Source organism: Brassica rapa, chromosome A09 (genome assembly GCF_000309985.2).
Source record: "Brassica rapa cultivar Chiifu-401-42 chromosome A09, CAAS_Brap_v3.01, whole genome shotgun sequence".
In the NCBI taxonomy this organism is placed as follows: Eukaryota; Viridiplantae; Streptophyta; class Magnoliopsida; order Brassicales; family Brassicaceae; genus Brassica; species Brassica rapa.
Window position 1 is genome coordinate 18,501,302 of NC_024803.2, and position 110,072 is coordinate 18,611,373.

General features: G+C 35.2%; 10 protein-coding genes and 2 long non-coding RNA genes across 14 annotated transcripts; 4 read left to right on the forward strand and 8 right to left on the reverse strand.

Moving 5' to 3' along the window:
• Nucleotides 1–2,737: 2,737 nt before the first annotated feature.
• On the reverse strand, nt 2,738–10,094 carry LOC103833874 (AT-rich interactive domain-containing protein 2). 3 transcript variants are annotated; one of them, XM_009109923.2, is made up of 3 exons: nt 4,885–10,094; nt 3,866–4,749; nt 2,738–3,780 (listed from the first exon to the last, which is right to left on the reverse strand). In XM_009109923.2, the coding sequence occupies exons 2-3, from the start codon at nt 4,679–4,681 to the stop codon at nt 2,905–2,907; spliced, it is 1,692 nt and encodes a 563-aa protein (XP_009108171.1). In that variant the 5' UTR covers nt 4,682–4,749; nt 4,885–10,094; the 3' UTR covers nt 2,738–2,904. The 3 variants fall into 3 exon arrangements, with proteins under 3 accessions (XP_009108171.1, XP_018508921.1, XP_018508922.1); XM_018653405.2 differs by having other exon boundaries at nt 2,738–3,789; XM_018653406.2 differs by having other exon boundaries at nt 2,738–3,789; nt 3,866–4,789.
• Nucleotides 10,095–10,345: 251 nt separating this feature from the next.
• On the reverse strand, nt 10,346–15,303 carry LOC103833875 (beta-adaptin-like protein B). Its single transcript, XM_009109925.3, has 15 exons — nt 15,124–15,303; nt 14,446–14,643; nt 14,258–14,371; nt 13,878–14,128; nt 13,524–13,659; nt 13,225–13,404; nt 13,015–13,107; nt 12,722–12,933; nt 12,575–12,638; nt 12,306–12,485; nt 12,116–12,208; nt 11,575–11,972; nt 11,290–11,479; nt 10,996–11,199; nt 10,346–10,890 (listed from the first exon to the last, which is right to left on the reverse strand). The coding sequence occupies exons 1-15, from the start codon at nt 15,208–15,210 to the stop codon at nt 10,591–10,593; spliced, it is 2,700 nt and encodes an 899-aa protein (XP_009108173.1). The 5' UTR covers nt 15,211–15,303; the 3' UTR covers nt 10,346–10,590.
• Nucleotides 15,304–32,056: 16,753 nt separating this feature from the next.
• On the reverse strand, nt 32,057–32,802 carry LOC103833876 (E3 ubiquitin-protein ligase RHA1B). The gene has a single exon (XM_009109926.3). The coding sequence runs from the start codon at nt 32,680–32,682 to the stop codon at nt 32,188–32,190; it is 495 nt and encodes a 164-aa protein (XP_009108174.1). The 5' UTR covers nt 32,683–32,802; the 3' UTR covers nt 32,057–32,187.
• Nucleotides 32,803–34,359: 1,557 nt separating this feature from the next.
• On the forward strand, nt 34,360–36,303 carry LOC117127727 (replication protein A 70 kDa DNA-binding subunit B-like). Its single transcript, XM_033278373.1, has 9 exons — nt 34,360–34,518; nt 34,611–34,878; nt 34,962–35,058; nt 35,140–35,264; nt 35,339–35,423; nt 35,552–35,687; nt 35,782–35,960; nt 36,048–36,159; nt 36,256–36,303. The coding sequence occupies exons 1-9, from the start codon at nt 34,360–34,362 to the stop codon at nt 36,301–36,303; spliced, it is 1,209 nt and encodes a 402-aa protein (XP_033134264.1).
• An 8,482-nt stretch (nt 36,304–44,785) lies between these two features.
• Nucleotides 44,786–48,714, forward strand: LOC117127933. The gene is made up of 2 exons (XR_004450923.1): nt 44,786–46,658; nt 47,604–48,714. It is a non-coding gene; the product is annotated as an uncharacterized LOC117127933 (long non-coding RNA).
• Nucleotides 48,487–55,976, reverse strand: LOC103833880. The gene is made up of 3 exons (XM_009109929.3): nt 50,736–55,976; nt 48,934–49,476; nt 48,487–48,834 (listed from the first exon to the last, which is right to left on the reverse strand). The coding sequence occupies exons 1-3, from the start codon at nt 51,582–51,584 to the stop codon at nt 48,730–48,732; spliced, it is 1,497 nt and encodes a 498-aa protein (XP_009108177.1). The 5' UTR covers nt 51,585–55,976; the 3' UTR covers nt 48,487–48,729.
• A 4,919-nt stretch (nt 55,977–60,895) lies between these two features.
• Nucleotides 60,896–64,822, reverse strand: LOC103833881 (mitogen-activated protein kinase 5). The gene is made up of 6 exons (XM_009109931.3): nt 64,149–64,822; nt 63,735–63,864; nt 63,524–63,661; nt 63,116–63,448; nt 62,857–63,040; nt 60,896–62,777 (listed from the first exon to the last, which is right to left on the reverse strand). Exons 1-6 carry the CDS (start codon nt 64,310–64,312, stop codon nt 62,605–62,607), a joined length of 1,122 nt encoding a protein of 373 aa, XP_009108179.1. The 5' UTR covers nt 64,313–64,822; the 3' UTR covers nt 60,896–62,604.
• Nucleotides 64,823–69,840: 5,018 nt separating this feature from the next.
• Nucleotides 69,841–72,112, forward strand: LOC103833882. Its single transcript, XM_009109932.3, has one exon. It carries the CDS (start codon nt 70,653–70,655, stop codon nt 71,865–71,867), a length of 1,215 nt encoding a protein of 404 aa, XP_009108180.1. The 5' UTR covers nt 69,841–70,652; the 3' UTR covers nt 71,868–72,112.
• Nucleotides 72,113–73,166: 1,054 nt separating this feature from the next.
• On the reverse strand, nt 73,167–74,864 carry LOC103833883 (peroxidase 39). Its single transcript, XM_009109933.3, has 4 exons — nt 74,598–74,864; nt 74,178–74,372; nt 73,917–74,079; nt 73,167–73,773 (listed from the first exon to the last, which is right to left on the reverse strand). Exons 1-4 carry the CDS (start codon nt 74,805–74,807, stop codon nt 73,361–73,363), a joined length of 981 nt encoding a protein of 326 aa, XP_009108181.1. The 5' UTR covers nt 74,808–74,864; the 3' UTR covers nt 73,167–73,360.
• Nucleotides 74,865–75,627: 763 nt separating this feature from the next.
• On the forward strand, nt 75,628–80,444 carry LOC117127931. The gene is made up of 2 exons (XR_004450921.1): nt 75,628–77,621; nt 77,661–80,444. It is a non-coding gene; the product is annotated as an uncharacterized LOC117127931 (long non-coding RNA).
• Nucleotides 80,202–82,284, reverse strand: LOC103833884 (1-aminocyclopropane-1-carboxylate synthase 6). Its single transcript, XM_009109934.3, has 4 exons — nt 81,960–82,284; nt 81,732–81,863; nt 81,476–81,636; nt 80,202–81,390 (listed from the first exon to the last, which is right to left on the reverse strand). The coding sequence occupies exons 1-4, from the start codon at nt 82,134–82,136 to the stop codon at nt 80,394–80,396; spliced, it is 1,467 nt and encodes a 488-aa protein (XP_009108182.1). The 5' UTR covers nt 82,137–82,284; the 3' UTR covers nt 80,202–80,393.
• Nucleotides 82,285–90,578: 8,294 nt separating this feature from the next.
• Nucleotides 90,579–96,046, reverse strand: LOC103833885. The gene is made up of 9 exons (XM_009109935.3): nt 95,678–96,046; nt 93,087–95,591; nt 92,897–93,000; nt 92,737–92,806; nt 91,833–92,639; nt 91,555–91,757; nt 91,348–91,471; nt 91,063–91,269; nt 90,579–90,965 (listed from the first exon to the last, which is right to left on the reverse strand). Exons 1-9 carry the CDS (start codon nt 95,831–95,833, stop codon nt 90,822–90,824), a joined length of 4,320 nt encoding a protein of 1,439 aa, XP_009108183.1. The 5' UTR covers nt 95,834–96,046; the 3' UTR covers nt 90,579–90,821.
• Between the last annotated feature and the right edge of the window lie 14,026 nt (nt 96,047–110,072).

Below are 110,072 nucleotides of genomic sequence, written 5' to 3' on the forward strand. Positions count from 1 at the left end.
AAAATGTTTGTCTATAATTAGTATATCTTATGATCATTTTTTTTTCAAAAAGTAGACTTTGAACGAACAAAACAGATGACAAAAAAAATAGAATGGACAAAGCAAAAAAAGAAAAAGACAAGTCCAAAACAGATTTTGTGGAAGCCCTCTTGGTCCAGTGATTTGATCAAGGGTTCATTAATGCTTCTATACCAAGAATTTTCGGTTTCAATTCTCGGAAAAAGCAAATTATGCAGAATATTAGAGAGAATGTTACTAGAAATCTTCAGCATGGTACAAGTAGTACCGTCAAAAATATATCTTACAGGGCAGCTCAGGATGATGCAGTTAGACGTGAATCCTCATAAGACAGGTAGAATTGTTGGCCTTAATATCGTCTATGTAATGTTTCTCCTAGTTTGTAATAGGCCTGGGACTTTTATCCGAGATCCGGATTCGATCCGAGATTCGATCTGGATCCGATCCGAAAATCCGGATATCCGGAGGGGCCGAATCCGAATCTGGATAGTAAAATGTTAGATCCGAGATTCGATCTGGATCTGATCCGAAAATCCGAAAATCCGGATATCCGGAGGGGCCAAATCCGAATCCGGATAGTAAAATGTTGGATCCGTCAAAGCCGGATCCGGATCTGGATATCTTAATTTTTAATCTGGATATCCGGATCCGTAAGTTTTATTAATAACTATTTCAAAAATAGTAATATCTATATATAAAAATTAATTTTATTTAATATATTTTCATTTTTATAATAGTATATATAAATTTTATGTAAATTTTATAATATTATACGTAGAAATATTAAAAACATTATATATATTTTTATTTTAAATGATTTTTAATATTTTATATATATATTAATATTATTTTTTATTTATTTAAGGATCCAAATCCGGATATCCGCCGGATATTACAATTTTTAGAAAGATATTCGACACCCGAATACCCGAGAACCCCTGATCCGTAATTTCCCTGATCCGAATAAGATTAGTAAAATTACGGATCCGCCGGATAAGAATCCGGATCCGGATACCTTAAAATTGCTCGGATACCCAATCTGTCTTAGGCCTAGTTTGTAATAGCAAAATTACCAGTGTTAAAAAAAACTAGTTTATTTAAAGAGGATAGGAATAATGGAGAACTATATTAAAAACTCATTTCATTTATTATGTTATATCGTTTAATATTTTTTACTTACACTATTAAAATTTGTTTTGTTTATAATTAATACAACATATATATATATATATAAATGTATATATAAAATAACATTTATAATAAAATAAATTTTAAATTCTTAAACGACCAATGGAGTAATATTTTGGAATATGAGTGAAATTGTATGTGACTCTTTGGAAATATGAAAAATGAATTTATAAAAGCTAAAATAAATATCCAGGAAGAAAAACTCTTAGAAAAACTTAAAAATCGATTCAGAGAGGAAAACTTTTGCGTTTGCTCAGCTGCTGCTCCGGCGGTCGGTGCTTCTCACCGTCGCCGGGAGCGGTCCCGTATTCTCATAGGCTTTAAATCTAAGGTTTTAATTTCGGAAAAGGTCATCCTTTTTGTTAGTGGTTTCAGATCTGGGCTTAAGAGGGAATCGATGGTCTAGTTTCGGTTCTGGTGTGCTTTGGCTCGGTGGGAGATTGGCTAGGTGGTGGGCTCGTCGGCTTCTGTGCGGTAGTGGTGAGATGTTCAAACCGGTTCCAGAGCCATTGAAGGTTAGCGGTCAAGCTCGAGCCTGTCTTTCCCGTCTGTGACCACTCCGAGGATGATCTGTAGCTTGTGTTTCTTGAGTCTCTGTCCGTTGGAAGAGTTTTTGTAGAGAAGACAATTGTGGTGGTAGATGGAGATTAATCGATTTGATTTTCTGTGCTCCCTTTTGTGTCTTATGCTAGTCTGGGTCTCTTTGTTGAGGAGTGTCTCCAGATCTCTGCTTAGTTCATGTGAGGTTTTGGTTTGGAGAGTTGGGTTCAGAGACGAGTCTGGCGCCATATGTCAGGTCGAGGACCTGTTGACGGTGCGGCATAGCTGCTGGAGCATTGTAGGTGCTTTCGCTGACGTCGTTTATGGGCTTTCTTCAATTCTAGCTCCTTTATTGCTCACTGTGGCTTCAGAGGTTTCAATTCTCGGTTGGGTCGTTATTTCGATTGGGTGTATGCGTGGCATGTTCAAATGCTTCTATTCCGAGTTTGGATTCTCTCCTCCATTGTTGAATTCTCAGATTGTGCTTTCAAGGTTATGGCTTTTTCTACGTGGTTCTGGCTTTGTTTGGAGATGTTTGTGGCTATGGCTTTTTTCTTCAACGGTGAAGCGTCCCGAGGTCCCTTGTGATGCCTTCGACTTCTCCTCGGTGAAAAGGTTTGGTTTGAGGCGTATTTCCTCGCTCTGCTGTGAATTCTAGCGGATGGACCTTTTCTGTCTCTCGGGTTGGTTGTCTTGCAGTCCTTGTGTTGTTGGTTTGTCCTGATTGGAGGCCTGTCCTCGTTTCGTTTGGCTGTCCCCTTGAAGCCTCCGGTAGTCTAAGGTCCTTGGTTTGTTTCATCTTCTTCTTTGTCTTAGAATATTCAGTTTCTCAGGTTATCAAGTTTAGTATTTCAATGGTTTTTTAGTAGCCCGGGTGTGGGTTTTAGCTGCCTGTTCTTTGGGTTCTTGTCTCTGGGGATGTTTCGTTTCCGCCAGCTTATGTATGGAACTGTCGTTTTTCAGTTATGAATGAATTTCAATTTGGGAAAAAAAAAAAAAAACTTAAAAATCGATTTTGTTCCAAAAGTTAAACCATTTGCCGGTCTTTGGCTTTAAAAGGCACAAAAACACTACAAACTCCTATACTCATATCACGGAGTTAACATTAGACAAAACACAAAACCTTTTTACTTATGTTCCAAATCATCTTCCGCTTCTTCAGTCAAGGTCATTACACTGTCTGTTCTGAGAACATATCATAATATCTGAACCAATCAACGTAACAGCATAACGACCAAAACTGTTACCCACGCAACCAAAAGTCCCTTCATCATCACTGTCTACATTTCTCGGAGTCACACGGTTCTGATACCTTCTACGGTTAATCAAGAAGACGTTGAAGTAGTAACTCACAAGCTGCTCTCTCTTCTTCCCCCTGAAACACTTTGCAGCGTTCTCCCAAAAGCTCTGAGAATCCGAAACCATCAGTTTCTTGAACATCTTCTCTTCTCTCTCTGTCCACCTTAAAGACACTTCTTCCCCCATCTGATTGAACCTCCAATGGAAAAAGACATCGCCGAGATCACGTTTGAGCTCCATTCTCTTCTCTGCAATGTGGAATCTAGTGCATTCGACAGAACCAGAGGTGCGGATTTCACAGCTGCAGCAATCTGGCCTTCCTTTTCCAAGGCCACGATCCACAACTTCTCTGTTCTCCAATGGCCATATGCGTGTTCCTAACCACTTAGTATCACTATCTAGACCAGATCCTCCTGTCCATTCATCGACTCTGGCTTGGTAATGACGTCCTACAGCCACATACCTTCTCGGGATCTCTGGTTTGTTTCTCTCTTTGACTGCATTTGAGAATACTTGCAACTCCGTTGCTCCAGATGTTCCTGCAACAAGATCTGTTGTGGCTTCACAAACAGAGATAACTTCTCTGCAATGGCTAGATCCTGACTTAGTTAGAGATACTGGACTTTCACTGCACTGTGGTTTGGATAAATTTGGACGCCTTATGCTGTATCTTAACCTCCCTGTCGACCTACTACGGTCGTCTTCGTACATAGAAGGATGCATAGTTTGGTTACCCTGCAAGCGCTTACCATGACATGAGAGTTAAGCTATCTCCCAGAAAGAAGAAGAAAGCATACATAGAATGAGTAAAAGACAGTACCAGAAATGAAGAGTTTTGAACAAGTAAAGCATTCTTTGCTCTAGTCACTTGGATCCAACACGCGCTTCCAGTGTAGTCCTTCCACTTTGAGCAGTGTGGTATGACTCCAATGGAAGGATCATGAGGGCATAAGGCAACCAAAGTAAGCCACTTTAACATACCCTGTAAAGTTTCTTGCTTTACCAAACCTTCTTCCTCAGAATCATCACTAAGAACAGCACAGGACGTTCCTACTTCTTCATCATCATCATCCTCACACTCTCTAAATCTCTTCCTAGGGCTATGGAACTCAGAACCGGACTCTTCAACATGCCTACACCCAAAAGACATAGCTCTATTACGTTTTGGACACTTTCCATTCTCCAACAAACCCTTGAACCCATCTCCTAGCTCATGCAACAAACCCCCATAACACCCTTTCTTCTTACTATCCCCATCATCCCAGTTCACAATCCTCGACTTCTCCACCGCCCATTTCTCCATCCGGTCCAAGTACTTGGAGTAAACCAGCCTCAAAGATGGAGAGACTGAACAGTCCAACCCTAACCTCCCAGCCACTGAGTCCCACAACCCTTTCCTAGACACTGAATCAAACCCTCCTCCCTCCCTCACCAACACAAACAGCTTAAACAAATCAACCGTTTTGCCTTCACCGGTAACTGCAGGGAGAGGCCTGTTATTACCCTCTTCCTCAAGGAAGATCAACAAAGCTTGATCAAACAATCTCTTTAACCTCTCCTCACATTCATCAGATACCTCAACCTCAACATCAATGTATGAACATGAAGTACTATTGAAACTTGACCATCCTGCCATTAAACCCTTAACGTCAAGTTCACAGCTTGCATCCTCTAATCAAGAAAGCTTTCTCCTTTTCAATTAACCTCAACAAATAAACACAATAGATCTATTAATTGAGCATTTCTGCAGATGGGTCAAAGAACAAAAAAAAATCAGATTTTTCTTGCGTTTCTGATTGTCCCAGTTGTTTCTCTATTGGATTTAGATTTAGTCTTTACCTGGGGATTCGACCTGCAGAAGTCTAGATGGAATGTTGTTTCTAAGTAATCCTGCTTATGGGTTTAACTCCACCATTGCTGTTATAGAAGTGACAAAAGACAAAAGGTGCAAACTTTGAGATCAATGTAGAAGACATGCAAGCTCTTAAACAAGAACCTAGGGTTGGGCACTAGGGTTTTCGGTTCGGTTCCGGATAAAAACCGATTGATTCCGGTTTTATTGGATAAATATATTTTTTATATCCATACCAAAAGTTAGTTCGGTTCAATTTAGGTCGGTTCCTGTCGATTTTGGATCAGTTCAATTTTGTAATTTCAAAACCGTTTAATATCTGGTAGTTAATTCGATTTCAGTTTCCACCTTGCTTTAGATTGGTTCAATCGAGTAACCCAGAGGTTTTAGGTGTCGAGTAAAACTTTATACATAAAACCAATCCAAATCGGTCTATACGGATTGATTTCGGTTTGGGTAATTGGTTTACAAGAATCCTTTGTTTGTTTTTAATTTTACATTATAACAAATTTGGATTTAAAATTAAAATTGGTTTATAGGATTACAAGAGTATGTATATATGTATCTAGGGTTCTCAAAGGTAATCAAGTAATTCAGAAATTGGACAAGATTTTATGCTATGCTGGTCAAAATTATATAATTTTATGTATTTCTTTAGTTACATCATTTTTGTATAATTTTCCCTGGTTTTAAATGAAATTTTCAAAAAGTGTGATTAATGTTATAGTAAAAACTATAACTATTAAAACTTTTAAATAAAAAATAATTATAAAATTATATTCATTTGGTAATAGAAAAGCCAAAAATAGATAAATATATAAGAGTTTTAACTAAAATACACATAAAAGATTTAAAGTGAGAAAGATTGGTTGTGAGCGTAGTAGTCGTCAAAAAATAATCTTTAGAAAATGCTCATATAAACTTCTATATTGAAATTTATTCGAAAGTTTTAGTTAGTTCTAGACATTTTACCTAGATCAAAAAACTCGAACTGAAAAAAAAAACATAAATCATAATTAACCAAATTTTTTAATGTGGATAGAATAATCATTTTACTGCATTCGATAACATATATGAAGAAATGTAATTAAAAGTTTAAGGTTCACTCTCTCATTATCCTCTCGCCCAAGCTTTTTCAACCTTTAGCTTCAGGTTATGAAACCTCCTTCCACCGGCGCTACCGCTCCATTGGCGCCACAGCCGGTCCAGTTCGGTTATAATTCTCATGATTTTGTAGATCATGTGTCTAGCTCACGCGAATCTGGTTTCAACGGTAGGTGCGGTTCGATAAGCTCACTTCTCATCTGGATCTTTGCCGTGGTCGTGGGTAATGTGGTTGAGTTATGTCGGTGAATTGCATAGGTCACTACTGGTTCCAAGTTTTTGGTCCTTTCTTGATTGGGCCGGGTTGAAGAAGCGGAAGGCTTGGGTATCGTAGTAGTCTTTGCAGTGGTTTAAGGCCTTACACAGTCTCGAGCTTCTCTTGTTTGCAGTCTTTCTTTCGGATTTTAGTTTTTAGTATCTTTAGATCTTGGACTAGGGTAGCTGGTGGTTTGAATATGTGATAAATTTGGTATTGATTGGGTGACTGGTATTGGTTCATGCCTTTGATCTGGTTCGCGGTGAAGATTATAGCCGAATCGATATGTTCTTAAGTGTTTGTCTAAATCTGTCCAGTTAGTTGCCAACTGAGGTTCCATAACTCTTACAAGTTCAACTCCATACTCCCTCTCAATAAATATGGAATACAACCGAGATTATGTCAAATTGGTTCTTTGAATTTTTTGATAGGAAGTTTCTTCAAATCCACAAATAAACTTCATTGAATTGTTTTTGTTCACCGTCTGGAGATCGGTATTCTCTTTTCCAATAGTCGTTATCATCAGAACATCTCTTTCAATTCTTTCAACAAGACAATCGGCTTAAGCAAAGCCGTGCTTGCCTGATAGTGAAAAAGGCATTTGCCTTAAGACCCACCCCCAAGTAATGTCAAAATTTAGGGTCCCCTAATTTCTAAAAAAAGTTTTAGTGTATATTTAAACAACAGTTTAGTATGGATTTCTACATATTTGAAAAATAGTTTTTGTTTAATAATTTTTTTTCTTATTAGTTTATTTAAAATTCTTATGACTTAATTGCTCTTGAAAGTCACCAGTACTATATGTACAAAAATAAGCGATATATATAATAGATATTATATAGATAAATTTTTGTGTGGTTCTTTCTTTGACATTTATAAATTTATCTATTATTATATTTATATATGTTGTATCGTAAGTTTAATATATTATGTAAGAAACTTATATGTTACCTAAATTTTTAGCAATTTAATGAATTAATATTTTCCACTTTAATTTACAATTATTCATATAATATAATATTTTGTTTAAAATTTGGTTAAAACAAATAATATATATGTAATATTTTTTTAACATTTTAAAATTTTTAGTTATTTTTTTTATCCAAAGTTTACTGCAAGTGAGTGAAAAAGAAATTACTTGTAATATTTAAATTTTAATTAAAAAGTTATAGTTTTACATATTCGCCTTAGGCCCCGATGAAGCTTCGCAGCGGTGATGGGCTTAAGTTTTAGTATTTAATTCTTTATATCTCAATAGTTTATTTTCATCGCTTACCATCATCTAACTCCAAAACAAATGTATTTTTTGCCGGCTTGTGTAAAATCGAAATTATGTTCTGATTCTGACACGAAAAAGTCGATCGATATATCAAAAACCAAATGCCATTATACATATTCACATAGCTTTCATTTCCTAGGAAAAATACATTAATGGTATGTGTATTCTTGTCAGAAAATATGTTCCACTCCCAAGGTACTCTCCATTCTCGATTCTCAAACCCTATTTTTATAGAACTACTTTTAAATCGAATCACATTCACTAACTGAAAATTCCATTCCAATCTTCAAAGCTCAACAACAGTCTTCACATCCCGCAATCAATCACTTGTTACCATCTCTTCATTCACTATATTAACTACATAAGAACCAATGTTTTAAACCCAGACTGAGCCAGCGGTTGGACCAGATTAAACCGTAGACCGGAAACATCAGAGTCAGATAGATAAAAAAGAGTTCAATTATAATTTACTATCAAAAATAATTTTTATTATTTGTTTTGAGGAATACTCAAAGATAGCACTAGAACGTTTTTTATCACAAAATAATATATAAGAGTCAAATTTATCAAAATAGTTTTTATTAAAAAGGAAAATGACAATTATTCCTTTATTTAACAGATATATAAAACATTATTTAAATATATTTTTCAAACATAAGAAACTTTTATTTTTGAAAAAAAAATCTGAAATGTTTTTTTTTAGAAACCGATTTTTCTTTAAAAAAAGTTTAGGAAGACCTTCTGAATATGTATCTTATCTTCCCGAATTTGAGTTTATGAAAACCTTCCTAAATATGTATGATATACATGTACTCCTGAATTTGAGTTTAGGAAACTCTTCCTTAATAAGTATAATATTTTCTTAAAATTTAGGAACACATTAATAAATATGTATAATATCTTCATAAAATTTAGGAAAGTTTTCATATATGTGAAATAAAAAATAAATTTTTAATGGGTATTTAGAAAAACCTTCATGAATATATATTTATGAATATATTAATGAAATTGAGTTGTCGTATATTTAATAAGATATTCTTAAATATGTGTAGCATATTCCTAGTGTTTTCGAAATACCTTCATAAATTTGATATATATATTTTATAAAGACATTATAAATATTTTTAAAACATCTTCATAATTTTCGAGACATGCTATATATTGAATAATAATTTCCAAAATATGCATATAGATCAAAATTGAGGAAGATGACGTACATATTTAGGAACAACTTTCTAAATATACATACAAGTTACATTCAAGAAGAATATTTACACTATTATGAAAGCATTATTGGATTCAGGAAAATTTTTAACAAATACAAAAATATATCACTCACGTTCAGGAAGGTGTTCCAAAACTTTTATAAGAAAAAAACGATTTTAAAAAATTGAAAAAATAAAAAAAAAAACTATTTCCAATTTTATTGTTTTTGAATTTTAAAATATTTATTTATTTTATATATTGAAGAAATAATCATTTAAATTTATAAATGTGGATAAAATTATCATATAACTATTTAATAACATATTTTTGTTACTCTGACATTTTGATGCTATTTTGGGAACAATAACAAAAAACGAGGCTATTTTGAAAGATTTTCCTTTTTTATCTTTTAAATTATTATAAATATTACAAAACAAAATTTTATATTTTTATGTTTAATTTATTTTTGAATTTTCATAATTTTCTATGATAACCATTTAAAGTCAAAAGACTAATTTTGTATTTAAAGTCAAATCTTGATTTTATAGTTAATTTTAATTTGTACATAACTTTTATTTTATGATTATTTGTCTTGAAATTTTTATTAATTAATTTTATTTTTGTTTGTAAAATTTACCCAGAAAAAATTGAACTTAATGAAATACAATTTTATTTTATTATTTTATAATTGAATTTTATTGAATTTGGTTGTATCTGATTGAATTCATCGAACCATAGTGACGTATGACCAGTGTTTTCATACCCTTTTCAGATCTTGAATCGGAAAATCCAATGACTGATAAATAATCTGCTTTGAGTTTTAAAAAGTATTTGTTATTCAAAAATCCGATAAAACCATTAAAAACCCTTAAACCTGGTAACTTGGCTACCGGTTAAACCACCGACCAAACCAATGAATGATTTTTATTCGCTTTTCTTATTTGTTTAATTTACCTTATTAAAATCCATTTTTTTTATTTTAAATAAATAGTTAGGTTTTTACATTTTAGTTTTCTCGTATTGTCTACTTTTGATGGTGCATATACTTTGTATCTCTTTCAATTTCTTTGAATTTTCTGATTTTATCGTGTATAGTATCAATTCAACTATTTAAAAAAAAATTGATGAAGAATTTACTATGCCACCTAAGAAAATAAAGTGAGCTATGATAGAAAGAAGTCAAGAACCAATATTAGTAGATGTGGTTTGATATTAGTTTATTTTTGTTATTGACAATCTATTCCAGTTTTGATGTTTTACAAACATACTAGTTTAAATTAAGTTTAAATATTTTGAATGAGAAATAAAAAATTAAAATAGAGAAAACAAAATTTAAAACTTTTCTATATTTTCAGAAAAATGTTAAATTTCTTTTATTTATTTTTTTGCAATAGATAGCATTAATGTATTAACTTGAAGTTCATCTTCGGTCGACTCAATAATTCAATTGGTCGACTCAATAATCCGATGACCCAAAAAAATTTCTAGTTCAGTGTTTGGATCAGGATTAAAAACATTGCCTATGACCCAAACCTTTCTTTCTTATTCAGTTACCAGTCCAGTTTTTAAAAATTGATAATAACACATTTCAGTACACTAATGCTTCGTAAAACATTTTCATGGACCTTCCTAAGAAGATAAAAGCTCTTCCGGGAAAATAAAAGCATGTTCAAATACAATAATTAGAAGCAAAGAGTAAGCAAGACAAAGATACCAAAGTGTACAAGAGGGGAAGTGACACAACAGAGGTCTTACTTATTACATACACCCATCGAGTAAAGAAAAAGAGGAAACAAAGACTGTGAAGATGTTCGGCTCTTTAAAACCTTGCGACAACAATGTCCATCATCAAGCCTTAAAGAGAAGCTCGACGGCTTCGAAGAAGATGGGCGCAATCTCAGGAGTGGGAGTTTTCAATGCACATTTGAGACCTGGTTGTCCCACCACTGCAGTGAGTTCGATCAACAAAGGTACATCTACCGGAACCTTTGCTGATAAATAGATCACGTCTTGGTTCCCGTTCTTGCGCTTTGCTATGAAGAACATGTTGTATGCTGTCAGCAAATCAATAGTTGATTCGACGCTCGTGATGGTGATCCCGGGGAATTCTCTCTGGACTTCATTTGAGTCTGGTAACGACCTCCATGTCTGAAAAACACAAACCAAGATGTTCATTCATTGATACAAGAGGTGAAACCCACAAAACTGGTTTATAAGTATATCTATGGTAGATTTGGTACAATGTAATGTTACCTCGAGGAAGGTTCCACGTTCCATTCTACCGTCTTCACTGAAAAGAGCATGAAGTATAATCTTATCGTTGAAGTACCAAACAGGCTGCTGATTGTTTTTGACAGCTACTTGTAAGAGCGAGCTCGGAGGTCCAGTAGACAAATTCTGCAATAAGACCATAGGTAGCAGTGTCCTGGCAGATGTTCCTGGTTGCAAAGGCGCAATCTGAAAACAGTACAGTCACGGGAGGTTGGTTTCAAATTTTCAGACCTTAAAGTTTCAGACATATGAGAACATTCAGATATAGTTTTTTACCTGAAGAGGTCCAGCAGCAGCAAGACCGAATGTGTTCTTGTTGAATTGAATCATGAAACCATCAAGTACCGCCTGCGTGTTATTCTCGAAGAGCATACTGTAGAAAACCTGTCCATCTCTTCGGGCTAATTGAGCACTTATCTGCAGACCTTGACCGGTTGAAGCCGGCACGACAACTGGCAATGGAGGACTGCGAACAAGTTCATAAGATTTGATGAGCTAACTTAAGACGACAGGAGTAGACCAATGGGCTTAACTAAATTTAATTTCAAGTCATAAACTCACCCAGACGGAGTCGTGGGTTCATCAACCGGGACAATTGCGGCATTATCCAAACCCATCAAGTCACCAAGCAGATCGGGTACAGGAGCTGGGGCCGCCGGTGCAGGGGCTGTTTGTCTTCCTGCAGGGTGTGCGACATTACCCATGGTAACTGGGGGGGAAGCTGCACTATCAGCCGGATTACCAGATGAGTATCCTGCTTCGCTTCCTTCAGCAAAGTCCTCGTCCTCTGTTTTCTGAACTGTCGTTTTCAAGCGGGTCACAAATGCCTCTGGCGGTTTGTGGTACACAGAGGACAAGGTGGAAATGTTTGTAAGCAGCTCGTCAAGAAGTGATGGCTCGAGCTGGTTTGAGTCGTCAGTAATCACGGGCTTTTCAGCCAAGACAACGTCCTTGGCCGCCTAATGGAAGAGAAATGATGGTTTCAGCAAAAAAAAAAATCAGGATAACAGAAAGAGAGCTGAAATCTTATTAACGATTGTGTATATATTCGTTCTGAGTAGCTGAGTATTAGAAAGCTATAAGATATCAATGTACCACACACCTCAGGATCAGTAGATAGAAGACGCCAGTATATGTATGCACGATCTCTGAGATCAGGATTATCCGTCTCCACAGTAGCGTTGTTCAAGACAACCTGAAAACAAATATGATGGTAATATTTGTCTCTGCCGTCGCATAACACGCACATGGACCGATCGTTATAACAGTAGCGAGCATGAGCAAGGGAGAACCTGAATCATTTGTTGAGGTCCTTCAGTTGGTTTCTTCAAGAATAGCTTAACAGTGGCAGTTAGAAGCTGCAGCTGAACCTGTGCTGGTTCCTCAGGAAAACTCTCAAGGAAACTTTCAAGTAGCTCATCCGCATTGTCAATTCTTTCAGCATATTCACCAATGATCCATATCATAGATGCCTTACATGATACAAACAGATGCACGAGTAAAAGTTTAGCTAAAGTGAAGAAGTGAAACTTCAATTTTACAAAACAAGATAGTTCATTACCTTAGCTTCTGGTTCATCCAAAGTGTCTAAACTCTCACAGAGTGTGGCAATTATGGACTCATACCTGTATGTTATTTTGAATATCATAAAATTAAAATATAATTTTCAACATGCCATTACGTCAGTGACTGAGAAATGTCAACTTACGTGTTTGGATATCTTCTGAAGATATCTTTAATGACAATAATGGCCTCCTGAACAACATAATTTACTTTGATCTTGATCAATTCAAGCAAAACACTGATGCAACGTTCGGCTGCTCTCTCTAGTTTGATAGCACATCGGCCTATCGCACGAACAGCCCTTCTAACAAAATCAACATCTACTTCCGTTGCATACTCTTTAAATTCCAGAAGAACCTACAGTAGCATTTTCCAAAAATTATAAAGATATGTACCAACAATAATCGGGATATACTACAGATGGTTTAGTGAGGATACCTGGTCTATGTTTCTGTCAGACGCAAGTTTTATCATAATCTCCAACTTCTCCATCTTAACATAAATTGGGTCGTTATACTTGCAGAAGAAAACCTAATAGAATAAAATATGCATATCATTTGCAACATAATTAAGAACTATTACGAAGCTATAGGGAACAGGTCAGTTGCTTATTTTGAATGAGGATCTATGGGGCACAGGTCAAGCTACCTTAATTTCATGGGCAAGGATAGTGGGTCGTTTCTGAACAATAAGATTAATGTTACGAAGTGCAACATATTGTATCTCAGGTTCGGCAGAAAGCAATGTAACAAGGGGTGGAGCCATCTTCTTGCAAAGATTTCGAATCACGTCTGTACTAGTAATGAGTTCCATCTGTTGAAGGATCATCTGCAGAGGTAATTGCCAAAAGTGCAAATGCATTATATAATATGCAAATGGGAGTAGTAGTGTTGTAGAAGCAAATTTAGCTAGCAACAGAGGATAACATTACTATGAAAGTCACCCACCTTAACAGCTGAAAGCACAACAGCGCAGTTTGCATGTTGCAACCTTGGCGTGACTCTCTCAACAATATTTTCAGCTTCACGGGGATCAGCTGCTTTATACCTCGATAGAGCATCTAATATAAATACTTGACCCCACCTGTAAAGATCTTCATAATCAGTACTAAAACTAAAGCTAGCAAAAGCTTAAAGAAACAAAGGACATAGCAATTTCATAACTCATCGACATTCGACAAACCACATATAATTAGGACAATACTCTGTATATTCTTAAAAGCGTACAATGAATGACCAATATATTCAATATCAAACAAAATGCAATGAAGCTACAGAAATGGAGATAAGGAGAAGACATACTCGGTGCATTCATTAAGAGCGGTAAGGAGCTTTGTAAGGGTGGTACTATTGATCTCAAATATGGCGCTAGTACTATTCTCTTGAATCTCAGCAAGGGCTGCTACAGCATTGGCAACAACCATCGGATTATTATCTGATATCAGATCCTTCAAAGCGTCAAGGAAACCCCTATCCTCAACCAATTCAGCATTTATGTCATAAAGCTTAGCAACGCAAATAGCAGCTGTCTTCCGGACATATGGATCATCATCCTAAAGAAAAGATTATGCAAACGATAGTAAGAAAATACTAGTCCAAATGGAACAGATTCTTCAAGACAGTAGGATATGTTTGCTATCAAGTTCCAATGAAGATTGAAGAGCTAGCATTTCAATCCCAACCTTTAGGCACTTTTGAAGAGGATCACATAGATACTCCGTGATTTTGTCCACACGAATGCAGCCCATTGTCCGCACAGCAAGAGCGCGGATCAGCGGATTTGGATCCTGTGAGTCCTGCAGATTACAAACCAACAATTTTGTAAAGATCAATTCAGTTCAAAACGATAGGTCAGAATCTTGAGTGTTACCTTGACAAAGGTATTAACCGCAAGAATAGCAAGATCTGGCTGGCTTTTCGCGTAATTGATGAGATAGAGGTAAACAAGCTTCTTCAGCTCCAGATTTTCCGTTTGCATGCAATTGACTACATCAGTGAAAAGTGATGAAACATCCTTTCCAACGGTCATTGCCGCAATAACCTTTTTAACTGCATCTTTTCTCTTATCCTACGTAACATAAAGTTTACGAGAAAAAAAGGGTAAAACAAAACTGAAGCCAAGAAATAAAAGAGCATCCTTCCTTTCTTACATCTTATCGAACAGCGACTCTGATATAGAAATTCTACATAAAATCCAAGAATGCGACAACTGAAAACTAACTGAACAAAACAGAACAGTTCTCACCAAGCACAATCGCAAACAGATTAAACAGTTGTTGATCCACAAACCTAAGCTCTGTTAAAGTTACTACGAGATTGGACACATACCTAAAACTTCTCAATCTAATTCTTGATATATATCCCTAATCAATTTCATAACATATAACCATAACGTACGGAGACTCCCGATACGGTTCAAATCCAGACAACACAGATCTAACGAAATTATGTAATAACGGCGGATCAAAGATCAATAGATTGTACATGTAATAATGGCAGATCACAGATCCCAGAAATAGAGACAAAGAGTGAGATCAGATGAAAGAACCTTATACTGCGAATTAAGCTCCTCCTTGAGCTCAGGGATTTCTCCCTTCTTCGTCGTCGAGAAGTATTTCGAATCGTGACCGCTCATCGCTCTGAGATTTTGTTAGAGAGAGAGAGAGGGAGATAATGAATGATGACTGGGGAAATGGTGGAAACGGAAGACTCCGGTGTGGCTGGCTGCTTTACTCCGCTAACGGGCCCATTGATTAATGGGCTCTCTTATAGTTTCAGCTCATTTTAAATTCTAATCCTTTATATACTAAATCACAAGTCATATAACCAATAATATCATGCCACATCAGTTTAAAACAAAATTAGAGAAAACTAAAAATAAACTACAAAAGCAAAATCTTTAACACACTACGTGTCAGTTTAAATATTTACTTGAAAAAATCTAAAATATTTTCTTAGTCCATCTCGCCACTCACCATGATCACCACTAACCACCAATATCCAAAAGAAAAAAAAACTACCACAATTTTAGCATTTGTATATCTGTGGCAGATACAATACGACTGTATTACTAAGAAAACACATTTTCTCTCCAATAACACACACTTTTTCTGTTCAAACCAGAAGAAAGTTTCAGAGTTGAACTCAAATGCGTTTTCCATACCATTATGAATTTTTGGCACAAGCGATCAAATTAATTCCAGGTATATTTTGTATCTATAAAACAAGTAGATATCAATCTGTGGAAAATCAAGTTTTTCTGTTCTTTTTAATTAAAAAATTACATATCGACTGTAGTTTGATTTAAGCATGCACATTGGCTACAACTCACGAGTGTGTATATGTAATTCCAGATTTACTAATAATTTACAATGCATGAGTTAGTTTCTGTATATTTGATCATAATTTTTGTGAGCATTAATTCTCTAACTGTTGTAAGAGAACAATAACAAAAGTTACACAAATCTTGCAACCAAGTAAAATAATTTTCTAAAAAAGTTTTGAGAAAAAAAAGATTATAATCACTTTTTTGGTAAAATATTAAATAATTATAATCACTTTTGTCGGTTCAGAATTTGTTTTTATCATTATTCGAATAGATCTCAGGTATATATATTTGTTGTCGACAAGTATTGCAATCATCACTGAATATTTACCATAAATCCGTTTATAAGTTTGGCTACATACAAAACATACTGTTTAACGTAATAAATTCGATCATTTTCTTCTCCCGTACGCAGTACGGGGTAGAATACTAGTGTACACTAAACCTCTCTATCTATATATATATATATATATATATATATCTTATATATTAAAGCGAAAGTCTCATGGCCAATCAAATTTTGACACATAAATTATTACAAAATTATATTTAAAATAATAAACCAAAGATAAAATCAAATAAAGCAAAATATAAAACACGTTATTAAGGCTTAACAGAATTACATGTCAGTTTACATTATTACAATATAAGTAATTACTAATACTCCAACAGTTCTTTCCCACACCTCCACTCCACGATCGCCAATTACCACTTACCAGCAATCTCTTGGAAAACTACCTTTATTCCACCGTTTATATGTGTGAGGTGTTACTCTATGTTCGTGTAATAATTTATGTCCAACACAGAAAAAGAAAATTTCTCTCCTACTCAAATCAACAAATATTCCAACACAGGCATGCAAGTTTTTCTATTTGAGGTAAATTGGCATTTAAAGGAAAAGCCTAAATTACAAACAAAATGAAGGAACATTCTCTGCAACAAACATAATACAAGAGGAGAATCGTGCATAATCTGAAACCAGTGGTATCGTTATTTGTTCTTTGATTCTCTCTTTCTCGTGTTACTTTTTTAAAATCCTCTGTTTTGTTTTGTAGCCGTCATATACTTGAAGAAATCTCACTCCAAAGCTAACAAATAATGATGTGATGCAGTTTTCAAAATTTGTGTAAAGACAACCAAAAAGCCTAACATTCTACAGGAGAAAACGAGTGTGTCAACAACTTCAATGAAGCAAAATGGGTATTTACAAATCTGTTTGTCTATAAAAGAGCATATTCATCTAAAAACGTAAGTCTGTCATTTAAAAATTATTGTACATATGTGTTTTTTTTCTAATTTCCAGTCGATCAAATCTAAAGACATTTTTATCCTTAAAAGATATTCAATTAAAAAATACAAAAAATTATGACATATAAAGTATACGTAACTATAATTTATGTGTTCTTAGATATATTAACTTATTTTATGAAAACTGCTTATATACATGCATCTGCTCTTTTCGAAGAAAATCATAATAATTGTTTTAACGTTTTTAACTGTTTTGTTTTAATGGAGTCACTTCTAATTTTGATGTGATGTAATTTAGCTACAGAAAATGTGACTAAACAATTTCTATCTTGATAAAAGCAAAAATATAAAGAATACTGTAAATTTTTAAGAAAATGACAATTTAGATGCAAGCAAATGCCGATCCGTGTGTGGCACGGGATGATACACTAGTATAATAATAAAACAGAGTTTTCTCTCATCTTAGCCCTCCACGTCGCTTTTTAGGGGTGTACATTTGTTGACACGTGTTAAAAGTGCATTAGGGTTTTCTCTATCTTCTTGCGGCTCATTGTCGACGAAGATAACACAGAGAAGCTTGAATCGACGTCCCGATATACATAACGTCTCCATCATCCATAACTCTGTTCGTAACTCAACCTCCCCCTTTTAATCCACTCCTTCCACTAGAAGCAATCAATATATCTCTTTGTATCCCACCGTAACCGGCTTCAGCTTCATCGATGAGAATGTAAGCAAATCGTCTCCTTCTAAACCCTCTTAACAGTTTCATTTTGTCCAAATCTCTAATATTTTATCTTGATCACTCAATCAGTCTACGGTGGTGCACGGATCTGTTTCTGCCCTTCGCCAACTTAGGTTTAGAAAATGTATGACCAAAAGCTCTGTCTACACACTAAGCGGATTGGATGTAATGCGTAGCAGCCCCAAATTCCGGTTATCTGAGGCGCCCGTTTCCATTCGTTTCAATGATGGCACTGCTTTTGATAAGCTAACAACGACTGTTAGGACGATACCGACGGAGAACTTCGGTTTCCGACCGTATGACCAAATACTCCCTGGTATAATTATTTTTAATTTAAGTATGGTAGTTAGTTTCTCATGTCATTCTTTCACGTGATCTCAATCGATAATATGTTAGACGTAATGGGAGAGCTTTGTGCAATTAGGAGCACAGTAACTGACCATTTCCCTGGGGCTCAGCGCGTAATGCTTACCTTGCATCTGGAAAGGTATTGTCCACCCTCTGAATTCCATTTGTTATACTTTAAAACTAATATGTAACACCGTTTGACTTTCTAACATCGATTATGTGAAGGGATACAACTGTATGTGTTAGTATGTTTAACTCCTTGGCTCTTGCATTCCATAGCAAGCTCGATGGCTACAGGAGAGAGCCAAGGATTGTTATTGTCACCGGCGTCAATCCTAAGATGGTTTCGGGTAAAAGATATTGTGTGCGATCATGTAGCTGATAAGTTAATTTGTTTGGTTCATGTTAACTTATATACATTCCAATGTGTTTTGGCAGGGAAGTTATATTTAAATGGCACATCTGCTAAACATATTTACTTTGACTCTGAGACTGTTGTAGGAAAAGATGCCTTTGACAGGCAAGCCTCTTTACTCTAAATAGATAATGCTACTTTGAATATTTTAGATATTGTGTCGTTATCAGCCTTTACATGTTATTATCCTCGCAGATTGCAAGGTGGTGGGACAGACCAGTCAGCGTCTTCATCAAAGGTGGTTCACGCACAGTAGATTGAACCCATGACCATATCTGAACTTAACCAATTTTTATCACAGCTGATCCTCAGGTTAGTTTTTGACATTTTCATAATTTTAACCCCTTCCTAGACTGCACTTCAGATTTGTGTGTTTTTCTTAACTTGACAGATCACTGAGTTTCTCTGTACGGCAAAGGTGATTGAGATTCAGCTAGGTGAGGGTTGGTGTTATATTAGCTGCTTGAATTGCTCCAAGAAACTCATCCGGGAGGACACTTCATTCACATACGTCTCATGCAATGAAACCAATGCTGTGGCTGAACTCAGGTAAGTTATTTTCTCTTTGTGCTTCTAGGTGGTGGAAAAAAAACAAATATTCATTCCAATACGACATGTACCGTGTGATACTCTCCGTGTCAGATTGTAGTTTAAGAACTCACAAACACAAGTATTGCCTCACGAACACAAGTGTTATCTCTCAATAAGAACTCTTCTTATTGACTCACAATGCTTAAGAAAACTCTCTCAAAAACTTAAGCTCTCAACTCTCACAAGTTATGCTACATATCAGCATCTCCTTATATATCTCTTTAATTATCTTAACCTCATTAGGATTTACTCAACTTAATATTTCCTAATCTCTTATAGATAAACATAACATAACTTGTAACTCAAGTAAACTTCAAGCTTATCCTTCATTCTCCCCTTTAAGCTTGAAGTCCTTCAATGCTACTTCTTTCATGCCAATGAGCTCTCTCATTTCCTTGAACTTTATTCTTCCTAGAGCCTTCGTTAAGATGTCTGCCTTTTGCTCTTCACCGGGAACATGTTCAACTTCTACTTGCCCATTCTCTACACACTCTCTTATGAAGTGATATCTCTTGTGGATGTGTTTACTCCTGCCATGAAACACTGGGTTCTTCGTTAGAGCTATGGCCGATTGATTGTCAAGTCGGATGGTGACTCTTACGCTTGGTGCTCCGGTGACTTCGCTTAGTAAATCTTGCAGCCATATTGCTTGTCTTGCAGCCTCAGTCCCAGCCATGAATTCTGCTTCACATGAAGACAAAGCCACAGTCTCTTGCTTTTGTGAACACCAACTGATAGGATTTTCACCTAAGTAAAATATGTGACCCGTAGTACTTCTTCCATCATCTGGATCAACATTGTGGCTACTATCACTATAGCCTATAAGCTTTGGTATCTTTACAGTCGATCTCTCAAACACTAAACCAAATGTGACGCTGCCTCTCAAGTATCTTAAGCACGCCTTTAATGCAACACCGTGAGATTCTCTAGGACTATGCATATAGCGGCTTAGGACTCCAACGCAATACGACAGGTCAGGTCTTGTATGTAACAGATACCTTAAGCACCCGATGTTCTTCCTAAACATGGTGGCATCAACTTCTTTTTCATCTTCCGCCTTTGACATCTTCAGGCCGAGCTCCATCGGTGTATGAATAAGGTTACACTTCATCAAACATGCTTCCTCCAATATCTTTGTCGCATACCGGCTTTGATTTAGTGTGATCCTTTCTCTGTTCTGACATACTTCTATCCCAAGGTAGTAGGAGAGTTTTCCAAGATCGCTCATATCAAACTTGTTTGCCATACCAACCTTGAACTCGTTGATAAGCTTATCACATGTGCCACTCACAAATAAGTCGTCCACATACACGGCTACTATAAGAAGGTTTCCGTCCACCATCTTTCTATAGACTGAAGGTTCCTTAGAGCACTTCTGAAATTTTAGTTCCATAAGAATCTGATTGAGCTTTGTGTTCCATGCCCTTGGCGCTTGTCTCAACCCATATAATGCCTTATGAAGTTTGTAAACCTTACTTTCTTGACCTTTTGATTCGAAACCCTCAGGCTGCGATACATACACGGTTTTTTTCAGCTCTCCATGTAAGAACGCAGTTTTTACATCCAAGTGGTGTATCTCCCATCCGTTGGTTGCAGCAAGGCTTATTAATAGCCTTATAGTTTCAATTCGAGCTACTGGCGCGAAAACTTCCTCAAAGTCGATCCCGTATTGTTGCACATAACTTTTAGCAACAAGCCTAGCCTTGTATTTGTTGATAGTGCCATCTGCGTTTCTTTTGATCTTGAAGATCCACTTCAGTCCTATTGGTGTCGCTCCTGGAGGAAGATCCACCAACACCCATGTGTTGTTCTTCTCAATGGATTGTATCTCTTCCTTGCAGGCTCTTATCCATTCTTTTACTTCTCGCGCTTCTCCATAGTTTCTTGGCTCATTGTTAAGCATTAGTAGTAGTTCTTCTCCTAGTTCTTCAGCCAAAAGCACATAATCCTCTAAGTATTTAGGCTTTGTAGTTTGTCTCTCTGATCTTTGCAGGTTATGAATTTGAGACTCTGTTTCTTCTTCTTCTTCTTCGTTTTCAACTTGTTCTTCTGTGATATCTTCATGACTAGTCTCTGTTTCATCATCATTCTTGACCGCGGCCTCATGTGTCTCATTCTCAATGATGCCGTGATTTCCAAACTTTCCAAGTTGGACAACAAAGTTTCCAATATCAAGTGCCGTCGTTCCTTCTTTTTCCCAGTCCCATCCTTTTGTTTCATCGAAGACTACATCTCGACTTACATTGATCTTCCGATTTAGAGGATCATAAAGGCGGTATGCCTTTGATCCAGGCTCGGTTCCCAAGTGGATAAGCATGCGTGACCTATCATCAAGTTTCCTTAGGTGTGTTCCTACAATCTTCGCGTATGCAACACAACCAAACACTCGTATATGGCTGATGTTTGGTCTTTTGTTTCGAAACATCTCGTATGGGGTCTTCTCCTTTAGTGATCTCGTAGCTACTCTGTTAAGAATATACGTGACATGTCGTATAGCTTCTCCCCACATGTAGTTTGGAAGTTTCATGTGTTTGAGAATGCTTCGCGCCATCTCCATCATTGTTCTGTTTCGTCGCTCCACGACACCATTCTGCTGAGGTGAGTATGGTGAAGTGAGATGTCTCTTTATAGCCGCCTTCTCACAGTACTCATTAAACTCATGAGACACAAACTCGCCTCCTCTGTCTGTTCTGAATGTTTGTATCTTTTCTCCCGTTTCTATTTCGATTAAATCCCTCAGCTTTGTAAATTTGGAGAAGGCTTCACTCTTTTCCTTTAGCAAGATCGTCCACATGTACCTCGTATAGTCATCAATCACAGCAAAGATGTACTTGTTCCCGCTCGAAGTACTTGGTGTTATGGGTCCACAGAGGTCTCCATGAATCAGTTCCAATGCTTTGTCTGCTCGATATGATGTTGCTTTTGGAAAAGCTTGTCTAGCTTGCTTCCCAAGTAAGCATGATCCGCATATTTCCTTCTCAATAGCGATGTTTTCAAGACCCACTACTACTTCTTTCTGTACCATTGACTTCAGTGACTCATAGTTTATATGCCCTAAGCGTGCATGCCATCTGCTTGATGCCTTCTCTGCGGTTAGGTATAAACATGGACTGTTTTAATCCCCATATGAACCTTGTATAGCCTGTTTCTTGATCTCTTAGCCGTCACTAGAAGCTTTCCTTGTTGATCATGCATTGTTAGTTGTTCTCCTCTCAACCGTATGTCACAGCCTGCTTCTGTAGCTTGGCCTAATCTTATGATATTAGATTTCAAATCAGGGATAAAATAGACATCAGTCATCTTTCTTGAGTTTACCTTCATATCAGTAAAGGCTATTGTGCCCTTTCCTTTGATATCAATTCTCGAGTCATCTCCAAAGCGCACCTTACCGGTGATTGTGCTGTCAAGTTTCGAGACGTATCTTCGATCTCCCGTCATATGATTGCTGGCACCGTTGTCAAGATACCAAACTTCTCCATTGTTGCCGGTTTCGTATTTCTCAGGCAACACATTCTTCTCGTTTAAGAATACAACTTCATGCATTAGGAGTTCATCAGCTTCTTGTGTCTCTGATTTGTCGTTCTCTTGAGCTTCTTGAAACTTAAGATGTAGTTCTGGACATTGGGCTACAAAGTGCCCTACCTTGTCACACCTGAAACAAGTAATACGGGATGCATCTCTTCTCGCATTCCATCGTCCACGACCTCTTCCCAGAGAGTAATAACGTCCTCCCCGTCATCTACCTCTATACGTTTCAGTTTGGTAATCGCGATTTGCTTGCTCTGATCGGTTTGTTTGATCATACTGAGAACGGTTTTGTTGATTTGCTTGTCCATCTGCGTACAATAGCTTGCTTTTATCTTCTTCAACCTCCTCGTCTTCAGCTATCCGCTCTTCATAAGCTTTTAATCGACCCATGATATCTTCAAAGCTTGTTGTATTGAGGCAAGTACTTGCTCGAGAGATGCAACAATATGTATGTATTTCTTTCGAGGAAGACTGCATAAAAACTTCTTAACAATCTTTGTTTCTTCAATGGTTACTCCTAGGGCAGCGGATTTTGATGTTAATTCAGCTAGCTTTCCACCAAACTCATCGATGGTCTCGGTTTCTTTCATTCGCAGACGGTCAAATTCGGTCATGAGTGTCTGAAGTCTAGCTTCCCTTACTTGTTCTGCTCCCACATGCTGTGTTTTAATCGCCTCCCACACTTGTTTGGCTCCATTAAGTTCTCCTACCTGAAGAATTAGACTCTCAGGTATAGACTGGAATAATAATGCCAATGCCATATCATTCTTCTCAGCTGTTGAAGTCTCAGTTTCGATTGCTTCCCAAACTTTATGCACTTTCAAGGCAATCTTCATTCTCATAGCCCACACAGTGTAATTGGTTGTAGTAAGCATAGGACATTGAATTGAAGAAAGACCTATGCCTTCTTTCTTTCCGGTTACTGGAACAATATCACTCATGATATTTGTCGAATAGCTCTGATACCACTGTAGTTTAAGAACTCACAAACACAAGTATTGCCTCACGAACACAAGTGTTATCTCTCAATAAGAACTCTTCTTATTAACTCACAATGCTTAAGAAAACTCTCTCAAAAACTTAAGCTCAACTCTCACAAGTTATGCTACATATCAGCATCTCCTTATATATCTCTTTAATTATCCTAACCTCATTAGGATTTACTCAACTTAATATTTCCTAATCTCTTATAGATAAACATAACATAACTTGTAACTCAAGTAAACTTCAAGCTTATCCTTCACAGATGACACTGGCACAACGGCTTTCCTTGGCTTTGATACAGAGATGGCTAAACTGACTCATGTTCTTGCTTCTCAAGCTGCACAGATCGTGGTATGCCCTCTAATCAACCTAAGTATTGAGCGTGTCATGTAACTGGGGATAATTAACTTAGATGTAATTTTTTTTCCGCCAAATTGCAGAGGATAGGTGCTAATGCTCAGGTTGACATGGAGCTCTCTCGCTCACTCGCTGATCTCGTGGGACTTCAATTTTATTCCAAACCACCAAACCTTTACGATTTCTTGCATTTTTCCTGCACGTGAGCTTGCCCAAATTCCAACTTTTGCTGTGAGTGTCCTTGACTTCTCCTCATTTGGAATCGCTGGTTTTATAAACCCTTAACTTCTGTTTTTCTGCGTCTTTTAGTTTCGGTTATGTCGCTTTTTTTTCTTTGATTAAAAAAACTATGGGTCATGGTTGTTGTTATTTCTATTTTTTCTGCGTCTTTCTGCGTGTTTCAGTTTTGGTTACGTCGTTTTTCTTCTTTTTTTTTTAATTTAAAAAAAAATTATGTCGTGGTTGATGTAACTTCTTTTATCAATGCCAATCTTTTCACAATAACACCACAACATGTGTTCTGTTTAAATATTAAATTATGTTACGTTTCAACAAGCCAACGCTTGCAAGGCTTATAAAACATAGTATGTGTAATGTGTTTTAAAATTCAGCAAAATTTAGACTAAGTTTGATATTAGAGGCATATATATTAACCAATTTATCACATTTATTATGTACAATACGTTGTGTTTCAAAAAAAAAAAATATTAATGTACAATACGTTAGATTGCATGGTCACAATAAATCTATTTAAAAAGTGACGTTCACAATCAATCTATTTTAAAAGTGACTTCAAATTGGGTGTTAAATTTTTCTCTCTTCCCTCCTAGATCAGAGGAAAAAAAATTGTTAAAGTGATGGTAACATCCAAGTTAACCCGAAGATGATTACATGTAATAACTTTGACCAGCGACTTTCCACTGCATCTTATAAGACCTAATAACATTTACTTTAGGTCAAGAACATTTGATAATATGTGAGATTTCACATACTTATTATTTAGTTTCTCTCCTGCTACTAGCTTATTATCAACCAACACGAGTCTGATTAATATAAATATTTACATCATGCTAAAATAAATCAAGGGTACGTATCTTTGTGGTTTACTGCTGCTCTGAGAGAGGGAAAAAAATTGCTTGACACACTTGACTCGGAACACACACTATCTACATCCGTCGTTGCTGGAAACATATTAAAAAAAAACACTCAGTGATTACAGTGTTCCTCTGGAGGACGACTACTTAATCAACAAGGCCAGACTACACTAAACTACAGACACTACTAACTACTACAAACAAGAACCCAACAATTTGAACTCTTTATCAAATAAAACTCGCGCCGGAATACCCCTAGTAAATTAATAATGTTGGGATTACACTAAAACTATAATTTTTTATTAGTTTATAGATGTATTAATTTATCGATATATTAATTGAACCAAAAACTCGATCTGATAATATAAAATTATATTATTTTATAGAGATTTTTAGTGTATATTAATTTATAGAGGGAGGAAAAGTGTATGCGGTATCACAAAGGTCCGCTTTGTTTATTCATTTCTCTTTTCACCTCACAAAATTCAAAGAGACATAGAGTCACATAGGTGATTAGTCACCGTTCTTCATCGACAAAACCAACAAAGCTTACACAATGGTGATTCGAGATGCAACGGTGTTTATGTTCTTCACTTCTTTGGCGATTGGTTCTTTGGCCTTTTTCTTTGTTCATCTTCTTCGCCGGCCTTTTACTATTGGATGAGTGTGCATGTACAGAAGACCAAGTCTTGTCATTGTTATGGTCGTCCATATGTTGCATTGAATTACGAGATGGCAAACATGTGTATTGAACCTTCGTCCTGCAGACCATCCTGATAAGACCCATGCACTAAGCAGGTCAGGATTGGTTGTGCTTTTTAGGGACTGCATCCTGCACGGATCAGACTCACAGGAGCCCAAATGAAATGTAAACCGCAGATAGGCGAGATGAGATTAGCACAGTATTTTGGGTTTCATGTATTATCCAAACTGGAATGGATATTCGGAAAAAAAACCTATAAATCTAAAAAAACACCAAAAATAATCATTACAAATCTAAATTAGAACATAAATGCAATAAGTATTCGACCTAAATAAATATCTCAATTTCATATTATTTTGATATCATATTTAAAAATACAAGAACTCGTTGTGTTATTAACCAAATATCTATATTATTAAAAGAAAAGTACAAAATAGAAATATCACCTTTGTTTTATCACTTATTTAAAGTGAAAACATATATTCAAACAGTTATGGGTCAAGCTCTAGGAATAAACACTAAGAACGTGAGATTATTTTTTAACAAATTTTTAAATAGAAATTATAATTCTTAATATTTTTATATATTTGTGAGTTTATAAAAAAACAATTTTAAGGGGTGCTAAAATTTTGGAATTGGAAAAAGTTATGCACCACCCTATACTATTATAATTAGGATAATTAAAATTTATATCATAGTATTTTATTTATCACAATACATTTAAAATTATAAATATATACTATACCATTTAATACAAACAAAAATTAAGAAAATAAATAAATATATGCGCGGTTACGCGGATCAACATCTAGTAAATATTGTAGCCAAACATATTAAGCCCGAATGTAACCTTAGAAGTTAAAATCGAAAACCCAAGAAAAGTCAATCTAGATTCAAACATGTATCTCAAGATCTATGTTAAAATAACTGTGATCTATTTTTATATATTAAAAAGGTTTTAAATATAAAATGCATTTGATTTTAACTTTTTAGAAGTGGTTCCACATGTGATTAGAGAAATACAATCTGACCTTTCTCTTTTGTAGATTAACTACTTAACTGAATATTACCATGTAGAAAACCTAATCAACCGGCAGTAGATTAGCAAGAAAGGCTAGACTAGGCAACGAGCATCAAATTGTATCTTGGACTATTATACACAATATTTGAATATATAAGATAAGTTGGTGACAGGAAAAAATATATATATATGGAGCGAGAGAGTCGCATATACCAACCTTCACCTAAACTTTTCTAAGTCATTGGTACTCATCAGTCACTGGTCAACTGAGATAAATTCCAAGGTGTCCAGTTCACAGCTGGACTTTTCAATTGTGGCGTGAGTAACGCAAATGAATGTAGACAATATATTCGAATTATTCAGTCTACTTTATATTTGGCTGATTGTCTCTATATTGTATACAAAAGATGGATCAAAATTATTATTACTATTTGACCGAGATTATCCGACGAATAAAAAGTTGGCAGCATTAGGATTTTTTTTCTCTTTGTGGAACTATGAAACCAATTGTGGTAAGGATTCTTTTTTTTTTTGGCAAAATGGTAAAGATTATTTATGTTCAGAGCATGGCCAAAATAATCGGATTAAAATTTTTTACCTCAAAATGATCTAAATTTAAAGATACCGACCTCATTGGGTGAAAGATGTCAATCCAAATCTTACATCGGACATTTAGTCAAATAATATCTTACTAGATTAATATCTACGCCTTGCGGATGATAAATTTATATGAAAATTATTTAAGAAATATCGTATGAAAAAATTTATATTCTTTATCAAATTAAAACTTTTGGCCCTTAAACAACTTTTAAAAAACTTTTTTTGTTTTTTCTCTTTTGACAACAAAATATTCACAGTCTCATATCGACTCTGTGAACCAAATCGGCAACTCCGCATCCATGTGAACGACGAAAGACGACTGTCTTCTAGCACTGCGTGCTAAACTATCCGTCCTTTGATTCTCCGTACGAGGTACATGAACAATATTTGAGTTGTGGAAACTCCTTCGTAGAAGTTTGATATCTTCTAGATAACTTCCAAATGCTGGCCATTCTTCTGGTTCCGAAACCATCTTCACCAACTGAGAACAATCCGTTGCAAATGTAATCTGAAACTGTCTTAAATTCCTCATACACTCCAATACCCAAATTAAAGCTTCCATTTCCGAATGGAGAGGTGAAAGACATGCCCTTACATTATGTGCTCCTAATAAACCATCGAATCCCGGTAAGGTGCTATACCATCCTTGTCCCGAGTATAATTCCTTATCTTTCCAAGAACTATCTATAAAGCACCAACGTCCTGGAGTTTGTATCGTGGATCTAACCTGGACATGTTGGTCCCTCTTCTGACTATTGAGAACCTATGCCTCGGCCCATAGTGCTGATTCCAATTCTGCCAATTTAAGTGTTTCGGTTGGATCAATATCCAGATTACTAAAGACTTTATTATTCCGAGCTTTTCAGATATACCATATTATCCATGCAAATTGGTGATCATCCATCTTAGGATTGACTCTCCAAAAAACTTTTTTTGTTAATTACATAATTTGTTTACTGATGGGCTGATCCCATTTTTAAAAATATTTTAGGTCAAAAAATCACTTATCGCATAAGAACCTAACGTTTAGGCCGAAGAATTTCAGGCCAACTATTTGGTTAGAATGAAACTATGTCAGCTCGGTTTTATATCATGATTTAGCAATTTAAAAGTTAATTATGGTTATGAAAAGTTTATGTTTACGTGTCAATCTTATCTATCTTCAATATTTTTCTCATTTTTGTGTCGTCTTTTTATTTTCATTTCGTTATTTTGTTTTGGCCTCAGATTTAGAAAATATTTAAGATTTAAAATTATTAAAGAGATACATACTTGGATTAAGATATGTGCTTTGTGCAACATAAATATTTTATATTCATTACTTATTTATGTTTTTCTCCATATTATGAAATAATAAATAATAATTATATATTAAATAACTAAGAAATCAGTTACTATTATGTAATAAATTAGCGTGCGTATATAAATTAAACGACCACTCTTGTTTATTCTCAATCATTTTAGAGTAAATAAATAAAAACAATATAATCTTATCTATCGTATATGATATATAATAATAAGAAAATTATCTCTGATTAGTATGGAATTTTTTATGAAAGAACTCAAAAGTAAATTCATGCGGACTTGTCTTTGAGGCACAAAATAGACACTATCGAATTATAGTCGGAGAATAAAAAGTTGGACATGAGCTCGAGAAAAACCAAACAATGGGATCTAGAGTAAATATTAAAACTGGTTGTAAACTGCTATATCAAAATAAAACTTCTATATCAATTTTGATCTTACCAAAATTCACTTGTCGTATACTGTTTTTTTTTTCAAGCGTAGCTTTTTGGTTAATTCATATTTAGATCCGGCTCTAAAAATTCATGAACATAAAAAAAAAGTTATGAACTGTTAGTAACGTCAAGAAACTGTACCGAAACCGTATTAATTTTGTGTAAAATAAATTATGTACGGTTTACCAATATGAGCTCAATAAAGTTTCTTTTTACCTCTATATATATATATATAATCTGATTTGGTCTATGTAAAAAACACCTCTGTTTCTTCATTATAAAAAATTCTTTATTGTACTTCTTTTATACAAGTATCCACTTTTCTGAAGGAAAAAGTTTTTTTTTTTCTTTACTTTTATTTTATATAATAAATTATAAGTATTATCATCACATAAACATATTATTAGTGTGTCTTAAATTTATATATAGCAAAATGCGCATAGAGGGTCCAAACCATCGATATATTAAGGGAAAATCAGCCAATTCATACGTTAACATGGATTAACGGTCCTGATCAGTACATAAACATGTCACATGTGCGAAAACATAAATCAACTAGTATAGAATTTAATTTTTCATACATGAACTTACAAAATTGGGTTTTATCATACATTGACCTGATTTCTGTTATTCAAACGTTACGGAATAAGAGTTTTGTTAACCGGTAACATGAAATTGGCCAATTCCTATATTAACAGGGGTCAATGTTCTCGATCAATAAAATAACACTTTACATATGCGAAAACATACATCAACTAATACAAAATTTAAATTCAATACATGAACTTTAAAAATATGGTTTTAACATACATTGACATAATTTCCACTAGTCAAACCTTACCGAAGATAAATTGTCTGTCACGTGTTGATTAAGTGAGATTTTTATTGTATGATGTGGTAATTAAACCGTATTATGTAGTAATTGACTAAGAAAAAAATCATTTAGGCCAAACGATTTCGTTCTCGTGTAAATCATTAGTTAGATTATCTTTAACTTTTTGTTTTTTCGTCTTTTTCAGCAAAAAACCTAACACAGAGAAAAAAACCGAACATAAAAAAACAGGAATGTCTAACTTATCGAACAAAAGAGGAATTAAGATTGGATAAGCTAGACATTCTCGTTTTTCTCTATTCGATTTTGTTCTTTGATGTCTTCTCTGTATTGGTTTTCTTTGCTGAAAAAAGTCGAAGAACAAAAAGTTAAAGAGAAAAGCTAACTAATGAGTTACATGAGAACAAAATCTTTTGGTCTAAATGATTATTTTTCTCAGTAAATTACCACGTAATACGGTTTAATTAGAATGAAATCATTTGGCCTAAATGATTTATCTTTCTCAGTCAATTATCACGTAATACGGTTTATTTACCACATAATACAATAAAAATCTCACTTAATCAACAAGTGACATATAATTTATCTTCAGTAATGTTGGACTAGTGTAAATTAGGTCAATGTATGTTAAAACCAAATTTCGAAAGTTCGTGTATTGAATTTAAATTTTGTATTAGTTGATGTATGTTTTCACACATGTAAAGTATTTATGTAGTGATCGGGAACGTTGACTCCTGTTGATGTAGGAATTGGCCAATTTCATGTTACCGGTTAACGAAAACTCTTATTCTATAACGTTTGACTAACGGAAATCAGGTCAATGTATGTCAAGACCCAATTTTGTAAGTTCATGTATGGAAAATTGAATTTTATACTAGTTTGATGTATGTTTTTGCACATGTAATATGTTTATGTACTGATCAGCACCGTTAGTCCCTGTTAACGTATGAATTGGTCGATTTCCCATATATTAGGAGATAAGATAATAGTTACCGATAAAAACCAACTGAACTAACAAATTTTTTGTTGAATTGTTTCTCTTTAGAACTAAAGAATTTGTTGAATTGTTGGCCGTATTATACTTATTCTCGAATATTGGAAGCATGAACCCACGATATACATATAGTTTCCATGTCAAAATCGCAGTGCTTCAGTTTACCCATGATAAGTAGACCATTCTTGTGTCCATTTCTTGGAAAGTTTCGGTGATTTTAGAAGAGCATGTTAAGCTACTTCCCATGATAGAAGGTAGGTCATGGACCCAAGGTTTATACTAATATGGCATTTCTTTACTGAAAAATATAAAACCACTCCCAACCCACTCCTGAAAATTATATATTAGAAATTAGAATTTATGATTTTTCATAAATTAAGAAGATAATATAACATGATTTGAAATATTTTATATTAATAAATAAATATAAATATGAAAGATATGAAAGCTTTCAATATAGGAGTTTAAGTGAAATGTATTTTTGTTGTTATTAAATAAGAAACATCCACTACAAAACAAAAAGAGTGAATTACATCACTTAACTTGCATCACAAAAATAAGGGATATTATTTTAAATTACTTATATTGAAATGATACAATTATTCATAATTTAAGATCAAATATCATAATTGATGCTACTGTTAATTAAATTAACATCAGTTTAATAAAATGATTCTAATTTAGTATTCTAATTTACTTTATTATATATCATATTCAATATATATATATATATATCATATTCATTTACTTCTCAATTTTTCTATAAGATTTGAAAAATAAATATATTTGTTTCAAAGACTTTTTTTTTGTTTAAGGAGAACAACCACATACTTTGGATATTCTAAAGACAAGATTATGGATGATACATTTTATTTAAGAGAAAATATATATGCTATGCGTAGATTTTTAGTAGTCCATCTATATTCATAATATACCAAAATTTTATGTGTTTCCATCTAGTTGTTTTTACTTTTTATATGTTATATATATCGGATATAAATATCTACACAAGATCAGATACAAGAGCATATATAGTGGAATTCATACAGTAAACTCCAATACTGCCGATATTGAAAAATCAACGCCCATCATGACAAGTTGGCAATGTTACTTTCCGAATCATCATTGTACCAAACAAAACCAAGACCCGAACCCATCCGCGGGTAACTTTCGCTCGGTAGAAACCTATCCCGACAAACCGGACACGTCACCTTGCAGCAATCAACGATCCAACGGTCCAAACAACGATGATGAAACACGTGTCGACAATTCGGAAGCTGCCTAATGTCATCATCGGATTCAAAATCAGAGAGACACACCGTACAGCAATCTTCAAGATCGGTATGGATATCCGAGAAACGAACCACCGGGCAAATCTCGTCAGCAAGACTCACGGCTCTAGAGTTGTGCGGTTGGATAGGGACCAAAGGGTCCGGTCGAGGAATCTCGTGGTCTAGAAACTGAGGTAAGCCGATGTAAGGACAAAGCGCATCGACCATGTCTCTGAAGAAACCGATGACGTAAAGAGTCTTAAGTACGTATCCAGGAATCTGAAGCTCCCTGAAATCTGTAGGAAGACCCATAGGAGAGAGAGAGATAAAGCTAGAGTTGTGGAGTTTACAGAGAAGTATATGAAATATCTGTTGTTTGCTGTATATATATAGATGCTACGATTTTTAATTGAGTTTGACGTCATAAATAGAAAATAAAGTAAAGCATAATAATTGAAGCCGGCGGCTAAAAAATAGGAACTTGCGAAATGGATCAACAATGGTAGGTCTAGTGACGATATTATATAATTTATTATTATTTGTCCAGATTAAGTGGAATCTTGAAATGGCCTCGTAAAAGTAAAGGATTCAACATTAGATATGTAAATTGATAGAGGAACATGATTGGAATCTTCAAATAGCTCTCTCTTGGTTAACAGATTTAAAAAAGATATCTTAGGAAATAAATGATAATCCCATATACATTAAAAGAGAAGTCACTTTAGTGATTTCTGCTGAGGTGGCATTCATATAGAACTTCTCAGGAAAAACGTTATAATTCTATTAGCTGTTTTTTTTTAATTTTTCTTTTTCATTTATTTTTTTCACTCCCCTCCGCATTTACTAAAACACCATCGTATGTCATGAATTCTTTTTTTTTTCAATCGCGTATCAATGGAAGTTCTATATGGTTTCGATCCAATGAAGACAGTCCGACCAGATGAGTTTGCTTCTCCCTACTCTGCTACTTCAATCATATCCATCGCGAACATCGACGATAACCAGACGAGGTGTAGTTTGTCGATACTCACGGAATTTACGGTTTTTTTGGTTTCTCTGATTGAATTCGACTTTTAAGCTAATTGGCGAAGATTTTTTTGGTTTCTCTGATTGGATTCGACTTTTAAGCTATGATACAAAGATTGTTTGATTTCTCTGATTGGATTCAACATATGTTAAGCTATAAACTACGATCTGCTTATTAACATTTAGAATCTTTGTATCTAATTGACTGATTAACCTTCTTGCTTTTGAGGTCCTGATTCTCTTAAACAAGACAATTGCCACGACCAGAGATGTGTTATGCGGACTGTCTACTGATGGAACAAGAAGAGACAACTGACATTTACAAGAAACTTGCATTCGACTTCAGTCTCTGAATCAGGACTGTAAGATTATCTTCTCCTTAATAACTCAACAAGCATTTAGACAGTTCTCTCTTGAGATTTTCAAGTTTGGTTTTTTTTTGTTTCATTAGCACGATTTAGAGCTTCACATTACTAATTCTGATAGTCTGTTGCATCGCTAATTGCTATTCGATTTAGAGGTTCACATTACTAATTTAGTCAGCCAGTTTCATTCCTTGCGGTTTCCGGTCTGTTGGTTTTCGGATTTTCAAGTTTGCTTTTAGTTTAATTATGGGAAAAATGTGAATAGCCTATTTACAAAAGGCCTAATATATTGTCGATAGATGTTAAGCCCATATAATTAGATAACTTGCGCAAGATTGTAAACTAATTTGCATATTAATAACTTTCCTTATTATTCCACTCAATTACTTGCGCAAGTTGTTTTCGTATTTATTACATTACTTGCGCAAGTTAAAATCATATCATATGCAAATCAATTTATGACAATACACAATTAAAATCTTTCTTTAAACGATTTCAATCTTTATTAGGGGTCATTAATATGATAAATAAATCGGCTTAATATATATATGAGAAACCCGAATGGTTAAAATACAAACATTTAGCTCTAACAAGAACAATGGCAATGGTGCGAGCCAAAAAAAATATTGTTTCTTATGTGAAAGAATTAAAACTCCGTAAAGATACGTCGCGTATTGAAGTTAGGATTGTTCGCTTGTGGAGAAACTATAACAAAGAATCAGGAAACACCATTGAAATGGTGGTTGTTGATAAAGAAGTAAGTATACATCACACAATATGGATTTATTTGGAAACATCGTTTATATACTTGTTCTGCGTGACTAAAACTCTTATCATTTTTGTGACCAGGGGACAAGAATTCATGCTTCAGTTGGTGAACAACTCATCAAAAAATTTGATGACAAGCTACGCGAGGGAGATGCGATTGTCCTCCAGTTGTTCAAAGTGTACGATGCAACTGGTGAATACCGTACAACGCCACATCCTTACAAAATTGGCTTCTTTCCAACAACTTTTGTTGGAAAAGCTGATGATTTTCCAAGTGCAGTTCCCGAAAAGTATTTCGCGGACTTCTATGATATTCTTGGTGGAAATCTGGATCATAGCTCTTTGGTTGGTGAGTTAGTTTCTTACGCAGTTAAAGACTCTTTCACTTTGTAGTTACTTATTTTTGATTTGACACTTATTTTTGTTATGTAGATTTTGTTGGCCAAATAGTTAACTTCGGGTCTCTGGAAAACAAAATAATAAAAGGAAAAGACAACATGAGGCTCTTGGTTGAGCTGCGTAACGCAAAGTAAGACTGTTTTTAATCTTAGTTATACTTTGCTAGCTAAACCTCTATTAACTGTATTTAACTTAAATTTATATTATACAGTAATGTGAAGATGATGTGTACTATGTGGGGTTGTTATGCTAAACAAGTATACGAATACAGTAGTAGTAACATGTCGACCATGATTATTTGTGTTATCAGATTTTGTTCTGTTAAAGAGTGGAAATGTATATAATATTGTTTCAATTTGTGTAAAATGATTGTGAGCATAACATATTAATAAGATCAATATACTTTGTAGGTGATTACTCCATATCTAGCAGGTATAATTCAACACATATTCTGCTCAACCCAACACTTAATTTTATTGAGGAGTTCAAATCAAGGTACGTGTCCTGCGTCTTACGTTCCAGACCTACGGAGGAGTTCAATACATATAGATGTTTATTTTAATTTGATCACCTCATTTTCACTGACGGGTTTTTAAATTATGTGTGATTATTTGTGATGGCAGTCTCCCTGATGATTCACTTGCTCTTACAAACAACGATAGTAGCCAATGGTCTGTTGGTACTGCTACTTCTATTCGTGCCAGGTTTTTTGTTCTTAATGAGAGGCTAACCATCAGAGAGATCATTGACAGTACTCTGGTATATAGACTACACTCTTTGATCTCAATTTTTTTACACATGCGTATACTCCATGTGTTATCAATGCTTTTAACATATTGTTATTGACGAATAGGTTGGCACTTTTGTCACTCTGCGGACTATATCAACAATTGATACTGAACGTTGCTGGCAATATTTAAGTTGCAAATACCACAACAAAAAAGTGATGCCGACAACCAATGTTGATGGTGATGGCCGGCCCTTGCTCTTCTACAATACGTGTGACAAAGAACACATTGATGTCATTTCCAGGTATTGAGCGGGTTAGATATACAAATAGATGAGTTGGGTAAATCGTCATTGAAATAGTCCGTGACGTTTATTAATATTTTTGTACAGGTTCAAATTAATTGCCCATGTCAAGGACGATAGCGGTGAGGCTAATTTTCTTTTGTTTGATGCTAATGCTCAACAAATTGTGCGTCATTCTGCTGCTGAACTCTATGACGAGGTACTTTTATGCAATATAATTGTACATCAATTAACAAAATAAATTTGTTGATTGGACCTGAATGTTTATCGAGAAATGTTTGTTTATTATTAACAGAATAAATTCGTTGATAAAACCACAATTGTACATCAATTAAAACCATAATTGTACATCAATTAACAGAATAAATTCGTTGATAAAACCATAATTGTACATTAATTAACAGAATAAATTTGCCGACATCTACTTTATCGAGAAATGTACTTCATAATTTATATTATTTATGGATAATATTTTGATTTTTATTATATTTTCTTTTAATATGTCTACATAAATGTTTGTTTATTATTTATAAAAAAATAATATTATTCACCTAAAATAAAGAATTACGACACATATACAATACAATTCTAATTAATGATAAAATCTGTTACTTCTAAAACTATACACTATTTATTCCATTTTTTGAATTAAAATATCTTCGTAAACACACAAAATATTTTGTGACGTTGCAATTATACATACACATAATATCTGCCTCTTCATACTGACATTACTGTGTTCCCTCTCGTGAGGTACGGGCCGAAAGGGAACACAAGGTGCGGGCCGATCATGTTCTTATGTCCGCACAGGGTGCGGGCCGTTCACCTAGTGATAAATTAAAGCAAAGGGAGATGTTGCTAGATGGTAGAGCGCTCGCTTAGCATGCGGGTAGGACTGGGTTCGCGGGTCAACCTGCCCCGTATGACCCGCCAACCCGCAGATCAATTCTATTTTTTAGACTCAAAATTCCGACCCGCATATCCCGCAAAAGAAAAATCGTAAACCCGCACCCGTCCCGCTAAGATTGCGGATAACCCGCGGGGCCCGCGGATAATATTAAATTTAATAAATAATTATTTTTATTATAAATTAATTACTTTTTATAATAAAAATTATACATTTATAATTTAAATTATATAATTTTCATTAATTTATATATATATTTTACATATTTTTATTTTTCTTTTTATTTATTTTAAAAAAATTTAGAAAAAATGATTTTTATTTTATTTTGCGGGTCGCCGCGTGATAGAACCAAAATCGGGAAGGATCACTTTAGCTGGGTGTTGGATATGAACCGAGAAGGCAATTGGCACTTCTGGAACTGAAATGGATTGAAAGGATCGTCAAGAGATGCGGAATGGCTCTTGATATACCCACGATCTAAGGCTAACCACCAAAGAAAGAATGAATGTGTTGGCTAACCACCAAACAACACACAAAGATGAATTGGCTGACCACCAAATCAACAAGCCGGTTCAAACCGATGAACTAGATAAGAACTCTCTCTCTCTCTCACTCAGAGAAGAAACGATATAAACAACCAAAACTGAACTGATTTTATTCATCAAAGGGACTACATATTTATAGTGTTTTGTAGTCAAAGACAATAAAAGAAAATGTGGGAAAACAATGCATAGGAAATATAAATTTGACTAGATCTAGTCAAGGCACGGAAAATAGAGAAGACTAGATCTGGTCAAGGCACGGAAAATAGAGAAGACTAGATCTGGTCAAGGCACGGAAAACGGAGAAGACCAGTCAAGATGTCTAGATTCATCCGAACCAGATGGATGCACGGGGTAAAGATAAGGACGCTTGCGGGACTGTCCGGATGGTCCGCCGGATGAGAATGCATGTCCGTCTTTGGGTTTTTCACCACCCAAGCTAAGTCTGGCTCGACCCAAGTCAAGTATGGCACGGTGAAAAACATGAACCTCGGTTGAAATGTTTAGAACGTCCTGAACTCCATGCTGAGCTGGTTCCATGTAATGATTCGTGGTCTGCGGCACATCATTCCCTTCCTCTTCAAAAAGATTTGTCCTCAAATCTGAAACATTAAAAGGAAAAGGATTATAAGCAAAAGAACCATAATCGGAACGTTGCTCACCTTGAGTTTGGTCCGGATTGTGAATGGAACAAGATCCTTCTCTATGACCACAATTTTGCTCTCCACCTGATCCTTCCTTCGGTTCATGTGCATAGTCATCAAAAATTGGTAAAACGTCTTCCTTTTCTGGCTCGGTTTCAACTTTCTCCAAAGTCACCAACGTTTTCTGTTTTTGGCACTTGTTGGCATAATGACCGACCTTATGGCATTTGAAACACCTGGTAGAAAGAGCCTTGCTTGTGGTTTTCACAGCCTTGCTTTTATCAGAAGACAAGACATTAGTTTTCAAATCAGAATTTGAAATAGAAGAAGAATTACTTTGTTGTTTTGGTGCAGAAGAAGTGTTGCTGTTTCCCTTCTTTTTGAGTTGTCGGACAACATGAATCGCCTTATGCAACATCTTTTCCAAGCTGGCATAAGTCTGAAGCTCATTCTGATCAGGCACATCACAGTTGCTTCTCTTGGCTTTGGTGAAGGGACGATCACGACTTCTGACCCACTTCTCATCATCACTCCTGTTTTGTCTCTTCTTTTGTTTCTGCACTAAGTCAAACTCATTAGAAGTAAACTGTTTCTTATCAAAAATCAATTGCTCATTTTCAAAAACAGTTTTAAAAGGAAAGTAGACGTCTTGTTGTGGTTTTGATTTCTTGAGAAGTCCAAACATCCTGAAAACACTTAACAAAGTTAGCAAATAAAAATCCTCCCACTCTCAAGTGTTTAGCTCACGATTTTTAGATGGTCACTCAGAGTTCTTTCCACTGGTTCAAAGGATGATAGGCAGTCAAAATTCAGCAATCAAAACCCAAAACAAACTTTTGTGGGAAAAAGAAAAGAGAAAGAAAGATGAAGAGATTTTTGAAATGGATCCGCCTTAACTGTCCTAAGGCTGGGTTTCTCTTCAGCCAGCAGGATTTCTCTTCCACCACTCCCCCTGGATTTCTCTTCAGAAGGTGATTCAAGCCAAAACTTTTTTTTTTCTTTTTTATCGTTTTTTTTTTTTTTTATAATAGGCGATCACAAGGGAGTAAGGGAACAGCCCGGATCCAAGAAATAAGAAAAGAAAAACGTGGAGAGATGAGAAGATGAAAGATGAAAGAAAACAAACCAGCCAAAGTGGCTCTGATACCACTTGATAGAACCAAAATCGGGAAGGATCACTTTAGCTGGGTGTTGGATATGAACCGAGAAGGCAATTGGCACTTCTGGAACTGAAATGGATTGAAAGGATCGTCAAGAGATGCGGAATGGCTCTTGATATACCCACGATCTAAGGCTAACCACCAAAGAAAGAATGAATGTGTTGGCTAACCACCAAACAACACACAAAGATGAATTGGCTGACCACCAAATCAACAAGCCGGTTCAAACCGATGAACTAGCTAAGAACTCTCTCTCTTGATAGAACCAAAATAAGGATCACTCTTCGGTAAGGTTGATATGAACTCAGATCCGAGAGGATTGAGAACTGATGGATCGAGGGGTGACACTAAGGGTTGCGGAATAGCCCAAAGATACTACCAGACTTCGATCGTTGCCGGATGTGACGCACCGGTCCAACAAAAGAAGGATCGAAACTTGGAGATAACCTCACCAAGAAACTAAGAACAAGTTCTACAAAGAACAAAGAGTTTTAACTCAACAAAAGGGGAAAACAATCTGCTTTATTTCGTGGCTCTAAGGCCTTATTTATAGGATTACAAGTTGTAGAGATCCAAAGAAGAATGTACTAAAAACAAGACATTGGAAATAGAAACAAAGACTTGACTAAATAAAGTCTTTAACTGAAACTTGGACTACCTCTTCATATAGCCACGACCAGGACTTTGAAAGGTGAAGAATATACTCCTGATATGGGCCAAGACATGTCCCTTTGAGGCCTGGTCGAAATCCATCTTTTCTCTTAGCCAATATTTTATCGGTTTCTCCATTTGGGCTAAACAAGCTCGTTTTTGAATCTTTTTGAAAACCATCAAGCCCAATGCTTTTTTGGACATTTAGAACATGAATAATCACCTTTGGCATGATTGAATTGACCGTTGGTTCATCAGAAAGAAGGTTAGCCATTTCGAGCTTCTCGGGTGGTCTGAATTCGCGAGAACTGAAGATCACCTGATTTGTAAATAGCATAACTATCACATATGAACTCCGTTTGATCTGATTCTTCTTTGAGGAGCTCCGTAATTGAGTTGAGAACATTCTCCAAGTGATTTCATGTGTAGAAGCCTCGTGGTTTAGCAGATATGAGTCAAACAATGAACATATATCATTACTGCTTCCAATGATCAAACCATGCATGTCTGTTTTGCCCGGTGCGCTACCCCATGGCACATCATTCCCTCCCTCTTCAAAAGGATTTGACCTCAAATCAATTTTACCTGAATCAAAAGAAAATGAATCAGACAAAAAGAATTTTAAAATCATGTAAAATTCAGAGAAGGAAAATTTTGGACAGAAACTTCCTTGGAGTTTTGAACTTGCTTCCCTCAAGTATTTCCAGTTCCATGTTCGAAGAACATAAGTCCTTAGGCATTCTCCAGCGCTTGCTCTCCTTGGAAACTGATCATGCTTATCCTGTTCATTCAAAACAACTAGAGAAACCACATCAAATCTGCGAAAGAAATAATCAAAGGGTTTCTCTATCTTTAGGACATCAAGATCAGGATCCAAGCCCTTAGGATAATCATCAAGAACGTGGGCAAGACTCAAACAAGTAAGCTGATCGCCAAAAATTGGTTTATCAATTTTAAAATTAGGCCAAGCTGAGAAACGGTCAGGAAAACAAAGAGTCAATGCCAAATCTGAAAAATTCTTATCATGAATGAAATCAAATTGATTCTTTGGCCTAAGAAATTTTGGTTCATGCCTTTTCCTAAACCAAATCTCTTTCAAAGCACAGCTCAATAAACACAATTCATGGAAAGGTTTAAACAAAACGTTTTTCAACCAAGTGAAGATGTGATTTCGTTTAGAAATTCTCGGTTTTAAAACATTTTCATGATGAGCAGAGATAATCAACCCATGATCCTTACAGTGCTTTTGGTTTGGCCAGGAGGTTGACTGAGGAAACACCTTTGGTTCATTGAGGATCGGTTTTGGCTCAGGTCGATTCTTTCTGGGGCATGAATCTCCTTTAGAAATCTGGTACTCGCGGATAGTTGGACTGAAGAACCTCCGGTTTGGAAAATTCATAACTTCTTCATCCGTGAAGCTTTTCATGCGATTCCAAGCCTCAGTGAATCCTTGATGAGTTGGCTTTCTTGTAAAATTGGATTCAAGACAAAAGACCTTAGTACTGTTGAGATATCCTTCTTGGACTGAACCTTTGTCGCTGGCACCAAGGTAGCCGGTTTGAACAACAAAGCTTCTCCAAATCTGAGGTTGTTGGGCTCGGCCAATGCTTTCATTCAGAGGCTGAACCTGTCTTTCCTGGATACTCAAAACAAACACTAAAAGACCAGGATCAAATGTGCAAGATAAATATTTGTTCAAATCACAAATCAAGATATCTTTTCCAAGAACAAATTGCACATTTTTCAGCCTTTCAAGGTGCTCATCAAAGTAAATATTACAGACAAGAATTTTATCAAGATATGCAACAACAGTATTCATTTTCAAAATGGGCATATCCTTCCCAACATCTGAACACACAAGCTTAAGTTCAGTTTGAGAATCATTTATCAAAAGTTCAAGGCATTTCTCAAAGAATGTGTTGTAAACCAAAATATCATCAGAACTCAAGACAACACCATTATCACGAAATGATCTCAGAAAATGCCAAGTATTATCAGTTTCAAAACTCAAGAGATCAGGCTGCAAAACAGAACCACAAAATTCAAGATCACGAAAATCATTTTCAGTTTCAAGTGATTTCTGTTCCAGCAACTTCTGAATCAAAATTTCGTCCAAGGCATAAGAGGATGCAAACAATTCATCAGTGATCAGTACATGTCTAGAAGAACTCAGATCAAAGCCATTTCCTTTGCAAACAAACAAATCAAGAGATTTTTCAGCACAAAAATCAGTTTGTTGCAAATCAAGATCAAATGGCCTTCCAAGAAGATGAAAACCTTTGTTATGTTCCAAGAACTGATCAAAGCTCAAAATAATTCCAGAAGTGATGCCATTGACACTTTGAAAACGTGATTGATCAAGACATTTATCAGGTTCAAAGATTTTTAAAGAATTAATCATGTTATCAAAAACAGATTTTGAAACACAAAAATCTTTCATCTTGTCAAGACCAAAACGAATTACATCATCAGTACTGACTTTCACAACCATGTCAGGCAGAGAATTAAGAGAAGAAGGTTCCTCACAGTGCTCTTGAAGATCATGAAGCAAAGGGGCAGGAGATGAAGGAGCAGTAGTTGTGCCGGAATCAAAGCAAAGATGGCTCTCCATAAAGGTGGATATGATGCTTGTTGCTTCTTCATCAAAGACTGGACCAAGTTCGTCCTCCTCATCAAAGATAGGACCTAGTTCATCATCCAAACATATCCTAGTGTCAAGACATGGGCACTGATGTGGAAAATCCAGTGGCTCTTCCTCAAAAACCTGTGGAGACAAAACAAGACTACTCGGAAGCTCCGGTTGCAAAACAGTTAGTTCTACAATAGCTTGTTCATTATCAAGATTAAACTCAGTTTCAAGAGAAGGAAGATCACAATCTTTTTCGCAAAACATCAAGCTTTCAATTAGCTCTTCATCAGATTCATCAAAAATGGGTAGAGAATCTGAAAAATCTTTAAGTTCTTCAAAATGGTTTTCAGATTCACCTTGGGCTTTCTTACTGATGAACAAGGATGGCTCAGCTACTGGAGCACGTGTGGATGTGCTCTTCTTTTGGCTCTTGTTGAAGTCCTTAAGGGCTTTGTCCACTCCCTTAACAAGGTTATCACAAATTTGTTGGACATCAATTTGAAAGGGTTGCCTTTTTGGATCAGCCACATCTCTGGTTGTTTTTCTCCTTATAGCTGGCTGTTCCTGCACACTAACAAACTCATCAAAATAATTCAAAGGATATTTAAAAGGAGTTTGAGAGTTAGAATTTCGTTGAGGCTTCTCCTTGTTACTTTTCCTTTGCAAACCAAACATCATAAACCTGAAAAATCTCAACACAAAAGTTAGTAGATAAAAACCTCACACTCTCAAGTGTTTAATCTCACCCACTCAAGTGTTTCTCTCAGATTTAGGTGATCACACACAAGTTTCTACTCAATGTTCTAAGAGAACAAATCAAAGAATCTCAATGGGCAAATCCAAGCAAACAAGGGAATTTTCTCAAGAAAGAAAGATAAGAGATTTTTTTGATTTTTGAAATCCGTTTTAACCACCTCAAAGGCTGGATTTCTCCTCAGCCAGCAGGCTTTCTCTTCCACCACCAATCCACAAAACAAACTTTGAACTTTTTTTTTTTTTTTTTTTGAATCAAATCGTAAATCTTTTTTTTTATATATATATATATATATATATGGATGGTAATGAGGGGCCCGGATTTAAGAAAGGTAGAAGAAGAAGTGTTTGAAGATGATGGAGAGATGAGAAGATGGAATGATAATAGAGTTACCGGAAGAGTGGCTCTGATACCACTTGATAGAACCAAAATCGGGAAGGATCACTTTAGCTGGGTGTTGGATATGAACCGAGAAGGCAATTGGCACTTCTGGAACTGAAATGGATTGAAAGGATCGTCAAGAGATGCGGAATGGCTCTTGATATACCCACGATCTAAGGCTAACCACCAAAGAAAGAATGAATGTGTTGGCTAACCACCAAACAACACACAAAGATGAATTGGCTGACCACCAAATCAACAAGCCGGTTCAAACCGATGAACTAGCTAAGAACTCTCTCTCTCTCTCACTCAGAGAAGAAACGAAATAAACAACCAAAACTGAACTGATTTTATTCATCAAAGGGACTACATATTTATAGTGTTTTGTAGTCAAAGACAATAAAAGAAAATGTGGGAAAACAATGCATAGGAAATATAAATTTGACTAGATCTAGTCAAGGCACGGAAAATAGAGAAGACTAGATCTGGTCAAGGCACGGAAAATAGAGAAGACTAGATCTGGTCAAGGCACGGAAAACGGAGAAGACCAGTCAAGATGTCTAGATTCATCCGAACCAGATGGATGCACGGGGTAAAGATAAGGACGCTTGCGGGACTGTCCGGATGGTCCGCCGGATGAGAATGCATGTCCGTCTTTGGGTTTTTCACCACCCAAGCTAAGTCTGGCTCGACCCAAGTCAAGTATGGCACGGTGAAAAACATGAACCTCGGTTGAAATGTTCAGAACGTCCTGAACTCCATGCTGAGCTGGTTCCATGTAATGATTTGTGGTCTGCGGCACATCACCGCGTATCCACGACTCAAATTTGGTTGACCCACACCCGCCCCGCTAAAACTCGACTCAATCCGCACCTGCATCCACATGCTGAAATTTATAAATCGATCGATCTGCACCCGTCCCGCGGCTGGTCAAACCGGGCGGGACCCGCGGGTAATGACCCAAATTCCCAGCTCTACATGCGGGATATACGGCGAAAGGTTTCTTGGGCAATAATGCTTCTCTAAGATCTAACATCAATAGTTGTAAAAAAAGAAGATCTAACATCAATAAAGTTATTACAATTGGTTCCTAACCGAAAGGTTTTGTGCAACTATTTGATATGTACCTCCATGTATTCTACACGACCTGATTCTGGAATGGGTCGGCTTATCCACAGCGCTGCTGCAGCTCTTCGATACATATTCTTTAGCATCAACCGTTTTCTGATCAGAAGAGACTTCGTAAGTTGAACTGATTGTTTTCTTGGAATGTTCTCCAGCGTCTCGAGCAAGTTTCTAATAGTCTCGATACAACCATACTATGTCACAAAAATATCAGCTATATCGTTCAAATTTTATGTATTTTTTTTTGTTAGTATATAAATTAATCTGAAATTCAGAAAATCTACAATTAATAGTTACCAAATTTAGATACATTTTCTTTCGAATTTAAATATTTTTTTTTATAAACTAGCTATGAAACTATGAGTTTGATTAGTTGGTGTTGTAACTTTATCTTTATTTTGCTTTAGAATTTAAGTTGTAGATATTTTGGTAGTGGTTTTATTTTTATTTTTCCTGTGATTGTTTCTAATAGTATCCAACATAATTTCTTTTCTGATTCTTTGGCCACAGATTTATTTTTGAAAACTAAATCATAATTGTTTCGTATAAAAAAGCTCTAGAAAAAATGATTTTCCACAACTTCCAATCATGATGGTTGTACAAACATCATGAAAACTCTTGAATAAGAGTTATTTTATACTAGTATTGAGTAATTTTGCTTGCAAATAAACACATTTCAGTTTTTAAAAATTGACATGTACAGCATAACTATATTTTATCAGATAAGTAAATGCGTATACACTAAAAATAGTATTAACACACTTATAATTAAGTAACCACAAACATATAAACTTAGCTTGCTTTTGTTGATAAATTTTTACATTGATCTTAAATAGTTTGTTGAATATAAATATTAGTATGAAGCTTTTCTATTTTATTTCGTTTTGTTCTTTCAATATTTTCTCTAGTTGTATCCATGTACAAACTAAAATAATGTTACAAACCCAATAAAAGCAGAAAAAATCAGCATGTAACATAGAAACATCATCGCATGAAAAAATAATCAGTGCATAGGAATGGGAATTAATTATGTAGTCAAAATTATTAAAAAAAATTAGTTTGAGAATAGGTGAGTGTTGCTACTAAATTTTTGCTACTATAGACACAAATTGTAAGCTCATGTCAGACATAATTAAACCATTGAAAGTAGATTAGACACTTTTGATAACATATAAGCATAATTGCTTTTCCATGTTTCAGATTTTTTCAACCGTTCTTTTGAAGTTATATACGTATGAATGGTGACCATCGTCCCACCCCGCTCTACAGTTAACAGTAACAAAAATCTTTACATATACTATATATCTATACATTTTTATAACTGTTAAAACCACGCCGCAGTTGAACCGCTTGTCCCGCACCGCTCAAACCGCAGTCACCATTCAGAACCGTAATATATTTAAGTATACACACCAGGAGTATTTACCTTTTAACAAAAGCCATTCTATCAAAAGTCTTTCTTCTGATTCGACAATGTTTGTGTAACACCCTAAAATCCAAGCCCAAAAAGTTTTTGTGATTTAAAAGGGAAAGCCCATCTTGCAGCCCATTGTGATGAAAACCCTAGGGTTCCTTGCCTTTTCCTATAAATACAAAGCTTCTACTTCTTAGTCTCTCATCAGAAACTTTGAAGCGAAACTCTGCAGAGAAATATCGGAGACCGGAAATCCTAGCTGTCGACTCTCTCTCTCTCTCTCCTCGCGCCGCCTCTCCTTCTTTTCTCTCTCCTCACCGCGTCTCTCTCCTCACGATCTCTCTCTCTCTCCCGGCCGACTCTCTCTCTCTCTCTCCTCGGGCGTGAGCAGCCGCGAGTGGTGGTGGTGGCCGTGTGGTGTCGTTAATCTCAGATCTCATCTCTCTTATCTCTTGTTTTCACATCCAGATCCAGATCTAGGATAAGATGAGGTGTTCTACCAAGATCTTGTTCATGTTCTTTTATATTGTTGAATGAGGAGTTAGGATTGTTTAGATCCTGATTGATGCTAGGTTGATAGATCATACTACATAAAGAACGCTCATATTGATTAAGGACATTAATTGAACTGTCTTGGATTGATGTGTGATATTGATATGATTCTTTGATATGATTCTTCGGACTGAGTGTTTGTGAAAGCTAGGATGTATAGAAAGAATTACACGATGGTCATAGAATATTGTTAATCGGAATGATAGATGAATGGTAGGACATCCGTGAATGGTTGTTTAATGAATTAAGTGTGACACCGAGAACGGGTGGGGTCATAAAGGGAAGAAAGATTGAGTCTAAGTAAATGAAAGAAAAAGGAAAAGAATAAGGAAAAAAAGGAAATATGATTGAATGATTAGTAAATTACCCGAGGAGGGTGGATAGAAAGAAAACGCGGCGGCCGCGTTCAAAAACGGTGGAGATGCGGGGCCATAGCATCAGTAAAAATGGCAGATTAAGAATAGAGGCGCCGGTAAGATTGAGTCACACCGAGTCTTGGCGGGAAGGGGTAGTAATACAGTGCAAGGGTGGACCACATCTGGTGAACCGGATGTTGAGCATGCCAGGGCAGACGACTCCACAGAAATACAACAAGAAAAGAGATGTAACGGATCGCTTGAGCTGTGTAGGTCCTAGAGTTCTAGGATGTTTGGAGTCTTAAACCGAATTATGTGAATTAGGTGATGACTGATTTCATTACATTGCTTGATTTGATGAAATGAAACGAATGTAGCTAGTTAATTAAGTTATATCTAACTGAGTGTAGTGACTAGCCGGTTCTCGTTTCGCATTGAGCAGTATAAAGGCTCATAGGAGAGACTGGTCTGGAATCGCTTCACTGAGTATTCTTTACTCACCCCTCTTTTTCCTCTCTTTTTTCGCAGAACTATAAGTGTAAACGTTGATGGTAACGAAGGAAATGCACCTGAAGTTTTGGGACCAGTAACGGGACACACAGAGATATCAGAAATGTAGATATGTGTGTCTTTAACCTCGTGCCCGGGAATTCCGGTTGGAAATGGGAAAGGGGCGGGTGTTACAGTTTGCATCTTCATTTGTGGTTGACTTCTATCCTCCTTATCTTTCCTTCTCTTTCTTCACGTTAAAAAAACCTCTTTGTTCGAGTTGAATCTCCAGCCATTCAAATCCACCATGTCCACTCTTTCTCGAGCTTTCATATCCCTAAACCGGTTCCCAAGAAGCATGTCCTGCTCTGCCGTAATCAACAAAAATGTATGAAGGAGGGAGATAGCACTATTAGGAATAATCCTCTATCAGCACTCGCTCTAGGATTCAGGACATTCAAGATGACCCCAAATATAAATTAGGATTTTGAAAGCAAAGAAGAAGAAAAATACATCCTTTATATTATGTTTTTGATCGATCAAAAAGGTTTTTCTAATTTTCTTTATCGAATGTGATAAAAATTTGGTAGATATAAGAGAATGAAAAATTAAAGATCGTGGTTAAAGTATGATCGTGGGTAGTTTACAGATTATTTTTTGTTCTAAATATTATTTTTTGAGTTTTTTTCTTAATTTTTTACATTATTATGTATCAGAATATGATTGGTTGAGTGACTTGCAATTTAGTATAAGATTAGGATATATACAAATGTCTTGTATTCTCCAAACTCATGCATTATTATGTATAACAACACATTATAATTTTTTAAAAATTGTCGCATATGTCTTATGTACAAAATAAGAAGCAAAAATTTGTGGTATAAGATATAATTATATTATATAAAATATTTCATATACAAAGTTGAATCTAAATCATATTATATATAATCCTTCATATAACTGCTGGGTAAATCATATTACTATATCTAAATCAATTGTTGCTATATCTAAATCACTTGCAACAATTCTTTTGTCATGGCTAAAGAAAGATGTAAAAACAAGAAATTGGTCTCTCTCATAAAAGCAAAACTATAAGAGTGGAAAGCCTAACTAAAAGCCTCTGATTGTTTCTCTTCCAAATTTCATCTTATTAAAAAACTGGAATCTACTTGACTTCAGTAACTTCACCTGCTCTACATACACCAACATTGATCCATAATGTATTGTTCCTCTTTGTTTGTAATACCCTGCAACAATTCCTTCTCGGTGACTGGAAAAAGAAATACATTAACCACGACGCGTTAGCATATTACTTCAAATAAATTATAAGGTTTAGCATGTTAAAGAAGATAATTCACCATTTACTTACCCTGTCCCATAGGTGAGGGTCCGGTTTTTTGTAGACTACTATAGTGTTGATCTCCCCCGGGTTAGTCATCTCCCACCGACAAGCCGGATGCGGAACCCTATGCCTCGTGTATTCACTAACCGTAGTGTTCAATTGCTTGTCAAATTTCGCACCCGACATGTAGAAAACGAACGGCTTTTGGCATGGATTGCGACTCACTGGCCTTGTATTGAATGCATAGGCGGTGTAATCTGCTTTTTTGTACCAATTCAAGAAAGTTCTAGAAGGCATTTCCATTTCTCGCGGAGAGAACGATCCGCGAAACACCTGGACCGCGTATCCCCATGACACTGAAACCGTCCAGCTCTTGTACTTGTCGTAGCATATTGATTGCTGGAGTACTCCGGCCGAGTCGAGCTTCATCGGTGTGGTTAGTTTCTTGATGGAGCGAACGCGGGTCATGTTTGGGAAGATGGGTTCCACCACGTCGAGATGGTGCATTGATACGAATGGTGTTACTGGGTGGGCAGCGAGGAGGCCGAATAAGTTCCCATGAACGTCGTACTGCAACAAGAAAATACATATTTCATCAATGTTACAAAAGGTAAATAGGAACTTGTAGCTTATACGCGCTTCATCGCGCGTAGATGAAAAGAGTTACTAGTCTCTAAGACTTTTTTCTAATGATGAACTGACAAACGGGTCGTATTCCGACATGTAGGAATCTAACTATAGACAAAGACAGGCGCTAGTCATGCGCCACGTATACAAATTATTGTAAATTAATCTCTTTAAAACAAACTAATGATAATCAACCAAAAAGTATATCTTCTGTTTTATTTTAATTGTTGCTCCTTGTGTTTTTATCAAGTGTTCAGAAACTTTTTTGTTGCAAAATAAGTATCGTTTTAGCATCGTCATGCAGAATTTGTTAACTTTATTTTTAAATTTATTTTTTATTAGTTAAAATATAGTTAAATGTATTGTTAGTGATATTTTTATATATAAAATACACAAAATTAAATATTTTTTTAATATGTATGCACAAATCTAAAATGATAGTATTTAATATGAAACAAAAATAGTATTAAATGTCATCTTTTACACTTAATTAATATATTATTTTATTTGATTATATTATTTAATAAAGTAAAATAATAAAATTAGAAAAACTAGAAATAAATGCACTGAAAATTTATGACGCTTAAAATGAAACAATTTTAGACTATAGAAAATACAACAATTCACGCTTGTAATATTCTTTGTTGTTTTAACTTGTCATTTCCAATATTGTAACTTCTGGTCGGCTGTTTTAAAAATGTTTTAGTAGCTAATTATTACCAGTAATCAGACACACACTCGAATCTCCATAAATAAACTAATGAATGTCAGCTAAATAGGTAAAAAGCCAAATAAACTTGAATGCAAATAAATTCCGACAACTACCAAAGTTTGCTAAAACTGAAAGTACCTTGATTTGTTAAACTCCAATTTTTTGGAACTTGTTTTTAAGCTCTAAGGCTTTAGATCTCTTTAACAAACCTTAAAAAGAGGTTTATCAGATCCATTGGCTCTATGAGGTTTACCAATATACAAAATCAAACTCTTGGAACTACCCATGACACTAAGAAACGAAAACTGAAAGTTATCGACTTTAACCAAGCAAAACATCAAAATTCAGTTAAACTCAAGATCAATCAATTGATTATTTCAGTTGGAATTTTTTTTCCATCTCTGTAAGGCACCCACTTGTGAGTTTTGATCAACCAATATAAGCAACCATTTAAAAAAAGTTGCAGAGTTCTAGTTTGAAAGATTCTTACTTGATGAAAACCTTGCTCCTTGGTCAATGGAACTCCAAGCTCAGCCATACAAGCTTGTATACGATCATCGGAACCGTACAAAGCCGGATACCTCTGTATACACCGATCCTGAATCTTGCTCAAAGCCACAGCCAACGGATAGCTAATAGCGAAACCTCCTCCACCGTAAGCCATTCCATAAGAAAAGAAAATGTTCTGCAAATGAGATTCCGACAAGCTCCCAATGTAATACATCTGCCCGTGGTCGTACTTCCTCAGAACCCTAATCAGATTATCGGTGACGAAGACAGTGTCGTCATCGCCCATCACGAACCACCTCACGCTCTTCCTCGAATCAGAATCAAGGTGCTTCAGCGTCTCGGAGATGATCCTCGAGAGTCGTATCGCCGATCTGCTTCCTTTCTTGTTGGCGTAAGGAAACGACGACGTGTCGCCGGAGATTCTAATCGGCGGGAGGTTTTCTTGATCTCCGGCGTCGGTTACCTCCTTGTCTAACCACACGTAGCCTCTCATCTTCTTGGGTTTGTACCAAATCTTGATATACTCTTTCCTCTTTTTCCACAGCTTCGACGACGCGGCGATACCGAACACCACGTGGTTTAGATCCGTCGCTTCGTGCTCCCCTGCAACCGCCTCAGCCGCAGACGCAGTCGTAGTCGCCTTTTTCTGTGGCCTTTGTTGGAGAATGGTCTCGGAGAAGGTAAGATATTGGCAAGGGCGTGAAGTGGAGACGATTTTGAGAGTGTAGATGATGTAAGTGACGGAGATGAAGAGGATGAGCCAGATCATTAGTTTTCCACCCGGTCGGATCATGGATACACCCGACGAGTCTTTTTGGTTTCCTTTCATTCAATCTTTTTCTTGAAAAAGAAAGACAGAAGGTCGAAAAGTGGGTTTTGGTTTTCTCCCTGTAATAAATTGTTTTAATGGAAATAAGATTTAGATACCATACGAGGAAAAGCTCAAGAAAAAAGTTTGCGAGTTTTTTTTTGGTGTCTCTCAGGGTAGAGAGAGAGAGAGAGAGTGCTGAGGTTGAGAGAATACAAGTAGAAACTCAAGAAACCAAAAGATGGAAATAAAAATAGATGATAAAGGTAAAAATGGGATTTGTTGTTGTTGTTATTGTTATTATGAATAAATTTTTTTTTTTCTGATTCTAACTTTTTTCTTTGGTGTTTCTGTTAAAAACTTTCTGTAGGTGAAGAAGAAGAAGTAATGTTCAATGTTAAATGTTAAATGTTAAATGTTAAATGTTTGTGTAAAAATGGGAAAATTCAATGATTTACTATGTGCGAAGCGGTCAAATGTTAAGCTTCCGTCATGGATCACATTGGCCAGATCTACGTGTCACGTGTTGCTCTTGTCACGCAATTACTTCTTTTTTTTAATACTGCAGATTTTTGAATCCGTGAAAGACGAAAATGAAAGAACGCGCTGCCTGTCTACGGACCATCCACGTCTGTTCCTCGTTCATGAACCCCATTCTATTCTAACAGTCAATTAGTGTGTTAATTTTTCCAAAGGTTAAAAATTATGTTTACTAACCGACCCGGCAGTCATCACATGATTTTTTCTGTGCTTTAAATCAACCCAATATGTTACTCATCCTTCTACTACTCCAATTCAAACACACTTAACTATAGAATTCTAAATGGATGTGTGACATATAAGGTAAGTCAATTTTGGTAACATAAGTAGCCAAATCAATTCTCTTAAGTCTTTCCATTTATCGCAACTCGGGATGTTACAATTTACTATCTCTCAAATAATGCAACGTCCTCGTTGTGCCCTACGCCAGGTCTAAAGATGCTTCTCGAATCAAAACCGAGATGGCTAACCAGGTCTGATACCACTTGTAACGCTCCGACCGCCCACGACTAATGGACCACCCACACCCGCACTCTCGGCCTATAGGCTCCATCCCGTTCCAACGAGTGTGTTAATTTTTCCAAGGTCCGAAAGTCATGTTTACTGACCTTGCAATCACCACATGACTTTTCTCCGTGCTTTGGCCTCATTCATACGGCATCGCGAATCACTTCTCGATAAGTCACCCGTCCTTCCATTACTCCACCTCAAGCACGCTTAACTCTGGAGTTCTAAACAGAACTCTGATGGAAAAAGCAAGTCACCTTTGGTGATGTAGATAGCTAAATCAATTCTCTTAAGTGTTTTCATATATCACAACTCAGAATGTTACAATAACATTAGTTAAAAAACTACATTAATTTTTTAATTGTTTTTAATGAATATAGATATGTAAAACAACTTTAAAATATAGAACTAACTATACACAAGATAAAAAAAAACTGCAGATATTTTAATATATAAAAGAATGAAAATATATATTATTATTTCACTGTTTAAAAAATATTAATTGGTTATAAAAAATATTTTAATGTACTAATATATGTAAATATTAGATGATTGTTAATTACAGGCATGGATTTAGTAAAATAATTTACATAAAATGAAAATTAATTAATTAGAACATAAAAGCATGTATGTGTAATACTATATTTGTAGAGAATTGGTAATTTTTCTACTAGTATTATTGAATATAAATTTTAGTGTTTTAAAGATAATAAAATTTTCATAATTCATCAAAGAGAAAAAATTACCCTGATTTCATATTTTTAATGCACGTTGATATATGAGAAACCTGAAAAATATATAGAAACAATTAATCACAAGATAAAAATGTCATTTCAACATTATAGAAAAAAACATATTTGGGATAATTAATATATATAAAAACGGGAAAACTACAAAAACTTACTTCTTAGGCAGATTTTTAACTTGTGAATGTAAATAAAAAATGAAAAAAGTTTTTAATTTATAGACGAAACTGTATTATTAGAAAGAAAAAAGAAGCCCATGCATTTGGCCCCCCTCTTACCTGCGGGACAAACCAAATTACACAGAAAAAGGTCATGCATACAGTTTATATTTTTTTATTATTTATCTTTGGTTCTGCATTTTCATGGTTGAATGGATACTATGCGTTTGAATGAGACACATGACAAATGCATACCAAAATGCAGTTTTTTATGATGCAGATTGTACTGCATTTTTTTTGCCATTCACCTTACAATATGCAAAACAAAAATATATATTAAAATAATAAGTAAACTGCATCCAAATCAATGTTAGTCATAAATTATTTGATCTGTAAATAAGAAGAAAAAACGGCTGGACAATTGATATGCATTTAATCTGCAAACTACTAATCTGTATTTATCATGTTTGGTTAGTTTTTTATTTTTTATCTGTATTATTTGGATCTGCACTACATTCAAAGCCTATTTGCATTCCCCTCTACATTCCAACTTATCCTGCATTTTTCCTGCAATAGTTCTGCCTCACATTCAAACTCTATATATTAACTTTTCTTTTCGAGAAGATACAACTAGGGATGGATTTTATCGTTATCCGTGTCAATTTGAAGTAAAAAATGGATATCAAACTTTGGGAACAGTTTATCCAGCTCCACTTCAACTAATATTCTTGCTTCCCCCATATTTGTTGGATCTAAAAAAAGTTTGTGTGTAAGCATCGGCTCTCTTAAACCTGATGCTATGTGCCTGATGCTTAGCCTAGAGAAACAAGAGTCTGAAATATTTTTAAGATTTACCCATACTCGTAAGGTAGAGATCTCTGGTACTTTAAAGAGTTGTCAGAAGTCCAAGGTGCCACAAAGAGTAGACAATCATCAACATGTCACACGCCCCATTGAATAACCCATTTACGAGTATTTTCATGAGGGATATAAAAAAAACGATGAATCTCCTAACTTCTTGCAAGTGATCCTACATTCCCTACCCCATAACCTATTCAATACTGCGTGTATAAGACCTCTAGGAGGACTTAAGCACCTATGAAACTGTCCAACAACGTATTCTTCATTGTTTTATTGTTCTAATCTAGGATAAAATTGTCCACAGTCTGTCGCTGGCGCACACCAAAATATGTCACATGTAAGAAGTGTCTCTAAATGTAATAGAAAATTAAAAAGTGTCCCTTAGTGTAATCAACTAAAAAAAACTATTCTTATCGTGTTTTAAAAGATGCTCTACACATTATTATTGGAGTCTAGTTATTTTCTTATCATACTTTGCGTTTATTTCTTTTCTTTTTTCTAGGAACCAGCTTATGTCACATATACATATAATTATAATATAGAAAACTTAGATCATTAACACCAAAAAATTGAAATCATTTTACTTGACTTGAGTTATGTGCTTTTCTAACATTTTATATTTTCTTAAGCTACATTTAAAACTATGCGCTTAATATTTTATCCAAAATTACCAAATAGTTAATTAAAAATAAAATTTTCATAACAATAGATTTTATCAAATTTTATAAAACATTACATTTAAAGCATTAAAATATATTTTTCTTGTAAAATCATTCATTAAATCATGTAATAAAATCTTTCAATCATTAATGTATCAATTGATGACAAATCAAGCCCATTTAATCGATTTTGACATATTAGACTAAAAATAGTTATATACTAGGATAAGACCTGCCCATTGCGCATGGTGACTTTTTATGAAAATTATTTAAGAAATATCGTATGAAAAAATAAAATTTATATTCTAATTAATATTTTTTGCTCTTAAACCATTTTTTAAAAACTTTTTGTTAATTACATAATTTGTTTACTGTTGAGCTGATCTCATTTTTAAAAATATTTTAGGTAAAAAAATCACTTATCGCATAAGAACCTAACGTTTATGCCGAAGAATCTCAGGCCTACTATTTGGTTACAATGAAACTATGTCAGCTCGGTTTTATATCATGATTTAGCAATTTAAAAGTTAATTATTGTTATGAAAGTTTACGTTCACGTGTCAATCCTATGTCTTCATTATTTTTCTCATTTTTGTGTCGTTTTTTATTTTGGTTATTGCTCGATATAAATATTGGTTTTTGAGTTCATTCTCATTTCATTATTTTATTTTGGCATGAGATTTTGAAAATGATTAAGATTTGAAATTATTAAAGAGATACATACTTAAGTTAAGATCTGTGCCTTGTGCAGAAAAAATATTTTATATCTATTACTTATTTTATGTTTTCTGCATATTATGAAATAATAAATTAATAACTATATATTAAATAACTAAGAAATCAGTTACTATTATGTAATAAATTGGCGTGCGCATATAAATCAAACGATCGCTCTTGTTTATTCGCAATCATTTTAGAATAAAAAAATCAAAAAATCAATGTTAGTTACCGTATATGATATATAATTAAATTTAAATGATATTAACATAGATATATAGTATACTTTTAATATAGATATTTATTAAATGAGATTTCTACTCATATAACTTTATGATTATTTTCATATTTGTATGAAAAAAGTTTACACCAACGATTTTTTTTAATGTGGAATGTTTAGTGGTTTCAATAATTTATAATCATTTAAAAAACAATGAAGATTTCAAAATTAAAATATTAACTTTTCATTATATGTTCAACGCATATATCAAAATATAAATATGTATTTTCATATGATGTATAGTTTAGTTTAAACGATATGAAATATATATATATATATATTAACATAAACACCTATTAAAATAAAATTATTTATTCATATGATTTTATAATCATTGTATCTTATTATAGAAAAACAATTTAAACCTTGATCACAAAAGTTTATGTGAGACTTTTAACAGTTTTAACAATTTATCCTCGTTTTGAAAAATTCAAAATACAACATATACAAAAAAAATCTAAATTTTATTATATGATTAATGTAATTGTGTAATTTATTTTAATAATAAATAATTAAAAAAAAAAGTGATAGAAAGTATACAGATTGTTAGCAAATCTTTATTATTTAAAATTATTAATTACCACATATATCTTAATTACGTTAGGTAATTCCGTAGGTTTTATTTGAGGAAAGAATATATAATAATTTCAATTTGATAAATGAATAGTTCTTAATGGACATACTATATAATAAAACATTCCCTAGCAATTTAATTTTAGACTAACAGAATTCTCAATTGATTCTCAAATTGCCACGTAAGCAAACTTAGCATTCAAATTACGTGACAACTGAACGGGGTACTTTTTTAATTAGTACAAACTTCAAGTTATAACTTAATAAATGTTTCTCTATTAATATATAAGGGATCAGTTTTAGTTTTAAAATTCTTACTCCCGGTATTGATTCTTGTAAAAAATTTAGTTCCATAAACAAACCATCGCCTCATGTTTGAATGCATATTATTTTTAAAAAAAATTCATATTCAAACATAATGCCTTCAAAGTATTATAACTAAAATTTTCAACAAATATAGATTTGACTAAAAATCTCTATTAGTTTTATTTATCGATATGTATATATTAATAAGAAAGTAAAATTAAAATATGCCTTTAAATCGTATGCCATAATCGATCCCTGCATGAATTTAGACGCACGGGGAAGAGGAAGGGAAACTGCAATTGCAGTCTCGTCGTACTAAACCACTGGGGGACTTATGGTTGTTACATTTACTACACTGATCAAAAATATGGCTCTTCTTGTTCTTTTTTTTGAAATCTCTAAGGCAACTCTCTATTCCATCATTTCCGCATTTTCCAGGAAGCAGGTTTCTAACATGACACCTGTTGGAAGCAGCTTTTACTTCTACTGTTTACAATGAACAAAAAAAAATATTATCTAATAAATAACAAAATTTAGTTTTTCTTTTGATAATGCAACAATTTGAAAATTAGGTCGATATCTCTATCTTCCACAAATTATCAGTCATAAAACAAATATTAATATATACCTATAGGATAGCTCAAAATGAGCAACAAAACAACACAAGAAGCAATGAATTTCATAGTTCAATATCAGATAAGAGATAGCATAAACAATGATTTGTTTCTTGTTAAGAAAATAGTTCCTAACATTCATAATATATATACACAACAAATAAGATAAAAATAGTTTGTTTTATTTAACTTGTGAAAAATAGAAAAATAGAGCAAGGTCAACGAAATTAACGTGATCAACCATTTTCAGATTTTTATACTAATTTTGAAAATTACAAAATCATAATTGACTATGTCAATTTGAAGATGAAGATGAAGAAATTTAATGTAACTGCACAAATATTTTGTGAATATAGTTTTTATGTCTTCACCAAAATATTATTATTATAAATAGAAAGTTTTACTATTATTTAAAGTTAGATAAATGGTACTTAAATAAAATAACCTGTTTTAAAAAAAAAATTATAAAACAGAAAATATTTGTAAAACGTTTTTTTTTAAACCTTCATCAAACCGAAATGAAAAAGTACATCTGGTTGGAAAGAATACTATTTTAGTCAAAAATATTTAAATATGTAATTAAAACCCATTTATGTATTTGTGTTTTTTTTTTCCCTTAGCAAAGGCAGACGCAACATTGAGTTGAAACGAAACCTGTAAACACTGATATTAAAAACCATTACTAAAATTTTGAGAAATAGTTACATCTTATCAATCAAAACATTCACATTGATTACCAAAACCACCTCAAACTCCTCCCTAAACAATAGATAAACCCAATCAAACATTAGATGTCTACAAAACTAGAACCATATAGTAATAATGATCTTCATGACTAAATAGTGAACATGTGAGCATCTGTTATTACAGTTTTGTGAATATCAATCTCGTTAATTATTTGCTAACAAAATATACTATGACTAAAAAATGCGCGAATGCGTGCACATATAAAATATTTGCTAAAAGTTTAAATTGTTTAAACAATATTAGTAAAATGTATTTACCTAATAATTATTTTTTTGTGACTCAATATTTATTTTATTTCATGTATTTTGATATTTTGTGAGATATATTATACATATGCATATTATGTGATGAAAATAAAAAGCTAAATTTTCTTAAGATAAAACATGTTTTAAGAGATGTAATTGTAAAATAAGCAAAATCTCTCTCTCTCTCTCTCTCTCTCTCTCTCTCTCTCTCTCTCTCTCTCTCTCTCTCTCTCTCTCTCTCTCCTCTCTCTCTCTCTCTCTCCCTCTCTCTCTCTCTAGGTCCCATGAGAAAGTGCCTTGAAAGTGCATTGTGAGAGAGAGAGAGAGAGAGAGAGAGAGAGAGAGAGAGAGAGAGAGAGAGAGAGAGAGAGAGAGAGCGAGTGAGAGAAAGAGAGAGAAAGCGAGAGCGAGAGTGAGCGAGAGAGAGAGAGAGAGAGAGATGGAGACAGTTGTGGATCCATAAATTCTTTTTACCGATGTCATAAATTAATTAATTTATTTGGAATTAAATATTATTAAAATATTTATAATTTTTAGTATGATATATTAAGCATATATTTTTTTATGAAAACTGTAATATGTCAAACTTTTCAATAAATGAAGATTATCAGACTTTTAATTAAAACATGGGTTGAATTTGGTTTTAAAAACCCAGATATATTAAAAGGAACAAATAATTAGATTAAATTCTTAAGTTAAGCCCAGAAAATGAAAAAAAAAACTGAATTAAAATCCAACAGAAAAGTTAGAATGAAATTTGGGCTTTCAGCCTGATTCAAAAAAAATAATGAATTAGGGTACAAAGAGTGCATCGAACTCAAGTTATGGGGTGTCAGAGAAAAGGCTTTTAACCAATTCAGCTGCTTTTGACAATTACTTCTAGCCTACAAATGAAATATAAATTATTTATGGGGTGTCAGCTGACACCCCTACCCTACACGTGGGTCCGCCTCTGGATAGAGAGGACTAGTCTGCACCATCAAGTTTTCATCAGTTTCCGTGCAAAGACAAGACGTTTGTAACAATTTCTTCAGCTTCCTAAAAAACAAATTGATAGAAAAAAGGCGTCAACGTGCTGACAAACGAGGACACACCTCGAGGAAAACAGATAGATGAGAGTCTACTAAAGCTGATAAGAGACTCGAAAGTGGTGTGGGGATCTTCTCGGAGAACTTTCCAGAGTCTAATTGGTGCTTGGACGAGCTAGTGGAAATCGAGAAGCAAATGAAACTAAAGAAACTTGATCCTCTTCCCATATTCTTCGCGGTTGAGACCTCACATGTTAATCTTATAGGACATAATCCTTTCAAAGACATTTTACTGCGGTTGGAAGACAACGAGCGAGAAAAGGCTAAAAAGGACGGGAAGAAGGCGTTAGAGGATGCAGAGTAGAGGTTTTTCATGTGGAGGGGAGCTTTGAAATCTATACCGGGTCGGGCTTGATGTATAAAAAAACAGGTTCAATTATTTAGGTCGAATATATATAATTTTAAATAGTATAACAACAACCAACATCTAGATGTTGTTTGCTAGTAAAATCAAGCTTTTTGAATCTAAGAGTATCTCTAACCCATTTTTATATTTCTTTATAGTATTTAAAGGTAAAGTTACTCCAATATATCTCGATCTCTTCTTTTAAAAATATAAACAGGTGTTTTTTATATTTAGGAGAAATATATATGTTATATTTATTCTAAATTTAATTTGAGAAAAAATGCATTGAAGTAAATTTTAACTATATTATAAAATTATATTTTAAAGATAAAATTCCAAAATAAATAGTGTTTTTTTTTCAGATCGGAGGCAGGATTGGTTGGAGAAATGACCAACAAAACTAAGAATATCTTGGCCGATAATTCATCCAGCTAAAGATAAGTTATTTCCACCCATTCTAGGAGGATCTTCACGATCATCAGCTTCATTTCCAGTTATCTGTATATAACATGATATATGCGTGCGTTTTTTTTTTTGACGTCGAAAAGTCATTCTATCACTCAAGCTTTTGAGGTGGTTTGGGTAACCAAACCGAAATAAAACAACCAATAAAATGTAACTCCCTATGGAAGGATCTAGCAGTCTTAACTTAAAAGTCTGAAATATGTGTGCGTTTGTGTTAAACTTGTTACAAATAAAATATGTGTTGTGTGTCACATGTAAGAAGGAATGCTTGTGCGTGCTTTTGGGTTTCATTTGGAAGCCTCTGTTTGCGTTTAAAGGTTCCAGCTGGCTTTTATATGACTTGTGTAAACAAGTCCTACTTCCTTTGTTTTTTTCTTATTTGTTTTTTGTTTTGTCTGCTTTTTTCAGTGTGAATAAGAGAAATCGGTTCCAAAAATGGGGAGAAGAGCTTTCAGTTCCCCATGTATTTGTAACAAACACTTTTTTTTCCATCTAAATTTCATTGATAACACGAGAACGATACAAGGTTGAGATACTAAAGCCGGCGGAATACAAAGATATCCCCGGAAACTAATCCCGAAATCGGGAATCTATAACCCAAACACAAGGGCTACTAACCAACATCCGAAACTAAACACCTACTCTCCTTTAAAGAAACCCAGAAACAACCATTTAAAGATAAAAGAACAATGACTTAAATGCGCTAAGACTAGCCGGGGTTTTTGCAACGAACGACGCAAGAGAGCAAGCAACGCGGATGACTTCTTCATGAAGAGCATAAACCTCATCTGAACCACCTGTTCACGATGAAAACCACCAAACCACTGCCATGAACTCAACAAATAAAACCAGGATGTAACAACATCTGCAAGAGCACCATACTCAACCACACCTTAAACCGTAAGCCTCCACGCCTCAACCTCTTTATATTGCCTCAACCAGACGAAGCCACGAGGAAAACAGAGACCAAAGGAAGACCAGGATAAACACTAAATGACAAGGCGGAAGACGGGCTCCACAAACCTAAGAGACGAATAGGTGGTCTGAAACCACCTACTTCTTAAGGACCATAACCCGCACTTGCTCACCACACATCACCGCGAAATGCTACACCGTTGCTGAATCAAGCACCAACTAAGACAAACTCGAAACTAGATTGAAACCCTCGGCCGAAGGTACACACAGATGACGGAGGACGACAGAAACGGAGCTTAAGAGTTCTTCTTGCTGAGACATCGAAGCATGAGCAGAGAAGACATAACCACACAACTCACTACCGTCGTGGACATTCTCTCCGGCCGGATCTGAGCCTAGACAAGCAGATCTGAAAACTAAACAAACCTGCAACACCAAAACATCCAGATCTACAGAGGGCTTGGAAATAAATCTGAGAAGAAATCACAAATCTATCAACAAAAAGCCTTAACAGCAGTAAATAATAGCACAACAGGCCATCAGAAACCACCGAGAGGCACACAAAAGGAAGAGAAGGGTTGAGTAAAAAAAAAGAGACAACAACAAACGACTAACACCAGACGGACTGCTCCGACGGCGACATTGAAGACACGAGAGAAGGGGGTTGAGAACCTATTGTTTGTAACAGACACTTTTACCCTTCAATTATCGCATGCGCAATTAAAATCTCCAAATGTTCATTGACCCTACAAAAAAGTCATCCTCAAAATCATGACCCTTTAATATTCTTCTTCATCGTTATCCACATCACCTCGTTTCTCTTGGTACATATCAATGCTTTAAATTTAAAGCCTCTGTCCGTAATTCCCTTATGCCAATAGCATTCTTTTTCTACGCCAGTAGTAGGTCCTACTTAGAAATATCAAAGGAGGACCCACTGGGGTTCCAAATAAACTTTGATTTAACGTCTGTTTACTTACTTTTATCTAAAATCACAGGACAAAAAAAACCCAAGAAAATGTTGAAATGATCACTCACAAAACAGTATGAGCACTTGACACAAACCAGTCGCTATTTTTCCCGCTTTATCAGACCGGAGTTGACTGTTGAATGAATGTGGAACAGCAAAAAAAAAAAACAAATCTTGGGTTACAAGGAAGATCGTTACACATAATTTTCTTGTGTTACAAGATATATAGTTTTTTGTTGACCAGTGAAAAGGCTTAAACAACAAAGATAAAGCAGAAGTTCAAATGCTATAAGATGCAACTTTCTTAATTGGTCGGATGAGGATTGAACTTCACTGATTCTAGCCACACGAGCTCCTTAATCTCTTCTTCAGTGGAAGACGGGTTCTCAAAATCGAAACTGAAATGGTTGGAACAAACAGGCTCGTCGTTAAGGTCGTGAAGTGCTGACAAGAAAGGATGACACAATGCTTCCTCAACTGCAAGACAAAAAGAGCCATGTTCCAATATCAGTCTTATACCACAATCTCAGTATATGCACATACTAGATAACCATACCAGTGATGCGTTTTTCAGGATCAAACACTAGCATTTTCTCCAGCAGGTCGATAGCTATAGAACTCATACTAGGAAACCTAGCTGCAAAGCTCTGCCTCGGGAACTTCGGTAGTTCTTTGACATACTTTCTCGCATTCTCGCTTCTGAGAAACTCTAGGCTCGTTCCATCAGGTGATCCTATCAACTATATAACATAGCACACATATTAAAGACATAAGCTTAATGCATTGGTCCTGAATCTTTCTGTCTGAGAACAAACCTCGGTTATAAGCTTAAGCTGGTGGACATAGTCTTTCCCAGGGAATAGAGGTTCCCTTGTCATGATCTCAGCAAATATGCAACCAACAGACCAGACATCAATGGCAGATGTGTACTCAGAACTATTAAGAAGCAGCTCTGGTGCTCGGTACCATCTTGTTACAACATACTCGGTCATGAGATCTGTCTCAGATGTCGTCCTTGCCAAACCGAAGTCTGCAATCTTAAGGTCGCAGTTTGCGTTAAGAAGCAAGTTACTCGGCTTAAGGTCGCGATGCAATACATTTGCTGAATGTATGTATTTGAGTCCGCGCAGAATCTGATACAAGAAGTACTGCAGAGAACAGAAGAAGAGTCAAGTCATATAGTAAGAAATGAATAAGAGAGAAAAGTTGTGAGATGTTAAAACCTGGCAATGATCATCAGTCAAGGGCTGGTCTGAACGAATAATCTGATGGAGATCGGTATCCATTAACTCATAAACTATATAAACATCTGTGAATGTCTCCTTCTTTGGAGGTCTGATGATGTCTTTTATGATGACAACCTGTAATAACGAAGACCAGTTTACTTTAGCTACAACTCTTAATCGTGTAATAGTAGAGTAGAAGTAGCCTCACGTTCTCATGTTCTAAATGACGAAGTAGCTTAATCTCTCTCAGCGTTCGCTTAGCATCTACTTTGTTGTCAAAGGCTTTACCTATCTTCTTGATTGCAATCTCTTCGTGTGTCTCCGAATCTACTGCAGCACTAGAACAATACAATGTAATCTCATCAATCATTTTCTTTCACAAGATTATTTAAAGACGGAACCTTTCTTGAACCCAATTTAATAAAAAAAAAACTGAACTTTCCAAGCAACCCTGATTTAAACTGATTGCATTATATAATCAGGTAAACAAAATACCAATACTGAGCTCTGTATCCAATTAGGCTTTCAAGATTGCAAGAAAGATTAATACCCAAATCAAGAAACAATCCAGAAAAAAAAACATAAAGAGATTACAATTATAAAAAAGGTTTAAAATTGGTACCAGACAAAGCCGTAAGCTCCTCTACCGATTGGTCGGATAGGAGGAACATACTTGTTGGAGACTTCAAACATGTTGCCATAGACATTGTACTGAAAATATCTTCCTCCATGAACCAGTACTCCTTTTATGTTGTTTTCTGTCGCTGACTCAGTTTCAGAGGCCATTTTCGAATCAAGATTGACACAAAGATAAAAAAAAAACCAGATTCTAATTTTTTTCGAGATGAAGAAGAGATCAAAGCGTGTCTGGAGATTTTAACGAAGAAAATTATAATTAAATTAATAAGTTGAGAGACTCGTCAGAGGACAACGACTCTTTTTTTTCCAAGTTTGAAATTTTTTGAATAAGTCAAAGGGATCATTGAATATTCGTCCGCCACGTGTTCCTGTAATAAAGCCTGCTTAGCTGCCACCAAATGTAGATGAGAAAACTCTATGGCCCGGCCCATCTATTTAATAGCGAGGGATATTATAGTATGAGGTCTCCTCTATAGGACAGGACGCCTGCCTAATTATCTTTTTCTTTTCTATGTTTAAATTGCAATACTGCTGCCAATAAATAAAATAAAATAGTAAGTAGTTACGCTCAGGGACGATCCAGAAAATAACTTAAAGTGGGGCATAATATATAAATTTATGTTATATTAAATATAATTTAATAAATTAAATTTAACTAATATTAAATATAATTAAAAAAATAAAACTAAACTATTGTTTTTATAAACATTAGTCATTAGTTTCTCTCAAAATGAATAAAATATAAAATCAATTAATTTATCATTTTTTATTATTAATTTCAGAATTTTTAATATTCATTTTCAGTTTTATTTTAAAATTATATATACACAAAGTAATTTCATTATAAAACTTTATTCCTTTTAGTTTTTTTTATTTTTCTTAAGTAATTGAAAAAAAAAACTTAATAAAAATGATTGTTACAGTAAATTTTAATAACTTATACGTTTATATTAAAAAAAATAAAAAGTGACTGACATACTATACAGTGACTACTATTATTCTAAAATACTTTCAATCTAAATATCTTAATATTTGCGTTTATTTAAGGTTTAGTATTCAAGGAGTGAAGTTGGAATAAATAATTTAAAAAGTCATTTTCTAAAAGTAAATTTGATATGTGACATCAAGTTTGTGGTACAATTAAAACTCCCATATTAAGAAAGAAAACAAAATGGTTATAAAAAGAATAGTTTTGGGTAGTAAAATCAAAAGAACATATTTTATGGAATAGTAATTTAAAATGTGTAGAAAATTAAAGAAGAGAAATGCAATATATGTTGTACGAACCTGGGCTAGGCGCACGCGCAATTTAGTCTTTATGACTAAATCAGCTACACATTTCTTTATTTATATAGTTGCATAAGAAATATATAGAAGTTAGCATGGGGCACCTGCCACACCCGCTTCCTACGTGGATCCTCCCCTGGTTACGCTAGGCCGAAACAAGCATGGAGATTGCTAATTAAACCTTCCTCCTGCTCTCAAGGGTCTTTAAGGCTAAATATTACAGGAGTACCAATATCTTAGAAGCTATAAGCTATCAATCTTGAGGAGTATAATTCAAGCCATGCCTCTGATATGAAAAGATATTAAGTGGGTTGTTGGCAATAGAGAGAAAATTCAGATTTACAAGGACCAATGGCTCCATGGAGGAGAAAATGAAATACCTGCAGAGCTGGAAGCTGCTTTGTTTTCAAATTTGTTAACAAAACATTTATTTCTACCAAATACACAATTTTGGGATTTTCAAAATATTCAATCCCTAATCCAATAAAAAGATATTATAAGTCTTGCAGATTCGTCCTAGCTGCTCAGGAGCGCATGTTGTAGACTCCAAGTAAATCAGGAGAATATACGGTTCAGACTGGAAACTATATGCAAAAGGAAATGGACAGAGAGAGTCTCAGCAATCAGGTTCTTCCCTCTCCTTCGACACACAGCACAAACTTATCACTAAACTATGGAAACTAAAATTACCACCAAAGTTAAAAGATATTTTGGTGGAAAGTTCTCCATAATGGATTATTCTAAAATACTTTCAATCTAAATATCTTAATATTTGTGTTTATGAATTATTGTCTAAGGTTTAGTATTCAAGGAGTGAAGTTGGAATAAATAATTTAAAAAGTCATTTTCTAAAAGTAAATTTGATATGTGACATCAAGTTTGTGGTACAATTAAAACTCCCATATTAAGAAAGAAAACAAAATGGTTATAAAAAGAATAGTTTTGGGTAGTAAAATCAAAAGAACATATTTTATGGAATAGTAATTTAAAATGTGTAGAAAATTAAAGAAGAGAAATGCAATATATGTTGTACGAACCTGGGCTAGGCGCACGCGCAATTTAGTCTTTATGACTAAATCAGCTACACATTTCTTTATTTATATAGTTGCATAAGAAATATATAGAAGTTAGTATGGGGCACCTGCCACACCCGCTTCCTACGTGGATCCTCCCCTGGTTATGCTAGGCCGAAACAAGCATGGAGATTGCTAATTAAACCTTCCTCCTGCTCTCAAGGGTCTTTAAGGCTAAATATTACAGGAGTACCAATATCTTAGAAGCTATAAGCTATCAATCTTGAGGAGTATAATTCAAGCCATGCCTCTGATATGAAAAGATATTAAGTGGGTTGTTGGCAATAGAGAGAAAATCCAGGTTTGGAAGGACCAATGGTTCCATGGAGGAGAAAACGAAATACCTACAGAACTGGGAGCTGTTTTGTTTCCAGATTTGTTAATAAAAGATTTATTTCTACCAAATACACAATTTTGGGATTTTCAAAAGATTCAATCCCTAATCCAACAACAAGATATTTCAAGAGTCTTGCAGATTCGTCCTAGCTGTTCATGAGCGCAAGGTATACTGTTGTGGACTCCAAGTAAATCAGGAGAATATACGGTTCAGACTGGATACTATATGCAAAAGGAAATGGACAGAGAGAGTCTCAGCAATCAGGTTCGATCTTCCCTCTCCTTCAACACAGCACACACTTATCACTAAACTATGGAAACTAAAATTACCACCAAAGTTAAAAGATATTTTGGTGAAAGTTCTCCATAATGGATTACCAGTTGCTGATAAGTAGGAGAGGAATTAAGAATTATAATCTCTGTCAACTCTGCGGAGAAGAAAGAGAAACAATACATCACATGTTAATATTCTGTAGAGTTGCTGGAGAAATTTGTATTTCTGTTGTGGCGAAATTCCGGAACTCCGACAGAATTATGATGCTATGCTTCACTTTTTTCAATATTTGTTATATAAGTCCAAGTTCCATTCTCAAAGCAGACTTCCTTTCTTTATAAGATGGAGGATTTGGAATATGCAAAACAAACTTGTTTTTGAAAACAGAAGGGAACATATCATCCAGTTCGTACATACAGCAATCATGGTTGAGGGAGTTTGTAATGATGATGTTCAACATAATGCGAGTACTCCTCCCTTGACTCAAATAATGCAACCTACCAACCACAAACAAACTACTACAGATAGAGTTGGAATCATGTGGTCCTTGTTCAGCTAAGAAGGTACCCCTTGTCTCCAAGGAAGCTCTGCAATTGATCCTACCATTTCACCCCTCCTAGTAGAAGCAATGGCTATGTGGTTAGCGTTTCAGAAACTTCATGTACTTGTATATCAAGATGTGGTTTTCTTAGGAGACTGTTTGGAGCTTTTCAAGAGTTTGGAAACTATATCACGGGATGGAAGTGGCGGTTCATACACTATCAACGAAGCACATTCCACTATTTATGATATAGTATATATCTTTAGCTAGATATAATTATTTCTCTTTTCATCATGTCCCTAGAAACCAAGTTAGTGTTGCTGATCACCTAGCTAAAAGAGCTAGGGTTAACAATCAAGGCTATGTAATTTCCTGGCCAAACTACTAAGCCACTGTAACTTACCTTTACATGAAATGAGAAAAATATGTTGACAAAAAAGAGTAGTACGCTACACGGAACTGAACCGGAGCATCAAAACCCGTCGAACAAGCTTGAACCAAAAGAACCACCAAACAATTTTTCAAACGGAAGCAGAGGAGATGCTGATATGAAACGAACATGGCACAATCCGGATAGAACACATCAACAAAGACTACCATCATTTTAATTAACCAATCAGAAGGCTCGAAAAAGACAAATCAATCAATATAAGAAAATATAAGGCCCCAACCAAAAAGACAACCAACCACCACAGCCATGACCAGGTTCACCACGGCAACAAAAATGAAATAACACAGCATCAAACAAACCACGAGACATGGGGAAGCAAGGAAAGAGATCTGAGGAGACTCACCCTGGTTGCATCCAGCGAGCTTCACCAGACACCCGCAAGGAAGATATAAACCTCAAGACTCCATCCCGGCTCAGTTGAGCTTGGAACCAAACCGAACTCAAACTCGAATAGATATCCGAAAAAACTCAAAAATTTTAAAAACCCCAAAATCATAAAAACCTGAACCAATTTCAAATTAATATCTAAAATATCTAAAGATCTCAAAACATATATAAATTAATTATCTGTTACATGAATAATTAATTAAAGTATTTTATTTAATGTCTATTTTTGGTATTTTGTCAAATATTTGAGATTTTATGTTTTGACAATTGTATTTGAAGTTTGATTATGGATAAGTTTGTTTTTGAAATTTAAAAAATGTTGCTTTATTTTAAAGTTAAAATGATGTTTTATAAATTATAGAACTGTGATTATCGATAAAACTCTGAGGCTGAAGATATCAGTCGAAAAGAAGGGAAAGCACTTTGAAGAAGGGTTGATAACATGGTTTGAACAAGACAAGACCCATGAAGAAATAAGCAAAAACGTTTATTTTATATTTCTTTATACATAAAAAAAAAAACAAAAGATGCATTTTTAATGTAACACAGTTTTTTGTTTAAAAAAATTTTACATGCATTAGGAAATTTTTTTGTTAATTTTAAGTTGTTTATGTTTTTGTTCGGTTATAAACCACTTCCGAATTATGCTATCACACTTTTGTTAGAGAAAATTTTAAAACTTCCAAGTTCATCAACTAAATTATTTACTTTCAAATTATAAGCAAGTATTTGGATAACCGAAACCTAAATTAAATTGAACCTAAATTTAAAATGTCGTTTGTGATGTATTAGTATATCTTAATCAAAGATTTTGATCCGCGCTTAGAAAGCGCAGGTTTGTTTGTTTTTTATTTATTAATCGAAACTTATTTACAAATTACCATTATTTTTGTTTTGAACTATAACAATTTATTTTTTAGGTTTTTATCATTGTTTTTTTTTCTCTTCAAAATATAGTATTTGTCGGAAATATGGTAGTTGTTCTATAATAATGTTTGAGTTTTAAGATTTTTTTTTCATATCTGACCTAGATTCATGGTTGAACCTATAGACCTGATACATTGTATATAATCCGGTTCGGATTTAATGAAAAATTTATTAATTAAAATTCTGATATAACCTGGTAAAACCCAAAAACTCACTATTAACCTACGATCTGATACCATTGATCCGGTTACAAAATATCTTATAGTACTTTTTAAAAAATTTGATTAAATTACTCATATATTTTATAATATTACATAAATTAGTGATTCCTTAGAATTTGATCAAAAATTATTATGTTATCCAAATAAAAAATGATAATATAAAAAAACTTATTGATATGAAAATATTAGTATATTTTCGTTATTAATAACCTATTATAAGTTTGTGTTTTTATTTTAGATTTAAAAATTTATTTTAAGATAGTTTTTAAAATATTCTTGAACACTCGTAATTGCCGTATCAATATTATGTATAAAATGACATTATACATGAAAAAATGATATTCAAATATGTATATGATATATGGTGTAAGATATATGATTTTGGTTTGTATTGAAAATCTGTATAATATCCAAATGATCTATTTTGAATTTGATACGTATATTTAAGAAAATAATATTTTCACGTTTCTTAATTTATTTATAGTTCATAATATATTTATACTTATATTAAATATAAAGTTAGTATATCTTTTAAATATATATATAAGCCCATTATTTATAGATTCATTTAGGTGCATTTGTAGGTCCAAAACCAAAAGACTTAAATGCCATTATTGAATTTTATTAATCCATTGTAAAAATAAGGATATTTTTGAGAAAACTACAATTTTTATTAAGGGTATAATTTGGGAATGATCCCCTTTTAATAGTATTGATCTTAATCGAATGCGAAAAACATGTCTCGAACCCGATTAAAAACCCAAAGGCCCTAGTCTAATTGTTGTTATAAGTTTTATAGAGTTTGGAGTTGTAACTTGGTTTTATGAAATACACACAACACAAATGAGCATATTTGTGTAGAAGGTAAATTCAAAAGGAAATAAAATACTGAAGCAGAAAGAAAAAGCAATTATTTGCCGAAAAGAAAATGAGAAGAGAGAAGAACAAGTCTCTGGTTCCACTACCCGACAAAGCCTTGTCTTCCATATAATGGACTTTTGCACTCTGGTCAAAAAAATCCCCAAAAACCCTTCTCCAATTTCATCTCTCTTCCTCCAAAAAGATTCTCTCTTTCTTCCTCAGAAACTGATTCACAAATCTCTTCTCGTTTTTCCGTTTCAAATGGCGCCGGTGACGGAGCATCAGGGGTCGTTCCTAAGTCGAATAAGCCGTCGCAATCAAATCGTTTCCATGGACGTCAACCACGACCAAGAACTCAAAGAACTCGAAGATTTCCAGAAACACGTCGCTCAGCGCTTCACGGAGTTACTATCTCCGTCAGGAGAATCCGACCCGATTCTCTCGATCCAGTGGCTACGGAAGCTTCTCGATGCTTTCATGTCTTGCGAATCGGGGTTTCAATCGGTGCTAACCGCGAACCCGGCTCAGATCTCTAAACCGCTCGTACCGGAGACGCTCGACCGGATCGTTAAGGCCCTTGATATCTGTACAGCTGTAGTTAACGGCGCTGACTCAGTCAGACAAAGCCAGCGTCTCGCTGAGATCGCCGTTACGGCGTTGAAACAGCAGCCGTTAAGTGACGGAAGCGTTAGGAGAGCTAAACGGGCTCTCACAAGCCTCCTAGCCGCCTTAAACGCCGATAAGAACAGCGGTGGAAGCGGTAGGAGGGCGACGACGACGGAGCAGTCGTCGTCGTTTGGCCGGGGCAGCGGCGGAGGAGGATGCGTGAGCAAGAACTGGTCAGCCTCGAAGCAGATTCAAGCAATGGCGGCGAATCTTGCGCTTCCACGTGGCGGAGAAGCGTCTCCGATGTTTATAATGAGTAGTGTCATGGTAATGGTGATGTGGACGCTAGTTGCGGCGGTTCCTTGTCAGGCAAGCAACGGTTTGACGGTTCATTTGCCGTTGCCGAGGCATCAGGTCTGGGCTAGCGCGGCGGCGAGCATCCAGGAGAGGATCGGGGAAGAGCTGAAACGCAAGGAGAAGCGCTGTGGTGGTGGTGGAGGGTTGATGGAGGAGATGCAGAGGATGGAGAGGGTTGGGTTGAAGCTGATGGAGTTCGCTGATGGGTTTAGGTTTGATGGAGAGGAGGAAGTGAAGGCGGAAGTGGAGGAGATGGAGGAGATTTGCCGGAAAATGGAAGATGGGCTTGACGGTTTACAGAGACAAGTTAGACAAGTGTTTCATAGGTTGGTGAAAAGCAGAAGTGAGATTCTTGAAGCTATTGATCATTGTAATATCTAGATCCCTAGAGTAAAAAGAAGATAGGGTGCGATTGTGATTTATTAAATGATCAATCTTTTTTATGTATATAATCTCCTCTACAATTGGTATTAGCTATAGCCATGTTGATTGATGTTCATTCGTTCGTTCTAGAATCCTGCGACTGGTCACAGCGACCAATTGGTTTCAGATATGGCCATGTTCTTTTGTTGTTTGTAGTGAGACTAAAAAACTCTGTTGTGAGACTACACAGTTTGATTTTTCTTTTTCAAATTCGCCAAATGTTTTGCAGAATTTATAGTCTTATTCAGTCACTAAATCTTCATAGAAAATGGACTTATTAACATTGGTTTACGGTAAGTACAATGAATAGCCTTCTTAAGTACAGACTTCTACGAAAAATGGTTACCTTTGTGGATCATTCATTCGAGAAACTGGAAGAGAAGCAAAAACACTGATGAAATATTACAAGTGGGTCAATGGGCTTTACTCAGCTCAGTATAGTTTTTGTTCCACCATTGAGCTTTTACCCTTTTTGGTCATGCCCTACATACATTAGCTTAGAAGAAATTTTAAGATTGTTTCTTTTTTTTCTTTCTTACTAAATTAAGATTGTTTAAGATAAGGAGTTCTATTTCCTATATATTTTCCGCATTAAAGTATTTGTTCCATTTATTCATACTTTCCAGCCTTTTATTTTCAAATATTGTTACTAATATATATCAGCTCAAGAACCCCCTATCGTTCTTGCTTTATTTAACCTCATTCATATTACTATTTTTAAATTTAGTTACTTTTATAAAACTTATTTACCTGTTCTTCTTTCTTAAACACCTTTTTGTTGTATTATAGTATACACTACTACTAATTTATTATTCTTTAAAAAAAAATTAAGCTATTTGTGCTAGCGAAGAAACTATAATTTATTGTTTTCATATAAATAAATAAAAATCCTCATTAATTATTTTAGTACAAATTTTCAAAATATTATAAATAAGAAATAATATAAACTTAGTGTGTTGATTATGTTAAAATATGAGAATCTCATATAAAAAATATTTTTGTTTAAAGTTCTTAATTATAATTTTGAGAATATCAGTAATTATGTTTGTGTAATCCTTGAGAATTCTCTGTTGGGAATGATATAAAAAAAGCTAATACTTACACGTATTTTCATAACTAAATATATACATTATTGAGAATATCAGTAATTATGTTTGTGTAATCCTTGAGAATTCTCTGTTGGGAATGATATAAAAAAGCAAATGCTTACACGTATCTAAAAGAATATTATTAGAAATGCAAATAAGTTTTCTTGGATAAAAGTGTAAAGAAGATTTTATTGAAAACAAAACGATTGAAATTTTAGGACAACGATTTCACAAACGTGAAACTTATTCGAAAACAACATTTTGGTCACATACACAAATACACATTTCGAAAATGTAAATACCCAAAATAGTAGAAAAAAACACCCAAAATAACCAAATAAAAAGAAAATAAAAGAAAGGTTTTCAATTAACCACTGAACAGGTTCTTCGGATCTCTCCATCCGACCCGGTTTTCACCCCGATCCTTCCCATTTTCTCCATAGACTTGCCGAACTCGACAAAGAAATCTTGCAGCGATCCTCCGGCGAAGCCTCTGACCTGACCCAACGCCGTGGGATCCTTAGTCAACGCCGCATCAGACTCAAAAAGCCCACGGCGTTTCAAGACGAGCTTGAAATAGCTAAGATCAAAAGTGTTTCTACTACCGGGATCCATTTCAACCTGTGTGGTATTGTCGGCAATAGATAAACATTTCCGTGACTTGAGATTGTCCGCATATTCGCTGTCGAGCGACGGATCTTGGTCTCCTACGCCGGTAAAGTTGAAGAGACGGTTTGAGAAGGAGGAACAATGAGACACTCCGATTGTGTGCGCGCCTAAAACGTTTTAAACAACACTGCTTATATACCATCAACTATTTAAATCAAACGACGCCGTTTGAGTTAAAGACATTTGGTCCAACCATAATAAATTTATCCCAAAATTTACTAAACCGAACCGGAAAAGTTAGATTTCTTACCGGATAACAAGACCAGGTCTTTCACATCAAGTCCTTGGTTTCCAAATAGGGTAATCAGAGTACTGAAGTTTCCGAAAGGAGGAGGAATGTTGTTCAAAGCCTCGGTAGCATTAGAGATCCGTCCGTCTCTGCGTCCTGTTGGAACATTCCATGTTGGTCCACCCTAAACGAAAAGTAACCAAGATCGGTTTGCTATAGTTGTGGAGTTAATTAGATTAATTAAACGAGGTTAGGTTAGTACTTAATTATTAGTATACTTACAATGGCAGCAACGGAGTCTCTAGTAGCGAGAGTGATGATATCAGCGCATGAGACTACCCCAGGACACTTCCTCTCCAGCACAGTCTTCACTAAATCGATAAAGTCGAAACCTCTAACAGTTAGATTTGGAGGAGCAACCTTTTCCACTTGTTGGTTGCTCGATGTCGCGTTGATCAAGATCGAACCATCACAACCCTACAAATTCCACAATACGTTTATTTATGTATCATACGTATATATGAAGAAATATACTACGTGTTTAATGCATTCGCAGCTTTTAATTTAGTGGTTTAGGACAAGAGTTTATACGTTGACGGTACGTATGATAATATAAGCTAAAATTTGTAAGCTAGTATATATATATATATATATATAATTTAGAATTTATGAAATATGATTGAAAAAATGAAGAATACATACCCGAACAAAGCAATCATGGAAATGCATCCTAATAAGGCCAGCAGCCAAAGATGGTACATTTCGGATATGTTGGTTGACAACAGCTTGTACGATCTTCTCTGCGTTAGGGCAAGTTTTATCATAGAACCCTAGCTTCAGTTGAGCTTCTGAAAAGCTCACAAGCCCTAGAATCACAAGAATCGTCACAAAAACTAACCCAAATCTCGCCATTTTGTTTTACAAGACACTTATAAAGTATTAAACTCTCAATGGTTGGAGAATGATTGTTCCCAAGTTAGGATTATATATACTGTTGGTCGTGAGAGGATAAAGCAATGACAAGAAGAAAACAAGAAGAAAAAAGCTAGTAACATGTTCTGTTTATTCCTATTCATCTTAAATTCCAATTATCATCATATAATTAGTATGGCCTTGGATCCTTTCTTTTTGGTTAGTATCACTTACTGTTTTTATTGTATTTTAATATAAATAGGGATTAGTTATGGTGCGCGATGTGCATATATATGTACAACCTGTTAAATGAGTTTTGATATTGGTTTACCAAATTGACTTGAACAAGATGGAATTCCTAGGTTAAACGTAATTCAAACCGAGCAGCATTTATTATTTGATTATATATAAGAAGTTTGTTATTTTTATACATAACTTATTGGATTGAAGATGAATTGCGCATGCTTCATCTCTTTCTTTTTCATATACATACTTCGGATTTAGTTTTCAAGCCGTTATGTTCTTCGTGCTACTTTTTTTTCTTCGCAATTTCTTCAACCTTTTTTGAAAGAATAATTTATTCAACTTGTCATGCCAGGACACTACAAAAATCCCAAAGCTAAATAATACACTATAATTATATTGTTATCTTTTCTTGATGTTTTAGACCAAAAAAAAAATAAAAATATTTTCTTGATGTTACGTACAGCTGATGGCTGCTGTTACTATTCTAACTTTTTTGTTTTTATTTACTAGTTAGTCAGCATAGGTAGCTCGTGCATGGAATTTAAAGGCTACATAGCTGAGAATTTCGAAAAATGTTTGTTTCCTCTAAAACTTGATAAGTTATTAATTGCATTTGGTAGACAAATGATTGCATGTGACATAACGATATGTGTAATAAATCTAACCATCAATATTTTTAATTATGGTTGTTAATTAACAACCCAATTAACAAACAACAACTAATCTTGACGAATGTTATTTTCAAACGCAAAAATCAGTCACGTAATATTTATCGGATATTTGCATTTTTATGACCAAGTAACATTCATCTTGATCTACATTTTTATCTAATATATCAACCTGCTACATATAAACGTTAAATCATTAAGCATTTCACTAAATACTGTTCACATATGTCATATGCATGTCTCGTAGACTCTTTAATAGCTCGAATGTGCACATATGTCATTAATCATGAACCATGTCAAACCAGAATTAATATACATATTGGGTGGAATATTTGTATAGGCAATTTAATTATACGTCTTATGAGATTGTTTTCTGCTGAATCATAAATACACACATGCAATAAAATATAATCATTACTTTATAACTCTTGAAAATTAAATAAACAATCCTTGCTTAGACTTAAAAATTTGTCTTATGGAATTAATGTATGTTACCGAATACCTGCTCCCACCATTGGTATAGCCGCCACAGCCCATAGCCGGGACAGTCCATGTTACTGAGATTTTCTAGCATTATTTTATCTCTATTTTATTGATTTTTAAATAAATTCAAGAACATAACGACATCGGTGGTAGTTATAAATTTATGTCCAAATTTAATCCATGAATGTATGGATCCCTAGCAATAACAAAGTTCTCTCTAGATTAATATAGTTGCAAGAAAAATAATTATTCAGTGTTCTCTCTAGATTAATATAGTTGCAAGAAAAATAATTATTCAGTTTTATTTTACTATTATCGAGTTCATATAAAACCCAATAGCTGTAACAAATACTTTTTCTGAATAAATTTTACATATTATTCAAAAAATATAATGAACAACTCTGAGTTATTTTTCAAATTAAAAAATGAATTTTAAAATTTAACAACAGAAAGTAAATTAATTCAAGTTTCAGAAATAGATTAATCTATCATTATAGGATATTCTATCCGGTTTTTTAATTCATTTTAGCATTTTAATTTTGATTCATAAAAAATGTTACTTTACATTTTCAATGTAAATTTGTAAACAATATTCCAATTTTAGCCTTATTGATCTAATGTATTAATTGGAGAACAAATTTTCGTTAATACATTAATGATGGACAAAGTGATTTTTTGTTAGTTTTCTTAATTTGTGTGGAAAAGTTAAAGTAACATTTTTGTGAAGAAGATGAAATATTATTTTTGTAGTGACACTTTATAAAAAAACGAAGGTGAAACGGATTCTTGTTTCCCTCCATTTGAAGATTAGTACATTGTCACAGAATATTTGGACAGCTAAACTCGCGTGATAATAAAATTAGGACAAAACTTAGGTTCACCTCCTAAGGTTTTAGAACCTTTAAATTCACCTCACCTTTTAGGACCACACCTTTTAGGACCAATCAAATTTCCATATATATTATTAATTAAAAAATATTAAATTAAATAAAAAATAGTTACAAAAAATAAAAACTTTAATTTTAACGACGCTGACGCTTCCACCTAAACCCTAAATCTTAAATTCTAAACCCTATACCCTAAATTCTAAATCTAAATCTAAATCCAAACCCCTAAACCCAAACTCTATACCCTAAACCATAATTATAGACCCTAAACCCAAATTATATATCCTAAACACAAAAACTAGACTATAAACCTAAACTCTATACCCTAAACACAAGTCCTAGACCCTAAACCCAATCCCCAAACTTAGATGCTATAGGGTTTGGGTTAAAGTTTACGGTTTAGATTTAGGGTCTAAGACTTGGGTTTAAGGTATAGAGTTTAGGTTTATAGTCTATTTTTTGGGTTTAAGGTATATAATTTGGGTTTAGGGTCTAGGATTACGGTTTAGGGTATAGGGTTTGGGTTTAGGGTCTAAGATTAGGGTTTAGGGTATAGAGTTTGAGTTTAGGGTCTAGGATTAGGGTTTAGGGTATATGGTTTGGGTTTAGGAATTTAGATTTGGGTTTAGAATTTAAGGTATAGGGTTTAGAATTTAAAATTTAGGATTTCGCTGGAAGCGTTAACGTCGTTAAAATTAACATTTTTATTTTTTGTACCTATTTTTTATTTAATTTAATGTTTTTAAATTAATAATCTATGTGAAAATTTCATTGGTATTAAATGGTGGGGTAAATTTAAAGGTTGAACCTAAATTCTGTCCATAAAATTAAGACACTATGCCATGTTGATTATTCCCCACTAGCTATGCTAACAACAACAAACATTAACCTATCCACTTGAAGAATTAGACGAACAAACATAACACATCTTTTCTATTAAAAGAGAAGTACTATTTTTATCTACTACTTAGAAGTCATATAGGACCATCTAACTAAACTTTATAAGAGAACCTTTTCATTTACTAACCATTTCATTTACTAACATAACATATTAATAATCATTTATCTATCTTTCTTTTCTATTAAATGAAAAATACACAACTTGATTCATTAGAAAAGAATCTTAACTTGATATTCCCAGTTTATATATCCCTTACTTGATATTATCTAGATTTTATTTACGGGGTTTACTAACAACCCTAACATTATGTGAGTGTATATATATATATATATATAAACTATCAACAAGCACAAATTAATTAAACTAATGCAACACTGGATGGAATCATTGTGAAGTTACCCTATAGAATTACGAAGAACTGAAGAGAAAAATCCTTAATCATTTTCTGTTTAAAATATTAAACGTTTGTTAACATTTCTACTACAAAGAGATTTTTAGCTCTTACACCATATTTTTTGATGGATCATTTTTAAATATTTGTATCTTTCTCAATTTAATGACAGTCCATTTAAACCATCAATAGGCCATGAAAATATGGACTGCTGATACAATTTTAAATAGTTTATTCATTTATTTAAAATTTAAAACAAATATTTAATACAAAAATATTCTCAAATATGAAAAGTAAAATATGATGTAAAATAAATCCAACAAAAAAAAATTTCATATCTTTTTTTAATATAATAGGAATGCATAAAGTGATGAAAGTAAAATAAAATTAAAGAAACTTATAAAGATGATGTATGCAAACTATAAAAATTTAGGTTCAGTGTTTTCATGTTTTGAGGATGCTCTTCTATTTGAGTTCGTCAGGTATTTTTTTGGGTCTAAATGCCATACTGATATATTGATATTTATTTTTATTTTTTTTACAGATATATTGATATTTATTAACAATATATTTTAAATTATTTTTTAAACCAAATTTTTATACATATAAAATTGAAAATGTATCCGAGCGGATGTTCGGGTTAAACTCTAGTCAATGCATTAAATTAAATAACCTTTTCTATTATATTAGTTTTGTCGTTAGAAAGTTAGCTGTCAAAACGTGATGACTTACTACATATATAACATATGTATCTCTAAAGATCAAAACATTTCTTAACGAAACTTCTCAGGAAAGAAAGAAAAATGTCATTCTTTGTGTATGCAAACAAATGTATGTTGTATGGATAGGATTGAAACTCATATGAATTATTAGTGGGTGGTAATCACATATTCCCTTCTTCTTAATCAGAAAAAAGAAAAGAAAAGAAATTAATGCGAGTATTGATTTTGTAAAAACATTACATTAGTTATACTGCTAGTTTTGTTTTCTCATGGTTCAGCGAGGCTAAGTAATCTGCATGAATCGAAAAATCATTAGATAAAGTAGAAAATCATCAGACTTAGATCAAACGAAGAGTGTTCAAGAGAGCTTGATATACCATGTTATATCACTTATCATCATCGCTTCAAAGCGTTGCATCGAGCGATAAGATAGGTGTGTCATACTCAATCCCTTAAGCTCTGCTCAGCAAATGCTATAGAGGGTATTTGGATCTTCCCTACTTGGTGCTTAAATAGTTTTGTACATATTTTCCCTGAAATTTTCTTCAAACCCTACTGAGGAATTGAAAGAACAATATGTATATGATGATTAACATCCATTGGCTCGAAGCAAATGACATTACAAAAATTAGAAACTACGTTATAAGAAATAACTCTTTATTCATTGGTTTGTTCTTCTTACGTATCTCCTTACGTTGATGATCACTTTAGTTTAATACTTTAATTCTCGTAGTGGCTTTTCTCAATTTACAAGTGGTGGTCCAATAAATTTTTTCCTTCCTAACTATAGGCCCAATACCTATGGCTTATTTCAGCATTTTAACAACGTATGTTCATCTTTCCCTCAATTCCAACCTCAACTAATCCAGTCCTGCTTTTATACTTAAACTTTGATATCTACCGATTTCATCATAAAAAAACATTTATGCTCGATTAGTTGTGGACGGTCTGGGCGCTACAAGTCGTTCACCGGTTTTATCATGTCTGATTCCTTGTTATGCTGGTGGGATAAACGGTTTGGTTAAATTTGAGTTTTTTTTTACTGATATTTTACAGAAATGTTCTTGTTAGAAAACACATTGGTATAGACCTTTAATAACGATTAGAGAAATTATGGTTTCTCATATATATTATTCAACTGGTTAAACTTACAAGAGATACATTATAAAAATATTCAACTTGACAGTCGTAGCTATACATTTAATCAGACAAAATGTCACAATCAATGTTAAATAATTTTTATCTTTCAATTTACGACAGCTTGGTCTAGTCAAAAACTGAAACGGTCTTATATCTGTGCACGTACAAGCGGAGAAGGTGGCACCGGTGAATGAGGAGAGAAGAAGCCCTCCTCGAACCGTCTCGTGTCCTTAAAGCTTAACCGGAGGCTACTCTGCCAACACTTCTTTTTCTTAGCCATCTGTTTAGTTAGTTTCAGACTCTCCTCTTCAATTTGACTAGTGAACACTCTGATCCTCTCTAGGGCGGTCTCCATTGTCTGGTGGTCCATGTTCGCAAAACATACTCTAAACCATCCCGGTTCGTGGCAGTGGCACGAACCGCCTGGAGAAACGTTCAGCTTCACCTTGTGGACGATCACACGCCACAGCTCCATCTCCGAGTCGAATGTAGCCGTCTTCAAAAGGTTTCTTAAATCCATCCATATGAACAAACCGGCTCCGGCCTTTAACCAACCAATGCCTAAACCGTCTAAACCGGTGGTTAACTCTGCGTGTCTTTCAGCCAACCGTAGTTTGCTCTTGCGGATGAATTCGTCTACAAAGTCTTTGTCGGATAACATTTTGGCGATCAGATGCTGCGTTTGAGACGAAACCAAACCGAAACTCGACATTTTCCTCGCAATTTGAACCACCCGGTTATTGTAAGAGTATATGATACCGATTCTCAAACCGGGCAAGCCCATATCTTTTGATAAACTATAGACAATATGGATCAAATCGCGGTTGCAATCGGGGATCTCCTCAATTACTTCTGCGACGCTGATAAACTCGGATTCACCAAAAGTAGTCGCTGCATAGATCTCATCAGCAATAAGGTGAATCCCTTTGTCATTGGTGAACTTAACCAAAGATTTCAAGCAATCCCGGTCTAACGTCGTACCGAGCGGGTTCGAAGGATTGGTTATGAGTAAACCCTTAACCGGAACACGCGCGTTTTCGTACGCAGCGTCCAAGGCTTCCACCGTGATCTTAAACCCGTTGGAGCTATGACAAGTAACCGGTACGAGATTCACTCCGGTTCTCCATCTCAAATCTCTATCAAATCTGAAAATCAAACCAAACCAAATTTAGACCAAACAAAAACCAGATTAAACCGAATACTAATCTGATCTCAAGAACAAAAACATACCCTGGATAGTAAGGAGTCGGAACCAAGAAACCGTCGCCGGGATTGGCTAAACAGAAAGCAACCGTCTCGTGCGCTCCGGTTGCGCCGCCGCTCATGACGATCCGGTCAGGATCAAACTTCACTTTGTTGTTTCTTGTCTTCTCCATAAACTTCGCTACAGCCTGAAGACAATAAGAGAAAGCAACAATTTAGTTTAATAATCATTTCAGACAAAAGTGATTGTGTTTTGTAAAATCACCAGAAACATCGAACTTACTTGTCTGAATTCAGGCAAACCATGATAGTCCTGAAAAATCGCAATGTCGCTGAACTGATTCACACCTTCTGCTGTGCAAATCGAAGCTTCTGGGTGTTCTAAAACCCATTTACGCATCAAATCTCCACAAAGCTGCACAATTTGAGAAGTTAAAGATTAGTTTTTTTTAGGTTTATAGAAAAATAAAGAGACAAAAAAAAGTTTGGATCTTTTTTTTTTTGAAATTACCTGATTTTCGGCGAGACCCATCTGAATAACTCCATCGGGTCTGTCAATTGGGTGAAATGGGTTTTCTTCATAAGCTTTCCAGCCATCGAAATAAGCTGAGTTCTCGCCGTGGCCGTCACCGGCGGCCATTCTCGACAGTAGGTTATGGTCTTGCTTCTCTGCAGTCAAAGCCACCATTTTTGCTCCTCTTGTTTCTTCAAAGGGGTTTAATAAATTGTAGTTGTTGTTGTTCTGTTGAGATTTAGAATGTTTGGTTTGATGTCTTGGGAAGTGAGTTTGATCCTCTATATATAGAGGGTTTCTGGTTTCAGGTGGATACACCGAGTAAGTAGCGTTGGAGCAGGTTTCAGCGAACGTTCCATGACAACTGTAGTGGAAATTTCAAAGTGGTCCTTAATGTTTCTTGTAATTTTGTTTGACTTCCCTGAAGTCTTAATTGCTTTAATTGAGTGGATTTGAAACAAATTTGTGAAAAGGAGTGGTCATTGCGTGGGAACTGGAACGAAAATGTGTCCGAGTGGGGGACCTATGAATAACACAATATTACGTCCAATATATATTTTTCCCATTTCAGTATTTAGATATATGAAACATCGACTTAAATTTCTATTGGGCAATTTGGTTATTCAGATTGGTTTTGGTAAAAATCCATTGGCTCTACATATTCTGTTAAGAGGAATTTTGGAGCCATTTAGAAATCAATAATATATTGTTTATTTTTTTTAGTTTTAAATCGGCTCACTTATAAATAATTTATACTTCCTATTTTTGTTTTGGATATTTATCAGTTATCAATATACTGAATTACTCCTTCTCTTTCATAAAAAAAAATGTCATTTTAAATTTTTTTATTTTGTTTCAAAAAATATCATTTTCCATTTTCAATATAAATTTTCACCTAAATCTCTTCCTTACTCTTTTAAATAATCAATAAATGTTTATTTAAATCATTTTTATTTAAATAATTATATAATAAATAAGGGTATATTACTATATTTTGTTAGTTCCTGTGACAAAAAAAATTAGTTACTTAATTTGCGTGAAATGTGTCTAAATGACACTTATTATGAAACATATGGAATAATTTTTAAAAAAATTTATATGATTTATATAATGGGTTTCTTATATCACATATATATAAGATAAAATTCTTGTATTATATAAATTGGTTTATGGCTTTTTGCTTTTAAACTACATCATTTGAGTGAATCAGGTTGTAGCTTTGTTTTTTTGTTTTTTGTTTTTAATTTACTTGCATTTTTTTCATAAATCTCGGTATTTCAAACAAAAAAAAACTCAAAATATTTGGTAAGAAAACTTTAAAAAAAATTTAGGGTATCCAAAAATATGTTAGATCGGCACTGATTTCATGGGAACCAAATGTATATATATTCTCATATGCTACGGATCCGCTTAATTAATAACCCGATTAAAACCTCAAGAATTAAAGTTACCAGAAAATAAAATAGTTTTGCAAATATCATGTCGGCATAAACAAGACTTAAAGGTTGGAACAGTTGAAGTGTGCCCCTGTTTATTAAACATAAATAGTAGAGCTGTTCTTGATTTGGTATTCAAAATAATTAGAGGAGTCTTTATGTTTTTTTTTGTAAAATGTCTTTTCTTTTCATTTTTGAGAATTTTTTCAAAGATATGTCTGTCACTCATTGGAGAAGGTTGAGATCTCCACCTTCTCCTTAATCATGGACTCAAACACGTATTGATGTTTCAACTTTAATCAATGTTTTTCTTCCCTCTACATTATTCTTTAATATTTTCATTAACGATTGCTGTTCACTTAGACAGCGCTACAAAATGAAAAAGTTAAGGTTTGCATTAATCAAATAGAACTTATAAAATTCCATTTTGTCTCTACATTTTTAGAGTGCCTTTATATTAATGAATATTATATGGTTGAAAATCCTACTGCATAAAAGCTAGGATTAGTATTATGATAGTGGCAGACAATGGAATGGACCACGCGAGTGTCGAGATAAATGCAAAGTTGGCAGTGGCAGCCACAAAGACCAGTAACATTCCACAAAGATTTTTCCAGTCAAAAATAAAACAGCAAAGGGTGAATTGTAAAGCCTTCACGTTGACCAACAATCCAAACTCGTCTCAGACCTTCTTTTTTTTTTGTCACAGACTCGTCTCAGACCATAATACTTCGAAATGTAATGATAATTTATAAATAGAATAAAAGTTGAATTTAAAAGGCAAATGATACTTATCTTTATCCAGGTATTATTTTGAACAACGTTTTCTTTTGTAAATTTTGAGACTAGTTGAATTCAACTCATTTTTATTTTAGTTGTTATTTACCAAAAATAGGTTCTCTGAATTTTCTATAGACCAATAAAACATATTCGTCAACACATCAATGAAAATAATTAAGTGTAATGTAGTTTTCAGTTGTTTCCTTAATTTGACAGCAAAGTCATAAGTGTCAACTTTTTGTTAGTTGAAGGTCGATAAAAAAACCGACCTTGTATTTTCATCTCATTCCTATTTTTAATAGCATATTTTTTCATTTGACCGGAAGATTCATATGTTAATAGTTAGGGTCATTCTGACTTTGTCACTCTGACTTTGTCATTCTGACTAGGCATGGACATTCGGGGTCCCAATCGGATTTTGGTTTTATCCATTCGGATTTTGATTTTTCGGGTTTATCAAAATCAACCCCACTCGGATTATAAAAAAGTTTGGTTCGGGATCGGTTCGGGTTCTATCGGGTTCGGGTTCTATCGGGTTCGGGTCGGGGTTAGTAAATCTTCAAAGAACCGGTATAACCCATTGTACTTTCGGGTTCGGGTCCCAATCGGTTCTTCGGTTTAAAAATACCTGATTTGTACCTATTTTGTAACTAAAACATAAATGAAATCGGTTCTTCGGATTTAAAATACATGATTTGTACATATTTTAATAGCCAAAACATAAGTAAAATCGATTCAAAAATAAGAAAAAACATCAAACGTGATCATTTAAAATCAAGCGAAAGATAAACATAGTTAGTGATAGAAAGAAAACCAGATAAATGAAATCACAAAACAAAAAATAAATTCTCATGAAATGAGAAACATTATTCAATAAAAACAAAACCAAAATCTAAAAACTTCAGGCATCAACCGCCACATTCCACATTCCACCATCAACCTTCATGTAACATATAATTATTTTAGAAGTTCAATAATATCTTAAAGTATTTTGGATACATATTAAGAATTAAGATCATATTTGGTAGAAGTTGTTTTTGTGTTTTTAAATGTTTCGGGTTCTATCGGATATCCATTTAGGTCCGGGTTCGGTTCGGATAATACCCATAACCCAAAATACCAAAAAACAGGATCCATTCGGTATTTATGTCGGGTTCGGATCGGTTCGGATTCATTTTTATCGGATCGGGTTCGGTTCAGATTTTCGGGTTCGGCTTATTTGCCCAGCCCTAATTCTGACTTTGTATAAAGGTATAATTTCAAAATTTCTAATGAAAACTGTAATTTGGCTGCTGTCAAGTTTTGATATTTTTTAGTCGGAGAGGGAATTCTTTGCTGTCAAGGTCGATTCATAGTATTTTGACCATTTTCTATAGATTAGTGTTTTTAAAAAATAATAAGATAAGAATTTTTTTTAACCGGGGCTTCTAGCTCTAGTGGCAAAGGGCTTACAGCTGTGAGTACCGTCACCTGAGTTCGAATCCCGGCCACTGGAGAATTAACATTTCGGCATCGTCAGGAATAGAGGACCGACACGTGGCAACAATGACTAGTCTGGAACACTTCTGTGGGGCCAGGATATCTCTGTATAATTCAAAAAAAAATATATATATATGATTTCTAGCTTAATCCACTTTTCAATAAATAAAAATATATAATGGAATAGTTAGAATGACCTACTTATCATAACCATGAGAAAACCTGTCAAATTTTGAAAGATTAAAGGAAACAAAGATCAAAAACTTAAGTAGATATCAAGAATCCCTTACATATACAACTTTGATGGTAGAGTGAAATGATCAAAAACTTAGGTATATATCAGTTTCGTATTATCAAGATCAAAAACTTAAGTAAATATCAAGAATCCCTTACATATACAACTTTGATGGTAGAGTGAAATGATCAAAAACTTTAGCTCAATCCACTCTCTAAATACTAAATCTTAAACAAGAATCACTAAACCATAAATCTGAACATTAAGATTCTTTTGTTTGAGTGTATTTTTGAAAAATATCCAACTTAATTTATTTCAAATAATTGTTTTTTTTTGTGTGTGTTTGCAGTTGGATACCAATTTTCAAAAATAAATTCAATCAAAAATATCTTAACATTTGAGTTTATTGTTAAATGCTTATTATTCATGGTTTAATATTTAGGGGTGAGTTGGACTTATAAAATTCTATGAATAATTCTTATACATGTATAAATAGTTTAAGAGGTAATTTTTTATTTTTCATTATAAAATTAATATATTTATAAAAACAGTTACCAAAAACTTAATTTTAAATGAAAAATATACTCCCAAAATTAATCAAATACAAAAATAACCAAAAAAGATAGTGATATTACAGTTATTTCTTTAAGACAAACAAAACAATTGTAATCATTTTCACGATTTTAACCTTGCGAAGTCTTCTCAAATTAGTGAAGTCTCTATGAGAAAACTTATCTCATGTATTTATTCTCGTAAATAATTAATAAAATTTATAAAAATATTTTGATATAAAATCAATTAAAATCATGTATTTATAAACAATTATAAATGATGTAAAATGTAGATTTACTAAAATTTAATTGTTGTCAATATAGATGAGTGAATATAGATTGTAAGTCATGATTGACCTAGTTTTAGGGTTTGGTAACATATGTTATAGTATTGTTTATATTTTTAGGGTTACATTTTAGAATCTTAAAGTTTTTATTAAAAACAATAAATTTCATATATATATATATGTGTTTAGTTTTGTATATATTAAATATTTGATAAGCTGATCATATTTTTAATGAAGGATATATTTCTATTTAGTTAGTTATTTGATTTTAGGGTTTTAAAGACTTCTCTAAAATATATGCATTAGTAGACATCTTGGGAAGGTTTCTTGGGAATTCTTTGGACGAATAGTAAATATAGTTTAGAAAACTTTTTCAGAAGTATCTAATACATTTTCATGTTATAAAACTCCCCAAAAAGTTTTTTAGATCAAAAATATTTAACCTAATTGAAATCTTATCTCTTTATTTAAATAAAATTTACATATTTTCCCTCTTCCTTTCAAATGGCTACAAGAAAACTATAATGTTTTTCACTTTAAAACTATCTAACCTCTATCTAACCTTTTTGAACTTGAAGACACCAAACTTTATATATTTCTCATTCTAGATTCAAAGAGCTATAGATTCAATCTAACATGATTGTTTTATTTATTATTTAAGCATAAAAAATATTCTGATATTTTTCTTTGTTTTGAAACCATTTTAATATTTTTGGATATGCATGTTTTCAGATCTGAAGAAATTATCAAACTTCCAACTTCATTAGCTTATTTATTAGGAAGACTTTTGGAAAAGTCTCTTGGAGAAGCCTGCTATGTAAACTGCCAAAATTAGTAAATGTTTGTTCACCAATTATTTTTTTCCTTTTTTTTTGTGTTGAATCTAAATAAAGTTATTATTTCTTGTTATCTAGCTTAATATTGCATTTTGTGGTTTACATTTCTTTCTAAAGAGTAAGATATAGATCATTGAATTTTTGATATATTTATCTTTGTGTGTGTTTAAACCAAATAAAAATATATATTCAAAATCATTGTGATTGTATATTTTTGTTATTATTTTAGTTGTAAAAATTCTAGTTTCAACTAATATAAATTATATTTTTGTTTTCGTATGTTAAATTCAAATAAAATATATATTAAATTTGTTGTAATTGTTTTCTTCTTATTTAAACTTAAAAGTTTTATTTTTTTGAAAATTTTCTCTAGTTTTAATTATTTAAACATTTTTAAATATGTAAGTTTTTTCAGATCTGAAGAATTAGACTTCATAGTAGACTTTCGGTAGAATTTTCGGGGGACTTCTCGGCATACTTCTTAAGTAGACTTCTCAAACATAGTTTTCAGAAAAAAAATCGGCGGCTTTCAGGTAAATTAAGCGGAAAATTAAAAATTTTGAGAATAATTTGAACTTGGACGAATATCACAAATTAATTAAAAACCATATTATTTTTGCAATTAATTTCAAAATTTAGGTCTTTTCTACAAAATGCCATATTTCTTCTTATGTCAGCTATACTTTGTCTACACATGAGAATCCAAAACTTATATTATGAAAAAGTTATAATGAGAAAATAAAAAATTGGGGAGAATTCAACTTTTACCTCATATCTTATAATATTTTTTTTTAAACTATCTTCAAATTATAACCATTTTCATTCATATCTTAAGTTTATTATAAAAAAAACTATCCTTCATAAGTTATTTACAAATGTTTAAGAATAATTTATTGAAGTTTATACATTCAACCCCACCTCTTAAATATTAAACCACTACACTTTTAACTTAAATGTGAAGGTATTTTTAAAAAGTAATATCCAATTTAGTGTATTTCAAATTAATTATTAAATGACCTGGTTATTTTTTTTATCACTTAAACGATATATATGCACACATATATAAATATATATATATATATATATATATATATATATATATATATATATGACGAAATATGCGTTATAGTGTCAAATTCATTTGGTTGAAAATATGAATTTAATATAAAATAATATTTAAAGTTCAAGATAATAAATAATTAAATATCATTGGGTATTATTTGGAAACAACATATTTCCTTGTTAGCTAGAAAAGTCTCCATAAGATCTAACAATACGTTTTTAAGCTTTCAATAAGTTTATTTGTGTTATACATCTTTTTTTTTGTATTATACACCGTATTCGTTGTTTATATTTACGAGACTATTTTTAAAAATTCAAAATAATAGAAAGTGTGCATGCACATTGCATGATACCAAAAATAATAACATGATTAATACCATATATGCGTATCTACATTGCAATTAATAACCAGCTGAGATTTCTTCATTTTGCTTATGAGAAAAACGTAAAGTTGGCTATCAATTTTTAAAAATACACTCAATCAAAAATACCATAACATTTAGATTTATGGTTTAGTAATTATTATTTGGTGTTTAGTATTTAGGAAGTGGGCTGGATTTATAAAATTATATAATGTTTTATAAATTTATTTTTTAACGCTGATTTATTACGATATTACAATTATAAGAAAGATTACATAGAAGATTCGAAAACCGAACAATACTACTTGTCTTATGATGATCTACGCCTAAATGCATCACCTGAGCCATCCTATGAAGACCGCCTGACCGAATTTACTTACATCATGTTGAAGATTCCTTGTATGCCTTTCTTCCATTGCATAATTGTTTAATAAATCGCTTTCTCTGGAAATTGAAATTTGGACTTCCTATAATGCGCAACCTGCAAGAAATTGCATAGCGTTGGATTTGAATCGCAGACCTGGATGTAGAAGCCTTAAACCTTAACCACTAGACTATGGTGCTTCCACAAATTATTTTTAAATATTTATAAATGATTTAAGAGAGTTAATTTAATTTTTTTAATACATTTAAGATATTTATTAAAAAAATATTATCCGTTAAACATAAATTTAAAAAATGATATCAAACTTATGATAAAATTGAAGTTATTTTATTTTATTTTTTGGGATAATAATTTATAGGCAATCTGTTTGAGTTATCCTGGAAATTTCTTGAGTGAGAGTTTATTATTACAATTTTGTGGAAAATTAATATTAATTTCTAACCTTGTTCTTTTCATTTTTTTTGTCATTCTGATCATCTGACCAACGTTACGAAATATTCAAATATTCACAATATCCAATTGACTGCGTAGAGAGATAATAAAATTAAACTTCTTTAAAAGGAGAACATGCAGAAAAATGCATGATTCACTAGTAAGACCAAACACGCCAAATTTGACATATGTTTAAATCACATTTAGCATATGCTTTGATTATAAAATAAAACAATTTAGCACATCTTAAAATGTCGTCAAACTAGGAAATATTCAATATCTCAAATGAAAAAAACTTCAAGAGTTTTCAAAAAATTATAGGTAACTTCAAAGTCATTCATATCGTTCAACATTTTCCTTATACATATCAAACAAAAAATGCCATATATCAAACCAAAAAGCCTCGTTGCTGCCCATGCAAATATTCATGGATTAGGCAATTGATTAGAAAATGAGGTTTGAATGAATACTTTTCAATTAATAGATATGGCTTTTGTAATAAATAACAAAAATCATATTTACATTGACTGAACTTTCTCAACACATGAATTTCAAAAATGTAAGATATTTGTCAACGTCTTTGCTATTACTCAGGTTCCACCACGTGCAAACACACACAGAAACGAACAATCTATCATGGTGTGCTTAGAGTTTTCCACTCAATGTTCATGCGAACTGTAATCCGCTAGTATGGTTGACCATTTCTTTATCAACAAAAAGAAATGGTTGACCATTTTCTAAAATTAATTTAGTTATTTGTTGTAAAAAACATTCACTAACTTTTCCGGGTTTATTTCAATATTTGTTTTCATATACAAACAGGAAAAAGGCATTCTCGTTTTCACACACAAAATACGTTCTCATGATAGCCTCCTAAAAACCTAAAACATGAAATCAATATGCTTAGCTATTCTTGAAAAGCTGCAAAAAAAAAAAAAAAAAGAGAAAAAAAATCTCGAGCAAAAATGAGAGAGAGACATGGATATAACATTGTCCAAATTTTTACATTGGCAGTTACAAAAGGCAAGTGCCCAACTCAACACTGTGTCTTGTTAGAACTACTTTGCGTTCATTTGCCCATACGAGTCGATAGGAGAGATCAAGATGTTGAACTAGCTGCTTTAGCCGCTCTGCGTGGCTTATGTTCTTTGAGGTTTCCTGTTCGAGTCATACCCGAGAAGAATAAATATCAGCTTAATACAGATTTATAGCAGTGAGCCAGTGATTATTGAGTTTTGACAATAATATGAATTACCTGAAGAGGAGTTTCTTCATCATGGCTTGTGATACTTGAGATCACACTTGTCCGAGAAGAGTTAGAGGAGAACCCATCCCATGGATGCATGAATATCAGTTTTGTGCATTGGACAGGTGTGAGGCTTCGGCTTAGCTTCTCCCACCAAACCGATCCTAGTGACCACCATCTGATCATCAAACCGTTTTCCGAAAACGCAACCAATCCCTACAATTCAAAGAGGTTTTATCCTCTTAGTGATCTCAACATTCTAAAAAGTTGCAATTTTCTCTTAATAATTTATACCTCTCCATCAGGTGAAAAGCTGAGAGCTGAGATAGCTGTTGTTACCGCAGATTCTGAAGCGCCTCTAAGCAAATTTGGAAGACCCGGAGGTCCACTCGCATCTAAAACCCTTATTTTTGTCATACTGCAACGGGAATCACACACAACAACTAAGAAAACGAGATAAAGATGGTGAGACGAGAAACCAAAGCTTGTAAGGTTTTGTACCTTTGCATGTCATATATGCGGATACTGGCACCGTTGATCTCCGTGATAGCATCACCAATTGCTAACCTTGTTGATGAATCGTTTAGGATCACCATCGGAAACACGCGCACAACTTCTCTCAAGGCAGCCATTGAGGTTTGCAGGCAAGTTTTGCGCATAACGGTGTTGCTTGGGTCCATCGTTTGAAGAACAAAATTAACTACCTGCAAGCTTCTCCCAACTGTTATTCAAATCTCTCTACAGACACACATTTGAATGTAAAAGGAGATGCTACACACCTTTTCAAGATGCAGCACCAGATTTCTGGGAGAAGCACGGATTATTCTGATGAGAGTTCTGAGAGATACTACATGAACAGGAGAGTCAGAAGCTGTGGACCATATTTGGCTCTCTATCATGCTTAGAAACCCAGTGACATCTGCCATGGCTAAACTCGGAAGAAGAACCTCGACCAGAGTCTCCTTTATAGACGATGATAGTACAGCTTGATGTGCTCTGGCCGAGGAACTGACGCACTCTATCTGGAAAAATATGTCTGAAACTATCCGAGGGATGTCAGGTCCAATCAACAGCTTCCATGTAGTTTCCATTCCTTCTGAGAGAAGCTCAGCAGCAGTAGAGCTGTATTTCTCACTCATGGCCATAACCAGGTTCAACAACTTGTGGACGACCAGCATGGCTAGACCAGGTTTTACAAGGCTTGGATACCATATTGATAATGCAGCCGCCACAATGATGTGAGCCGCCATCGCGTCCTGACTTGTTCCCCCAACGCAAGAAATCCAGTCTTGCATTTCAAAGGATTCAAGCCAGGAGAGTAGTTCTGACTCCTCAGCCTGAGAAAGCCGAGGAGCTTCATGGATATGCTCAGAGTCCAGACCGTTTGTGGGACGTTCTTCTTCTGAGCTGAGAGCTTCAGGTTCATGCAGACAGATTTCAGAGAGAGATCTCACCAGTTTTGCATGTTCTGATGCGAAATCACTGCATAATGGAAGAGGTATTGCAAAAGAAGCAGTGTGGTGGAATATAGAGCGAGCAGCCATACGGACTTGTTCGCTTCTTTCTTGCCAGAAGGTCACTAAAAGCTACAATAAAAACATAAGGACAACAGGGATATTTAAATAGAAAACAAGGTCATCTCCAATCACATACTATATGGTGGAAATAGCCGAAGAAACTCACCTGGAGTAATGGTGGCTTCACATCGGGATATTTCTCTGCCAGATTCCGTGTGTAGAACGCTGCCAAGGTGCTGCAATAGACAAAACGGAATATAGTTTTGACATGCGAGAGCGAAACATGAAGGTGAAAACCTTTGCAAGAAGAGAGCTGGTTGCAGTACCTGCTAGCTGTGGCAGTGGAGTGAGACAGGCTAATCATGCACTGAGCAAGCGACACCATCATCACTGACCTCAACGCAGAGAACTCCGAGGATGACTTCCAGAGCTGGAATGTTCTTTGAAATCTTAGAAAAAGTAGGATATTGCTGAAATATGAGCGGTTGTGACATCAATAGAAGTCACTAAGAATACCTCAAGTGTTGCATTCAAACCCGGGAATGCTAATGTCAGTGACCCTTTGTCCCCCTGCAAACCAGAGGCTACAATGAAACTCTCTGGTCTTTTTAGCTTTAGATGTGTTGTTAGCGTTTGATCGAGTTCAGTATCTATACCCCACATATGTAGAAAGGATAAACTAAATCGAATTAGATATTCCCCAATTGCCTTGTCCATGGGAGAAATTTCTGCAGGGTTATCTACAGTCTCCTGGACAGGAGACTGGTTGTTTGAAGTCTTCTGTTGAGCAGTCGGCTTACCACTACTTTCCCCTAGCATCTTACGCATATCTGAGTTCTCATGTGCTTGGCAATAAACTGCTAATGACGAGAGATCGAAAATAAGCGTAGAGATTCCAGGGAACGGGCAAGCGCATTTGATGGGAGGGTATCTCATGGTTTGGGAAAGAGAGGAAGCACTAGAACTCTCTTCTCTAGTCTTTTCCTGTGAAGCACTTGGCTTCGATGTTGGCAAAGAGGCTATTCTCTCGTAGTTCTTTAAGTAAAATGGTTTCTTCTCTTCGTCTGCTGGGAAAAGTAAAGAGGAAACTGACGTATTTCCATTTAAGACAGATCCGGAATAAGATTTCTCACTGATGCCTGCACAAAAATGATCAAACATAGAATGTGACGCTGCCCCACGGAGGACACGTTCTCGAGCCCCTGTCTTTACATCCCAAATGTATAAAACATCAATAGGATCTGATTTCCTAGAAAGGGAGCGGAACAGACATGCAATATAGCCTCTTGTACCATCCCAAACGACCTTTTCAGGATAGTTTGGGTGTCCGGGAAACATCCTTTCGACACGCAAAGTCTCAAGAGAAGAAAGAGCAACACATGAATCATCCCCAACAGAAAGAAAGCAATCACTCCATGGGTGTTCTGTCCGAGCGGGTGCAAGAATGATTTGGCGCACTGGAGCAACATGGTGGTGCATGATCATGACTACATTGCCGCTTTCGAGATCCCAGATGCGGATGGTGCAGTCCATACTTCCTGATATCAAAACATGAGAAGGACTACGTCCGTTTGCAGCCCCAAGCATTCGATGTGCTGCTAAGCACAGAACAGGTCCTGTATGTCCCAAGAGATGCTGTTTAGATACGAGTGGATCAGTGTCTGATCTCGGGCTTGAAGCAGGTGAATCAAGTCCTTGAAGAAAATCAAACTTTGCAATTTCTATTTCACCGCTAAAGAAACCATGGACAACAGCATAAGGGACATACATATTCTCAGAAATAACCATGGACGATGACACGCACTGCCCACTGTCACTAACAGAGCTTCCTAAATCATTTTCGGTAGAGCCTTTAAGATCTACACCAGAACTCGAAATCCAATCATCAAAATACGATCCTTCTCCAAGCATTTTGCACTGCAGCCGAAACTCTTTTTCATCACCATTTCTTAGGCTTAGTGACCAAACAGTTATATGAGGCCACCACTGAAAAGGTTGTTCAGTACCACAACAGCTAGACTCCACGCGAAGAAGAGACTGCCTCAACTGCACAAAACAAAACGATGATTTCTCTGAATGCTGATCAGAAGCAGTAACAACCTCACCATTTTTCTTATATGTAAATTCTCCATCTATATACGACATGTCAAACAACACAGCAGAACCACTATCATCCAACAGCGCAAAAGTTTCAGAAACTATATCATTTTCATCGCCTTCGGATGCTGATGTACTAGAGTATAGCCACATTGCTTCTTTGAAATTAAAATCCGAACAAGGCGAGTCGTCAACAAAAGATATCTCTCCTATTGCCTCCCCGCGATTCAACAACCAAAAGACACCTCTATTCTTTAAAAAAAGAGCAACAAGATTCCCTCGGGTTATTACTGATATAGCTATTTCCCCTTCATTCAACCAGTTTCTCATGGAGCTTTTGCTCGATTCAGATACATCTTCACCCTTGTCAACGTTATCTGACACTGGAACCAGTTGCAGCCTACCAGATGAATCTGCCATGAGCAACGACTCCTGCTCCTCCAACTGAACCACACCCATGAACTTCAAATGCCCAATAGATAAATTCCCATGGAAAACAGTATGAACAATAGTAAGAGTATAAGTATCCACAACAACTACAGTGCATCTCGACGGTCTTCTGTTCTGAGCATCAGTATCTGACAAAGACTCAGCCCCATCAACAGTATCTAAGGAATGGCTCTCGATATATGAACACCCAACACAAACATATCTAGGTTCTGACGGCAAAGTGCACAAAATAGACGGGCTTCCAACCCAAGGAGGTAGCTTTCTTCGTCGTCTACAATGTCCACTACTTCTGCTCCATACGCAGAGCACACCATCAGTACAAGCACTGATCAATGCACTACAGTTAACAAATGGATCCTCTTTAACAGAATCTGCTGCTGTAACTCCATTCTCTGAAACAGTGGTAGGGTCACAAACAGCGAGATCTGCTATAGGTGCGGAATGGCCACACAGCATAGCAATCGGCTTAACCTCCTGATGGATAACAAACAATAAGATTATAAATTTATCATTATGAATGCTGGAATCTGGGAATCAGTTAAACCGAACGATTGAGTTACCGAATTGGACTCGGAGGAAGAGATGCTCCACCAGATGATGGATCCATCGGATCCGCCGGTGTACAGAGTCGGAGGATTGGTCAGAGCGGCTGTGGCGGTGACTCGATGGGATGGTGGCGCTCGAGACCATAAGCACGCGACGGATCGGCACTTCATCGGGACGAATCACGCGATGCGAGCACCAATTGAGTCAGGAAGAGGACGACGAGGTATTGACGACGTTTTCTAACGGCTGGGTTTATTAGCGAGCAGTCAGGCACCACTAACGTGACGGAGTTAAATGTCAACGGCCTCAAACCTTTGTTCCATCACAAGTTTAAAGGCATGGTTGATTTCATCACATTGTCTTAACCGAAATCTGAAAGAATATAAATAACACATTTTACTCATTCTGTAATATAATATAAACTAGGAATTTTGATCAACATTAATCCATGAACGATTTAACAAAAGTGTCAGGTTTTTTGATTTTTTCTAAATTTTGCTAGGTTCATAATCATAATAATTAGCTAACTTTATCATTAAACCAAGACGTGATTAGCCACCAGTGGTTAGGTTTACCGGTTAGACGAGAGGGTTGGATCTGAACAATAACGGTCTTCAGATAAAAACTGACGAAACTTATTTTCTAATCTTTCTGGTGTCTCGGAGAAGGCGAAATTATGCGAATTAATGGAGAAAAGACTTACAAGAGATCTGCAGCATGGTACAAGAACTACGTTCAAGCATAGATTCGATAGGGCGGCTCAGGTGATACAATTAGAAGTGAATCCTAATAAGGTATGTAAAATTATCGGCTGTAGAATCGTCTGTAATATTTCTCATAGTTTGTAATAGCATAATTATCCAGCGTTAAAAAAAAAATATTTCTAGTGTCCGGTGACAGCCTGGCAGACATTTTTTTTTCTTTTTTTGGAATTTAGCTTTCATATTAAAATTGCAGAAAGAAAATAAAAAATACAAGCAATAAACCATGGTTTGTTAGAGCCCATTACAGCCCAGTTATGTTTTTTAACTCACAATTAAGACCGTAGAGACCATTAGAAGCCCAAGATTAGAAGATGAAGTTGGGTGGTCTTCTTCGGCGATCATCACGGAGAAACATAGCGATATTGCATACGGATGCGAACATAGCCAGTGGAGATTTGCCTTAGATGAGCCACTGCTGCATGAGTCTGGAGGAAGTTTCAAGGTTTATGCCTCTAAAGGAGAGTATTCTGTCTTTGATCTGCCGGTCCATGAGGCGTATGATCGAATCCGACGAACGGTAGGCCTGTTTGTGGATTCTTGCATTCCGTTCTGACCAAGCCCAGTAAATACATCCTTGCCAGTACAGTCTAAGTAAAATTTCCTTTGTTGATCGCCTACTCACTGATTGTAGCTGTAACATGACACAGTCCCATGATCTCTCAGGTTGGATCCCACAACGATGCGCCAATGTTTCTCATAGATTCCATGAGAAATCGCAGGAGAAGAACAAGTGATCGCGGCTTTCTACATACAAGTTACAGAGAACGCAAGTTGGACTTATTTGGAAACCCCATCCTAAGATCCTATCCTTTGTAGGGCTACGATTCAAGACAAATAACCACACCAGAAAGCTGTGTCTGGGAATCCTACACTTGTTCCAAACTGAGTGATACCAAGGTACATGGGTTCCTGCAACACAAAGCTTTCCATATACTATGCATGTGTTATATTTTGAGCAAACTTTTCCATCAATTTCCCATTCATAAAAATCCTCATTATTGTTTAGTTCGATGGTGGTCAATAAGGCGTGGACATTGACAAGAGCTTCTGATCTTGCAGGGGGAATCCGCCAGTTGTTGTTATGATGAAGGGATGCTAAAGTTGCTTGTGCTGCGATCCCCATAGTTGAGTTGGAACTGATGCTAAGATAAGACCTCATAAAGCCGTAAGGGGACCAGTTGTCACTCCAGAACCGACAAGAGAGACCATTTTGGACACAGAGCTTAACCCAATTGAAGATAGAGGAGCTCAGTTTAAGAAGCTTATTGACCTGCCAAGAGTAGCGTCTATGTGGAACCGTAGTCCAGAGATTGTTGAGACATCCATCCAGAACTTCCTCCTTGAACCAAGCAACCCAAACTGAGTCTGCCTGAAAGAAAAGTAGCCAGATCAACCTAAGGCAGCATGCTTTGTTCCATATCGAAAGATTCTTAATCCCAAGGCCTCTTTCCTGCTTCGGCTTTGTGACAACCTCCCAAGAGGCTCGTGCTGCGTAGTGCTCCTCAATATCACCTTTCCAGAGGAAGACACCACATAGAGAATTTATGCGTTTTACACATGCTTGAGGAAGGATGAACGTTGTACACCAGAAAGTGGTTATGCCTGTGATGATTGTTTTGATAAGCAGCAGCCTGCCAGCGAAAGAGAGTGATTTGGCACTCCATGAGGATAATCTGCTTTTAATCTGCTGAAGTAAACCTTCACAGTTTAAGAGCGTTAGCTTTCTAGTACACAATGGGACACCAAGATAACAGACAGGCAGGGTACCCATAGGCATGCCAGTTGAGAACTGTATCAGATCAGTCTCGAAGGTAGTAAGGCCAGATGCGAAGAATGAGGATTTTTGAACACTCACAGCGAGACCTGATCTAAGCTCGAATTCTCGGAGCACCTGAAGAACAGCTTGGACATAGGTAATTGACCCATCAATAAATATCAGTAAGTCATCAGCAAAGCACATGTGTGTTAGCTTTGAGTTATGGCAGGTGGGATGGTAGTTAAACTTCATATCTTGAACCGCTTGATTCAGCATTAGGGAAAGAACATTCATTGCGATCACGAAAAGATACGGAGAGAGTGGATTACCTTGCCTTAAACCCCGAGAGCCCTTGAAGTAGCCGTTGACAAAACCGTTGTAGCCTACAGTGTGCAAATACATGCCTTCAGCCAAGAGAGAAACATAGGAGGCAAATTAAGACCTTGTAGGCAAGAGAACATAAAGCTCCAAGATAAGGTATCAAAAACCTTTGCTATATCCACTTTAATTGTTATTCTTTTTGAGCCAGTATGCTTATGATAACCTTAGTGGCAGATAGTTGTATACGGAATATTTTTTTCTTACAAATTTCTTACTACCTAGTGAAACTAAATTTATATAACAATGTGACAATAAAACTGATAATTTTATCAAATACTTTTACACATGTAGATTAATCAATATAGAGCCACTAGGTAATTTCAAGATTTGGTTGATAGAGGTTTTCTTTTTATTATAAACACATTAACTTCAATACTGTTTATCCTATGACTGCTTAGCGTACGTGCATGATGACAACACATAATATATCATTCAATATAGTAGTCTAACAAGACAGCTAGGTTTCGTGGTAACACGTATATATTATCTCTGAATATTATACATCATCGGATAAAAGTAGATACGACGTATCATAAACAAATAAGGAAAATACATCGATATAAATTAAACCCTCAGAAAACTAAAATATTATTCTTAACAAAAAAAAACTAAAATATTATATATAGAATGTTGAAGTGAACTTGAAGTAGCTTGGGAAATAAGCTACCTCTTTCCTAATGAGTTTAGGAATAGAAAAGATAAATATGATTAAGAGTTATCTACTAAAGTGTTATCCTAATGAGTTTAGGAACTTAGTTTTATATATAAGGATATGCAAGAGTGTTGCATAACTTAAGAGTTGTGTGAGCTTTAGTTTTGAGTTATTTTCTAAAGCATTGAGTGAGGTTTATAATAAAGAGTTTCGAGTTCTTAATAAACCTTGAGTCTGAGATCGTTGAGTTACGGTTCTAAGTTTGATTCAACACGTGGTATCAGAGCTTCCATTGATTCAAACAAATTTACAACATGAGTGATATTGTTGTGGCAACGCCAAGCACCGCAAAGAATGGTGGTTCATCATCTATAAAGTGTCCTATGCTTAGCGACACCAATTATACTGTGTGGGTAATGCGCATGAAGGCGGCAATAAAGGTTCATAAGGTCTGGGAGGCCATTGATCCAGGAGAGGAAGATGGAGAGAAGAATGATATGGCAAGAGCTCTACTATTCCAATCCATACCGGAGTCCTTAATATTACAAGTCGGCAATCTTGAAGGCGCGAAAGAGGTCTGGGAAGCAATAAAGATGAGACATATGGGAGCTGATCGTGTGAAAGAAGCTCGTCTACAAACTTTAACAGCTGACTTCGACCGGTTAAAGATGAAAGAGTCTGATTCAATTGATACCTTCGTCGGAAAACTCTCGGAGCTAGCAAGCAAGTCAGCATCTCTAGGAGAAATCATTGAAGAGCCGAAACTTGTTAAAAAATTTCTTAATAGCCTACCTCGAAAGAAGTACATTCACATAACAGCTGCACTTGAGCAAGTCCTTGATCTCAACAAGACAGGCTTTGAAGATATCGTAGGCAGAATGAAAGCTTACGAAGAAAGGATTTGTGATGATGAAGAAGAGAAAGTTGAGGATCAAAGTCAAAACAAACTGATGTACACTAATGCAGATCAGCAGCAGAACGGAGAAAGATATGATTCAGGTAGAGGTAGAGGCAGAGGAGGAGGACGGTATGGAGGAAGAGGAAGAGGTCGAGGGCGAAACAACTATCAAAACGGAGGCTATTATCAACAGAACGGAGGTTATTATCAACAAAACGGTGGTGGTTACTTTAAACAAGAGAGAGATGCTTCTAAGGTTGTTTGCTTCAGATGTGACAAGATGGGACATTTTGCGATGAACTGTCCAGACAGACTGCTTAAACTACAAGAAACTCAAGAGAATGAGGAAGGAGCTACTCAAGAGGCAGATGAGTTGATGATGCACGAGGTTCTGTATCTAAACGAACGTAATGTCATGCCTAGCAGGCTAGTTGACGGGTCAGATAGAGACAATTTGTGGTATCTAGACAACGGAGCTAGTAACCATATGACGGGAAACCTTAACTTCTTTACAAAGCTTGATGAGAGAGTAACAGGAAAAGTTAAGTTTGGTGATGATTCTCGTATAGACATCAAAGGAAAGGGATCGATACTTTTCTTAACAGGGAGTGGAGAACGGAAGATACTATCAGACGTTTACTTTATTCCTGATCTCCGGAGTAATATTATAAGCCTGGGGCAGGCCACTGAGTCTGGATGTGAGATTAGGATGAAGGAAGATTACTTATATCTATATGATCGTGATGATCAGCTACTGGTAAAAGCTAAAAGAGCACGTAACAGACTTTACAAGGTGGTTATGGAAGTTGAAAATACGAGATGCCTGCAACTAATACACCTTAGGGATTCTTCAAAGTGGCACGCGCGACTAGGTCATGTCGGACTAGACAACCTAAAGTTGATGATCAAGAAAAGTCTGGTCGCTGGCATGCCAAAGTTTGAAGTAGAGAAGGAGACATGCGCTTCTTGCTTGAGGAGCAAGCAAGTCAGAAAGTCATTCCCACAAGCAAGCTTCTTCCGAGCTTCAAACATACTGGAACTAATACACGGCGATCTATGCGGTCCTATTACGCCACCTACAGCTGGAAACAATAGGTATGTGTTCGTCCTAATCGAAGATTGCTCTAGATATATGTGGACTATACTTATGAAAGAGAAGAGCGAAGCCTTCATAAAGTTTAAACGTTTTAAAGTAATGATTGAACAAGAAACATGTTCTTCAATAAAAACATTCCGAAGCGACAGGGGAGGAGAATTCAACTCTCAAGAGTTTCAAGATTGTAGTGAGTCAGGAATCAAGCGGCACTTGACAGCACCATACTCACCACAACAGAACGGAGTGGTGGAGAGGAGAAACAGAACACTTCTTGAGATGACTCGGAGTATATTAAAACATATGGAGGTTCCAAATTGGCTATGGGGAGAAGCAGTAAGGCATTCAACTTATTTAATCAATCGAATCGCAACAAGGACTCTTGTGTTAAAGACTCCTTACGAAAGCTTTAAGAAGAAAAGGCCTAACATCGAGCACTTGAGGGTATTTGGGTGTGTTGGTTACGTAAAGATCACAAAACCACACTTGAGGAAGTTAGAAGATAGATCACGAGCACTTGTTCATCTAGGAACAGAGCCTGGGTCGAAAGCCTACAGGCTTCTTGATCCAGCAACTCGGAAAATAGTGGTGAGCCGGGATGAAGTGTTCGATGAAAACCAGAGTTGGAAGTGGACTGAGACAGAGGTCAAAGAAACAAGTACAGAATCTTATGTAGTAGATTTTGGTCTCAGAGATATCGAGACCTCAAGCGTTAAGACGGAAGTAGACACACCAGACGACAAACACAGTGATAGTGAAACCAAAGGTGAAGAAGATTCTGAGGAAGAATCACCTGTTGCATTGAGAAGATCTTCACGTGTGTCGAAGTTGCCAAGTTACTTAGAAGACTACGAGTTGATATGTGAAGATGACGACGAGTATGAGTTGTTATGTGAGATCGAAGTTGAGCATCTTCTGTTACTTGCAAATGAAGAACCATGGAGCTATGAGGAAGCAAGGGGGTTAAAGGTATGGAGAGACGCATGCGATGATGAAATCAAGTCTATTGAGAAAAACAATACATGGACTTTGGTTGATCTTCCTCGGAACTGCAAAGCAATTGGTTTAAAGTGGGTTTTCAAAGTCAAGAAGAACTCTGATGGCTCCATACACAAATATAAAGCAAGACTTGTGGCTAAAGGATACATTCAGAAGCACGGTGTGGATTTTGATGAGGTTTTCGCTCCTGTTGCCCGTATTGAGACAGTAAGATTGATCATAGGTATTGCTGCGTCCCGGGGGTGGGAGTTACATCACCTGGATGTTAAAACCGCGTTCTTGCACGGTGAATTGAAGGAAGAAGTTTACGTCTCTCAGCCTGAAGGCTACATGATCAAAGGAAGTGAAACAAAGGTTTATAAGTTAAGAAAGGCACTCTATGGTTTAAGACAAGCACCAAGGGCTTGGAACGAAAAACTTAATGCAGTCCTGCGAGATTTGAAGTTTGAAAGGTGTTTAAAAGAACCTTCTCTCTACCGAAAGGAGAGACAAGGACATATCTTGATTGTGGCCGTCTACGTTGACGACTTGCTTGTGACAGGGTCGAGCTTGGAGATGATAAGAGAGTTTAAGAGGGAAATGGCAACACGGTTTGAGATGAGTGATCTTGGCAAGTTAAGCTACTATCTAGGAATTGAAGTGATTCAGCGAGAAGGGTGTATAATACTAAGCCAAGAACGGTATGCGACTAAGATTCTTGAAGAAGCAGGAATGATGGGATGCAACGCAGTACACATCCCGATGGATGCAGGTCTGAGGCTTTGTCGGTCAAAAGATGAGAGAAGCGTCGATGAGAAGGATTTTCGACGTAACATTGGCTGTCTGAGTTATCTAATACATACAAGGCCTGACCTAGCTTATAGTGTTGGCGTTTTAAGTCGATATATGCATGATCCTAAAGAATCACACAAGGCTGCATTGAAACAAGTCCTCAGATATCTACAAGGCAGTCTAGCATACGGTCTTATTTATGGATCAGGGTCGCAAGAAGGTCTGATTGGTTATAGTGATAGTAGCTACAACATTGATCCAGATGATGGCAAGAGCACAACCGGTCATATCTTTTATCTTAACGGCAACCCTATTACATGGTGTTCTCAGAAGCAAGAAATTGTAGCTTTATCATCCTGTGAAGCCGAGTTTATGGCAGCGACAGAGACAGCAAAACAAGCCATATGGCTACAGGAATTGTTTGGTGAAATCTTCAAGCGTGCGTGTGACAGAGTAACAATACGGATTGACAACAAATCCGCCATAGCCTTGACTAAGAACCCTGTGTTCCACGGACGTAGAAAACACATACACACAAGGTTTCATTTTATTAGAGAATGTGTTGAGAAGAACATGGTAAGCGTGGAGCACATAGCGGGAGCAATGCAGAAAGCTGATATTCTCACTAAGGCACTTGGAAGGCTGAAGTTCAAAGAGATGAGAGATCTCATAGGAGTTCAAGATGTTTCAAATGGAGACTTCAAGATCAAGGGGGTGAATGTTGAAGTGAACTTGAAGTAGCTTGGGAAATAAGCTACCTCTTTCCTAATGAGTTTAGGAATAGAAAAGATAAATATGATTAAGAGTTATCTACTAAAGTGTTATCCTAATGAGTTTAGGAACTTAGTTTTATATATAAGGATATGCAAGAGTGTTGCATAACTTAAGAGTTGTGTGAGCTTTAGTTTTGAGTTATTTTCTAAAGCATTGAGTGAGGTTTATAATAAAGAGTTTCGAGTTCTTAATAAACCTTGAGTCTGAGATCGTTGAGTTACGGTTCTAAGTTTGATTCAACATAGAAGCCATTAACCATAGAGAGAGCCTTGGCATGGAAATAACTCTAGAAAAGAAAAGCCGCAACGGGACACGAGACAGTACTACAAAATTGACCAATCAGGCAGCCGAAGAAACCTATATAAAATACAAAGATCAAGGTGCAGCGTGCATGTTGAAACTGCATGGGAGAATTGAGCTGGAACATGGCAAACCCGAAAGCGAACATGGAGTAGATGTATACCAAGACATCGACAGTTGGGTAATTGAAAGATATGTAATAAATGGCTGTCATGGGAATGAGAGAGAGGAGGGTTCGTGTAGCAGCACTACAAGAAAACAGCGGTATTCTGACGGACGTTCCGACGGAAAATGAATTCCTCGGAATATACCGAGGCATTTCCGAGGCAATTCCGAGGAAACACAAAATTTTGCTTCCTCGGAATTCCGTCGGAATATTCCGACGGAATTCCGAGGAAAATTCATTTCGTCGGAATATTCCGACGGAATACCGAGGAAACTAGTATTCCTCGGAAAAAACCGATGAATTCCGAGGAAATATTATAGACGTTAGAGAGCCGTTGGAGAGCCGTTGGGGGATTTTAAAAATTCCGAGGAAATTCCGACGAACTAGCCGTTTGCATCGGAATTCCGTCGGAATTTCCTCGGACCGTCGGCAGGATTTCAACTATAAATACAAGCACCCCTCTTCCTCTTCATTCACACCATATCTTCATCCTCCCTCTCACTTTCTTTACACACGAATTTGATTCATAAAAAACATGTCTTCTTCAAATTATTTTCGTTCTTGGATCGATCGACCTCATTTGGATCCGAACACGAGATTGCTTACGGAAGAATACCAACAAGGTATAACCGAATTCATGGGGTTAGTTCACCGACAACCGGAAGCAAAAACAGGTATGTTAAGATGTCCTTGCTCTAATTGTAAAAATAAAAAAGTTATTAAAGAATGGGATGTTTGGACTCATTTATATTTGAGTGGGTTTACACGAAGTTACAAAATTTGGTATCATCATGGAGAAACTGATTATGAACTTGGTAGTACTAGCGAACCTCAGCCAGCGGTTAGATTAGAAGATCCAATTAGAACGGATGTAGATTACGGTGTAGGTACTGAGCAGATGGTAAATGATCATTTTAGAGGGGAAGATTTACCCAATGCCGAAGCTAGGAGATTTTATGATATGTTGGATGCTGGAAAGCAACCATTGTACGAAGGTTGCAGAGATGGTCATTCAGCTTTATCATCTGCTACAAGATTGATGGGCATTAAGACGGATTATAATTTGGCTGAAGACTGTGTGGATGCGATTGCTGATTATGTAAAAGGTATTCTACCCGAAGATAATGTAGCTCCTGGCTCATACTACGAGGTTCAGAAACTCGTAGCTGGTCTTGGTTTATCGTATCAGGTAATAGATGTATGCAGAGACAACTGCATGATTTATTGGAGGGCGGATGAACAGCGGGTTTCATGCAAATTTTGTGGGAAGCCTCGTTATAAAGATACGAGTGGAAGAGTTCCAGTACCATATAAAAGGATGTGGTATTTGCCTTTGACGGAAAGGTTGCAGAGGCTGTATCTGTCTGAACGCACAGCGCAACCAATGAGATGGCATGCGGAGCACTCAACAGATGGTGAGATCAGACATCCTTCAGATGCAAAAGCGTGGAAGCATTTCCAATCAAAGTATCCCGACTTTGCGTATGAGAGAAGAAATGTCTACCTTGGATTATGTACTGATGGTTTCAGCCCGTTTGGCAAGAGTGGAAGACAGTATTCTCTATGGCCAGTCATTCTTACACCATACAACCTACCCCCAAACTTGTGCTTGCGACGAGAGTTTTTGTTTCTCTCGATTCTCGTTCCCGGACCAGAGCATCCTAAGAGATCACTTGATGTGTTTCTTCAGCCACTAATATATGAGTTGCAACAACTATGGACTCAAGGTGCTGAAACATACGATGTTTCGTATAAAGAAAACTTTCAAATGCGGGCAGTACTAATGTGGACAATAAGTGATTTTCCAGCATATGGTATGTTATCTGGATGGACAACGCATGGAAGGCTATCATGTCCATATTGTCAAGATAACACTGATGCTTTCCAACTAAAACACGGAAGGAAAACGTGTTGGTTTGACTGTCACAGGAGATTTCTACCACCAGATCATCCATATCGTAGAAGTAGGAATTTGTTTACGAAGAACAAGAGGGTGTTTGACAGTCCACCTCCGGAAATTCGTGGGAAAGATTTGAAGACACAACTTAGAGATTTTGGTGCAGAAAGGACGCCAGACGTCGGTGGACATGAGCATTTTCCGGTAGATGGTGTTGGAAACCTACATAACTGGCACAAAAAAAGTATTTTTTGGGATCTGCCATACTGGGAGGATCATCTACTAAGGCATAATTTAGATGTCATGCATATCGAGAAGAACTTTTTTGACAATCTCATGAACACGATCCTTAATGTTCAAGGTAAAACAAAGGATAATTTGAAGTCAAGACTGGATTTAGTCGATATATGTGCTCGTTCAGAACTTCATGTTGATGAGAGTGGTAGGGCTCCTTTTCCCATATACCGACTTGATGCAGCGGGAAAGGATGCGTTCTTTGATTGGATTTCAAACGATGTGGAATTTCCAGACGGTTACGCATCTAATTTGCGTAACTGTATCGACAGAAAGGAAGGAAAGTTTACTGGCTTGAAAAGCCATGATTGCCATGTAATGATGCAGCGTCTCCTTCCGTTTGCCTTCAAGGAACTATTACCACGAAATGTTCATGAAGCAATTGCAGGGATAAGTGGTTTCTTCCGCGATTTATGCACAAGATCAGTGACTCTTGAAGGTATTGAAAATTTGAAGACTAACATAGCTGTGATTCAGTGCAACCTTGAGAAGATATTTCCTCCCTCATTTTTTGATGTTATGGAGCATCTTGTTATTCACCTGGTAAGAGAATTGGAACTTGGTGGTCCTGTGCAGTATAGATGGATGTATCTGTATGAGCGGTATATGTTCCATTTGAAGAAGATGGTGAAAAATTTAAGTAGGGTGGAAGGGTCTATAGTCGCACAGATGATCAATGAAGAAACTTCAAACTTTGCCGAGTACTACTTTCCAGCAGAAGTTCAGACCAAAAACAGAAGACCTGCTCGGCATGATGATAGAGGCGAACGGGCAACATATCATTGGAAGGTTCCAGACATTTTCACAGACGTTGGACGACTTAGCGGAAAACCAAAGGACCGTCGACTTACTGATCAGGAGCGCAGTCATTTGCAAACATATTTACTCACCAACTGCGAAGATGTTCTTCAATATGAAAGGATTTTCATGGCAGAAAAGCGGTTAGAATATAGATACGCCACAGAGGACGAACTAGAAGAAATGAAGCAGAGAGAATTTGGTGGATGGATGTTTACTTATGTGAGTGATGGTTTGGCCAGAGGCGAAACATTTGACGATTGGATACGCGAGATGGTCGTTGGACCAAACTTTGTTGTGAAGTCATATCCGAGATTTTGTACTCGAGGATATGCATTCACAACTCAGAAGAGGAGACGTTCGAGTACGACTTACGATGCTGGTGTTTGTTCTGCATCAGGAGATGATGTATACTACGGACACATAAATGAGATTTTGGAAATCAAGTATTTGGGCATGGTTGGATTGCGCTGTACTGTTTTCTATTGTGACTGGCACGACAACACTCCAGATCGAGGTGTGAGAACAGATGCATTTGGTGTTACATCAGTAAATTCAAGACGGAAGCTGCAATATTATGATCCTTTCATTCTTGCTTCTCAGGCCGATCAGGTTTGTTATATCAAGTACCCCCGGGTAAGGAACAGAGATGATCCATGGGTTACTGTTACAAGACTCAACCCGAGAGGCCGAGTTCAGGGAAGTTCTGAGCTGGAAGACCCACTACAACCAAGCACATCCGGCAACTTAAGTGCAGCAGAAGATTTAGGTGGAGTTGGCCTTGTAGTCGATTTAACTGACTTCGGAGAAGAAGCCGCCGTTCACGTAGATGATGAACCAGTGATTGGAGAGTTTCACCAAGATCCAGATTCAGATTCATCTGGTGATGACGACTCGGAAACAGACTAGCGTCGACCTTTTTTTTTTTTTTTTTTTTTTTAAGGAAAATTCCGAGGAAATTCCGAGGACAGATAGGTTTTCCTCGGAATTTCCTCGGAATAGATCTTCTCGATTGAAAACCCCAAATTCCTCGGAATTCCCTCGGAAAATTCCGAGGAAATTCCGAGGAACTCTTTATGTTCGTCGGCATTTCCTCGGAAAATTCCGAGGAAATTCCGAGGAGATGGGGATTTGATTATAGATTCTTTTTCCTCGGAATCTCCTCGGTGTATTCCGAGGAAATGCTGACGAACATAAGGATTTCCTCGGAATCTCCTCAGTATATTCCGAGGAAATTCCGAGGAGCTGGGGGTTTTAAATCGAAAACAACGTTTTACGGATTGAATAACACGTATATAACCTTCATTAAGTGTCATAACCAGATTATGATGTTTGGAACTATGAACTTTGGTGTTTTATCCAATAACAAACACTTTTACGATTGCATGAACGAAAACCACACAACATAAGAGAAACACTTATACACTTTAATAAATGGTAAAGGGAATACTTACAATTATTTTTGAAATTGTGTTATTTCATGGTTTATGATCATCTATACAAAGAATCCTCAATGGTATGCATTATAATTGTATAAGAAATGAAATACGGCGAAAATAATCGATGTTTAAAAACCCCAAACCCTGGTTCCTCAGAAATTCCTCGGAGATTACCGAGGGTATTCCGAGGAACCATTGTTCGTCGGAATATTTTCATTTAACCGGGTAAACCAAGCCGCCAAATATTTCGGGAAAATTGAATCAAAGAATTCCGAGGAAATTCCGACGGAAATATTAAATATTTCCGAGGAAATTCCGACGGATAGTTTCCGTCGGACGCCTCATAATATTAGGGCGAGCCCGATCTTCTTCCCCATTTCTCTCTTTCTCTCCGCGCCGCTGAGCCTCTCCTCTCGCGATTTCCGGCGACTCCACCGTTCTCTCTCGCGTTTTTCCGGCGAATCTCCCCTAATCCTCCCCCATAATCATGTAAGAACCCTATCCCACTCTTTTAGGTTAGATTTGTATGGTTTTTAAGTAGATTTGATGATTTTGGAATGAGATTTATAGATTTTGTTAGGGTGAATGGTAGATTTGTGTAAAATCGAGTTTGATTATGTATTTCACTTGATTTGAATTTTTTTTTTAGAGTTTTTATTAATTTTGTGGTTATAAAAATCGAATTTGAAATTATATATATATATTGAAAACGTTTTTTGTATATAAAATCTATTTTTTGCATTTTAAATTCATTTATATATTTATTAAACATTTTTAAAATCTATAAAACTTTTTTTAAGATTAAAAATCATTTATATAATATTTAAAAACATTTTTTTTGTATTTTATATGTAAAATATAAATTTCTATATTTATTAAACATTTTTAATATTATGAAAACTATTTTTGTAATTATTTAACATTTTAAACATTTTTAAAACTATTTTTCGTAATTATTATGTTTTTGGGATTTATTTAAACTATTTTTAAAATTTTTAAACTATTTTTTATTTATTAAAACTTTTTTTATTTAAACTGTTTTTTTTAATTAAAATTATTAGAACTAATTTTTAAATATTTTTTTTTTAATTTACAGGTCTAATGATGATCAGATCCGGTCTCGCCAGCGTCGTAGCCGGGGTGGTATGGGGAGCCAGTCTCGGGGTTCTTCCAGCCATGTTCAGGATTCCGTTTCGCCCCACAGCTCATACCATACATCTCCCTCTCCATTACTCGCTCATGCTGCTCCCGCTCCTGGTCCCGCTGCTGCACCCGGTCCTCTGGGAGTGATGAGGGGTTACGGAGTTGGTTCGACAGCCCGGTCGTGACCATCTTCCCTATCTCACTGAGTATCAACATGGACATGGTCAAACATGGTAATTTAAACTTTTATTTTTTAAACTATTTTTTATTTAAACTATTTTTTT

Excerpts from the sequence above, each read along its gene's own strand:
- LOC103833874 (XM_018653405.2), bottom strand. The coding sequence starts at position 4,681 with ATGGCAGGATGGTCAAGTTTCAATAGTACTTCATGTTCATACATTGAT. Across the intron at positions 3,790-3,865 it reads TTCAAAACTCTTCATTTCTG|CGCTTGCAGGGTAACCAAAC; the intron begins GTACTGTCTTTT and ends TGTCATGGTAAG.
- LOC103833875 (XM_009109925.3), bottom strand. The coding sequence starts at position 15,210 with ATGAGCGGTCACGATTCGAAATACTTCTCGACGACGAAGAAGGGAGAA. Across the intron at positions 11,200-11,289 it reads CTGCTGCTGGACCTCTTCAG|ATTGCGCCTTTGCAACCAGG; the intron begins GTAAAAAACTAT and ends TACTGTTTTCAG. Across the intron at positions 10,891-10,995 it reads AACGTGGAACCTTCCTCGAG|ACATGGAGGTCGTTACCAGA; the intron begins GTAACATTACAT and ends TGTGTTTTTCAG.
- LOC103833876 (XM_009109926.3), bottom strand. The coding sequence starts at position 32,682 with ATGGGTCTTCCTACAGATTTCAGGGAGCTTCAGATTCCTGGATACGTA.
- LOC117127727 (XM_033278373.1), top strand. The coding sequence starts at position 34,360 with ATGGCAATGGTGCGAGCCAAAAAAAATATTGTTTCTTATGTGAAAGAA. Across the intron at positions 34,879-34,961 it reads GGATCATAGCTCTTTGGTTG|ATTTTGTTGGCCAAATAGTT; the intron begins GTGAGTTAGTTT and ends TTTGTTATGTAG. Across the intron at positions 35,688-35,781 it reads AGATCATTGACAGTACTCTG|GTTGGCACTTTTGTCACTCT; the intron begins GTATATAGACTA and ends ATTGACGAATAG.
- LOC103833880 (XM_009109929.3), bottom strand. The coding sequence starts at position 51,584 with ATGAAAGGAAACCAAAAAGACTCGTCGGGTGTATCCATGATCCGACCG. Across the intron at positions 49,477-50,735 it reads AGGAGCAAGGTTTTCATCAA|TACGACGTTCATGGGAACTT; the intron begins GTAAGAATCTTT and ends TTCTTGTTGCAG. Across the intron at positions 48,835-48,933 it reads ACCCTCACCTATGGGACAGG|TCACCGAGAAGGAATTGTTG; the intron begins GTAAGTAAATGG and ends TTCTTTTTCCAG.
- LOC103833881 (XM_009109931.3), bottom strand. The coding sequence starts at position 64,312 with ATGGCCTCTGAAACTGAGTCAGCGACAGAAAACAACATAAAAGGAGTA. Across the intron at positions 63,662-63,734 it reads GTCATTTAGAACATGAGAAC|GTTGTCATCATAAAAGACAT; the intron begins GTGAGGCTACTT and ends TCGTTATTACAG. Across the intron at positions 63,041-63,115 it reads AGCTTAAGCTTATAACCGAG|TTGATAGGATCACCTGATGG; the intron begins GTTTGTTCTCAG and ends TATGTTATATAG.
- LOC103833882 (XM_009109932.3), top strand. The coding sequence starts at position 70,653 with ATGGACTTTTGCACTCTGGTCAAAAAAATCCCCAAAAACCCTTCTCCA.
- LOC103833883 (XM_009109933.3), bottom strand. The coding sequence starts at position 74,807 with ATGGCGAGATTTGGGTTAGTTTTTGTGACGATTCTTGTGATTCTAGGG. Across the intron at positions 74,080-74,177 it reads GAGACTCCGTTGCTGCCATT|GGTGGACCAACATGGAATGT; the intron begins GTAAGTATACTA and ends CTTTTCGTTTAG. Across the intron at positions 73,774-73,916 it reads AGACCTGGTCTTGTTATCCG|GCGCGCACACAATCGGAGTG; the intron begins GTAAGAAATCTA and ends AAAACGTTTTAG.
- LOC103833884 (XM_009109934.3), bottom strand. The coding sequence starts at position 82,136 with ATGGTGGCTTTGACTGCAGAGAAGCAAGACCATAACCTACTGTCGAGA. Across the intron at positions 81,637-81,731 it reads GTTTGCCTGAATTCAGACAA|GCTGTAGCGAAGTTTATGGA; the intron begins GTAAGTTCGATG and ends TATTGTCTTCAG. Across the intron at positions 81,391-81,475 it reads CCGACTCCTTACTATCCAGG|ATTTGATAGAGATTTGAGAT; the intron begins GTATGTTTTTGT and ends TTTGATTTTCAG.
- LOC103833885 (XM_009109935.3), bottom strand. The coding sequence starts at position 95,833 with ATGAAGTGCCGATCCGTCGCGTGCTTATGGTCTCGAGCGCCACCATCC. Across the intron at positions 93,001-93,086 it reads GTTTGAATGCAACACTTGAG|CTCTGGAAGTCATCCTCGGA; the intron begins GTATTCTTAGTG and ends AGAACATTCCAG. Across the intron at positions 90,966-91,062 it reads ATGAAGAAACTCCTCTTCAG|GAAACCTCAAAGAACATAAG; the intron begins GTAATTCATATT and ends TGACTCGAACAG.